At 38.6% G+C, this 144,179-nt stretch overlaps 1 protein-coding gene, 1 long non-coding RNA gene and 1 pseudogene across 5 annotated transcripts; 2 read left to right on the top strand and 1 right to left on the bottom strand.

Moving 5' to 3' along the window:
• Positions 1-24,977: 24,977 nt before the first annotated feature.
• On the bottom strand, positions 24,978-134,203 carry CHD1L (chromodomain helicase DNA binding protein 1 like). Of its 3 annotated transcripts, XM_077155892.1 has the most exons (23): positions 134,060-134,203; positions 106,035-106,147; positions 95,393-95,499; positions 94,601-94,715; positions 93,212-93,243; positions 87,619-87,700; positions 75,847-76,042; positions 74,407-74,562; positions 73,600-73,692; positions 70,756-70,852; positions 68,986-69,059; positions 67,644-67,754; positions 61,421-61,535; positions 60,221-60,374; positions 54,877-55,039; positions 48,707-48,855; positions 47,525-47,688; positions 46,888-47,093; positions 45,667-45,765; positions 43,315-43,385; positions 42,533-42,647; positions 41,939-42,047; positions 40,735-41,019 (listed from the first exon to the last, which is right to left on the bottom strand). In XM_077155892.1, exons 1-23 carry the CDS (start codon positions 134,172-134,174, stop codon positions 40,977-40,979), a joined length of 2,679 nt encoding a protein of 892 aa, XP_077012007.1. In that variant the 5' UTR covers positions 134,175-134,203; the 3' UTR covers positions 40,735-40,976. The 3 variants fall into 3 exon arrangements, 2 of the variants coding, with proteins under 2 accessions (XP_077012008.1, XP_077012007.1); XM_077155893.1 differs by lacking the exons at positions 40,735-41,019; positions 41,939-42,047 and adding an exon at positions 24,978-29,216; XR_013173897.1 differs by lacking the exons at positions 40,735-41,019; positions 41,939-42,047; positions 42,533-42,647 and adding an exon at positions 44,556-44,836.
• On the top strand, positions 53,542-61,485 carry LOC143679690 (uncharacterized). 2 transcript variants are annotated; one of them, XR_013173898.1, is made up of 3 exons: positions 53,542-53,637; positions 54,507-54,670; positions 61,223-61,485. It is a non-coding gene; the product is annotated as an uncharacterized LOC143679690 (long non-coding RNA). The 2 variants fall into 2 exon arrangements; XR_013173899.1 differs by having other exon boundaries at positions 53,589-53,642.
• On the top strand, positions 123,737-125,902 carry LOC143678673 (actin-related protein 2/3 complex subunit 1A pseudogene; annotated as a pseudogene).
• Positions 134,204-144,179: the final 9,976 nt, after the last annotated feature.

The raw sequence follows: 144,179 nt of genomic DNA, 5'->3' as shown, positions 1-144,179 counted from the left end.
AATTTAATTTTAGGATGCTAACTTTAGCAACCTTTTGAATGAAGTCTTATTAAAAACGTGGCAGTAAATGTAAGATGAAAGCATGACATGTTATCTCACACAAGCACTAATAAAAGACTAGAAAAGGGAAGAGTATTAAGTAATGGAGAGGAGGGACAGTATTAGAGAACTATTTAACAGATAATCACTAGGACTTTGTGATCAAGTAGAAGTGTATTGTGCGATTGAGGCCAATTTCAAAGCAAGTGTCTGGATTTCTGGATCAGTGAAGTGAGTGTCCTGCTGTGACAATTAACCTTTGGTGAATTGGGGATATTTTGAAGAATAATGTGTTATTAAACATTTTTACATTAAAATAATTTTAAAGCTATAGATTTTGTAAGAAATAGTACAAGAAATTCTCCTGATATTTGCACAAGTTTGCAAATATTTTGCCTCAATTTTGCTTAGCATGGATGGTACAAACAGATGAGAGACATGGATACATGTAAATAGGTAGACAAATAGTCAAGCAGCTAAATAATAAGAAAAGATAATAGATATATCGATAGATTGATTGATATAGATAGATAGATGATAGATAGATAGATAGATAGATGATAGATGATAGGTTTTCTGAAAAATGTGCGCAAACAAGGGAGAAAATTTACCTCTTTTCACCTAAATGTTTCAGTGTGTATTGCCTAAGATGAAGGACAATATTACAGTATTACAATTAAGTTCAAGTATTAGAATTGGATGATAAACTAATCCACAGACCATATCAAAATTAGACAAATGTTTAAATAAGTACTTTACACCACATTTTAAATTTGCATAATGCAATCAAGGATCTTGCAGTTAATTTAACTTTCATCTCTCTATAGACTCATTTATCTTCAAGAGTTCTTCTGCCTTTTATTAGGATTCCTTGATGTTTCCTGATGATTAGTGTCATGTAAATTATTTTGTTTTATCTTGGTTTGGTTAGGATAATAAGATTCCTTTCTATATTCACCATATCCAGAATACTGGGATATCTGTTAATACCAGTATTAATGATTTAATTTTGTTCACTTGTGTTCTAGTTTGCTAGCTGCCAGAAGGCAATATACCAGAAATGGAATGGTTTTTTAAAATGGGAATTTAGTAAGTTACAAGTTTACAATTCTAAGGCCATGAAAATATCCCAGTTAAAGCAAGTCTATGGAAATGTCCAATCTAAGGCATCCAGGGAAAGATACCTTGATTTAAGAAGGCCAGTGACGTTCAGGTTTTCTCTCTCAGCTGGAAGGGCACATAGCAAAGTCTGATAGCTTTATCTTCCAGCTTCTTCTTTCATGAAACTCCCCAGGAGGTATTTTCCTTCTTCATCTCCAAAAGTCACTGGCTGGTGGAGTCTCTGCTTCATGGTTCTGTGGCATTCTGCTGTCCTTCTCTGCTGTCTCTGAATCTCCAGGCTTTTCCAAAAATGCTTCATCTTTTAAAGGATTCCAGTAAAGTAATCAAAACCTACCTGGAATGGGTCTCCACCTATTCAAGTTTAATACTCACACTTGATTGAGTCACATCTCCATGGAGATAATCTAATTAAGGTTTCCAACACAGAGAACTGAATACAGATTAGAAAAAATAGCTGTCTTTAAAAATGGGATTAGGGTTAAAATATGGCTTTTCTAAATTACATAAATCCTTTCTAACCAGCACATTCCACTCTCTGGACCCTAAAAAAGACAGGCTTTTCATATACAAAATACATTCATTCTATAACAATATCAGAGAACCTTAAACCATTTCAGCAACAATACAAATACAATACAAGGTTAAAACCACTACAAAGTCAGAAACAGTATAAAATCTCATCAAAGTCAGTTACAGGCATCGTCTATCCTTAGGCAAAATTCACCTCTGACTCTGGACCAGTGAAACTCAAAACAAGTTATTTGCTGCCAATATACAAAGTAGGAACAGTCATAGTGTGTGTATATATATATATATATATACACCCATTTCCATAGGAAGGAACACAGAGGTCACTGGACACAAACAGTTTCAAAACTCTGCATGACAAATCCTTTAGATTTCAAAGTCTGAGAGTCATTTATCTCTGGGGCTTTACAAAGTGGCAATCTCACCCTTTGCAAGGGCCTACGCAGTGGCCCACCTTTCTCTGATTGCAGCCTGGGGGGACACTGGGGAGATCGCCTTTTTCTTGGCTCCTTTTCCAAGGATCAGGGCTGCAACCAGGTTCTCTGCCATCTCCAGGGCAGAGAAGATGCTCAACCCCTCAATGTGGTGGCACCCAGGCTCTCCCCAAATCCCAAGGAATGTGCTCCACCTTCTCCAAGGCCTGAGGCAGCATGACTCTTCCACTGAAACAAGGTGGAAGACCCATCCTCTAACTTTGGGGCAAACTCACCCTCTCCATGTGTTTGGGAAGGTCTGCTCTCCTGGCATAAGGCTTCTTGACTTCAGACCCCAGCCTCCATGGTTTTGCCTCTGAAGTTATTTTTCCTCCAGTGTGTCCCTTCTCTGTCCCTCTCAGCCCCAACTGGAAGTGGCTTTCTTTATACAGATCCTGCAATACTCTCATTGTCTTCTATGCAGTAGCCTCAGATCATGCCATCAGACATAAGAAGTTTTCACAAATCCTTCCTGGATAACTTTATCTCCAATCCTGGCTTTCTCTGAAATGTCTGACTAGTTCTACATTTGGCCAAATCTACATGTGGGGCACTATTCTCTAGGTTCTCCCTTTCTGGAAGCCCAGAGTTTTACAGAACATCAATTTCTGGTTTCTTTGTACCCAAGAATTCAGTTGTCAGTTCATCTCTTTCCATTGTATTTCACTATAAGCTGTGAGAAGAAACCAAGCTGCACTTTCCACATTTAATTTGGAGATTTCTTCTGCTAAATATCCAAGTCCATGGCTTTTAAAATCTGTCTTCCAGCCAAAGCCACTAGTCAACTTTGCCAGATTATCTACCATTTTAAAACAAGGATCACCTTCCTTCCAGTCTGCAATAACACATGCCTCATTTTTATCTAGAGCCTGGTCAGAGGTATCTTTAGAAACCAGATTTCTACCAATAGTCTCTTCAAAGCATTCCAGGCCTTCTTTACCAAGCTCCTCACAACTTGTCCAGAATCTTCCCCTTATCCATTTAAAAAGCCATTCCAGGAGTTCTGGAAAGATGGCCAAATAGGGTAGCTTTAGTTCAGCCTTTCTCCATGGAAAAGTTAAAGAAGGGACAAAAGCGTGATTGAGATGGTGATTCAAGACTGCAGATGACCTGGGAGAACCTTCTGCACCACACAGGGTGGCCTGGTTGCAGAGACTGAGGAACTGAGAGGCAGAAAGCTGGAGCCTGGCATGGAGGTGCGGAACCTGCAGGAGTGCACAGTCAGGGAGATGGGGACTAGAAGTAAGCCAGGCCCCATTCCTTGAATGTCCTCACCTCACCACTGTAGCCCTGTGACCTGTGACTCACCCCATGCCCTACGTACCTAAACCTCATCACCTGCCGCCACTCCCCACTCTTCAAGCACCCTCGCCCCACCAACCCACAATGCATGTATCTGCCCCACACCCACACCCCAAGTGCAGCCCAAACCACCTCTCCTGCACCCTTTCCAAGCACTAGCTCCCCCTCCCTGTTCCCTGCAGGCTGTTACCAGCACATAAGGGCTGCAGGTACATTCTTCCATACCATGGTATGGAGGGCTCCTAGTCCGTAGTGTCACACAGTCTCATCCCAACCCACTGAGCTCTGCACATCAGTTTACAGCACTCCTACACCCATGCATGTGCTCGGCCCTCAATCACACTCCTAGGCTGTGGAAACATCAGTTTATGGCACTCCTAGAACCACGCATGTGCATGGTCCCCCTCCCCCAAAAAGACAGTGATCTGTTTTTTTTCCTTGCATGTAAGTATCTTGATTAATTTACTTTGGGAGTTGATTTATTTCAGTAGTCTACATTCTTGTGTTTGTAGGATGTATGCATAGCAGATTGCAGGGTATGGGGTGGGACACAATGTAGTGGTGCATTGCAGTACAGGTTGGAGATATTATGTCTGTATTTGTGAATGTGGGCACTCAGCAGCCACGTAGGATGCAGCTGTGTGGGTGCACAGGTCTGGGGGTTTAATACTGGCGTGCCCTGGCCTAGGGCATGGGGTTTTTTGTGCACATGCCTAGAGCTATGGCAGCATTTGTGGGTTGGGGCAAATGTGACCTGGCTGTGCAGGTCAGGGCTTTTTCAGAGCTGGGAAACATGACTGAAGGCCATGAAATTTGAAGAAGTGTCATAAACTGACGTTCCAAGAGCTAAAGGATGTGATTGGGGGCTATGCCTAGAGAATTACTAAGCATATTGTGATACCTAAGAGTGGGGACCATGCTTAGAAGATTGCTAAGCATATCACAATGCAAACAGATATAGGCCGGCCTAAAGACTAAATTAAAACACCAGAGGAGACACAGATGCTGGAACAACTAATCAAAGATGTTCATATAACTCTACTTAATAAAATAAGTGGGATGGTAAATGACATAAAGGAGATCAAGAAGATAATAGAAGAGCATAAAGAGGAATTTGAAAGAATAAATAGAAAAATAGCAGATATCACACAGATTAAAGACTCAGTTGACCAAATAAAAAACATGCTAGAGGGACACAATACAAGATTTGAAGAGACAGAAGAAAGAATAAGTGAATAAAAGATGGGATAACTGATTTCAGACATGCAAAACAGCAAATGGCAAAAGGAAGGAAAATTTTGAATTGGATCTTAGGGAAATGACAGACAAAACAAAGTGCACAAATATAAGAACCATGGTGTCCCAGAAGAAAAGAGGAGTAAAGGGCTAGGAAGAGTAGTTGAAGATATAATGGGGGAAAATTTCCAAACCCTTATAAAGTACCTAAATATACAATTCAAAAAAATCCCAATGAACTCGAAATAGAATAAATCCAAATAGGCCTTCCCCAAGACGCATACTAATCAGTCTGTCAAATGTTGAAGAGAAAGCAGCAAGAGAAAAACAATCTACTATGTAAAAGGGTAACCACATAAGATGGAGATCAGACTACTCAGCTAGAACCAGGAGATGAGAAGGCAGTGGTATGATATATTTAAGATCCTGAAAGAGAAAGACTTCCAGCCAAGAATTCTGCACCCAGCCAAATTGTCCTTCAAAACAGAGGGAGAAATTAAAATTTTTACAGAGAAACAAGTCCTGAAAGAATTTGTCAACAAGAGACTGGCCTTATAAGAAATACTAAAGGGAGCCGTGTGATGGTGGGTCAGTCGCAGAATTCTCACCTGCCATGCCAGTGTCCCAGGTTTGATTCATGGTGCCTGCCCATGCAAAAAAAAAAAAAAAAGAAAGAAAGAAATAAAAGAAATACTATAGGGAGTTCTTCCAATTGAAAAGAAAAGACAGGAGAAGGAGACCTGAAGGAGGGCACAGAATTGAAGAGTACCAGTAAGGGTAATTTAAAGGATAAAAAGAGAAAGAGGGAAAAGTATATATAGATCTGACAAATCAAATAGAGTAGATAAGATGGTAGATTCAAGAAACACTTTTTCAGTAATAACTTCGAATGCTAATGGACTAAACCTACCAATTAAAAGATACAGATTGGCATAATGGATTAAGAAATATAATCCAGCTATATCCTGCTTACAAGAGACTCATCTTAAACACAAGGATACAAATAGATTGAAAGTGAAAGGATGGACAAAGATTTTCCATGCAAGTTGTAACCAAAAGAAAGCAGGAGTAGCTATACTAATATCAGACAAAAAAGACTTTAAATGTAAAGACATCACAAGAGACAAAGAAGGACACTGTGTTCTAATTCTAAAAGGGTCAATTTACCGAGAAGATATAACAAACATAAATGTTTATGCTCCCAATGAGGAAGCTCCAAAGTACATGAGACAGACATTGGCAAAACTGAAGGAAATGATAGATGTTTCAACAATAATAGTAGACTTCAATACACCACTCTCTGCTACAGATAGAACAACCAAACAGAACATCAACAAAGAAATAGAGAAGTTAAACTATGTGATGAGTGAATTAGACCTAACAGACCGATATAGGTCACCCCATCCCCAATCACAGAGATAAACATTCTTCTCTAGTGATTATGGAACATTCTCCAGGATAGATCATATGCTGGGACACAGAACAGGTCTTTATAAGTTGAAAAATATTGAAAAAATTCAAAACATTTTCTCTGATCACAATGGAATGAGCTGGATTTCAATAACCACCAAAGAATAAGAACATTTACAAATATATGGAGATTAAATGACACACTTATAAACAACCAGTGGGTCAAAAAAGAAGTTGTTAGAGAATTCAGTAGCTATCTGGAGATGAATGAAAATGGGAATACAATTTATCAGAATTTATGGGATGTGGCAAAGGTTGTGCTTAGAGGGAAATTTATTGCCTTAAATGCCTATATTAAAAAACAAGAAAGAGAAAAACTCAAGGACTTAACTGCTGACCTGGCAGAACTTGAGAAAGAACAGCAAACTAACCCCAGATCAGATAGAAGAGAAATGACAAAGATTAAAGCAGAGTTAAGTGAATGGGAGAACAAAAGAATAATAGAAAGAATCAAAAAAACCAAAAGTTGGTTCTTTGAGAAAATCAATAAAATTGATGGGCCACTAACAAGACTGACAAAGGAAAAAGAGAGAGAATGCAAATAAACAAAATCAGAAATGAGAAGGGGTGTGTAACCACAGAGCCTGAATAAATAAAAGAAATCATAAGAAGATACCTTGGACAACTCTATGGTAACAAATTAGACAACTTAGATGAAATGGAAAAATTTCTGGAAACACACAGTCAAACTACACTGGTTCAGGAAGAAACAGATCTCAACAAACCAATCACAAGTAAAGAGATTCAATCAGTCATCAAAAATCGTCCTACAAAGAAAAGCCCAGGGCCAGATGGCTTCACAGGGGAATTTTATCAAGCATTCCAAAAAGAACACCAATCCTGTGCAAACTTTTCCAAAAAATTAAGGAAAAAGGAACTCTACCAAACTTATTTTATGAAGCTCATATTATTTTAATATCAAAACTGGACAAAGAAGCTATAAGAAAGGAAAAGTACAGGCTAATCTTCCTAATGAACATAGATGCAAAAATTCTCAATGAAATATTAGCAAATCAGATCTAACAACACATTAAAAGAATTATACACCATGACCAAGTGGTATTTATACCAGGAATGCAAGGATGGTTCAACATAAGAATGTAAATTAATGTATTACAGCACATTAACAAATCAAAAGGGAAAAATCACATGATCCTCTCGATTGATGCTGAAAAAGCATTCAATAAAATTCAACATCCTTTTCTGATAAAAACACTCCAAAAGATAGGACTCAAAGGTAATTACCTCAATATGAAAAACAGATAGCCAGCATAATACTCAATGGAGAGAGACTGAAAACTTTCCCCCTAAGATCAGGGATGAAACAAGGATGCCCACTGTCATCACTATTATTCAACATTGTGCTAAAAGTTCTAGCAACAGCCATCAGGCAGGACAAAGAAATAAAAGGCATCCAAATTGGAAAGGAAGAAGTAAAGATTTCATTATTTGCAGATGACATAGTACTATACTTGGGAGATCCTGAGAAATTTACTGCAAAGTTACTTGAGCTAATAAACAAATTCAGCAAGGTGGCAGGATATAAAATTTATGTGCAAAAATCAGTAACATTTCTATACACAAGCAATAACCTAACTGAGGAGTCAGTTAAGGAAAAATTTTCATTCAAAATAGTAACTAAAAGAATGAAGTACTTAGGAATGACCCTAAGTAGGGATGTAAAAGACTAGTACACAGAAAACTACCTAACACTGCTAAAAGAAATCAAAGAATACCTAACGACATTCTCTGCTTATGGATAGGAAGGCTAAATATAGTTAAGATGTGAATTTTACCCAAGCTAATCCACAGATTCAAAACAGTACCACTCAAAATTCCAACAACCCACTTTGAAGACTTGGAACAGCTAGTTATTAAATTCATCTGGAAAGAGAGGCCAAATAGCTAAAGGCATCCTAAAAAGAGGAACAAAGTGGGAGGATTAACAATCCTTGACTTTAAAACCTATTTTAAAGTCACGGTGGTCAAAACAGCATGTACTGGCACAAAGACAGAAGCATTGACCAATGGAATCAAATTGAGAGTGCAGAAATAGGCCACCACATCTATGGTCAACTGATTTTTGACAAGGCCCCCCATCCTCTGAACTAGGACAAAATGATCTTTTCAATAGTTGGGCATGGAAGAAATGGATAGCAAAAGAATGAAAGAGGATCCCTACCTTACACCCTACATAAAAATTAACTCAAAGTGGACCAAACACCTATAAGAACTAGCACCATAAATCTTCTAGAAGAAAAGGTAGGGAAACATCATCAAGTCCCTATAATAGGAGGTGGCTTCCTAACAACAGAAGAAAAAAGTAGATAACTGGGAACTCCTCGAAATCAAATTCTTCTGCACCTTAAAAGACTTTGTCAAAAAGGTGAAGAGGCAGCCAACTCAATGGGAGAAAATATGTGGAAATCACATATCAAAGATTTGATTTCCTATATATACAAAGAAATCATATGATTCAACAACAAAAGAAAAAACAACCCAATTATAAAATGGGTTAAAGATATGAATAGGCATTTTTCTGAAGAGCAAATACAGATGGCTCAAAAACACATGAAGAGATACTCATTTTCACTGGCTATTTCCCTATAAGGGAAACGCAGGTCAAGACTACAATAAGATACAACCTCACATCTATAAGAATGGCTGCTATTAAACAAAGAAGAAACTATAAATGTTGGAGAGGATGTGGAGAATCTGGAACACTTTTGCACTGCTTGTGGGAATGTATAATGGTGCAACCACTGTGGAAGACTCTTTGGTGGTTCCTTAGGAAATTAAATATTGACTTGCTGTATGACCCAGCAATAGCACTACTTGGTATGTACCCAGAAGATCTGAAAGCAATGACACAAACAGGCATTTGTTCACCGATGTTCATAGCAGCATTATTCACAATTCCCAAATGATGAAACAAACTAAATGCCCATCAACAGATGAGGGGATCGACAAAATGTAGTATATACATATGATGGAATATTATGCAGCAGTAAGATGAAATGATGTCTTGAAGCACATGACAAGATTGATGAGTCTTGAGGACATAACGCTGAGTGAAATAAACCAGACATAAAAGGATAGATACTGTATGATTCCACTTTTATGATCAGCATGAAGGTATAATCAGAGGCTTATAATACAGAATATGGGACTTAGAGATACATAGAAGCTAGAGATGGGTGAACGGTTAGCTAATAAAGTTGAACTCCAATGTAAGGGAACAGATAGAAATGAAGGTGATTCCTTAGTGGGTATATATGTAATATTACCATATTGAAGATGAACAAGTTTGAAAGGGGTTATATAGACCTATGTGTCCCTGATTAACACTAGAAATGTGAATTGGTTCTTCTAAGAATTACTTCAAAGATATGATTCATGTACAAAGAGTGTTTATGTCCAGGGTACATGGGGAAAACTGCTGTTGCATGCTATGAGCTATGTTCAAAAGTAAACTATCAGCACTACCACAGCAACAGTAGGGGTAAATAATGGGGAAAGGGACAAGAGTTAAGAAGAGGTTTAGATTTCTTATTTGGCGAGGGTGTGTTTATTGGTTTTCTTTCTCTTAGGAACATTGAAATGATCTAAAACTGAAAGTGTTGATGGACTGTGGACTTTGGGTACAAAACGTGATTCCCAATGAATGCAGGTGACTGAAGGATGCCCTGACTGAGAAGTAGATTAGTGAATGATGGTGTATACTTATGAATGAAGGTTGTGCTGCTACAAAAAGGAACAAAGTTGTGAGGCATGCAACGATGTGAATGAACATGTGGGACATTTGGTGAGACAGACTAAGTCAGAAACAAAATAACAACAATGCTATGGTCACCTTTAGAAAATGCTTATAAGAAAACAGGGACCTAGACTGTAAGCTTTTAGAGTAGACACATTAAGTCCAGAGTGATTATTATTTCTGTATTTTGAGAAGCTGTTGTATATATATATATATATCCTGATATTTAGAGATAAGAATGAAGCCAATCAGGTTGGGGTTAAAGCAATTCAGAACACAGAGATAAGGAACAGTGTTTATATTTTAGAATCACACATACTGTTTGAGACCAAAGGAAGAAAGGTTTATTTGGTCTGGAACTGAAATTTTCTGTAGCACATAATCTAATTCAACCTATCTGTATAGCTCATTTGAACAACTGAAACACAGGGAGCACAGAATAAGAAAGAGGTCTTTTAATCCTGTATAGACCATTGTAATGCCTGGATACAACCTAGAGGATATGAAGAAGATAATGAAAAAGTATTGGCTAAGTCAATGGTTTAGCGATGGGAGAAAGAATATGGAACTTTTAAACCTTACCATCAGGGAATCGCCTGATACTGTGTCAAACTTTAGGGACACCCAAATCAATAGGCCAAGCCCTCAATACTGAGGCTTACTCTTGTGAAGCTTATGTAGTAGTGGACAAGCTTAGCCTACCTATAGGTATGCCTAAGAGTTACTTCTGGGGGACCTCTTTTGTTGCTCAGATGTGGCCTAAGTCTCTCTAAGACCAACTCTGCAGGTGAAACCATTGTCTTCCCCCTATGTGGGACATGACATCCAGGGGTGAAAGTCTTCCTGGTGGTGTGGGAGATGACTCCCAGGGATGAATCCAGACCTGGCACTGTGGGATCAACTATTTCATCTTGACCAAAAGGGAGAAAAGAAGTGTAACTAATAAAGAATCAGTGTCAGAGAGAGTTCAAATAGAGTCAAGAAGCTACCCTGGAGGTTGCTCTTACACAAGCTTCTGTTAAACCTTTCTACCTATTATAACCTGCCAAACCCCAACCAGGGCCATTCCAGTCGATCCTAAAGAATACCTAGGGCAATATGTAAGATCCCACAAGGGTTCCATGCACTAGAGTAACTTTCCAGAAACCTACAACCTCCAGATGGATCCCTGGTCCAGGTAGGTCCTGAAACCTAGAGGGCCCAGCCTCCGCAAAACATCAGATATTTCCATCTCTCTACCCCTTATTAGTGACAGACCTTTCCAATGTGAAAAATTTAGAATGGTCATAGCCCAAACACCCCTAAAGAGAGGGATGGAAAGATCAAAGTTGATGGTGGAGTTATACAGAGAAGATAGGATTTAACAAATGAATATGATTGCTGAATCATTAAATTGATATCTCTTAGTCTCCAGAATCTTAGAGCAGCTAGAAGTAAAAACCTAAAATTGTGGAATTGGTAACCCACGTCAAACTCTGAAATATGCTCTACAACTAACTGTGGTGCTGTTCTTTGAAATTTATTGCTTTTGTGTATATATGTTATTTTTCACACAAAAAAGAAGGAACAAAAGTCAATTGTTATGATAAAAAAGTATTTAATCCTTCTAGGTTCCTATATTCTGAAATAACTAGTAGGAAAAATCTGAGAGGATCATATAATAGCACATGACAAACTCGGATCTGTCCTGTAACTACTTATTTAAGAATGCTTTGAAAACTTTTGTTTTCTTTTTTTATTTCTTTGGTTTGTATATATGTTATATATACAATAAAAATTTTTTAAAAAAAGGGTATGACGTTCTAGTTGATGGAACAACATGGATGAACCATGAAGACATCATGCTGGGTGAGGTAAGTCAGATACAGAAGAACAGATGTTGTGTCATCTCACTGATACAAAATCATTAGAATAGGCAAAGTCACAGAGTCAGAATCTGGAATATAGATAGCCAGGGCCTGGGAATGGAGAGTTGATGCTTAGTTGTGCAGAATTTCTGTTTGGGTTGATGGTGAAGCTTTGGTAATGGTAGCATAACATTGTGAATATGATTGATAGTTATGAATTGTACATGTTAGTGTGGTTGAAAGCAGAAGTTTAGGGGCATATGTGTGTTAATAGAACAAAAATTAAAAGAAGGTGGAAAACACAATGAAAAAAATAATTAAAGGTATTCTCATTAGAAAAAAGGTCCTACTTCCAATAGATTCACACCCACAAGAATGGATTAAGTTTAGGAATATGTTTTCCTGGGGTACATGCATCTTCCAAACCACCAAACCATCCACACTGGCATTTTGTATTGACAGTGTTTTGTATTTTAGTTTTTCTAAAATGTGCGCAGTGGCATCTTATATTGTTTTAATTTGTAAGTCCTTAATGACATGATGTGGAGCATCTTTTTATATGCTTATTTATCGTCTGTGTATCTTCTTTGGTTAAGTGTCTGTTCAATATCTTTTGTCCGTTATTTAATTGCATTGTTTGTTCTTTTGTTGTTGAATTTTGAGAGTTCTTTGCATATTTTGGATACAAGTCCTTTATCAGATATGTTTTGTAAATATTTTCTCCCTGTATGTGACTTGTCTTTTCATTCTCTTAACAATATCTTTTGCAGAGCTGAAGTTTTTAATTGTAATGAAATCCAGATTATCAATGTTTTCCTTTCATGAATCATACTTTCAGATTTATATCTAAAATGTTGTCACCAAACCCAATGTCACCTAGGTTTTCTCCTGATATCCTCTAGAAGTGTTGTAATTTTGTTTTACATTTAAGTTTAAGATCTATTTTGAATTAATTACCATGGGAGATGCAATGTCTGTGCCTTGATTCTTTTTTTTTTCCTCATGAAAATGACCAGTCATTCCAGCACCGTTTGTTGGAAAGAATTTCTTCATTAAATTGCCTTGGCCCCGCTGTTGAAGATCTGTTGACAATATTTTATGGTGCCTATTTCTGAGCTATCCATTATGTTTCCATTGACATATTATTCTTTCACCAATACCACACTGTCTTGATCATATAGCTTTATAGTAACTATTAAAGTCACATAGTGTTACTATTTCAACTTAGTTCTCTTTCAGTAATGTGTTCACCATCAGTTTTGTTTTTCTGTTTGTTTGTTTCTGCCTTTCCAGATGAGAGTTAGCATCATCTGTTCATTGATATCCACTAAATAATTTGTTGTGATTTATACTGGGATTGCACTGAGTTTATAAATCAAATTTTGAAGAATTGCTAGCTTAGTAATCATGAATTTTCCTATCAATGAATATGGATTATCTCTCCATTTATTTAGATCTCCTTTGATTTGTTTCAACAGAACTTTGTAGTTTCCCCTCATATATCTCATGTATTTTGTTAGCTTTATACCTAAGTATAAATATATCTCTCTGTATCTCTCTCTCTTTCTTCTTTTTGTACTAATGTAAATGGTGTTGAGTTTTCAATTTCAAATTCCAATTGTTATTTTAACCCATACTAAATTCTGAAATGTGTTCTACAATTAATTGTTGTGCTGTGCTTTGAAATTTATTGCTTTTGTGTATATATGTTATTTTTCACAATAAAGAAAAAATGTCAATGTTGATGATAAAAATATTTATTCCTTCTAGCCTTCTATATTCTGGAACAGATAAAAGGAAAAGTCTGAGTTGATGGTGTGGTAGCCCATGACAAACTCTGAGATCTGTCTTGTAACTACTTCTCGAAGAGTGCTTTGAAAACTATTGCTTTTTTCTGTCTTTGCTTTCCATGTATATTATATTATACAATAAACAATTTTTAAAAATGAAAAAATTTCAATTATTCATTGGGACAAAAAGAAATTAACTTTTGTACATTAACCTTGGTATTCTACAAATGTACAATAATTCTTTTATTAGTTCCAGGATTTATTTTTGTCATCTCATTAGGATTTTCTGCATAGACAAGTATATATCTGCAAACAAAAAGTGTTTTATTTTTCTTTCTTAATCCAAATCCATTTTATTTCCTTTTCTTTTTGTTTTATAGTAGGTAGGACTTCCCTTACAATATTAAATAGGAATGTTAAGTGGGAAAACACTTTTTTCCCTCACTTTAGGATGAAAGAATCTACTTTCTCACTTTTAAATATGACATTGAGTGTAGATTATTCTTGTAGAGATCTTTATCAAGTTGAGGAAGCCCCTTTTATTTATTTGCTGAGAGTTTTTATGATGAGTGGGTGTTGAATTTTGTCAAATACTTTTTTCTTCATCTCTTGATAGGATCATGTGATTTTTCTTCACCTGTTGATGTGTTGTATTATATTGATTGATATTTGAATGCTGAACAAGCCTTGCATACTTGGAATAAATTCCATTTGGTTATGGTGCTTAATTCTTTTTATATATTGTCAGATTCAATTTGCTAATATTTTGCTGAAGATTTTTGCATCTATGTTCATGAGAGATGATCTGTAATTTTCATTTCTTATAATATCATTCTCTGGTTTTAGTATTAGGATAATACTGGCATCATAAAATTAATTATGAGATGTTCTTTCTGCTCCTATTTTCTGGAAGACTTTTGAAGAGAATTGGTATTGCATCTCCTTTAAATATTTCATAGACTTCACCAGTAAAACCATCCAAGCCTAGTGATTTCTGTTTGGGAAAATTACTAATTGTTGATTTAATTTTTAAAATAGATAAAGGCCTATCAAGATTACTTGTTTCTCCTTCTCTGGGTTTTGATAGATTGTGTCTTTCAAGGAATTTATTCATTTCTTCTTAGTTATCAAATTATTGACACAGAGTTGTTCATAATACTCCTTTATTATCCTTTTAATGTCCATGAAATCTGTGGTGATGGTCCTTCTTTCATTTATGATATTAGTAATTTGTGTCCTCTTTTTCTTGTTTAGTCTGGCTGGAGGTTTATGAATTTTCTTGATCTTTTATTGAACCAGTTTTTGGTCTTGTTAATTTCCTCCATTGATTTCCTGTTTTCAATTTCATTGACTTTTGCTCTATTTTTTGTTATTTCTTTTCTTCTGAATAATTTGGATTTAATTGGCTCTTATTTTTCTAATTTCCTAAGGCGTAAGCTTAGGTTATTGATTAAAATCTTTCCTCTTTTCTTATACATGCATTTCCCTATAAATAATGCTTTTGCTGTATACAACAAATTTTGATTAGTTGTATTTTCATTTTGTTCAAAATATTTTTTAATTTCCCTTGAGACTTCTTTATTGACCCATGGATTATTTAGAAGTATGAAGCTTAATCTGTAAGTATTTGGGTATTTTCCAACTGTTTTTCTGTTGTTGATTTCTGATTTAATTCCGTTGTGATCTGAGGGCATAGTTTGTAAGATTTATTTTCCCTTAAAGGTGCTAAGCTGTGGGGTACAAGGGTAATTAAGTGGTAGAATTCTTGCCTGCCATGTGGGAGACTCGGGTTTGATTCCCTGCCCATGCACTTCCCCCACCCCACCCCACCCCCCCCAAAAAACAAGCAAAACAAAGACAGAAAAAAAACAAACAAAAATTCAGCAAATGATGCTGTAATAATTGGATATTCACTTGGAAAAAGAATGAAATGTGACTCCAGGCATATAAAATACAAAAAAAAATGTGTTAAGGCATATTTGATGACTCAGGATGTGTTCTACCTTGGTTAGGGTTCCATGTGAGTTTGAAAAGAATGTGTATTCTGTTGCTGTTGGATAAAACATTCTAAACTATCAATTAGATCCAATAAATTGGTGGTGCTATTCAATGCAACTACATTCTTTCTAATTTTCTGCCCGTTGGGTTTGTCAGTTCCTGCCAGAGGGATGTAGAAGTCTTGAACGATAATAGTGGATTTGTCTATTTCTTGCATTTCAATCCATTTTTACCTCATATGTTTTCTTTTAAAACATTTTATTGTTGTAATCTATATACAACACAAAATTCCCCATTTGACACTTTTCAATCATGCAATTCAGTGGGATTAATTACATTCACAGTATTGAGTTACCAACACCAATATCCATTACCCAGACGTTTTCTCCCCCTCAATCAGAAACTTGGCACTCATTAAGCAATAACTCCTCATTCCCCTCAGATCCTGGCTCCCTGTGATTTGGTATCTGTCTATATGAATTTGTTTTTTTCTAGGCATTTCATAAAACCAAGATCATACTATATTTGTCTTTCTATGTCTGGCTTATTTCACCCAATATCTTCAAGGTCAATCAATGTTGTAGCATATATGAGGGTTTAATTACTTTTACAACTGAGTAATATTCCATTATGCATATATTCCACATTTTGTTTATCCACTCTTCTGTTGAAGGGCATTTAGGCTGCTTTCACCTTTTGACTACTGTGAATTATGCTGCTTAGAAAATGTATTACAAATACCTGTTTGAGTTTCTGGTTTCAAATTTTGGGGGTATATACCAAAAAGTGGGATTTCTTAACCACATGGTAATTGTATATTTAGTTGTATTTTTAACTTTCCAAACTTATTTTCACAGTGCCTGCACCATTTTACAATCCTCCCAATGATGTATATAGGTTCTAATATATACAGAATTATAATATTAAATTATTATAATATATATGCTGAGTCCTCCTCAACACTTGTTCTTTTCTGTTTTTTATTAATAGCCATACTAGTTGGTATAAAACGGTATCTCACTATGGTTTTGATTTTAATTTCTCTGATGATCAATGGTGTTGATCATCTTTTCATGTCCTTACCAGCCATTTCCATATTTTCTATGGAGAAATGCAAGACCTTGCCCATTTTTAAAAATATATTTTTATTGAGAAATCTTCACACACATACAGTCCATACATGGTGTACAATCAATGGCTCACAATATCAGCACATAACTGTATATTTATCATCATGATCATTTCTAGAACATTTGCATCACTCCAAAAAAAAGAAGTAAAAAGAAAAAGACCTCATACATCCCATACGCCTTATTTCTACCTCTCACTAATATTTCAATCTACCCAATTTTTTACACTTTATCCCCCTATTATTAATTTATTTTTTATCCCCTTTTTTACTCATTTGTATAAAAAGAACATCAGACACAAGATTTTCACAACACACATGGTCACATTGAAGAAGCTATATCATTACACAGCCTTCTTCAAGAATCAAAGCTACTGGAACACAGTTCAACAGTTTCAGGTACTTTCCTCTAGACACTCTAATACACTACAAATTAAAAAGGGATATCTATATAATGCATAAGAATAACCTCCAGGATAATCTCTTGACTCTGTTAGAAACCTCTTGGCCACTGGCAGTTAATTTTGTCTCATTTCTCTCTTCTCCCTTTTGGTCAAGAAGACTTTCTCAATCCTATGATACCAGACCCTGGCTCATCCTGGGAATTTTGTCCCATGTTGTCAGGGAGAGTTACACCCCTGTGAGTCATGTTCCACGTAGAGGGCAAGGTAATGGATTCATCTGCTGAGTTGGCTTAGAGAGAGGCCACCTATGAGCAACAAAAGAGGTTCTCTGGGGATGATTCTTAGGCATAATATTAAGTAGGCTTAGCTTCTCCTTTGCAGGAATAAGCTTCATAGGGGCAAACATTAATATTGAGGGCTCAGCCTATTGAATTGGTTGTCTCCACTGATTGCAAAAATATCAGAAATTCACAGCCAGGGAAGTTGAATATTTCCTCCTTTCTCCCCAGGCCTCCAAGGGGACTTTGCAAATACTTTTTTATTCTCTGCCCGAATTACTCTGGGATATATTAGGGTTTCACACTAACCTGTACAAACCAACAGGATTTTATGCCCTATTCAAGATTCCGTGTAATAATGGTGTCCAAGTAAACTGACCATACAAGTTATATTAGATAATTTCTACACAAAATATAATTTTTGTACCAAATAATCATCCCTCTCTTTGGTCTCACACAGAAGTTAAAGTTTTAAGACATGGACCATATCATCCTTTACCCTGTATTCTGATTTACCTTAGTTCTATTCAAATCAGCTTAAATTCATATCTCTAGTTGAAATCTGATAACTTTTTCACATTTTTAACGGTTGCTATATGGGGTATTGCTGACTTTCATAGCTTCAGGGCTGTAACTCAGAGTCTCATGTGTCACATACCTATTTGAAATTTCAGGAAATGACCACATTATACTCAAATAGCTCAGTATGTCAGAAGTTAGATATACAGTTACAACTCTTGAATATATGTGGCTTACTGTAAGCACTTACAATCTAGGAACATTTACAATAGCCTCAAACTGATAATACATGGTCTTGACTTTAATTCTCTGAGTTTGCACATGATAGTTAGTCCTTATGAATGAGGCATAAAAATATTTGTCTTTCGTTTCTGCCAACACACTCTACTTACTGTTTTCAAGGTTACTTCACCTAGTTGCATGCCTCACAACTTCCTTTCTTCTTGCAGCCATTCTTAACACTACTTGCAGTAGTTTGTTGTTTATATACATTGAAATTCTCCCTTCCTTGCCTCAGTCATTGTACCCTTAAGACACCTCCACCCATTGTGAGTCGCAAACACTGCTGCCATAAACACCAGTGTGCAAATGTCCATTCATGTCCCAACTCTCAGTTCCTCCAGGTATATACATAGCAACGGGGTTGCAAGATAATATGGCAGCCCTACCCCTAGCCTCTTATGAAACCACCATGCCGCCCTCTGGAGGAGCTGCACCTCTCAGCTTCCCTACCAATAATGAATAAATACATCTCGTTCTCCACATTTTCTCTAGCACTTATTTCTCTCTGTTCATTTTTAAACAGTTTTATTTGCACATAATAAAACCCATCCTAAGTAAACAGGCATGCTTTTGCCACCATAATCTACATGAAGACATTTCCTTTTCTTTCTCAGAGAATTCATACCCCTCCACCATTCCCTCCACTTATTGACATTTAGTTTTGGCATAATGCCTTTGTTGCATTCAGTGGAAGCATATTATTACAATGTTACTGTTGACCACAAATCGTAGCTTGCATTGATTATACTTCTTCCTGTATGCCATCCCATTTTTAACACCTTACAATGTTGACATTCATTTGTTCTCCTTCATGTGAAAATGTTTTAAGATTTGTACATTTAATCACCATCATTGTCCACTCCAGGCATTCCTAAGTTATACCATTTCTGTCTTTATTTTCTATCTTTCCTTCTGGTTTCATACTTGCCCCAACCCTTCTCCTTCAACCATACTCACATTCAGCTTCATTCAGTGTACTTACATTATAGTGCTACAATCAGGTAGTATTGTGTTACCCATTTCTGAGTTTTTACAATAAGTCCTGTTGCACAATCTGTGTTCCTTCAGCACAAATGTTCAGTTTTTACTTTCTTTCCCTTTCCTGATAACCTGTGTTCTTAAGTTTAACTCTCAAAGTTCACTCATTAATCTTAGTTCATATTAGTGAGACCGTATAGTATTTGTCTTTTTGTTTCTGGATAATTTCACTCAGCATAATGACCTCAAGTTTCATCCACATTGCTACGTGCTTCATGACTTTATTCTGGCTTACAACTGCATAATATTCCATTGTATGTATGCACCACAGCTTGTTTAGCCACTCATCTGTTGATGGACTTTGGGCTGTTTACATCTATTTAGTAGATTTCCATCTACTGAATATATACCTAGTAATGGGATTGCTGGATCATACCTTTGCCTATTTTTTTTTTTTTAATATGGGCAGGCACTGGGAATTGAACCCGGGTCCTCTGGCATGGCAGGCAAGCACTCTTGCCTGCTGAGCCACCGTGGCCCACCCTCTTTGCCTATTTTTTAATTGGGTAATTTGTCTTTGGGTTGTTGAGTTGGAGTTCATTATATATTCTCTATATTAAACCCTTATCAGTTTTATGTTTAATGATTATTTTCTCCCATTCTGTAGATTCTCTTTTACTTTCTTGATATGTCCATTGATGTGCAAGAGCTTTTAACTTTGATGAAGTCTGTAATCATTTTTTTCTTTTGTGGCATATGCTTTTGGTGTCGTATCTAAGAAATCACTGCCAAATCCAAGGTTATGAAGGATTTCCCCTGTGTTCCCATCTAAAAGTTTTATGGTTTTAGTGCTTATGTTTACGTCCCTGATCCATTTAGAGCTAATTTTTGTCTATAATGTGAAGTAGGAGTCCAACTTCATTGTTTGCATATGTATATATATCTAGTTTCCCAAACACTATTTGTTGAAGATACCACTCTTTCCCCAATTAATGTACTTGGTCCTTGTCAAAAATCAGTTGGTAATAGATGTATAGGCTTATTTCTGAACTTTCAAGTGTAGTCTGTTGGTCTATATATCTCTCTCTATATCATTACCATGCTCTTTTGATTACTATGGCTTTGTAGTAAATTTTTAAATCAGGAAGTCCGAGATCTTCAACATTGTTCTTTTTACTAATGATATGGCTTTTCATGGCCCCTTGTAATGCCATATGAATTTCAGGGTAAGCTTTTATGTTTCTGCAAAGAAGGCTGTTGGGATTTTGATAGGGATTGTGTCAAATCCATAGATTGCTTAGGGTCATAGTGACATCTTAACAATGTTAAGTCTTCCTTTCCATGGACTTAGGATGACATACCATTTATTTAGGTCTTCTTTAATTTCTTTTAGCAGTGTACAAGTAGCTTTCAGTGTACAAGTCCTTCACCACCTTGGTTAAATTTATTTCTAGGTATTTTATTCTTTTCATGCTATTGTGAATAGCTGGTGTATAGAAACACTACTGATTTTTGCATGCTAATTTTGTAGCCTGCAATTTTGCTGAATTCATTTATTAGTTCTGGTGTTTTGTTTTGGGTGTATGTGTGTGTATACTTAGGGATTTTCTATATAAATAATCATGTGGTCTGCGAATAGAGATAGTTTTATTTCTTCCTTTCAAATTTGGGTGCCTTTCATGTATGCCTCATGTATTTTGATGCTGTTTTTAGGTGCACACTAAGTATTGTTACGTCTTCGTGGAGAAATGACCTCTTTATCTTTGTGTGACCCCTTTCTATTTCTGATTATTTTGCTTGCTTATAAATTTGCTTTATCTGAAATATACCTATTCCAACTTTATTTTTTTTGGTTTAGCATGGTATATTTTCCCTACCCATTTACTTTTTTTTTTCACTTTTTAAAACAATTTTTAATTGTTAAATATAGCATGTACACAAAAAAGCGGTAAATTTGGAAGTACATTTTAACAAGTAGTTATAAAACAATTTTCAATGCATGGGTTATGGTTTCACAATTACAGGTATTTCCTTCTTGCTGCTCTAAGACACTGGAGACTAAAAAGAATGATCAATATGGTTCAGAAGCCATCTCCTTTGGTAGGACCTATCTTCTCTATTACAATTTCTCCTTCCCCTTCGATCCTTCTAACATTTAGGGATAGTGAAGCAATGACCATTCTAACTTCTTCATGTTTTGAAAAGAGGTGTTGACATTATGGGGTAGGGAGATGTAACTAGTTGATGCTCTTGGAGAGACTGATATCTCTGGATTTCAGGAGTTATCTCATCTAGGAACCATCTGGAGGTTTTAGGTTTCTTTAAAATAAACAGTGAATGAAACTTATAGAGTCTCCAATAGAACCCTGGGTATTTTTAGGGTTTACAGGAACACTGTTGGTTGGGGTGTGGCATACCATGGCAATTAGCAATATCTAGTTGAAGCTTGCATAAGAGTAACCTCTAGGAAAGCCTTTCAACTGTATTTCAAATCTCTTAACCACCGATAGCTTATTTTGTTACATCCCCTTTCTGGTCAGGTAGACATTGTTGACTCCATGGTGCCATGGCCAGGCTCATCTCTGGAAGTCATGTTCCATGTTACCAAGGAGACTTATACCCCTGGACATCATGTGCCATGTAGGAGGCAGGATAATGATTTTACTTGAAGGGTTGGACTTAGAGCAAGGACACGTGTGCAACAAAAAAGGTTTTCTGGAAGTAACTCTTAGGCATAATTATAGGTAGGCTTAGCTTCTTCGTTACAGAAATAAGTTTCATAAGAGCAAGACTCAAGATCAAGGGCGTGGCCTATTAATTTGGGAGTTCCTAATGTCTGAGAGAGTATCAGGGTTTTTCCAGGTGGGAAATTTTAATAGTTCCATGTTTTTTTTCTCCCATCCCTCAAGAGACTTTGCCAATACTTTTAAATTATCTGCCAGACATATGCTGGAATGTACCTATGTATTTTGTTAAGCTGTACAGAATTGCAAGACCTCATTCCCAATTCTAGGCTCCATGTGTTTTGGTTGTTTAACTGAATGGGCAAGAAATGTTGTTAGATTGTGTGCCACAAAAAATTTAGATTTTGGACAAAATAAACCTTATGAAGCTGAGTTTGGTTCTGATGAAGGTAAATCAGAATACAGGGGAAAGGAAAGTTTTAAGCTTGTCCAAATTGAGCCTCCAGCAATTCAAGTACCATGTAAGTATTCCTATCAATAGTGACTCCGGCAGGCAAGCTTCTGATTTTGGACTTCTCCTCCTGTTAAGGTGTGGCTCTTTCTATCTGCCTCTCTAGATTTCAGATCAGCAGCTTGCCCTATCACTTCAATTTTTTGATGGATCTAATAGTTGTTGCTTTTCAACTTTTCAAAATTGTATTAGTATAGAAGTCATGAGTTCCAAGCTTTTCCATGTCAGACTAGAAACTGAGTGTGCACCTGGTTATTTTCTAATAATTCTAGTTTCATATTGCTGTTATCTCCTCATGGCTCTGTAAGTATATTTATTGTACTTGTAAATTCTTGGCTTTTTTGTTTTAATATGCTTCTTAGGTTGTCAACTCTTTCTATTGAGGTAGTTGCTATTTTAGCCTATAAGCTATATCCCCTTGGGGATGCTTGATTACTCTATTAATGTGCACTAGGAAAGCATAGATATTCAGATTCTCAGCCTTGGTGAGCTTAAGAACAGAGAAATGGGATAAGCCTTAGTGTAGGGAGCCTCAGACACTACAGATCCATAGTCACCCTGCCCTCCCCTTTTCTTACTCAATCTACTTAGCAACTCCTTAAATCTAGTTTTCAGCTTTGAATTCTCAATAGAAAAGCAGTGTTGGGGGTGGGGGACACTTTCTAGATTATTGTTTACAAGCACTGGGGATTTGAAGAAGGCTAGAGGAATTACAGGGGGCTTCTCATTGGAAATGTAGTCCCTGAGGGGTTTTGTGCTACCCTGATTTTATCCCTATGGACATCTAGGGCAATTGCCTCCAATTTGTGAAGGGAAGTGGTAAGCAATAATGGATCTCAGGGAAAGTAAGGGAGAGTCATTATTAAAATATTTCTTCTCCAAGATCCTCCCACAGACACTTCAGCCACCAATTACTCCCACACATCAGTTCAAAACGCTTTCCATTTTCCCAGGGATTTTTCATTTTTGTGTTATTTACTGGCTTTCATGCTTCTACTTTTAGTTTCTCCAGGGTTGATTTTGAAGAAAGGAACCCATGGTTAATTTGACATTTGGCAAGAACTAGAATGCCCATTCTATATTTAGTTCATGCTGTTTGGAACTTGTAGCCAATATATGCAGAAAATAAAAGTCACATTGAGGGTTTTCATCTTTATCCTAAGAGCAAAGAGAAGCCACCAAAGGTCTCAAGATGGGTGGTGACATGATCAGATTTTATTTTGAAAAGTCTACATTGTTTGCAAATTGGAGAACAAATAGGAGGGGAAGCTAGAGTCAATACACAGAAAACAGGAGGCTCCTTGAAATATAAGTGGCCTACACTAAGGAGATGGTGGCGACGGATCAAAGTGGATGAATTCTGAGATATTTAGGAAGTAAAAGTTGCTGAAGTTTGATGATATTGAATTTATGAAAGATAAAATGATCAAAGCTTCTTCAAATTATGAACGGATAATTTTGCTTGGGAGAATAAGAAGGAATTGATCATTAAGTAAAATTTGAGAAGTATCCAAAAGAAATGTCATGTAAGCAGCTGAATATTACAGGCCTAGAGTTCAAAGGAGACAGTTGGGCTGGAAATATGAGTTATGTTACATGTTTATAAATGAATGAAATAGCCTTGGGAGAGAGTTTTGAATGTGAGAGGGTGGCCTGAAAACAAGTAATCAGGAATCCCAATATTTAACCACTGGGTGAAAAGAAGACTGTGAAAAGGTGATAGAAGATAAGCTCCTGGAGAATATTTTGTGAAATGAGTATCTTGTTTCAGAAGCCAAGGCCAAGAGTGTTTAAGGAACAGGGAAGTGGTCAACAGTGCTTAATTCTGCCAAGACGTCAAGATAAGCACTGCAAATGTCCTCTGGATTGACTAACTTTGAAGTTACTGATGTTCTTAACATGAAATGTCTTGGTGGAATGAAAATACAGAAAGTCAGAATGGTGTGTGTTAGGAGTAAGTAGGAGGTGATGAGGGACTGAGGGAGTTTTTAAGTGAGAGTGACTTGACCTGATTTATAAATCAATGAGAAGCTTTCAATTTAAAGGAAGAAGTTGAATATAAAAGAGCAGTAATTGGTAGAATAACATTCTTGAGAAGACTAAAAGAGGTAGAGTTCAATGCAAAGATGGGAGTACTGAACTTTTTAACAGAAGGGAAGGAAATAGGCCAAGATGTAGACAACCTGGGAGTAAAAGTTCAGGTGTTTAGAGGAATGGCTGCTCATTTTCTGGCTGGTGAAGGTTCTAGGTTTTAAGCAATCTTGGCTTCCTGAAATCAAATCTCAGTTCAACACTGCCTTTTAACTAGTGTCATGTCCTTTCAAATTGTGACATTTGGTTGGTTGGTAGTCTATTTTCAGTGTGGTCACGAGTCTTTACCTTAATGCTATCAGTATTTTAGTAAGAAGTTGGGAGAAGCTTCAAAGGGCAGTTGGTAGTAAAACACATTAAAAATTACAAGTTTCTGTATTATCAAGCTTTATACTTATATACTTAAGCCATCTGGAGTTTTTGAAATATGGTGGAAGTCTGATACTTTCCCTCAAATTGCCAGTCAGTTATTCCCACATCATTTCAACTCAACAAATATTTGAATGCTTACTATTTGCTTAGTGTGAAATGAAATGTAAATGAGAAATACTATCTTTCTCAAAGGCTTTAATATGTAGACACAGGTTAACTAAATACATCAATGAGTATAAGATGAGGTGCAACAAAGCAGGTGCCATAAATCCAATTATCATTGGTAAGTTCAAACAAAGAGAGATTACATTTTTGGGTAATGTAGGAAATGCCACCTTTGGACTCTAGAAGAGGACCAGATTTGTAAGGGAACAACAGGATATTGGAGACGGGTGAGGGCAGGTTAGAAGAGTAAGGCAGTCTAGGCAGATGAACATGCATGAGTAGAGGCCCAAATAAGAAACTGCAAAATGTTACTGGGAAATATGGTAGATTACTGCAACACTATGGTGATAGAGAAGTGTGATGGTCAGATTCATGTGTCAACTCAGCCAGGTGGTGGTGCCCAGTTGTCTGGTCAGGCAAGCACTAGCCTATCTGTTGCTGTTAGGACACTTCAAGGACTTAAATCATGACCACACTGGTTGCATCCACGCTGACTGTATTTGCAATCAGCTAAGGGGAGCACCTTCTGCTGAGTGACAATTAATCTAATCACTGGAAGGCTTTTAAGGAGGATTCAGAAGAGACAATCGCTCTTTCTGCTTCAGCCAGCCAGCCTCTCCTGGGAGTTAATTGAGGACCTTCATTGGAGCTGCCAGCTCATGGCCTACTCAACACTGATCTTGGACTCTTACATCCCCACGGTTGCATGAGACACTTTCATAAATTTGTATTTACAGATATCTCCTGCTGATTCTGTTTCTCTAGAGAATTCTAGCTAATACAAGAAATAATGTTAAAGTGAGTTTATTTTTGTTAGGAGACAGTAAAACATAGAAAATACAATTGGCTTTGGAGCTTTAAGATAGCTGACTTGAAGAGGGCTAATGAACTTGATAGCATATAGGTTAGATTGATGGGGCAAAAAAATAAAACAGATGTCGTGGACTTGCAACACAGTTAAAGAACCTTTAAAGAAAATATGAGGTTTTACATATAATTTCAATGGATTTAAGTTCCTCACTCTTTCAATAAGCAGGGTCCTTTTTATATTGATGTTTTGTGCACAAGCTATTCCACAAAAGCTCTTTCAATGAGTAAAATATTTTACTGTCCTCTTGACTCTGTCTTAGCATCATCAGAGTGGAAGGCTAGAAGGCATCAAAGATATGCTCTGAAAGAAATAGAACACAACCCTTGTGATAAAGGGAGTACGTAGGTTTTTTTTAATTGTTCCTTCACAGGGAATGACAGTGAAGGGACTTTATTTTTTTTAAAAGTCCAGTTCTTTTTGGTTCTGAAGAGCTACGAGAGGTGTTCAAACAGAGCAGAGGGCTGCCACTGAGAAGTGATGCCAAGTTTAAGGGAGGATGTGCTACACGGGTGTTTTATAATATGATATTCTGTATGATTATAGGTTGTGGACACAACACAAAGACACCTAAAGAGATTAAAGACATAACTCTTTGTTATGGCTCTTAGCAAGAGAAGGCTATCATACAGGGTCACACAGAAGGGTACACCAAGAGAAAGATATCAGCAAGCTGGAACTGTAGGAGCCAAATTCTGTGTGGCACATGGAGTAGGATTAGTTGTTTCATGGGCTTTTTTTCATGAATGGGTTATTTTGAATAATTCTGATGAGCCTAGAGAGAAGAGTCATCCCTGGAGGGTTGTAATCTGGGGTGTCTGACAGTTGAGTGTATGTGTAGCAGCCCAGGAATGTTAGAACCCAATAAGGAATGTGGTTGGGTTGTGGACACCGCAAACTGTTTGCAAAGGAGAATTGCGAGTTAGCCATGCCTTAAAAATGTGTCAAGATAACACTTTTAAAATATAATCGGTTCTCTGGTTTCCTTCTGTGTTGTCTTGCCCATTTTGAGATAACTGTTCATGGGCCAGGGGCTCTAACCAAAGGAAAAAGCACATGTGGCTAGAGCATGGTAGTCAGAGTGTGGGATGAAAAAAGCTCCTCTCTTCCCTCAAGACAATTGTGCCCCTGAAAGGATCACCTATACTCCCTTTGGGAGTAAGGTCCCTGCACTGCTGCATCTCTCAGATTTTCAGAAACATTCATATACACTCTGCTGTCAGAAACGAGTGCAGCTTTTACAACAGTGCACAATTAAGTTTTCAATGCACTTTGCTAATACCCTATTAATACTTTGACTGCTTCTGAAGGTATGGCAACTTACCTGCTGCCTTTCCTTTCCATAGTTCCAATTGTGCCTCTATTTGTAGGAGAGACTTAAAGATGTCAGTCAGGAAGATAAGGTTATTATAATAACCTACTGGGTGGGGTTAAGGACTGGCGGGAAGCATAGTAGATAGGAGGCAGTGAAAAGGGATCCAAGTTTTAGGAGAGAAACTTAGACTCTAAGAGTGAAAGTGTAGGGGAAGGAATCAAATAGAACAGTACAAGCCAGGTGCTAAAAGTAACACTTTCCTTATAAGATTATAGTCCTGGCTCTGAGTCCCCCAAAAGACAGAGACCTCTGAATCAAGGACCCAGGGCTGAAGCTTTTGCACTCTGGGTATGCAGAAATCAGGCTTGTTGGATATAGTCAGCCAGGCTACATGTACAGAACTGTGAAATGCTACAAGCTACTATGCAGTCTTTTCCCCACAGCTTCAGTGGTTCCCAGCCCTTGCCCTCAACAATACCACTAGTTATTCTGGATTGGTTTTTCACCATTTCCTTATTTCTTGAAGCAACTAGGTTTAGGGGGTTCTAGAAAGGTGATCCTCTGATTTTTCTGAAGTCACATCCTCTAGACCAATATGTTTTCTTCCAGATCTTGATGCTGAGCAGTAAGGAAAGAGGGGAAGGGGAGAGTCCAGTAGTGTGAATCAAGAATCTCATCTCAGCTTCTACCTCTCAGCATCCTCCCTTCCAAGACATGGTTGGATGAAGGTGTAACTACCTCCCACAGCCACCTGTTCTTCTATTACCTTTTAATTTCTCTTTGGTTCATATAGTCTGTCCCTCTGTAAAGAAATTAGTCTGGTGGCTGGGAAGAAAACTAGACTAAGGGGGGATAAAGCACTGAAACCATTAAGACAGTAAATTTATTATTATATAATTAACTATGGAAACTGGGGCCCTGGCATGCTGCCAAAAAGGCTTCCTGAATAAGCCATTACATCCCAAATCAGAGTAATGTATCCAGTAGAACAAAAATAGAATTAAAAAAACAGTATCTCAGAGACCCACCTAATTCTTTTTTTTTTCAGTAGGCATAAGTAGAAAAGTTTATTAAAAAGAGAAAGTACACGTTAAGAGAGGGTAACATGGGTGTGCCTAAGGGAGGGACATGCAGTGAGTGGAGTGGGCTAGCTTGTTTTATAGGAAAGCTTTACCTGTGGCAGGTTTCCATAGTAACCTTTAAATATTAGATGTCTTCTTTGTCCTAGGAGATATCTAGCAGAATTCCTGGTTTGTGTCACATACCTAAAATTTGTCTTTGGGCAAATGAACAATCTTTATGACCCTATACTTCCTATTATTAACTAAGAATTTGCTTTGGACCCAGAATTTTACAAGCTTTTATGGTTTGGGGGCTTTCGGGAAATTTTTGTCCCAGGAAGTTTGGAGCTGAAGTTTGCAGCTCTGTATTAGTTCTTTTGGAGCCAGATAAGAAACAAGGGACTTGTAGTTGGCTGTTAACTCTTCCTGAGCTGAGTAGGAAACCAGGGACTTAACAGTTGTCTTATTTTCCTGCTTCAATCCCCCCGACAGAGTTCAATCCCTTTAATCTTAAAGGAAGGTGGAAGGATACATTTTTGGTGTCTTCAGAGCTGAGAGAGTATACGTAGGAATGTGCAAAATTGCTGGCAATGTTGGAATTCAGGCTGGGGTGGGGGTATCAGAAAATGTAAAAACATTATGAAGTTATAATCTGCCCCATCCCACCTCTCTTAAACAATCTTTCCACAACTTCTTCCGCTTAAGTCCCTGAGTGTGGGAACAGGAAGTTACAGGTTTACAGCTTGTAATGTTGAGAAATAAGAATAAAATAGCATTTGGGGGAAGCCAAGTAAGCATTGGCTAGCTGCTTTGCCCTCTGTTCATTTATTTTTCCATATAATGAAGTCCCGGTCACACTTCAATGCAGACAGCCATCTCATGTGTTGAGGTGCTGTTGAATCAGAAGTTCTGGTGCTCAGGATGCCAGTTTTATTAATTATCCACATTGAGCTGTTTCAAACACGTCACAGATGGGCAGGTCTAGTTCAGATGTACTCTGACAATAGAGATGACAGACAGAACAGAGAAGGGATAATTATAGAGAGTACTAGAATTAGGTAGTTGCTATTTTGGGGAACATGAGTGATTAACAGTAATATTCCAAGGGAGGCTAGAGTGACTTAAGTTGGAATGTATTTGCCAAATATTTTAGTTAAAACAGAGGCTTATTATTACTTTTTAAACATAATAAGAATTATATTGACAGGGAGAACATAATTTATATACTTGCTTTGCTTCTTTTAAAAGTTTCTTTTTGTTGAAGATGAATTTCTGATCTGCAGTTTACTGCAAACACTTTTAGCTATTTTTAGCACAATTTTATAAGGTGAAAGAATAAGTTTTTGTAACTGTTTGGAATAAAAGTTATATATTTTTAAGTGTGGACCTTAAGAAAGCAAAATGTTAAAGGTTTGAAACAATATGTATATGTATATAAAATTTAATTAAAGTTGAGGAAAAGATTTAGAAGTTTCGATTTGAACAACTCAAGGTATGTTAATGTTAACACAGATGTAAGTTATTTTGTCCAAGAATAGACATTTTGCTTTTTATATTACTACTTAAGGAAAATTCTGTACTGAAGATAGCATAATGATTTGAGAAAACTGTCACTTAAACAGAAAACTATTAGTTTTTTCTTTTAATTTTCTATAATTTAATTTTTTTAAATACCAAAAAACATGTAAATTTTGATCATTCCGTTCTACATATATAATCAGTAATTCATAATATCATTGCACAGTTGTATATTCATCCTCATGATCATTTCTTGGAACATTTGCATTTATTCAGAAAAAGAAATAAAATGAAAACAGAAAAAAAAATTATACATACCGTAACCCTTACCCTTCCCTTTCACTGATCACTAGCATTTCAAACTAAATTTATTTTTAACATTTTCCCCCTATTATTTATTTTTATTCCATATGTTCTACCTGTCTGTTGACAAGGTAGATAAAAGGAGTATAAGACACAAGGTTTTCACAATCACACAGTCACACTGTGAAAGCTGTATCATTATATAATCACCAAGAAACATGGCTACTGGAGCACAGCTCTACGTTTTCAGGCAGTTCCCTCCAGTCTCTTCATTACATCTTGAATAACAAGGTGATACCTACTTAATGTGTAAGAATAACCTTCAGGATAACCTCTGACTCTGTTTGGAATCTCTCAATCATTGACACTGTCTCTTTTCACTCTTCCCCGTTTTGGTCAAGAAGGTTTTCTTAATCCATTGATGTTGAGTCTCAGCTCATTCTAGGGATTTTCTCAATCCCTTGATGCTGAGTCTCAGCTCATTCTAGGATTTCTGTTCCATGTTGCCAGGAAGGTCCACACCCCTGGCAGTCATGTCCCATGTAGACAGGGAGAGGGTGGTGAGGGTGGCTTGTTGTGTTGGCTGGAAAGAGAGGCCACATCTGAGCAACAAAAGAGGTTCTCTTGGGGGTGACTCTTAAGCCTAATTTTAAATAGGCTTGACCTATCCTTTGTGGGGTTAAGTTTCATATGAACAAACCCCAAGACTAGGGGCTCAGCCTATAGCTTTGGTTGTCCACACTGCTTGTGAGAATATCAAGAATTCCACTTGGGGACATTGAATTTTCCCCCGTTCTCACCATTCCCCAAAGGGGACTTGGTGAATACTTTTCCATTCACTGATCAACTCACTCTGGGATTCATCGGGTATTGCTCTGGACAAACCAACAAAATCTCATGTCCTACCCAAGGTTCCATGTACTTATGGTGTGCAGTTAAGCTGTCCACATAAATTATATTAGGAAATGCACTAGTCAAAATACAAGTTTTGTACCAAATAAACATTTTTTGCTTTAGTCTCACACATAAGTTGAAATTTTAAAGTATTAATTACCATCTATTTTCAGCACCCTGCAGTAGTAACATTCCTTTGTTCTTCCTCATGCAAAAACATTTTTAAAATTTGTGCATTTAGTCACTATTGTTATACACTCCAGGCATTCCTAGATTATAGCATCTCAATCTTTCTCATCTATCTTTCTTTCTGATTTCATTTATGCCCCAGACCTCCTCCCTCAATCATTCTTACATTCAGTGTTTTAACATAACTGTATTATAGTTAGGTAGTATTGTGCTGTCCATTTCTGAGTTTTTATATTCAGTCCTGTTGCACATTCTGTATCCCTTCATCTCCAATTACCCAATATTTTACCCTATTTCTATCTCCTGATGGTCTCTGTTACCAACGAAATATTCCAAGTTTATTCAGTAATATCAGTTCATATCAGTAAGACCATAAAGTATTTGTCCTTTTGTTTTTGGCTAATCTCACTCAGCATAATATCCTCAAGGTCCATCCATGTTGTTACATACTTCATAACTTTATTCTGTCCTACAGCTACATAATATTCCATCTTATGTATATACCACAGTTTGTTTAGCCACGCGTCTATTGATGGACATTTTTGGCTGTTTACTTCTCTTTGCAATTGTAAATAATGCTGCTATAAACATTGGTGTGCAAATGTCCATTTGTATCCTTGCCCTTATGTCCTTTGAGTAGATACCTAGCAATGGTATTGCTGGGTCATATGGCAATTCTATATTCAGCTTTTTGAGGAACCGCCAAACTGTCTTCCACAGCGGTTGCACCATTTGACATTCCCACCAACAGTGGATAAGTGTGCCTCTTTCTCCACAGCCTCTCCAGCATTTGTCATTTTGTTTTATTAATAATGGCCATTCTGGAGAGTGTGAGATGATATCTCATTGTGGTTTTGATTTGCATTTCTCTAAAGGCCAGGGACGTTGAGCATCTCTTCATGTGCCTTTTGGCCATTTGTATTTCCTCTTCTGAGAAGTGTCTGTTCAGGTCTTTTGCCCATTTTGTAATTGGGTTGTCTGTCTTTTTGTTGTTGAGTTGAATAATCTCTTTATAAATTCTGGATACTAGACATTTATCTGATATGTCGTTTCCAAATATTGTCTCCCATTGTGTAGGCTGTCTTTTAATTTTCTTGATGAAGTTCTTTGATGCACAAGTGTTTAATTTTGAGAAGTTCCTATTTATTTATTTATTTATTTATTTATTTATTTATTTATTTATTTATTTATTTATTTATTCAGTGATCTTGCTTTGGGTATAAGGTCTATAAATCCGCTCCAAGTATAAGATTTATAAGATATTTCCCTACATTTTCTTCTACAGTTTTATGATCTTGGATCTAATGTTTAGGTCTTTGATCCATTTTGAATTAACTTTTGTATAAGGTGTGAGATAAGGGTCCGCTTTCATTCTTTTGCATGTGGATATCCAGTTCTCTAGGCACCATTTATTGAAGAGACTGCTCTGTCCCAGGTGAGTTGGCTTGACTGCCTTATCAAAGATCAATTGTCCATAGATGAGAGAGTCTATAGCTGAACACTCTATTCGATTCCATTGGTCAATATATCTATCTTTATGCCGTACCATGCTGTTTTGACCACTGTAGCTTCATAATATGCCTTAAAATCAGGTAGCATGAGACCTACAACTTCATTTTTTTTTCCTCAGGATACTTTTAGCTATTTGGGGCACCCTGCCCTTCCAGAAAAATTTGGTTATTGGTTTTTCTGGTTCTGAAAAGTAAGTTGTTGGGATTTTGATTGGTATTGGATTGAATCTGTAAATCAATTTAGGCAGAATTGACATCTTTACTATATTTAGTCTTCCAATCCATGAACATGGAAATAGATGCCCTTTCATCTATTTAGGTCTTCTGTGATTTCTTTTAACAATTTCTTGTAGTTTTCTTTGTATAGGTCTTTTGTCTCTTTAGTTAAATTTATTCCTAAATATTTTATTCTTTTGGTTGCAATTGTAAATGAAAATTTTTTCTTGATTTCCCCCTCAGATTTTTTATTACTAGTGTATAGAAACACTACAGATTTTTGAGTGTTGATCTTGTTACCTGCCAATCTGCTGTACTCATTAGCTCTAATAGTTTTGCTGTGGATTTTTCCGGGTTTTCAACATATAGCATCATATCATCTGCAAACAGTGAGAGTTTTCCTTCTTCCTTTCCAATTTTGATACCTTGTATCTCCTTTTCTTGTCTAATTGCTCTGGCTATAACTTCCAACAAAATGTTGAATAAAAGCAGTGATAGTGGACATCCTTATCTTGTTCCTGATCTGAGGGGAAAGTTTTCAGTTTTTCCCTGAAAAAGGATGATATTAGCTGTGGGTTTTTCATATATTCCCCTTATCATTTTAAGGAAGTTCCCTTCTATTCCTATCCTTTGAAGTGTTTTCAACAGGAAAGGACGTTGAATTTTGTCAAATGCCTTCTCTGCATCAATCGAGATGATCATGTGGTTTTTCTGCTTTGATTTGTTGATATGGTGTATTACATTAATTGATTTCCTTATGTTGAACCATCCCTGCATACCTGGGATGAATCGTACTTGATCATAGTGTATAATTCTTTTATTGTGTTGTTGGATTTGATTTGCTAGAATTTTGTTGAGGATTTTTGCATCTATATTCATTAGAGAGATTGGTGTGTAGTTTTCTTTTCTTGTAATATCTTTGTCTGGCTTTGGTATGAGGGTGATGTTAGCTTCGTAGAATGAGTTAGGTAGCTTTTCCTCCTCTTCAATTTGTTTGAAGAGCTTGAGCAGGATTGGTAGTACTCCTTTTTGGAATGTTTGGTGGAATTCACATGTGAAGCCATCTGCTCCTGGACTTTTCTTTTGGGGGGGTTTCTTAATGACTGATTCAATTTCTTTACTTGTGATTGGTTTGTTGAGGTCGTCTATTTCTTCTTGACTCAGTGTTGGTTGTTCATGCGTTTCTAGGGTGTTGTCCATTTCATCTACACTGTCGTATTTATTTAGCATAAAGTTGTTCACAGTACCCTGTCATTACTTTCTTTATTTCTGTAGGGTCAGTGGTTATGTCTCCTCTTCCATTTCTGATTTATTTGCATCCTCTCTCTTCTTCTTTTTGTCAATCTTGCTAAGGGTCCATTAACCTTATTGATTTTCTCATAAAACCAGCTTCTGGTTTTGTTGATTTTCTCATTTTTTTCCAGTTCACAATTTCATTTATTTCAGCTCTAATCTTCATTATTGCTTTCCTTTTGCTTGCTTTGGGGTTAGTTTGCTGTTCTTTCTCTAGTTCTTCCAAGTGGACAATTAATGCCTCGATTTTTGCCCTTTCTTCTTTTCTGATATAGGCATTTAGGGCAATAAATTTCCCTCTTAGCACTGCCTTTGCTGCGTCCCATAAGTTTTGATATGTTGTGTTATCCTTTTCATTTGCCTCGAGAAATTTACTGATTTCTTCTGTAATTTCTTCCTTGACCCACTGGTTAAGAGTGTGTTGTTGAGCCTCCACATATTTGTGAATTTTCTGGCACTCTGCCTATTATTGATTTCCAACTTCATTCCTTTATGATCTGAGAAAGTGTTTTGTATGATTTCAATCTTTTTAAATTTATTGAGACTTGCTTTGTGTCCCAGCATATGGTCTATCTTTGAGAATGATCCATAAGCACTTCAGAAAAAGGTGTATCCTGCTGTTGTGGGGTGTAATGTTCTATAAATGTCTGTTAAGTCTAGCTCATTTATTGTATTATTCAAATTCTCTGTTTCTTTATTGATCCTCTGTCTAGGTGTTCTGTCCATTGATGAGAGTGGTGAATTGAAGTCTCCAACTATTATGGTAGATCTGTCTATTTCTCTTTTCAGTGTTTTCAGTGTTTGCCACATGTATTTTGGAGCATTCTGGTTCGGTGCATAAATATTTATGATTGTTATGTCTTCATGCTGAATTGTTCCTTTTATTAATACATAGTATCTTTCTTCGTCTCTTTTGATTGCTTTACATTTGAAGCCTAATTTGTTGGATATTAGTATTGCTATTCCTGCTCTTTTCTGATTGTTATTTCATGAAATATCTTTTCCCAACCTTTCATTTTCTACCTATGTTTATCCTTGGATCTAAGATGTGTTTCCTGTAGACAGCATATAGATGGTTCTGTTTTTTAATCCATTCTGCCAGTCTATGTCTTTTGATTGGGGAGTTTAATCCATTAACATTTAGTGTTATTACTGTATGGATAGTACTTTCTTCTACCATTTTGCCTTTTGGATTTTATATGTCATATCTAATTTTCCTTCTTTTTACTTTTACTTATAGTCTTCCTTTCTACACTCTTCTCTACACCTCTCTCTTCTGTCTTTTTATATCTGTCTCTAGTGCTCCCTTCAGTATTTCTTGCAGACCTGGTCTCTTGGTCACAAATTCTCTCAGTGATTTTTTGTCTGGAAATGTTTTAATTTCTCCCTCATTTTTGAAGGACAATTTTGCTGGATATAGAATTCTTGGTTGGCAGTTTTTCTCTTTTAGTAAATTAAATATATCATCCCACTGTCTTCTAGCCTCCATGGTTTCTGCTAAGATATCTATGCATAGTCTTATTGGGCTTCCCTTATATGTGATGGATTGCTTTTCTCTTGCTGCTTTCAAGATTCTCTCTTTCTCTTTGACCTGTGATGTTCTGATTAGTAAGTGTCTTGGAGTACGTTTATTTGGATATATTCTCTTTGGGGTACACTGCACTTCTCAGATCTGTAATTTTAAGTCTTTCATAAGAGTTGGGAAATTTTCAGTGATAATTTCCTCCATCAATTTTTCTCTTCCTTTTCCCTTCTCTTCTCCTGGGATACCCACACACATATATTCATGCGCTTCATATTGTCATTCAATTCCCTGAGTCCCTTCTCATATTTTTCCATTTCTTTCCCTATATTTTCTTTTTCTTGTCAGATTTCAGATGTTCCGTCCTCCAGTTCACTAATCCTTTCTTCTGCCTCTTGAAATCTACCACCGTAGGTTTCCATTATTTTTTTCATCTCTTCTACTGTGCCTTTCATTCCCATAAGTTCTGTGATTTGTTTCTTCAGACTTTCGATTTCTTCTTTTTGTTCATTCCTTGCCTTCTTTATATCCTCCCTCAATTCAATATTTGGTTTTTGATGAGGTTTTCCATGTCTGTTTGTATATTCTGAATTAATTGTTTCGACTCCTGTATTTCATTTGAATTGTTGGTTTGTTTCTTTGGGCCATATCTTCAATTTTCCTAGTGTGATTTGTTATTTTTTGCTGGCATCTAGGCATTTAATTACCTTAATTAGTGTATTCTGGAGATTGCTTTCACTTCTTTTACCTAGTGTTTTCTTGCTGGATGAATTTGTTGTCTATCTGTTCTTTGACATTCAGTTCAGCTTTTTCTAGACCTCTAGCTTAGGTTTTGTTTAACAGAGGAGAATTTTTCAGTTCTTGTTTTCTTGTTTCTTGCCCTGCCTGTGTCTCCCCGCCCCCCACCCTTAGGAGGGACTACTTAGGTGTTATAGATCCAGCAGGATTTTCCCAGACCAAACTGGCCTCCTATCAGGAGGAAAGAATTACCTGCATCAGTTTTCCCTGAGGGTGAGACCCAGTAGGTTGAAAGACTTTCCTGTGAAGTCTCTGGATTCTGTTTTTCTTATCCTGCCCAGTATGTGGTGCTTTTCTGCCTGCAAGTCCCACCAGCATGATACGGTACCTTTAACCAGGTAGACTCTCCCTGCTGGGGACATGGTGGAGTCAGAGGAGAGGTTGTAGGCTAGTTTTAATGGCTTCAAATTACCAAGCCCTGGTGTCAGAGTTCCTTAAGGGAGGGATTCCACCTGAGTTGGGCTTCACCCCTCCCCTGGGGAAGGCACAGGCTCCAGACAAGCCCTCAAATGAGCTTGTTTCTGCCTATGCCTGGGTCAATTGCAGCCTGAGAAGTCCTGCTGCTGTATTAAAAGGCAGTCAAGCCTCCATAAAAACACAGCCACAAAAACCTCTGTTTCCTTTTTTTTTTCACTTTTTCCGTCAGCCCTGCCCTCTTGGTGCCAGGGCAGAAATAAGCAACCTCCGCTTTGATCAGGTTCACCTGAGCTGGGGGCCTATTTTTAGTTGTCAGAATTTGTTAATTCCACAATTGGCATTTGGTTGCACTGAGCCCCTGCTGCTGGTAAAGTCCCTTTCCTTTCCCCTCTGGGAAGCAGCCTGTGGGGGAGGGGCACCGGCCGTGGCGGCTTGGGGAACTCACGGTTCTGGAAGGGCTCGCAGCCAGTCCAGCTGGTCCAGACTGGGGTACGCCTTGTGTCTGGTCACTGACGTGGCCCAGGGGCTGTTCTGTACTTTTTCTGGTTATTTAGTAGCTGTTCTGGAGGACGAACTAAATCGCGGACATTGCTAAGCCGCCATCTTGGTCCACCATCTTCCTCACAATACCTGAGTTTTAGTTTTGCACGAGTATATTTTAGACTCAAACTTTTCTTAACCTTGACCACAATTTCTCTCTTTGTGAACTTTCAAAACCTTCCATATCCATTTAGGTTTTGTCTTAACATTTCTCATTCTGTGACAACCATTCATTTGATATTAGGACAGAACTATACTCTATTTCCTTTTAATACAAAAACAGATACTTTATATCCTTCATATTTAAGTTACCAAAATAATTTTGGAAATTCTCCAAGCAAACATCTCACAACATATAGTTACCATCAAAATGAAATTTGTTAGAATATACTTAATGCATTTTGAAATAGTAACAATTTTGCTATTTGCTACTTTTTTGCTACCCGCTGATGCTTATTTTCTTCATGTTATGGTTCACATCTCAGAAGGTGGCACTGAAAGTATAGCCTGGATTCTTTTAGATAACAAAGAACACTCCCCCGGGGTAAGAACCCTAACCCTTTTGTACAAGGATTTGAGCTTTAGAAGGTGGTAACTTCCTTTGGCTAGGAAATTAAGGCTAGCACTGGTATCCCTGATGGAAGCTTCTATGTTCTCTTGCTTCAGGGTATACTGGTTTTTGTTTTGTTTTGTTTTCCCTGAGGAAAAAGGCAGGTCCCTTTTGTATTGAATTATAGTAGGAGGGACAGTGAATTCCTTTCCCAGGCAAGTCTGTATTCTATCTTTAGGATCCACCTGATTTTAACTCTGAGGAGAGGGACTCTAGTGTTCTTTCAGTCCCAGTTAACACCATATTTAATGCTACAATGTTTTCAACTGTGCTTTCAGGTTCCTGTTTTGGTGGACAGCCTATTATATGGATTTGGGCACCTAATACCTTTAGTATTTCCTTTTCCAGAAGTGGGGTGGGATGCTCTAAGTATTTCTAAAATCTGATGACTCAACAGAATACTACAAACTCGGCAGGGGAGAGTGTAGTGAAGGCTTAAGCTCGGGACTTTCCACCTACTCCCACTATGGGACAGGTTTTAGAGAAGAGAGGGCCGGTGTGAGAGGTTAAAACAGAATATGTAGCTCCCATATTAACTAAAAAATTAACGGTCTTACCCACCATGTCGAGACACCTGGGGCTATGTGATTTCAATATTCTTCAGTGAGATCCAGGGAATCTTTGAACCGGGCCCCTTTCATCCTGGCTGGGGGCAGCCAACAGGGATTTGGAGAGGCTTCACTCCTCCAGGAGGGCTTGGCACACTCTCGGGCTCAGTGCCCTGCCTTCCTGCATTGTGGACATCCATCTTCAGGGCTCCTTTGGTTTTTGGGGGCACTCCCACCTCCTGTGCCCCAACTCGCCACATCAATGACAGGTTCCTGGAGGCTTCTGCCCCGAGTGACCCTGAGGTGGCTGGTTACCATTCAAAGCCAAAGCTCTGAGCCATGCCTTATTCCAGTCTCTCCTTGCTTTCTCTTCTGCAGCCCTGTCTTGGATATTAAAAGTCAGTCCTCGTAGGGTCATTTATAAGCATTTGGGTCCTGAGGACATGTTGCAGTTTTCTCATGTCAGAAGTTGGCTAGCCCATAAAGTAGGTTTTAAGCATGATGTGTCCTTCCTCAGCATGATGTAGTGATGGATATACACTAGTATATATTTTTATAGCCCCCACTAGTCTCCGCTGTCTGCATTTGTCCCCACTGTTCCCCATGCAGCCTGTTCCCCATGCCCTTGGGCTTCCATCCAAATCCTCCATTTCTCCCAGTAGCGCAGCAAGAAGAGAAAATAACTCAGATGTCTCCCTGGTGAACTCACAGGTGAGAACCAGTTGTTTATATCCTCCAGAGACCTGGAGGGGTCCTCAGAAAATTCTTCCAATTGCTTCTTACACTTTGCTAAGTCAGTCATAGAAGAAGGAATGTGGACCCTTATGGTTCCAATATTTCCACTGGCTACTACTTCCCAGAGAGGACACATTCCATTTCTTTGGAGCTGCTGTTTTCCCTTCTCTGGGGGGTAGTGAGGGGCTCCACTGCTGTCCCACCAGATTTGAATAAGCAGGGAGCTCAGTGAGCTTCAAAGCCTCTTCCTTTAAGTCCAAAGCCAAACTTTGGAGGCTTAGCTAACAATGGGTCATTTAAAAATATCTGCCTCCTCCTCTTCCTGAGACAAAGATTCATCTCTTAATTCCTCCTTAAGATAACAGTTTACAAGCTCTCCTAATTTATACTGAGGCTAAAGCAATGTTACAAATAAGAAATCAACTTTTTTTTTTTTTCTCAATTTGGCAGTCAGCAGATCATTCTAATTTTTCAGGGTGCTATCAATTGGGATGCTGGACGCACTGCCCATTATTCTGAAAGGAGAGAGAGAGAGAGATAAAGGGTATACTCACTCATCTGCCAGCTGAATAGTACCCTCGAGACACCTACTCACCCCAGGGCATCACTGTGGGGGAGAAAACCTTAGATGTTGGGAAATGGGCTGTCTGGATTCACCCCTTGACTCCTAAGCTGGACCCAAAGGACTGGTGAGCTGAATTTCTCACCTGGGGGCTCTGGACCAGACTCAGAGGGCTGGTGAGACAGACACACTGCCCAATTTTCTGAAGAGAGAGAGAGAGAGATGGAGGAACATTCACTCACCGGTGTCTGACATCTGGACCACCAGCTGAATTGTACCCTCAAAACACCAGGGCATCCCCGTGGGGGAGAAAACCTTAGACGACCTGAACTTACCCCTTGACTCCTAAGTGGGATCCAGAGGGCTGGCGAGCCAGACTTCCCACTCCAATGGCTCTGGAGCAGACTCAGAGGGCTAGTGAGATAAACTTCTCACCCCAGTGGCTCTGAGCTGAACCTCTGCTCCTTCCCCAACTCTGGGGGCAGAAAGTAAGCTTCATGTGTGACCTAATTAAAAAAAGACTACAGGTCCCCTTTAGCTAAGGCCTGTGCTCTCCTTTGGGAAAGGTTGAAGGTACAAATAGTACAGGAATGATACATAGGCGATGTGCAAAGGAGGAGATGAGCAAGAATAAGTGAAGAATTTCCCTTGGGGAAAAGGAGGGGCATGACTTACAAAAAGCAGGTCTCAAGGGCTGGTATCTTATGTAGATGTTACTGCTCTCCTGGGGTCTTTGGAAATCACTCCTGGTGGGCTTACCAGAATATGTAACTGGTGCCCTGCTGGCAATGGTGCCTGCCAGCTGAGCCACAATCAAGGTTCGAAAGTCTTGAAACTAAAAGAATTTCGAGACAAGCGGGCCAATAAGTAGTAAAGTTTATTAAAAGAGAAGTTTAGTAAAAGACAGAGTACACATTAGAAAGGTTAACTTGGGCATTAACTTGCATGTTCCAAGGGAGGGACATACATCAATTCCTTTTTTGAAATACTCTATTACAATAGCTCTGGATAAGTCATATCTTATCAGCTGGTTGCTAAAGGGTGGATCTGATGCTGGATCAATTGTTAAGGCACCATCTATTGTGAGGCAGAAGATGATGATTATGAATAAAGGATATCAGCCTTGTTTCTAGGGAAGTAATAACTGATAAGGATGTTGTCAAGGAAGATAATATAATCATTTTAAAATAAACTTTTTCAAAACAATTAGCTTCCTAATTATTGAAATACCCATTCCATAAGTAGGATCCCTTAGTTCCCTTTCACTATATCATAAATACTTTCAATATTGTTAGTATTTGTTACTGCTGTTATTATCCTGTCTACCAAAACTCTTGGTACTGACTGAATTGTGCAAGTGTATAAAATGACTGCTCTACTAAGTTTTTATAGTGATTTAAATATCTTGAAAATACTACTAAGTAAAAGAATTTCAAGAAATATTTAAGTAAAAACACAGCATTTCTGTATGATTATAGTACTACGGGTTAATTCAGCTTCTTCTAGTGATTTTGCATTCAGTATAATAGTTCAGACAATGTAAACTCATACAGCAAGGAAGTCATTAGTAGAAAATATTAGTCTAGCAAAACCAGACATGACCTGATGGCCAAAATAAATTTCATAAGGCCCTTAAGAATATATCTAATATGCTCAAAAAATAACATAATTCACTTCTTTTTTATTTGCTTGTTTGTTAAAGTTAACTGTTTATTTTAGTGAACAGAGTAAATTTATTTACAATTAGGCTTTGGTCTGTAGACCTCAAGAATCTCTACAAAAATAGATGTGTGGAAGTCTCAATATATTATCAAATGGCAGTTGTTCAATTAATTCCTTCCTTCCTATAACTTTTATTTTGGCTAGTAACAATCCAGAAATGCTTGGATGTATTTATCTCCTTAGAGATATACAAGTTAGAATGAGTTTCTTGGTTTTTGTCTCATTCAAGAATGGCAGAATAAGAGGGTAGCAGGAGAGGACTTGGCCTTGGATTAACTAAATGCAACATACTTTCCTGTTTTAGCTGGGAAGAGTATGCTAATAAAAGCACAAAAGGATACATGTAAGTTGGGATGCCTCTTATGGCTAGGTGCTTCCGAATAAGACGCTCAGTTCCATACCAGTTAAAGCCTTCTGTGGCATGTCCAATGCGTGGAAGATGGACACTTGCTATTAGAAAAAAATGAATTGATGATGATGTCTTCACTCATCAAAAACTGATGGATGGGTATAAAATAGACAGGAGGAAACAAAGCTATACTTTCAGTCACTTTGTGGTTTCCAATGGACAAAATACATGTGATCATGGACTCTCCCACCCAAATACCAATTACAATGTTACACAGCAATTCCCAATTGCGTATAACCAAGTTACTTCATTTCTAGCCTCTGCTTTCTCATCTTTCATATCATAATACAACAACCCAGTAGATGGACAGGCCATAGAGAAGATGGATAGGAAAGTGATTTGAAAGGAAAAGGGCTATTCGAACAAAAGATGTGTGGTCATTTACTTCTGTGGTCCCTTTCACTGGGGTTTACCTTTACCATGCATAATGAATGGAGTCTTGACATTTTCACCTACCTTCAAACAAGCACATCATATGCCTGGGACAGATACACATCAACTCCTGAGCACAGATAGAAGAACTTACCTTTCATTTTCTTTGCTGCTAAAAATACCTTCTTCAGGCCCTTTTCTAGAGCTGCCATTTTAATGCCAGACAGGACATTGGAGCGATCACGGTGCTGAGCCACAATCAAGGCCAACTAGGAAGAATTGCCAAAAAGCAGATATGACATTAAATGGCTACACTGTCAACTAACTTGCCCATGGAAGGGGAGCGAGCAGTCCCCCACAATAATAGCCCTTTACTGGTCTCTCTGGGTTTAACCCCATACTTTTGATGTTTGACTGAAGAGCCATGTCCTACCAAATATATAATTTCATAACCCATCATAACTGTTTTATCTTATTTTGTGGTAACTTTATATAGGCTTATCTTGCCCTTTTTAAAATATATTAAAACCAGAGTCCAACATAAATTGTGTTTTTTAAATGCTCTCAAGGGTAAAGAAAGAATTTTTCAGAATTGTACGAGTAGAAAGGACTTTAAAGTTATTGTACTCCAGCCCAGCTGATGTATGAGTAAGCTCCACAACCCCTAGGACAAGCAGTCATTTGATCTCTGTTCAAACAATTTCTATGAAGACAAAATGCCAAGTATCTCTCATCCTGTCCTAACCTAAGTGGGGCGCAGCCAGGAGATAAGGGTCTACAGCGGCAGTGCGGTGTGAGGCTCATCCTGCTAGAGTGGGAAGCAGGGGCAGAATAGTTTTCAAGAGACAGTGATGTAAGCTAAATTTTGGGAATCCAATCCTGCTGTCTCTCTGTTTCTTAAAAATAAAAGCTCTTTAAAAAGGTGGTTTTACTTACCAAATCTTGACCTTTGTTTCTTGACTCTTTATCATCAATAGGAAATAAAAGGACACCTCCCAGATGCAGGTCTGAGGTGAAATAAAAAGGATCAACAGAAACATCAATTCCACTAAAGGCTGAGACCACAGAAAGGGACTGTTCTGAATCCTCCTAATAACTTGCTTTTTCCAAATCAAATTAACTTTCAAACTCCAACTATTTCTTCTTTCCAAATCATCTCATTCTGCCTTTTCTCCGTCTCCTGGCCTATTACAACCCTAGCCTAGGTACTTATCTGCTTTAATCCTGAATTTTTATGGTCTTCTAATTCAGTGATCTTCAGAGGCTGCCAACAAAAGACCCACTGCAAGCATCAGAGAGTGAATGCAAAGCCTAGAGGATTCTGGGGCAGGAATAGAGGTACTAAGAGCTTGAAATTTCTTTGGAAGTTTCATGTTTTGTCTTAAATCACTCAAATACTGCAATCTACTATATCTGTATCTGCTTATGTATTTCCCTACCCCACCCAAACGAGATAAAACAGATGCTTCAGAAAAATGTGCTAATTTAGTTCTATGGTTTTATATACCCCAATTTGCTCTCTCGCTTCATCTTACACACCCAAATCTTTTAAATCATCCTAAACACTAGCTCTGCTTTGTTATCCTTCTGCTCAAATCTCTCAAAGACTAAGTAGCTCACTGGATAAGGTCCTGCTTAGAATGGGAGCTCCTTGGATGGACATGCAGGGTCTTCTATCACATAACCCAAACCTCCCTTTATTAAGCCTAACTCTCTTCCACTATTCCTCAGCCCAAACCCTCTAGTCTGGCCTGCCTAGCCTATGTACCATTCTCCCAACACATTAACTGTTAATTACCTGGGTCATTCAATACCCATATATTGGGAATGGCAGGTATAAGAGAGCTATCAAAAAGAAAATGCAGTAAGGGATCCCCTTGCCACTTCTCTTCACCTATGCACCCATCTTTCTACCTCCATGAAACTTTCTCTGGTAACTCAAGTGCACAGTGACCTCAACCCCCTTCTAACCTACAAAAGCAGTTTCATCTACCCTGCTATACCCTATTTCAATCCTTCTTCAGAGGAGTATGCAGACTCTTATCTCTGTTTCCTTGCTAGGCACTTCTACTTAAACTCCGGGTAACCAGGCTTCAGCCCTCACACTCTACTCAAAGGGCAATGAGGTCTTGTGACTACCCTCAAGTCAAATCCAATAGCCCTTTCCCATTTCTTACCCTCACTTCAGGATCTGACACTGCAGACCACTTCACTTTTCTCATATCTCCTCTTCCCTTGCATCTCAGAATACTATCTTCTCAAGATTTTCTTATTCTTCTGACAATTTTCACTCTCTCCGCTTGTTGCCTCAGCTCCCAAGTGAAGGTGTTTTCCATGTCTGTTCTCTGCCCACTCATTTCTGTCTTGCTCCCTCCTGGTTTCAAACAAGGGCTCCAAACAGGGTCTTCTAAGTCTGCATCTTTAGCTCTGACCTCTCCTGGATTCTCTGCTTTTCCAACTGCCCAATCAATATCAATGTTTGGACTGATTATTTCCAAATGTATTAAACCCTTCTTTCAGTAATCCGTTTTACAAGAAAGAGTATCTATTCTAAGTCCTTATATTTCCTTCTACCATAGAGAACTGGGCTTTAGAAGTAGGAAAAGTCAATCTCTAAGAAATCTGAAGGGTCCTTCACTACTGGAAAAGGTCCTAAGTCTTACAAATCCCCCAGGAAATAATCACAGTAATAAGTTTACTCCTTTTGCTATTTTTATTTCTATACTTACCAGGAGTTGCCCTTTTCCCTTCTCTATGCCAAGGGAGAATACCACACAGCCTTTCAAGTTTCCCTGGCCCCAAATAGCTTTACTTCTGTCTCCAGGAAGTGTAGTGTCCTAGAGTGTACTCTGTTCATAAAATAACGTTTTTTCCTCGCACCAAAGCTAAGTTTCTATTAGCATTTTAATGGTGTTTCTGATTTCTCTCCCACAGGTTTCTCACATTTTCACGAGATATTTCCTTACAAAGATAGGATAAGTTTGGCAAACAGTAAGTAAAACGACTTTCTTTTGCCAATATTTTGACATGCTTGCAGGGACTGACATTTTTCAAAATACTCGCATGTTCATTATCCTCACTATAGTCCCATGGGATAGGCAAAACAAGTATTAGGAATTACAGATGAGAAAACAAGCACAGAGAAGGTAAGGAACTGCCTAGGAGCATCACATAACAACTAGCTAACTAGTTGTTAGACGCAGACACTAACCAGCTGTTCTGCCTTGTCCTAAGTGACTTTTCTTCTCTTATTCTAGCCCGAACTTTTCCCTCTGCTCCACTTCTTACCTTTCATTTTCCCAGCCAACTCATATATTTTTCTTGGCTCAGCTGACCGTGTTTCCAGAGCTGTAAATAAACCACCTCTGCCCCAGCGGCCAGAGTCATCTGTCAGAATAAAGAAATAATTTTAATCTGAAGGAAGTAAAGTCCAGTCCACAATTTCAAAAAACAAAACTACACCAAAAGGGCTTGTAAGTCTGATTTTTCAACAGGAATTAAAAATATCTCATCTAGGGATATCATGATTGGAATTTCCAAATATGTTTAGGTTTTCTGGAAGATATACCTGGTCATCTTTAAGAGAAAAGCATCTCAAAAATTAGTACTCTAAAGAAACAAAACATTTGTGGTGCATCTATAAATCCTGAGAGACTACTGAGGAAAGAAGACTAGTAAATATAACGAAGAGAATAAAGTGAAGTACTAGTAACACAATAGTACACAATTCATATTTTACAGGTAAGCAAAAGGAAAGGTTAGTGACTTATTCAAGCAGATACCAACATAGCTGGTTAATACCTTGTATTTGTAGTTTTTCGTTGATTCAATCATTCTACAAATAATTGCCTCAAGTACTGTGTGTCAGGCACTGTTCTACATACCAGGAATACAGCAGTGGACAAAAAAATCCCTGCTTCTAGGAAGCTTATTTTCTAGTGCAATGAGACAGTCAAATAAATATTTAATAATGTCAGGTGGTGATATGTGTAATAAAATAAAAGAAGGCAGTAAGGAGGATAGAGAGAAACAAGAGAGGTTGGAGTAGGGTCTATTTTATATGAGGTAATGAGGAAAGACTTTCTGAGAAGCAGATATTTGAACAGACACTTGATATGGCTATTTAGGGAAAGAAGTTTCCAGGAAGAAGTTAAAAGTGCAAAAGTTCTGAGGTGGGAACAAGTTTGGAGTTTTGTCTCTTTTCACAGAGTCTCTTGTCTTCCAGATGTTACCTTCATTTCACCCTCTTAAAAACTGTGAAGAAGACAAGTCAGATATTATCCCATTACACAGATAAAACTGAGGCTCAGGAAGCTGGGTAACTCTGTCTATTAAATGAGAAAGCCAAGAGTCAATCCCAACTCTCCTCCTTCTAAACTCCATGCATTCTGATCAGACAATACTGTATTGGACCATCACCCCTAGGTCACAGTTCTGCCCCATCCTTACCAGTCCTTGCCACCATAAAGACTTGTAACACCCACCTCTGCCCAGTACCACTTTCCGTACCTATGCAGTGAACGATGACCGCATCTTCTGCCCCAACCTGAGGGTGGGTGACATCACCACTAACATACTTGATTGAAGTCAAGTCTGGGTCTTTGTAATCCAGTTCAGCAGAGCTCTCATCCGCCTCATTCTCGGGCTCCTCAGGCTCACTCTCCTCAGAAGGCAGGCAGAGTGACTGGTAATTATTGGACTCCCACCAGGCCATCCTGCAACAGGCCAGAGAGAAAAGAAAATTAACCAGACCCATCGCAATTTCTCTTGGAGCAAATTTTGTTTTGCTATTCAAAATCAACAAATGCCAAATGAAAAGGAAATTAGAAACTTGCCTTGATTGAGGTTTTCTGCTTATTTGTCTTAGTGATTAGCTTAACTGCTTCATGACTACACTTTAAGACTGCTGAGCATCCACTGAATGCCTTGTTTTTAAGAATATAACCACAAGGGAATGTTCATGTAAACTACTTTTTATCAGACAGCTTCAATACAATCTTAAAATTTTCTGTTTCAACAAAATGTTCTCTTTAAGCACTCAGGACTTTTCACTTCAGTAGGCTAAAATGATAAGTCTAATCTTTAAAAGCAGTGTTTATTTCCAATAGGTTGGTGCCCCTCAGTTTGATTAATGATATAAACATACTTTTTCTTATGCTCAGCCTCTTCCTTTTTCCTTTTCTTTTCCTCTATCAGCATCTTTCTCTTGACTGCTGTCTCTTGTCTTCTCCTCCTTCTGTTCTCTCGCTCTTCTGGGCTTAGGATTCGCTTCCTTTTGGTGAACCCCTCTGCAAGGCCTGGGATGAGAACCTGAAGGAAGAACAAGATTCGCAACCAGGAAGGTGAGCCATGGCCTGTTCCTCCAGGAGTTTTATTCATCCAACAGCACAGTCTCTGCAGGGAAGCAACACCTTACTATTTCACAAAACATTACATCTCCTTACCCCACTGTGTGGCTGAAATAGTGACAAGACACTTTGATTTACTGTTCATATTACATACCTCATAGGCACTGTGAACAGGATACTGTTCAGCACTGGATACAGTGCTTCTAAACTCAATCAAAGCCATGGCACAGTGGAACAGCAATACGTCATTTTGATTCATTTCATTAGAAATAAGGCAGTTCAGAAAAGGCATTATTTTTCTTAATTGAAAGCATAACGTGCAGGCTATTTTAAGCATAACCTTTTTTTTTTTATGTTATATGGCAGGTATCCCATTATTGCAGCACCATATTTGAATTTTTTGTTTGCTTGTTTTTTGGGAAGTGCATGGACTGGGAATCGAACCTGGGTCTCCTGCATGGTAGGCAAGAATTCTACCACTGAACTACCCTTGCACCCCCAAGCATAACCATTTTAATGGAAATCTTCATACAGTATATTATTCTTCTTTCTTAAACACAGTATTTCAACATCATAATTCTCTTACTGATAGTTAGCATTTAGTAAGCACATACTATATACCCAACACCATGAACATTAAATATATCATTTATGATTGACATCCTCTCTTGATGACATATGGAGGGGTCATAATTTTCAACATGGGGGTAAGTACTTTTGTGTAATAACAGTGATCTCATCAGAGACTTGGAATTCGGGCTGCTTTCACCAGCATTAAGTAGTACAAAATAATCTCCTTTCTAATGTTTTTTATGCCAAGTTTTTACATAATTTTTATACTAGTATACAGTTAATTATACTTACACTTCAACAAACCACTTATATATTTATTTCTTAATAATCACTCTCAGCATAATTTTTTGTTCTTTGGATGACAGTTTGAAAAAATGTATTTCTTTATATAAATTAATAGTTCTTACATTGCCTTTATTTCGGAGTGACCGGCCCTCTTGACTAGTTTCTTCCAAAAGGGTTTTCTGAAGATTTACCAGTTGGTCAAATGATTTTCTATCTTCCTTACTGGGCTCTTTAGAATAATCTTTACCTTCAAATAAGTACATGTGGTTTTCTAAGAATATAAAACACAAAGAGAAATGTCAGACTCTCAAAAAAAGATTAATTCTTTTAATTAATGCTTAATTTAATTTAATGCTTATTGCATTCAAAGCAATAAGCAGGGTGAGCAAGAAAAACCCAGCTTATATCTATACATAGGTTAAGACTAGCTTGTAATGTGGGTGTTTCATTTCTGATTTCAGTGACACTGACTGGTTTGGGGTCTACATGGGGGTCTCATATATTACTTATCAGATGAAGACAGCATGGCTGAAGCCCTGTCAGTCCAGCCCTAGATGGGCCATTCACCAATCATTCATTCCAAACATTCCTCACACATCTCACTGACATTAAGATCACCTAATAAAAGCTACCCGAGAACACACTTTTCTATTCCTAACACACTCTTCATACTCAACTCTTTTTTTTTTTGATTAGAGAAGCTGTAGGTTTATAGAACAATCATGCATAAAATACAGGATTCCCATACACCATTCTATGATTAACACATTGTATTGGCATGAAACACTTGTTTCATGATAAAAGCACATTTTTATAATTGAACTATAAACTATAATCCAGGGTTTAACTTACAGTTCGTTGTGTTGTGCAGTTCCATGGATTTTTTAAAAATTTGTATTCTAGAATATACAATCTAACATTTCGTGTTAAGCACATTCATCCCCTTTTCTGTAATACTAAAAGGAAGAAGGTGGGAAATCTAAAAGAAAATAAAGATTCACAAAAATAATCCCTTGGATCTGAAATATTCTTTACAGCATTTACACGATCCTCACCATACTCCTGATATTAACAACCCATTTAAGAAAAGGGAAACTGAGGCTTTAGCAGGGATTAAGGGATGTCCCAATTCTTACTGCTAATAAATGATGGCAGGATTTTCTGACTCTAAAGGCCTGCGGTGCTCCTTTCAGTATATCACTGTGTCTATTAAAAGGTGGAGAGACAATAGGCCAGCAAATAATAATTATGGTAATAATAATAATGATAGTGTAAACTTAGTAACACTTGATGCTATCAGAACAATTTCACAGCTATTATCACACTTGATTTTTTCAACATTAATACCACTATTTTACAGAAGAGGAATGAAACAAAGGCTCAAAGAGGTTGGGTGATCTGCCAAGATCACGAACCAAGTCATAAAAAGGTAGTCACGAAGGTCGGGCCAAGGGGGCTCAGCAGGCACAGTTCTTGCCTGCCATGCCAGAGACCCAGGTTCAATTCCTGATGTCTGCCCATGCGAAAAAAAAAAAAAAGTAGTCATGAAGAGCCAAGACTAAGAGCCACAGATACCATAAGGTAATATGATTGTAAAGTGAAGCATATTTAATAGCACGTTACCGTAAGAATGTATTTCACAGCATTACTGGAATCAGCTATGAATATGTTTCCCTGGAGAGTATGAAAGCAAAACATTTTCATTCTCAAAAGATCAATTGCTTCACACTTATACCCAAATTCAACCACCAGCTGTAATTCTAATTGGCATTTGCTAATTAACTCAGCAGGGGGCTCTTAATGAGCCACTCTATCAAGAAGTGGGGGAAAAAATAAAGAGCTAAGAACTGTCAAATATGATCAACATACGTAACTTCATAATGCATGCAGATTTCAATTTACAAACATGCATTTTAAGAAACCCAACCCTGGATTCAAGATATGCCACCCTGTTTTTTATTTTGCTGGGGCTGCTTTAATTATTATTCTTTCGCACTGATGTGTATGAATTTTAATTATCCTTCCTGTCTACATTCTGCAGTCAAGAGGAAGGTGGACACCAGAGGCTGGTGGAATACATTCAAAGGACCAGATAATTTAATTACAAAGAACACTGGAATTTTACTTAATAAATTTGTTGCTAATAAGTTTGCTGTGGTATGGATGGGCTAATTCTGAAACTATTTTTGTGTGTACTGTAGGACACGGCAAATGAGCAAAAGGATTGATGGTATTGGAAAACTGGGCTTTCATTTTAGAATAAGAGGACTACAAATGCAGCAGAGGGAAAAAGGAGAAAAAAAACTCAGTGTGCTGGTTTGAAATTGTTGTGTACCACAGAAAAACCATGTTCGTTAATCCTCATTCAATATTGAATAAAAAAATATTCAATATTTTTTATTGTTTCCATGGAGATGTGACTCACCCAATTGTGGGTGGTATCTTTTGATTAGGTGGTTTCCATGGAGATGTGTCTCCACCCACTGAAAGTGCGGTTGCTTACTGGAGTCATTTAAAAGGGAACCATTTTGGAAATAGCTTTAGTATCCATTGAGCCCACCCAGCCAGAGATGCAGAAGGAAAACACCCCCAGGGAAGCTTTATGAAATGAGAAGAGAAAGCTACTAGCCTGTACCTTCCTAGCTGACAGAGGTGTTCCACATGTTGTCAGCTTTTCTTGAGTGAAGGTAACTTGTTGTTGGTGCCTTAATTTGGACATTTTTATAGCCTTAGAACTTGTAAACTTGCAACTTAATAAATTACCTTTTCAACAGCTGTTCTGTTTCTGGTATATTGCATTCTGGCAGCTTTAAGAAACTAAAACACCTACCTACCTATCCATCCATCCATCCACATACTAAGTTACTTGTTTGCTGGCTCTGTACACTGATAGGACCTAGCATCAGTGTCATCCCAGTGACAATGACACATCTAGTGCAAAGATGGTGGTCTCCAATATTATTCCCCACTAAAAAAGCAAGATCTTTGGGGGAAAAGGCTGATTTCATTCAAGTCTAAAGCAGGGAATTGTGCTAGAATATCTTATTCTGCTGGAAAGCGAGCAAGCACTCAAGCCGAATGAGGACAGTCTAAAGGACACAGGACTGACTTGAAGGGCTCCCCCTAACCAAATGTGGAATAATTTGAGCATCAAAATATATAATAAAGGTAGCAAGTTATAACCCACAGGTTTAAAAAGAAACCATGATTCCACAGTGATATTAAAAAAAAAAAAAGTAAAATGTGGGGAGGTAGTAAAGGGAAAGCTCTTTTGTGTAGAAAAATGCAAACTTATCTATAACGAAGGATTGCAGAATCAGAAAATCATCTTTTGTAACCAGTAATGACTGACTCAGCTTAAAGATCAACAATGGATACCAAAAAGTCATTAGGTGAAAGGTTCTTGGGGCATAAGATATTATTAAGGTCTCAAAGTACCAGTCGACAGATTGCTTGATAATTACAAAGGTGAAGAAAAGATGCCTTTAAACTGGAGAAATATGATGGACACTGCTATCCAAGAGAAAAACACCTAGCATCATCAAAATGAAGCAAACTGACAATTTATCCCTCCTGATTTATGCAATAGGAAATACACAACATTATCTATGTAGTATTATTGCAAATATGTTTACCCCAAATCTACTCATGAGGAAACAATCAGTCAAACCCAAATCATGGGATATTTAACAGACAACTGATCTAAACTCTTAAAAAATGTCAGTGACATAAAAGACAAAAAAAAGGATGTGAGACTATTCTAATTTATTAATGGAGAATAAAAAGACATGATCACTAAATGCAATATGTGATCCTCAACTGGAATCTAGATAGAAAAAAAAAGACAATTATAAAGGATTGTTTAGGAACTACTGGGGCAATAGCAATATGGACTACATATTAAATAGTGTTATTAAATCAATACAATAACGGAGATCTGAAGGAGAATAAGCTTGTAACTTTGTTCTTAGGAGGTACATGTTGAAATATTGCAGGGAAATGTCATTTACTTTACATTAAAATGGGACAGAAGAAGGTATGCACTCAAACAGATAAAGTAAGTGTTACAAAATGTTAAAAATTGATGAAACCAGGGTATATAAGTGTTCATTTCACTATTCTTTTAACTTTTCTGTAGGTTTATGGTAAAATTTTTTAAAAGCCAAGGAAATCTACCAGTGGATAAAAAATTAGAAAGAAATGGAAATGCTCAATATTTGAGAAAACAGAAAAAATGGAGGGGGAAATCAAGGAAATAATACAGAAGCATTTTTAAGACCTGAAAGATACATTTTTTTTTAATGAAAAAAAAACACCCCCTGAGAGGCCAAGGGCAGGTACAGGAAGAGCTCAGGACAGAGGATCCCAGGGCAGGAGTGGGGCAGGTACAAGGGGAAGACAGGACGACCATGATCCCCAGGACCAGGGGCAGGGGCAGGAGGCGCTCAGGAGCCAAGTCCATAGGCAGGTGCAAAGGGAGCTCAGGGACACTGAGGCCAGGGACAGGTACAAGAGAGCACAGAGCCAAGGGGCCAGGGGCAGGGGCAGGGGCAGGAGGCGCTCAGGAGCCAAGTCCATAGGCAGGTGCAAAGGGAGCTCAGGGACACTGAGGCCAGGGACAGGTACAAGAGAGCACAGAGCCAAGGGGCCAGGACCAGGGGTAGATGGAAGTCAGAACCACACACACACACACACACAAAGAGAATCCTCAAGAGAGCACAGAGCCAAGGGGCCAGGACCAGGGGTAGATGGAAGTCAGAACCACACACACACACACACACAAAGAGAATCCTCAAGCGAGCATTTCAGTGAATGAAACCCAGAAACAGATTACATCATGAGATTTCAAAACACCAGGGATGATCAGAGGATACTAACAGCTGCCAAAGAAAAAAAAAAAGAGAGAGAGAGCAGGAGCCAGAATTGTAACAGATTTCTACCATGGCAACATCAGAACCTAAATCACAGTAAAGCTAGATCATAAAAATTCTGAGATGAAATTACAATCTATCCAGGACTCTTTATCCAGGAAAATTAACAGTCAAGTTCAAGAGTTCAGTAAGGGTATTTTCAGACAAGCAAAGAAACACAATTTCTCTCTAATACTCTCGATCTTAGGAAGCTAATGAAGGTTGAGCTCCAGTAAAATTGGGGTGGGATGTTAAGAAAAAAAAGAAAAATAAAATCACAGGATCTTTGAAGGAAGGTCCAATATAGAGAACGGCAAAGTAAAGTCCCAGAACAAGAGCTACCCAGTGAACAGTCAGTCCAAAGAGAGAAGCAAGGTCTCTGGAAGAAAATCTCCCAGAAAAAAAACAGAGCTGATAGACTGGGTTACAGAGGAAATATTAATGTTAGGAATGTGACCCAGGTCACATTCAGCAACTAGTAACTTCATGGCAAAAGTCAGTTCATCAACTAAAATGTGCAGTCATATTAATGTTAATACTGATTCTAGAGCTAACCAAATACTCTAATATAATTACACTAGGGATTGTGTAGAGGATAGTGTAGAAAAGCTAACTATTTACCTACCATAGTGGGAAATCGAGGGATAAATGAAACCTGATCAATCAAAAAATGGAAGCAAAATATATAATTTAGACATATGAAGGCAAGTAATGGGAAACAGAGTTGAAAGTAGTTATCCCAGGAAGCAAGCCTAGGAAGTGGGAAGGGATGGGACAGAGGACTGCTGTCTCACATCAATATTTCACTACTATTTGATATTTAAGCATACTTACATGCATTCCATCTCTAAAAATTTAAAATTAATGCTACCTACATCTCATGGGATATTGTGAAGGTTAAATGAAAATGTAGATGTAAAGCACATGACAGTACCTAGCACACAGTAAATGCTCAATCAGCATTAGCTATTATTCAGAAAAACAAAAAAAAACAAATCACTCTATTATTCAGAAAGGGAATCACTATGCACCAAGTACCACACTGAGGATGGCACTTACTATTAAACAAAAGAGAAGAGGCTTGCAACCAAGGAGAAGTACAAATTAAAATCCATGAAATTGCTACTATTAGCATTAACATTCATGGGTCAGTTTGGTACAAAGCATAGCTACAAGGTAAGAGACACTAACTTTCGGTTAGCCTGGAAAGAGTTCTTGGACCAGGCAAGGCTTAAGCAGTGTGCCCAAAATGAGAATGGGGTGGGCAGGAAAAAGATGTCCCAGGAAGCAGATTCCGGGACTTTCTGTGGAGACTCATCCCACTCATGTTCTAGCCTGGGGTGACGATACTATTTGTTCTGCTCTCATCTCCAACTACTTACTTCCTTCTTCCTGCTCTCTGCTTCCTTCTGCTGTAGGCAAGGCCTCAGAGATCCACTGGCCATCTTTTGTTTCTCCCAGGATAGACTCCAGGTCTATTTCACCCATGGTGCTTCCCTCAAAGGAAAGCAATTTATCCAAACCGAACTTGAGTATCTCACTCAACTGAACAAAGAAAACAAAAAAGCCCAGTTAGTGCTCATAAAGAAAACACTGTGGTATCAGCGATGTGCTAAGTGACTTAGTGACACCAGGCACATTTCTTCGCTGACAGATGCCTTTATTCTCTGCCCATCATAGATGATACCAAGCAGAACTATTTAATAGTTGGATGGTGGTGTTAAGTAAAATAAAACAGCCACCTGCATTGGACATTGCTGGGAGGGACTCCTTTCAAAGAAAACATTTTCCAAAAGATAAAAACATCTGACCTATAGGGACTTTTCCAGAAAATGGAAGAATGGAATGCACCCAATGGAACTGCAGTTAAGCAACACCTGGTTATTTATCAGTCCAGTGGAGATGGCTTATCAGGATGGAAAAGCATACCATACTAATCAATTGATATCTGCTTCCCACTTTGTAAGGCCCTCCCTATGTAAAATGGAAACAATGTGAGCCGAGAACAATATTTCCTTTCTGGCTTCTTGTTTGCCCCACAAAAGCTCCTCCTTCATACCCCCTCGGTGGAGCTCCTTTCCATACGTGGTGTGAATTTATGTCCAATTCATGAATTATAAACTGCTCAAATAAATTCCCATAAGTTATATCTTACCTAATGTTTTATTTTAACAATCGGTAAGCAAAGAGGTGACAAATGATGAGAGTTGTTGTCTTTGACAATTCTCCATGACAAAAAAATTTTTGGAGACTCACTCTTTTTTTTAAAGGTTTTAATTTTCTACATTTCAATAGCACCATTCACTGACTTTTTCACAGCTATTCCTGACAGCTACATAAGAAGCTGAGAGACGCTATTAGCTACTCTCTCACCTTGTTTTGCCTGCTAAAGTTTTTACAAAGAGGAAGCTACAGAGGATACCTTCGCTCTACTATCCTTCTTTTCTTTGGCAATTAGGATTCTGATCTACAGTGCTCTAGGCACTCTTGCAAAAGACCAATATTTTTGCAACCTTTGCAAAGACCAGTACTAATTCCTGATCATCAAACAAGGCCTTTTCCAAATTGTAATCTTCCTGGATACCCCACATTATCCTGTGTTTTTATTTCCTTATTTCTCTCAGCTTATTCACTATGGCTGTAGGAACCACCCCAAAAGCTCATATAATTTTTCCTGGCTTTAGTTTCCTACTTCCAACTTCACAACTCCCTAAGCACTAACAGATTCTGAACCATGCTTGGCCCCTCATTCTCATCTTGTCCTTTTTAGACTGGGTCAGTTATCTCCAAGCCATCTGTTTTGTGAATGACTTGGAAACTTATGGTATTCTGTAACAGTTTCAAACAAAAAACTCATCTAATCTAAACATGAGCACACCTGGATATACGTATATTTAACACCAGTATACATAACAAAAGAGACCGGCTTTTGCAGCTGTCACCAAAAATAGAAGAAAGACAACTATTTATGATAAGGAATAGTTCTCCCTTCAGCCCACTGCGTATTTGAGCTTTCTTCCTGTTTTCCTTCGATGTTGCCCACTTGTGATAGTTATTAAGGGATTACAGGCACTGCTATGAGAAGCAAAATATCACAGTGATTAAAGGCATATGCTTGGAGGTTAGAGAGTACTTGATTTAGAGTCCTAATTCTGAACGCCCTTCTGCAAATTACTGAAAAAGGGAAGAAAAATAGTAGCCACCTCTTTTTATTGTGACTCATACTCACAGAAACCACTAGAAAAAGCACCTCGGATGATACCTAGCACATAGTAAGCACTCAGCATAGGGTCCCTACATCTACATGTGCCTTTCTCTGCTTCTACTGTGTTCTTCCTACAAAATAGTAAACTTGTTTCCCTCTTCTACGATTTCAGAACCCCATATCTCTCCAATTTACCAAACCATACCCACATCTTTAGCTATTAGATTCTTCTTATTAAAAAAAAAGAAAAAACCACTCCTTTCTTCTAGACAAGGGTATTGGGTTATTACAAAACAAAGGTTTTCCCAACCAAAGGAATAACTTGTATATTCTAGACAGGGAATAGGGAGTAGGGAGGGAAATATCAGATATCAGAGCCAGAACACACCTTCCCATAACTATAACCTAAGCAAGGAATCCCACAACGTCCTTCGCAAATAAGTGGTCTAGGTTCCCACTAGTACTTGGCCCTGTGCTGGGGAGCTGTGTCTGTGATTCCCACCCAGGTGCTCAGCAGCCCACTTTGCAGGGACACCTCGGACTGAAGCTCCAATTTCACTTACAAATAGTGAAGGTGTCTCTGTGACAACATCTCCCCCTCCAACACCTGGAATGAAGGCACTCCAAGGCTCTCCCATTGAATGTCTTCACATATGCAAGGGTAACCTAGTCCCTATTAAAGCTCTACAAAGAATATCACTTCAGAGACTTTGCAGTCTGCCCCTACGTCTAGCAAAAGCTTTAATCTTACATTTATAATTGCCACCTACATAGTGTGAAAATAAAGTGTACAGCCTGCCTTGTCACTGTTACAGATAAGTAGATACAAGACATCCCAGAGTCTCGAGCAAAAAGAAAGGCAGAAAAACAAACAAAAAAAAGCAAGCAAACAAAACATTCAGGATTACTCTTTCCAGTTCTAGACCCAAATAAATGAAAACTTGAGCCTTCCTGTAAGTTACTGGCTCCCTAACCAAAACAATTCAATCCCTACCTTTTGTAATGCTGATGTCTAAAGGTATGCATTGACCTTTATGGAAATGATAAAGATACAAGAAAAACTGCTGCTTTAAACCCCATGATCAGGTTAATTGTAAACCTGGTAATTTTGATCATAACATTGTATGATTTCTCCCCCCTGTAAATACTTATTTTATTTATTTGATCAACTGGTTCTTTTAAAGCCTAGTTTCTCTTGCAAACCTTTTTGCAAATAAAATTCTTTTCTTTTGTGTCTGATCCTGAATTATAAAACAGTAGTTTTATATTTTATATACACTATAAACTCTGTTGACTAAAGCCTAAATTATCATCATCTTCCTAAAATTCTACCTTTCCTCCAGTCTAATTTCTGTTCTTATCGACTGTGTATAAGTCATCTTTGAATTTTCCATCCTCCTAGCTACCCACCTCTAAACAGTAGCCTCCTATTATATACAATAATACAATATTATAGTGTTATTTTTGTAACACTAACAGCTCCAAGATACTGGACAGCAAAAGAAATATCTGAATAATGATTCAACAGTCATATTCATTTGTTAGATCCTATCTTCTGTTATAACTCCTCCTTTTCCTTTGATCCTTCTCCCAATCTTCAGTAACTCCATTCTAAGTTTTTCACGTTGGAAAGGGGTGTCAACAATGCGGGACAGAGGAATGGAACTAGCTGATGTTCCAGAGAGGCTGGCCCCTCTGGGGTATAGTACTTATCTGGCCTAGGAACCATCTGAAGTTCGTAGGTTTCTGGAAAGTAATCTTAGTGCATGAAAATTCTGTAAGAACTCAGATAGAGCCCTAGTTGTTTTTTAGGGTTAACAGGAATGGTTTTGATTGGGGTTTGGCAAGCCATGGTATTGAGCAATATCTAGCTAACGTTTGTCTAAGAGTAGCCTTAAGAAAAGCCTCTCGACTCTTTTTGGATTCTCTTAATCACTGATACCTTAATTTGTTATATTTCTTTTCCCCCTTTTGGTCAGGAAGGTGTTGCTGATCCCAAGTACCAGGGCTAGGTTCATCCCTGTCAGGATGCATCTTTTGATTATTTAGTCTGTCTTTTCACAGGTATCAGGCACCTGAAATGCAGTATATACAAAAAAGATATGGCCCTCACCGTTATGATGGTTAGAGGATAGAGGAATAAATATAATATTATACTAATGGTCCTATAAATAAATTTCTAGTTTACAAATTATGGAGACTACTATAAAGGAAAAAAAATGGAGTGCATGAAAGAAATACAGGGACTGGTGGGTCCCAGAAGAATTCTTTGAAGAAGTAACATTTAAGTTAAAATCCAAAAGATACACAGGAGTTAGCCAAGTGAAGACCGGGTAAAGAACACTGCAGATTGAGGGAACAGCATCTTCAAAAGCTGTGAAGCAGCAAAGAACCTGGGTGCTTAGGGGATCAAAAAATGACCTACGGAAGAAGGTGAGATGACCCTGGAGATGGAGGCTGGGACCAGCCCACAAAGGCCTTATAGAACATTAAGGGAGGGGAATCTTTTCTTAACAGCAATGAGAAGTCACTGAGGAGTCCTGAGGGAGGGCATAACGCAAGTTGATTTACTTTTTAAGATTAGTCTGGTTATTATGAGGAAAGTGGATTGAAGGAGGACAAGAGGGAAACCGTGGAAGACTAGTTAGAATGCTACTGTATATGGACGATATCTGTTGAGCACTTACTAGGTACCAAGTACTATGCTAGGGCTATAAAGGTATTACATTACTTTAAATCTCAAAATGAGCCTATGCGGTTCCATACAGCCCTACGCAATGGTCCAGGTCAGATGTTCTGGTGACTTGACTAGAGGTGCGGCAGTGAAGATGGGGCAAAGTGGGAGAACCCGGATATATTATAATATGGGTCCTAAATTCTAACTCAAGGGCTGCTATATTGAATACTATAAGCCCTCTATCATGAGTGCTCTCTCCAAAATCTTTCAAGGCAGCTTTTGTCACCTGCCCAATAATTCTTTCTTCAAGTAAATTAACTTTAGTTCTTTCAACTATTTTTCATATAGCAAAATTCTGAACTTGTTATTGTTCGCTGTTCTCTGAGTATGAAATGAGTAATGTGAACACTGACTACAGTGGTGGGGTATAGTAATTACTGTTATGGATTATGCTGAGTTCTTTATTTTACTTTTCTTAATAGCCTTCTGATGTAATTATTGGTATCCTCTTCTAGAACAGAGAGTAGCTCTGAGAGGTTAAGATATTTGCTCAAAGTCACAGAGTCATTAAGTGATGAAGATTGGATTGAAATACAAGTGAGATGTATCCAAAGACTATGATATTTATTCTACATTTTGCTGCCTTTAGGTATCCTATTTATTTTTAGATTCTACAGCATGCTGCATGCAGTAGGTACTATGGCAGGTGTGACTCTGGCCAGGAAACAAGAGTATGGTTGGGGAGGGTGGGTGGTCAATCCTAGTCTTTTCATTTATATTCTCATGCACAGAACACTAACTATAAATCATGACATACTCTAAATTGAAGAACAATATATTATACCTGGAAGTCAGCATCAGTTGAAGGTTTCTGGGCTCTCAGAGTAAAATGGCCTCCTTCTATGATCATGTTGGTGAGATGCAGTTTAGAGGCTGCTTTCCTGTAGACTATTTCTTCCACAGTGTCTCGGCCAATCAGACGAATAACTTTAACAGACCTGTACGTAAGTCAAATGGGAGTAGTGTAATGTAAGAGTCTGCAAAGGTGGGTAAAGCATGCAAGGTAGATATTCCTAAAAGGAAACAAAACCAAAATGCTATATTCAGGGTACATTAAAGGGAAATTGTTTTACTTGGACTTGAATTTTTGTAGAGAGATCTGGCTTCAAATTCTAAAAGAGCCAAAGGAGGGATGATGAGGTCACCATGATTGGATTCCTTATCTATGACTGAGATAGATCTAAATTATTCCCAGGTCAAAACTAATACCTATTTTTTTATCTTAACTCCATTACCCCATTGTAAGAATAAAATAAAGTCTAGCTTCCACACAAGATAACACAGGACAGGGCTACAGGACAGCTTCAACTGGTATTGCAAGAAAGGAAAAAAGAGAACTTCTGACACAAGCCTAGAATCGGCACTAGATAGGAAAAACAAGTTTAAATAAGTAACGGCTTGGGTCACTGAAATGTAAAGCATAATCAAAAGTGGGAAATTGAATGAGACTATCCGGATAGGCTATGATCTCTGGAGAATCCAATCAGCAGCGAAACAGGGGAGGGACCTGTATGCTAGGCTTATGGTATAAAGCCTGTAGCATTCTATTACTTGGCGCACCAGCCACCATTTTTTGGCTGCGTGCCCGTTCTTGCAAGATCGTTAATAAATTATTTTCTTCTTCACAATCAGGTGAGTTTATTCTCTTTCAGGTACAGCTTTCTTTCTAACACCAATCAACTCATTTTTTCAACTGAGTATGACCCTAACTCAGAAAGTATGAGTTAAATAACTTCTACAGCCTCCCTCTAATCCTTTCACAACTTGTTTCTGTTCTTTTTAACAGAGTAAGTCTAGACTGGTAAAGTGACCCACCCAACACTACTCTAGGGCTCAACTTCAACACTGAGATAACACCTGGGATGTCACTCAACTCTCAATTTGGGACCGCCACCAGATAGACATACTTTACAACCTTCCACAACTCAGATTTGTGGATGAACAAACCAAGGATGTGGAAAGAACTGATGCTTAAATTTCTCACTTGTTCTGGCCAATTCGGTGAGCCCTGGCAGCTGCTTGCAAGTCATTCTGAGGATTAAAATCACTGTCAACAAAAATAACAGTATCCGCTGCAGTTAAGTTCATGCCAACTCCACCTGGAAATATTTCAAGAAGTAACATGATCAGCAGCACACAGACTAGGAACTAGAAAAATTAGAAAATAAACAGACAGGCTAGAGTGGGTCAGATTGATAACCTAGAAGCAACTAAAACAACTGGTTTCATCCTTCAAACTGACACCCCATCTCCAACTCCAGGCCCTTGCACTGCTTAAAAGTGCCACCTGAGTTCATATTGCCTGACTTGGGAAAATGACCTACAAAATATGACAGGATGAGGGTAAAAGGGGTAAGTAGTACAAGCGGGTACTTAGGTCAATGCCGTGCCATGAAGCCACTTTAAATCTCTTCTGCTTAAAAATCTTGATTGGATTTTGTTCAGAATCGTCTATAAAGATGATACTTGCTTTTTTAGAAAACAGCTCTAAATATGAGTAGGGTGCTGTGGCACTGTTAAGAGAAGTTATAGCTGGTAGCAGTCTCCCTAATAAAAGCTAACAAGAAGTGCAGATTGTAATGTAATCCTCAGCAGAATGAGAAACTACCACCCTCTGACATGACAAAACTTTAGTGAGTCCACTCTGTACTTGTTTTCCCCCTTAATCAAACAGAAGGTAACAAAACCATAGCAAGACAAGAATACTCCATGGAATAATTTTCTGATCTTTCTTCAATGCTGTGGGAAAAGGGTTAAGAAAGTTTCTTGGATAACAGAAGTTAAATAAAAGAACTATGAAGACAATTACAGCCTTCTCTTTAATTAATGTGGAAAGAAGTACAGAATTTACCCCCTCTTTCCGGGGTCATTGGAGCTTATTACTGAAACATAAGCAAGCCTGAAAGGGTGTTGTGTCAAGAGCCTGAATTACAGACTAACTGTTGAGAAGGACAACTGACTTTAAGTTGGATCTCGAGTTAAAGCAGGCAGAAAGATTTTAATTAAAGCCTTCATATAAAATTAAAGTTGGAATAAGGAGATAATACAGATTGATTACTAAAAGATGCTAAATTATACCTAAATATCATGATAGCTAACACTTATACTCTGCTTCCTACATGTCAAGCACAGTTCAAAGCACTTAACATATAATTCCTCTGATCCTCACAACAAACCCAGAAGTAGTTTCTATTACTATATGATCACCATTTTGTAGCTGTTGAAGGGAAGCCCAGAGAGGTTAAGGGACTTATCCGAGGTTACACAGCTAAAAGGTTAAAGAGCCAGGATTTTGTTCCACACAGCCTGGTTCCAAAACTGTGCTTTTATCACTACACTACAACACTCCTCAGGCACTTATTTCCTTAAAAAGTATGATCTTTGAAAATTATTGTCTTCTTGGGTTAAAGTTGTCCAAATTCAGCTCTTCTTATTGAAGGGTGACAATTTTATAGATAAGTTATGCTCTTATTTTGGTGGGGGCTGTGGAGACATTCAGGAGTTATTATTGCCATCTGGTGGCAATATGACTCAGTTACAGAAATATTTGAAAGACAGAGGGAAATCTGTTAAAAAACTACAGTGAAAGCAAACATGACAGTGTTTAGGAAAGGCTAAAGTCCAAGTCTGCCTCAGCTCCTATAAGACCTTCTCTGCTTTTGACAGATGCTGAGTACTCCAAGGAAATTAGCTGAAAAGCAAAGATCTTTCTCCTAATTTGAGACATTTCAAACATAATACTGCCAAACACAGTACTGCCAAAATTTCATCGTGAAATTTTAAAAAGCATAAATAGAATTTCTGTCCCAGCACTGATGGTCCAAGGGCACAGCCCCTTCCAACTTCTCCTAAGACACCCTGAAACAAGTGGTCGCATGAATGACTGGCTAAGAGTTAGGGTGCAGTCCATGACCCTGGAAGGCGATGAGGTCGAATGTACCTGATCATACTCTGTTATTAATTTTCTTAGGGAGACAAGATGCACACAGGTGAAACAATCTCCTTATGATCAAGGGTTATAGCTAACACTGCTTTTATAAATCCTTACAATACTAGGCTCTTAAATAAATGCTCCCTGAAAAACACTTAACTCTTTCTATAAAAATAATGATCTCTCTCTAGTGGATTGGAGGACATACATGATCTCTTTCTAGTGGATTGGAGGACATACTTTTTTAGTGTTCCTGTTTCTATTCCATCATGAGTAAGTTCTACAAAAAATAAGATAGTGAAACTAAGATTTTATAAGTTAAAAACTAATTTAAGGTCTGCTTGCTCAGGACATGCACATGAAAAAACGATTTCATCACCAAGAACTGATTTTAAATTATTTACTAGAACATAAAAACATTCTATAACCGGTAAAGCACTATGAATGTCATACATATTTATGATCTCAGTCACATATAGGCAATTTCATAAATAATTCTTAATTTCTCACAGTTTCATTATAATCACAGTTGCTTTTTTTAAAAATGGATTTTTATTTAGCTTTTATAAAATTATTCCAAAGGTACTTACGGAAGAAGGGCAACTAACAATCAGGTTGTTATCTCATTCCTAAAACTTGTAGTTGGAAAGAAGAGCTGCCTCCACGTAAAGTAAATAAAGCTTTTTACAAATTACATAAGTAATTCAGGACAATCCCAAGGTCAGAGGCCAAAGCAAATTAGAATTACTCTCTAACGACCCCAGGTTTTGGCCTTACGTCTTTTATGAGATGACAGTTCAGACTGGATAGAAAATAGCACCATGGTAGAAGTGCAATACGTTGGTAAACTTCTGTCAACTTCTTTAATTTCCATTTTTTTACACTCATTTATGGCTTCTCCTTTTGGAGAATTAAGGAAAAAGATACTAATGGTTAAGATTTAAAAGTTCTATATGAGAGAAATGCAAGCCAAAACCACAAGGAGATGTTATCTCACATTTACTGGAATGGCCATTACAAAAAAAAGAGAAAACTAAAAATGCTGGAGAAGATGTGGAGAAAGAGGTACACTTATTCACTGTTGGTGGGACTGCAGAATGATGCAAACTGGAAAGCAGTCTGGCAGATCCTCAGGAAGCTAAATATAGAATCGCCATATGATCCAGCAATCTCATTACTAGGTATATATTCAGAAGAACTGAAGACAGGGACACAGACATTTGTACACCAATGTTTATAGTGCCATTATTCACAACTGCCAAGAGATGTAAACAGTCCAAATGTCCATCAACAGATGAATGGACTAACAAACTGTGGTGTATACATACGATGGAGTATTATACAGCTTTAAGACAGAATGAATAATGACGTGTGCAACAATAAGTATGAACCCTGAGGACATTATCTTGATCGAATTGAGCAGAAACAAAAAGATAAATACTGTGTGGTCTCACTAATACAAACTAACAATAATGAGCAAACAGTGAGAGTTAAAGTTGAGAACTTTATCAAGAGACAGAAAGAGGGTAGAGATTGGGCATCTGATGCTAAAGCAGCACAGAATGTTGAACACGACTGATTGTAAAAGGATAGCACAATACCATCTCGATGTGGCATGATATTGGAAGTATAGTGAACAAAGCTGGGTGTGAGTATGGCTGTACGAGGAAGATTAGGTTCATGTATGACACCAAAAGGAAAAATAGAGGATAAAATTGGGACTATGTAACTTAGCAAAACCTAGACTAGACAATGATGTTGATTAAATGTACAAATTATAAGGAATAACAAGTGAATGTCCACAATGCAAGGTGCTGAAAATGGGATGGTATACAGAAAAAATACAAAGCAAAACAGGGTCTACAGTTAACAGGAACACTGTAATATGCTTCCATTCATTGTAACAAAGGCAATATGCCAAAGCTAAATGTCAGTATGAGGGCAACGTAAGGGAAGGGTATGGGATTCTTGGTGGTGGTGTTGCTTTTCCTTTTTATTTATTCATCTTTTTTTCTCCTCTTCTTCTTTCTTGACAGAAGAAATGGAAAATGTCCTCACATAGACTGTGGTGGTAAATGCCTAACTATATGATTATATTAGGAACCACTGTTCATTTACTTAGGATGGATTGTACAGTTGGTGAATAAAATAGCTTAAAAATAAGCAGACCTTTTACCTAGGGTATGGATAGATGAGTAAAAAATATAGATAAAAAATAAACAAATAATAGGGGAAACAAAGGTTAAAATAAATTGAGTAGATTGAAATACTAGTGGTCAATGAGAGGGAGGGGCAAGGGGTAGGGTATGTATGAGTTTTTTCTTTTTTATTTCTTTTGCTGGAGAGATACAAATATTCAAAACATGAACATGGTGATGAATACACAACTATGTGATGAAACAGTAAGGCACTGATTGTATACCATGTATAGAATGTCTGTATGTCAAGTATGCTTGTATGTTTGTTAAGGTTTGACAATAAAAATATTTTTTAAAAAATAAGCAGAAAACTACAAGTGCTGGAGAATATGTAGAGAAAGAGATGTACCTATTCACTGTTGGTAGGAAAGTAAAATGGTGTAGTCCCTCTGGAGGGCAGTTGTGGTGGTTCCACAGGAGGCTAAGCATAGGGTTGCCATATGATCCTACAATTCTGTAATTAGGTACGTACTTGGAGGAACTGAGAGTGGGGACAAGAATGGACATTTGTACACTGGTGTTTTGGGTGGTAGTATTCACAATTTACAATGGATGAGGCGGACTAGGGGTACATGAATGGGAAGGGGAAACTGTGCTGTATACATACAATGGAATATTTAGCAGTTGCAAAAAGGAATAAAGTTGTAAGGCATGCAACTAGGTGAATGAAACTTGAGGACATCATGTTGAGTGAAATAAGAAGACAAATGTTGTAAGCCTCACTAATATAGACTAACTATAATTGCAAACCCTTCAGACTTGAATTTGAGAACATAGGTTATCAGGGGATACAACGTGGGCGGTTTGGGCAATCGATGATTAAGGAGTAGAAGGTTCAATAAGGCGTATTGTAAAGGTTCCTAGAGTGTAAGCTCTTACAGTAGTCACATTAATTCCTATGTTTTAACTGTTATTTTAAAATTCTGAGATCTTGAGCACTTTATATAGCCTTGTCATTCCCTGGAACTCTGGGAATCTATGTGATACCTGAGACTCAGAGTTAGAGTTCTGCAACTATGAGAGTCAGTAATACCCCATATTGCACAAAGAAGCTGAAAAAGAGAACAGACTTCAATTACAGATATGAACGAAGATTATCTGTTTATGACCTAGGTAAATCAGAAAACAGGATAAAGTATGATACTGACTGTGTTTTAAAACTTCAACTTCTGTGTGAGACCAAAGGAAGAGATGTTTATTTGTCACAAAACTTATATTTTCTGTAGTGCACTATCTAATTTAACCTGTATGGTCAGTTTTTCAAACAACCTAATTACATGCAATCTTGAATAGGGAATGAGATCTTGTTATTTTGTACAAGTTAATGTAATACCCTGATACATCCCAGAATAATTCTCTCTTAGTCAATTCTGCAAATAAACCCACTCCCATCTCCCTACATGGGACATGACTCCCAGGGTTGTAAGTCTCCCTGGTAATGTGGGACATAACTCCCAAGGATAAGCCTGACCCTGAAACCATGGGACTGAGAAAGCTTTCTTGACCAAAAGGGGAAAAAGAAATGAAACAAAATAAAGTTTCAATTGCTAAGAGATTTCAAATAGAGTTGAGAGGTAATTCTGGAGGTTATTATCATGAATTATATAGATATTCCTTTTTTAGTTTCTGGTGTATTAGAATACCTAGAAGGAAATACCTGAAACTGTTGAACTGTAACCCAGTAGTCTTCATTCTTGAAGATGACTGTATAACTATATAGCTTTTACGGTTTAGCTGTGATTGTGAAAACCTTGTGAATGACACTCCCTTTATCCAGTATATGGGCAGATGAGTAAAAAAATAAAGGCCAAAAAAGAAAATAAATAATAGGGGGGAATAAGGGGTATGGGATATTTTGGGTAGTCTTTCTTTCTATTTATTTATTTTTTTTGGAGTAATGAAAATGTTCTAAAATGCTTTGTGACAATGAATGCACAACTATATGATGATACTGTGAGCCACTGACTGTATTTTGGATGATTATATGGTATGTGAATATGTCTCAATAAAATTACACTAAAAAAAAAGCACTGTATCACACCTTTTTGTCCACTTTAGTCAATGCCTATGTGGCCTACCTGCCCTGGTACTCAGGAGAAAAATAAAAATGGGCTGCTGTCGAAAGTTCTTAATGGCCAGGTGTCTCTCTTCTCCTCTCACAGAACCATCCACGCGCTCATAGCTATAACCTTTACACCAAGAAAAACAAACAAATAAATTAACTCTTTTCAAATATTCTTTGGGGACACTAAACTATTAAATGAGCCCCAAACCAAACAGACAATTTTGTCCCTTTCCATATATAGCCATATATAGTAAGCAAATCCCATGGGGGAAAATATCTAAATTCAAGGGACAATTCACTTTACAAAAGGATTCACCACAATACTTTCCTCTGGATTTTGATATGTATGTAGTCAATGTATTTGACATTCATGAACTTAATATTCATTTTTAGCTTTTCCCCAAACAACCCTGAACATCCATACCAATGTGCTAGTTTCTAATTCTGCTGAAACAACATTCTCAGTTGTGCAAGCAGTAAAGTAAGCACTGGGGAACAGGTGAGTGAGCCTGCCTGGCGGCTTAGCATCTTTCTCAGGAAAGCTTCAGGCTCTCCACCTGTCACCACAGACCCATGCTGGGAAGGGGAGTTATATGTTCAAGCTATGTTTGTGAATTCGGGATCCCATAAAGCATCAGTGGGCATTTACTCCAAGCGTTCACCAGATCAAACATACTTCACTACTTGGAAAGCATCAACTGGATCTGAGAAACTCACTATGGACTCAGTTTTTTAGACTCAGTTTTTAGACACAGTTTTCAGAGAATGAGGTCTGGCATTGGTATTTCTTCATCACTAGGCTCAAGATTAACCAATGTTGTGGCCTTTTCCTATCATCCCACATAAATTTTATTATATATTAAATAGAGTCATCAGGTAATAACCTACATTCTCTGTCTATACAGAAAAAAAAAATGTCCTTACCTTTCTCCTGACTGATATGTGGGATTTCTATAATTTCAATATTCTTCCTTTCTACTGATTCTGAATAAGTGTTCAAATGTTGAGTTGAACATTTCAATACACTGAAGTTTTGTCACTGAAACTGTTTATCATGCATTTTCAAAAATACTCAAGAATCCTTTCTGCAACATTTGTGCCCATAATTTTAAATCACTTTGGTGATGGGAACTTGTGTTTATTTCTGCTCATATCTCTACCCTGCTGTCAATCTTTGTTTTCCACAACCGCTGTTTCTTTTGACCTTCTTCGCATTCTAAATAATGTTCTTATGCTGTTTTCCTCTCTAACATTCCCATCCCTCATGCCTGACCCTCCAGATAACTCCTCCTGGTCTTATCTAGACTGTAAAGTCTAAAAAATGCTTGAACAATACAGTGGCCAAGGGGAGTCACCTCTGTAATCCATGTAGTCCTGGAGAATGTCCAACATTTGGGTCATTTGGGAGAAGAGTAGGACTCGATGGCCCCTGGCAAGAAAAAGAAAAGGAAAAACTGTCAACTTCATGAGAATTTAAGGAGACCTTCCCTCAGGCAAAATTTACCAACAAATGCAAGGTTACACATAAATGAAACACAAATATAAAAATAGAAATGTTATGGCCATTTACAGAGATCTCCTCAGAAACTCTAAATGCTTTATGTGAGGATATACTGCCACAGGTAACAGTAATCTGTCAGAGCAGAGGTTCTCAAACTGGAATAGGGATATTCCCACAGGTATATGTCAATATACCAGGGGGTATAAGAAACCCTGGATAATTAAGGAGTATCTTTCTGTAATGTCAATCTATTCAGCATAAAGAGATAAAAACTTCTTTATTTTAGCAATAAATAAATATAGATATGTGAAGAGTAAAATGCAAAATTCAAATGCATAAAAGGCAAAACAAATACTAGAGACCCTGAGAGCCTGAGGTCAGTCACCCACAGTTATTCTTCTCTTAAGGGTGCAAAATCACTCTCTTCTGATCTAGAGATATGTTGGCTAAGTCTGAGAAGCAACATTTTAGAGAAGCAGCAGGTAAGATCTCATATTCCATTTGACACTCAGGAAAATTAATTTATAGGCACAGGAGAGAGGGCAGAAGGAGGCAAAATGATGGATTAAATCAGGACAAAGTTAAGCCCAGAGCCCTAAATCATCAGCCAGTATTTTTAGTATATATAAACAGAGAAGCACAGGAGCAAACTAATTAATCTGAGCTTTCAAAAGAATGTGAGAGGAACAACCACAGAGAACTCTTTCAGCCACTAGCCCTAAATGGGGTGGAAAATACACTGAACTTGAAACTGAGGACCACAACTCTAGTCCATCTCTGCCATCTGCTGGCTGCATGGCCTTGGATAAATCATATAAGTAATCAGGGCCTGTTTCATAACTTGTGAAATAAAACAGTTGGACAGAAGATACTTATGGGTCCTTCTCCAACTCTAACATATAGTAGATACGTTACAGCCAATAAAATATAGTCATGAAATTATTTAACTTGTACATCCCTAAGGTTGATAGCTTTTGCCAAATCTGAAGTTTTAGGTTGGTTCAGGCTGTACCAGGGCAGTTGTTTCAAAGGGACAATTTTGAAATCTTTGGAAAGGTGGGCTTTTCCTAGATTCCCCTAGGAACATTAGAAATATGAGGAACTGGCTGGACACCAGGTCACTGGATACTAACTACTTAGAGGACTTTCGAAACCCAAATTATGCCTCTGAGAAAGAATCCCCCAAGTACATCCTGAGTTCAAATTATACCCCACAAGTTGATAAAAATGAGTATTTTCTAGACCCTTATTATGTGCCAATTCTATGCAAAACATCAGCAGGCAATAATAAAAGAAATGTCTGATGTTGTCTCTGTTTATTTTAATAGAGCCCAACAATATAGCTGGAATGATAGGTTTAACACGTACTAACTAGACAGTAGGTCAAGATAATGCATTGCCAAGTGCTAGATTCAGATTGTAAGTGCTATGAGATTTCAGGAAAGAAAAGACAATTGTGGAGGGGCTGGGGTTGGGTAGGATGGGGGTACAATTGCAGAGGAGGTGAAACCTGCATCACAGTCCTGAAAAAGGAAACATGAAACCAGTTTCAAAAAATCAGTAAGTTCCTCACTATTTTTAACAGTCACCAGCTTAAAACAGAAAATGTGAACCTATCACCTACCTGGAATATAGAAATGCCAGCAACTTGTCCAGCAGGTGCAATTTCCCACTAGCCTCAATTAGGTGATCTCCAATTTCAAAAGGCTCTGGTTCCACACCTAGAAAATAAAGAACTTACTTTCAGTAATTATCCCCCAGGCAGGGAAGAGTCTGTAGATATTGCCAGGGTACAGGGAGAGGCCCGTTCCTTCTAGTTAATAATGGCCCCAAGTGTCTTTTCTCTTTGAGGAATTTTGTAGTTGTTTGTTTGCACAATAATCTCAGTGATGCTTAACACAATCATAGTGCCTGCCCCACCCTAAAATGCCTAACATACATATATACAAAGGAACAGACCCATGCTTTAGGAAACTGAGGCACAGGGAGATGCTGTCAAGGAAACCCAAGATCAAAATCTTAAGGTTTTCACTCTAGAAAATGAATCAAGGAATAGACTTAGAAGTATGAGCCAGTGACTTCAACGTGGGAGGTAGCAGTCAGACCCGTAGGGCTTATTACAAAATCTATGTTACTAACCCCCTCCAAAAAAAGTTCTGATATGAACCTAATTAAGATTCTGTGAAATTTTTAAACAGTTCATAGTGCTACTTGGCACAGATTTCCTTCAAATGACTTCCTCTCCATTAAATCATCCTAGAGATCTCTGACCCTATCCATACTAAAGCGAAGTCCTGGAATTGCTCCCAGGGCTACCAATCACAGTGAATCAAAAGAAGCCCCAGTTTGAATGAAAATGAAATACTACACATTAAAATTTGTAGGATGTAGTTACAGAAGTACTCGGAGGGAATTTTAGAGAAGTCCATAAGATGAGCATTGTCTGAGAAGGAGCGGACAGAAGGCAGAGAATCAAGAGAAAGTGTTGTACTGGAACCCAAGTGAAAAAAAGTCGTTCAAGAAAAGAGTGACCAACTTCACCTTCTGAGTGGTGAATTACAATGTGTGAACTGAGACATAACCATTGGTTGGGTATTGCGGAGATTACTGGCAAACCTGGTCATGAAAAGCTTACTGACTGGAGTGAGCCCAAAACAATGAGAGAAATGATCAAATAAACACAGATTATGAGACATCCCACAAAACAACTGGCCTTAACTCTTCAAATCTGTCAATGTTATGAAAGATAGGGGGAAAAAAAGGCCAAAAAAAGCTGAGGAACTTTTTTAGATTTACAGGAGACTAAAGAGCTATGACAAATACAGTGCAGAACTATGACTAAATCTTGGATTAGAAAAAAAAGAAAGCAAGAAAAACAGCCATATGGACATTAGGGGAACAACTGAAGGAATTTGAATATGATCAATATGTTAGATAATATCTATAAAAAATTAACAAGAGAAAATGGGAAGAAATGAAATAGACACAATACAGGTAAATTTTTTGAGAAATTCTGCTCTCAAGTCGGCCACAGATATATTAACAAAAAGTAACGTTGGGGGAATGGACCATATGCAGACCACAATCCTCCATAAACTTCGCCTATGGGAACAACCTCATGTGAGTGTATTTCTACCCATGAGCCCAGGTGCGGGTACAGATGGGCAATGCCTACTGGAAACTCTACTGCCTGGAGCACAGCATCCAGCTCAGTGCTACCATGTCCCTAGGAAGTAGCGATGACTCCTTCAACACCTTCTTCAGTGGCACAGGGGCTGGCAAGCAGGCAGCAATATCCCAGGCTGTCTTTGTGGAGCTGTGTGTCTCTAGATAGGATAAGAACTGGAATTTATGGGCAGTTCTTCCACCCTGAGCAGATGATCTATGCGCAGGGCCACAACATTGTGGGGAAACAGATCATCAGTCTAGTTCTGGAGTGAATCGAAAAACTGGCAGACCAGTGTACCAGGCTATAAGGCTTCCTGATCTTTCATAGCTTCCTGATCTGGCACTGGCTCAGGCCCTACCTCCCAGCAGATAGAGCAGCTTTCTGTTCACTATGAGAAACAGTCCAAGTTGGACTTTGACATCTACCCAGCCCTCAGGTGTCCACGGCAATAGTGGAACACTACAACTCAACACTGCCCACCTATATCACCCTGGAACACTCAAATTGTGCCTTCATGATAGACAACAAGGCCATCTGTGATATCTGCTGCTGGAACCTGGACATTGGACACTGTACCTACACCAACTTCAACCAGCTCATAAGCCAAATTGTGTCCCCCATCGCTGCCTCCCTGAACCTTGAAGGGGTTCTCAACATGGACCTCAAGGAGTTACAGACCAACCTAGTGCCCTATTCACACATCTACGTCCCCCTGTGACCTAACTGCCTATTGTCTCAGCCTAAAAGGCCCATGATGAGCAGCATTCATTGACAGAGATCACCATGGCAATGATATGACCTGCTATATGCTCTATTTGGGGGAAGGGGTACCCAATCATGTGAGTGCCACAGTCAAGACCAACTGTACCACTTGGGTTGTGGACTAGTGTCACACGTGTTACATGGCTGGCATTAACCGCCAGCCAATCCCCTTCCCCCCTCCCCCCACACACAGTGGTGTCTGGAGGAGCCCTGACCAAGGAACAGCATGCAGTCTGCATGCCAAGCCCACTTCAACCACAAGTTTGGTCTCATATATGCCAAACTGGCATTCATATACTTGTTTATGGGTGAGGTCATGGAGGAAGGGGAGTTCTCTGAAGCCTGTGAGGACCTGACTGCCTGGAAAAGGGTTATGATGAAGCGGGTAGGGTGAGAAGTTCCAGGAGGTCATGGCATCTATGCACCCATTCTGTCTCTCCAGTGTTATATATCTCATTTCGACATTTCCTCAACAAATACAGCTGATGTCTCAAGTGGAAAAAAAAAGTAATGTGGAATAAAAGGGCATTGCCTCACCATCAAATAAATATGGGTGATTCACACACTTTCGAAGCTGTGATAAGATGTTCTGAAGTTTAACTTTCTTTGCCATTTCATTTTCAAATGCATCTGAAATTTTAAACGAAAGAGATGGAAAAAATTTTTAAAGTAAGAAAGAGATGAAATATCAAACAATTAAAAAACGAAGTTTCTGCAAATAACCTTACTCATTTCAATAACATACCATTCAAACCTATATAAACCTCCCAATTCCATAAAATTGCATTGGGAAATAACAGCATATCCATGTGAAATTTTCTTAACCACCATTTTGCTTTAAGATGGAAATGTAAACTATAAACTGAATGCAAGAATATTTTGTTACTCCTTTGCAAAATTCTAAATTTCCTTCTTTAACAGTTGTGGAGTCAAGAGATAGAAAATGAAAACTGAAAATTGAGAGACTGTCCCCCTCCCATTTCTCCATTCCCATCCCCATTTCTTCCCAGTGAATATGATTCAATAAAAAAATAATACAGTCTGTCAAATATCTGCCCAAGTGAGAAGATGAAAGACATAACTGGGACAACCAGGGTTATTTACCTAACTACAGGCAATAAGGAGAACTAGGTGAGGGGAAAAAAAATTTTCACAATTGCCACAACCAATAAATCTGAGTAGCATTAAAGATAGTCTGCCATAATCTCACTGCTGTTGACCTGAACATTATTCAGAATATAAAATTCCATTCCATATACTTGTCAAACAGAATGAGTGTAATTACAAACAGCATGGAAATCACATACTCATTTAGTTTCTACATGGACAATGCCCTCTGATTACCTAGGTCTTTCATCAAAATGGCCTTGTAGTATTTTTTCTGCAGTGCTGACATGCCATGGTATATAACTACTTCTGTTTTCTTGGGAAGCTCTGCAGCTACTTCAGCCTTCACTCGCCTCAGCAGAAACGGCTGCAAGAGCTTGTGTAGTTCACTTGCTATGTGGGGAAGATCACAAGAACTGTTTAAGATAAAAGAATGACCAAAGCACTGAAATACTAGAGAACATATAACTATTTATTTTTCTTTCTCATTTTCATGCCACTTCTGAGATCTAAGCCAGAATGTTAATCTTGCATAGTATTTCTTCCTTGAATCCCTTTTTACAACCCATTCTGAAATCATTACTGGCTCTTAACCCCAAAACTAGGAATACTTGAACTTGATTCTTATTAATAAGAGTTCCTGGGTCCAGTGTACTTTTGCTTATAGACATACTCACCAGCATTACAGCACAGAAAGGTAGGGCAAGTAAATAATATTGCTCCCATTTTTATAGCCAAAATAAGTGAGCATTAGAGAAATTAAGTAACTGATTCATAGTCAACAGCTAGACTAATGTTGCTAGCATTCAAATTTGGTTTTTTGGCTCTAAATCCCTCATATTTTCCCCAGGTATCTTGAACTTCACAGACTAACCTAAATAGGCATTTTACTATGTATAGGACTCCTAGATTTAGCTAACAAAAATACAAGATGTCCACTTAAATGTGAATTTCATACAAACAATGAATAACATTTAGCTTAAGTATGTCCCTTACAGGATTTGGCTGGGTGTTCTATCTAGTAATCCTAACGACATGGGAGAAAGAGAACATTTCCCCAGTTAATTTCAAATTGTAGTATGGGGATTTTTGCTGTGAGAAGTCCCGTCAACTCATACTCATGTAACATATATCCCTTAAGTGGTATGGCTATCATCATTTATTTTAAATAATCACCCTGGGATACTATCACAGGGATAGTCAGATAATTCTGTGGTGGGGTGAGTGTGAGAGAGAGAGACAACTGCTATGAAAGAAGAAGCCTTCCCTCCTCACTTCCATGTTCCATCTATCCCAAATTTTTGGTGTGGGTGCAATATTACAAGAAACAAACTAGTGCTGCAGAATGCTGAATAGTACTTTGAGGCAACAGCACCCACATACTTTTCTGCCTTGGGTAGTGGCTTGAAAAGTTAAAATTCTTATTGAAGTCACAAGTGAAACAATAAGTGTGCAAATCAGTAGGTACTTTGTACTTCTTTCAAAAACAACCAAAAAAGCTCTATGGTAGAACTATGGAATAAGCAGTAAGAGAGTAATAAACAGCAGGCAACTGGAAAGAAGACAGGAGATCTAACATCACCTTACATCTGTGATCCTCCTTATCTCTCCGGTCATCAATCCTCTCACTTATCAATCTATAATCATTACACAATAGGTCATTTTCTGGACACAGACCTTGTGGGCATGTTTTGTAGGTTGGGAACATGTCTGACTCATACTCCTTCTCAATAGCCTGGTAACATTTAACAAAATCTTCTGCCTGCTCCTTGGAAAAGAGATCAGGTTCCACAAAACTGAGGAGGGAGTAGAGCTCTTGAAGGTTATTCTGGATGGGAGTTCCGGTCAACAGAAGGCGGAAGACTACTGAGAACTAAAATACATAAATAAATTAAGTTAAAAATCCATAACATTGTAAAGCAAGAGCAGGATAGTCATCACAACCTTTAGTCATACAAAGAGAGGCATGATATAGTGGAATGATCAAGGGAACATAAAATTAGAAGATTCAAATTCAAATTGTACACTAGCTGTTTGATAAAGGAAATGGCACCTCTTCAGCTTCAACTATAAGAATATACCCAGTTTGCAAAACCTAAAACTATAGCATCAGATCCTACTACTAAAACCAAGAAGATCTGTATTAATAGAATGACCTTTCTAGTGCGCTTCCTAATATAACTTAAGGGGACAGTTTAACTGAACACCATAAATACATGGAATCTTGAGTAGGGCATGAGATTTTGTAGGTTTGTCCAGAGTGATGCCTCCCAAAATCCCAGAATGATTTGAACAGTGAATAAAAAAGTATTTGCAAAGTTCCCTTGGGGAAATGACAAGAAAGGCGGAAAATTCAACTTTCCCATTTGGAGAATTCCTGATATTCTCACAAGCAGTGGGGACAAGCAAAGCAATAAGCTGAGTCCTCAATCTTGGGATTTGTTCATATGAAACTTATCCCAGCAAAAGATAGGCTAAGCCTACTTAACATTAGGCCTAAGAGTCACCCCAGAGAACCTCTTTTGTTGCTCAGATGTGGCCTCTGTGTCTCAACCAGTACAACAAGCAAACTCACCACCCTCCTCTTCCCTACATGGGACATGACTCCCAGGGGTATAAACCTTCCTGGCAATGTGGGACAGAAATCCTAGAATGAGCTAGGACTCAGCATTGAGGGATTGAGAAAACCTTCTAGACCAAAAGGGGGAAGAAAGAAATGAGAAAAAATAAAGAGTCAATGGCTGAGAGATTTCAAACAGAGTCAAGAGGTTATCCTTGAGGTTATTCTTATGCATTATATAGATATCACCTTTTTAGTTAAGGTATATTGGAAAGGCTGGAGGGAAGTGCCTGAAAATGTAGAGCTGTGTTCCAGTAGCCATGTTTCTTGAAGATGAATATATAATGATATACCTTTCATAATGTGACTGTATGATTGTGAAAACCTTGTGTCTGATGCTCCTTTTAGCTACGGTATGGACAGATGAGTAAAACATATGTATTAAAATAAATAAATAATATTTATTTATTATTAATATATAATTAATATTATATATTACAAATGTTAAAATAAATTTAGTAGATTTAAATTGCTAGTGACCATGAAAGGGAGTGATAAGGGGTATAGAAAAAAAATAGGGGAAACAAAGGATAAAATATATTGGGTAGATGGAAATACTAACAATCAATGAGAAGGACAGGTAAGGGGCATGGTATGTATGAGGGTTTTTTTTCCCTTATTATTTCTTTTTCTGAATTGATGCAAATGTTCTAAGAAATGATCATGGCAATAAATATACAACTATGTGATAATACTGAGTTATTGATTATATACCAAGAATGGAATGATCATATGGTAAGGATGTTCATGTTTGTATGATGTTATGTCTAAAAAAAGTTTTTTAATTAAAAAAAAAATGTCCTTTGATAAAACTTTATACAGAGGATCAGATTCTAGACATCAAGACTTCAATTCATCTGGAAACAGGTATAGCCTAAAATGGAAAGGAATCCCTTAATTTTGAAAGACAGAGATTAGTGAAGTCAAAGAGAAACCTCTCAACTGACATTAATAAGACCTTACACCCCGTAAGATGGAGGCTTAGTGAGGTGTGGAATTTAGTTTGTCCTCCACAACGGTTTAGTTCGTCCTCCAGAACAGCTACTAAATAGCCAGGAACAGTACAGAACAACTCCTGGGATCACATCAGTGACCAGACACACAGCATACTCCAGTCTGGACCAGCTGGACAGGCTGTGAACCCCCAGAACTGTGAACTCCCCAAACCATGGCGGCCAGCACCCCTCACCCACAGGCTGTTTTCTAGAGGGGAAAGGAAAGGGACTTAACCAGCAGAAGGGGCTAAGTGCAACTAAGCTCCAATTGTGGAATTAATTCACAAATTCTGACTACTAAAAATAGGTCCCCAGCTCAGCTGAACGTCATCAAAGCAGAAGTTGCTGATTTTTGCCCCGGCACCAAGGGGGGTAGGGCTGACAGAAAAAGTAAAAAAGAAACAGAGGCTTTTTGGATAGGATAGCACATAATACTTGAAAGGGTCTGGGCTCTGAAGGAAAGGAGGGGGCACATAGGATCTGAAGGTACACAAAGCAACACACCAACTTATGCTCTTGAGTGGCAAACTTGAGGTACGGGGGTCCTGCTCTGAGAAGGATTTTTCTCTTCTTGTTTTTTTTTTTTTTGTGGCTGTGCTTCTACAAAGCCTGGACTGCTTTTGGATACAGCAGCAGGGCTTCTCAGGCTGCAACTGCCCTAGGCATAGGCAGAAACAAGTTTGCTGGAGGGCTTGTCTGGAGCCTGTGCCTTCCCAAGGAATGGCCCAGCTCAGGTGGAATCCCTCCCTCAAGGAATTCAAACGCCAGGTCTGGAAAACCGAAGCTATTAAAGCCAGCCTTCAACCTCTTCTCTGTCACTACCACATCCCAGCAGGGAGAGTCTGCTGAAGTTAAAGGTACTGTATCACCTTAAGCTGGTGCGACCCGCAGGCAGACAAACACCACATACCAGGCAGGACAGGAAAAACACAGAGTCCAGGGGCTTCACAGAAAAGTCTTTCAACCTGCTGGGTCTCACCCTCAGGGAAAACTGATGCAGGTGACTCTTTCCTCCTGACAGGAGGCCAGTTTGGTCTGGGAAAATCTGGCTGGGGTCTATAATACCTAAGTAGACCCTCCTAAGGGTGGGGGGGGTGAAAAGGCACCATACAAGCAGGGCAAGAAACAAGAAAATAAGAACTGAAAAACTCTGCTCTGTTAAAACATAAGTGAGTGGTCCAGAATAAGCTGAACCGAATGTCAAAGAGTGAGTTAAAACATTTCCACAGATGAGTAAAAAATATGGATTAAAAATAAATAAATAATAGGGAAAACAAATTTTAAAATAAATTGGGTAGAGGGAAATAGTAGTGGTCAATGAGAGGGAGAGGTAAGGAGTAAGGTATGTTTAAGTTTCTTCTTTTTTCTTTTTATTTCTTTTTCTGGAGTGATACAAGTGTTCTATGATCATCGCAATGAACATACAACTATATGATGATATTGTGAGCCATTGATTGCACAGCAAGTATGGAATGGTCATATGTTAAGAATGCTCATGTTTGTATGTTGTTTGGTTTTATCAATAAAAATTTTTTTAAAAACTTCCAAAATTACAATATATTTTATTGGGTAGTCTTATACATTTGATAACCAAATTTCAGTAAACATTATCTCTTGTATAAAAGACAAGAGTGAGAGGGAGAGGTTAGGACATTTAAGTAATACTTCTTTCACTCATAAAATATTAATTTATTCTTACAGAAATCTGATGGAAAAAAATATTTCAGTCTATTTCACTGACCCTATGTGGGCCTAAACTAATTTTGTTTTTTAAGGAGTTATATAAAAACTAAGACTGGTACTTCCAGGAAGATGGCCAACTAGAGTAGCTCAAGGTTAGCTCTACTGCATGGAAAGGTTAGAGAAGGGACAGGAGGGCCACTGAGGCGGCAATTTAGGAGCGCGGCTGACCAGGGAGAGCCTTCCACACCACATGCCCTGGTTGGAGGGGCCGAGGAACTGAGAGGCAGAAAGCTGGAGTCTGACGCGGAGGTGCGGAGCCCACAGGACTGCACAGATGGGAACACGGGACTAGGAAGTAAGCCAGGCTGACTTCCTGGATCCCATCAACCAATCCTATTCCCCATGCTCCAGGCGCCCCAACCCCACCAGATACCAGTGCACATACCTGCCCCCCACCCCACCCCAAGTGCAGCCCAATCCACTTCTCCTGCTCTCCTCCTGAGCACTACCTCCCCCTCCCTGTTCCCTGCAGGCTACTGCCAGCTCAAAAAGGCTGCTCACTGACCTCCATACCTAGGCTATCCCCACTCCCCACCCATAGTGTCACACAGCCTCATCTCCCCCTCCCTGAGCTCAGAGCATCCATTTATGGCACTCCCAGGCCCCACACACACGCACAGGCCCCCAAACATGTCATTCAGCTCTGGGCACCGCACTTTACAGCAGTCCTAAAACCGCGCATGCACACAGCCCTCAACCTCACTTCCCAGCTCTGAGAAAGTGCCGACTTGTGCAGCAGGGTGATATCTGCTACCAATGCACGAAGGTATAATGCCACACAGCTGCCACAGCTCTACGTATGAGCAGAAAGGGCCCCGTGCCTCAGACCAGCATATACCAGGATTACGCCTCCCAAACCAGTACACCCGCACAACTACATCCTCCCTGGTCGCTGGGCACCCACGTTCACAAACATCAGCATAACATCCCCAACCTGCGTCCATACCTGCCCTGAAACAAATCACCATACTGAGTGCTCGACCCTGTGCCCTGCTTCCTGCTGTACAACTATCCCGCAAACACAAGGCCTTAGATGACTGAAAGAAATCAACTCCCAAAGCTAATCAATCAAGATATTTACATGCTATGAAGACAGCAGAAAATCATTAAGCATATCATAATGCAGACAGATATAGCCCTGCCTGATGACCAAATTAAAACACCAGAGGAGACACAGGCGTTGGAACAACTAATCAAAGATATTCATACAACTCTACCTAATAAAAGAACTAGGATAGCAAATGACATAAAGGAGATCAAGAAGACAGTAGAAGAGCACAAAGAGGAATTTGAAAGAATAAATAGAAAAATAGCAGGTATCACAGAGATTAAAGACTCTGTTGGCCAAATAAAAACATACTAGAAGCACACAGCACCAGATGAGAAGAGACAGAAGAAAGAATAAGTGATATAGAGGACAGGATAACTGACTTCAAAGACTCAAAACAGCAAATGACAAAAAAGATGGAAAAAATTCAGTGGGAACTCGGGGAAATAATAAACAAAACAAAGTGCACAAATATAAGAATCACTGATGTCCCAAAAGAAGAGAGGAGTAAAGGGCGAGGAAGAGTAGCTGTGGATATAATGAGGGAAAACTTCCCAACCCTCAAAAAGACATACATATATAAGTCAAAGAAGCCCAAAGAATTCTAAACAGAATAAATCCAAGAAGGCCTTCCCCAAGGCACATACTATGCAGTCTGTCAAATGTTGAAGAGAAGCAGAAAATCCTGAATGTGGCAAGAGAAAAAAATCTACTACATAAAAGGGAAATCAAATAAGATTGAGTTCAGACTACTTAACTAGCACCCTGGAGGCAAGAAGGCAGTGGTATGATATAATAAAGGTCCTGAAAGAGAAAGACTTCCAGCTAAGAATTCTGTACCCAGCCAAACTGGCCTTCAAAATGAGGGAGAGATTAAAGTTTTCACAGACAAACAAAACCTGAAAGAATTTATCAACAAGAGACCATACCTACAAGAAATACTAAAAGGAGTTCTGCTGGCTGAAAAAAAAAGACAGGAGAGGAAGGTCTGGAGGAGGGCTCAAAATTGAAGGGTACCACTAGGGGTAATTTAAAGAATACAAAGAGACAGAGGGAAAAGAATATATAGATCTGACAAAAAAAATAAAAAAGATAAGATGGTGGATTCAAGAAACACCTTTTCAGTAATAACTTTGAATGTTAACAGACTCAACTTACCAATTAAAAGATACAGATTGGCAGAACAGATTAAGAAATAAAATTCAGCTATATGCTGCTTACAGGAGACTCAATTTTGTCATGAGAATACAAATAAATTGAAAGTAAAAGGATGGGAAAAGATTTTCAATACAAGTTGTAACCAAAAGAAAGCAGGAGTAGTTATACTAATTTCAGACAAAATAGACTTTAAATGTAAAGACATTATAAGAGACAAAAAAGGACCTATATTATTAGTTCTTTTTATATTATATTATTAGTATAATTATATACTAATTAAAGGGCCAATTCACCATGAAGATATAACAATCATAAATGTTTATGCTCCCTATCAAGAAGCTCCAAAGTACATGAGACAGACATTGACACAACTGAAGGAAATAATAAATATTTCAACAATAGTAGGAGACTTCAATAACCACTCTCTTCTATAGACAGAACAACCAGACAGAATATCAACAAGAAAATACAAAAGTTAAATAACTTGATAAATGAATTAGACCTAACAGACATATATAGGTCATTGCACCCCAAAGCACAAGGTTATACATTCTTCTCTAGTGCTTATGGAATATTCTCCAGGATAGATCATATGCAGGGGCATAAAACAGGTCTTTATAAATTTAAAAATACTGTAATTATTGAAAGCACTTTCTCTGATCACAATGGGATGAAGCTGAATATCAATAACCACCAAAGAACGAGAACATTCACAAATATATGGCGATTAAATAACACACTCTTAAACAACCAGTGGGTCAAAGAAGAAATTGTTAGAGAAATCAGTAGCTATATGGAGATGAATGAAAATGAGAATACAACTTATCAGAACTTATAGGATGCGGCAAAGGCTGTGCTGAGAGGGAAATTTACCGCCCCCTAAATGCCTATATTAAAAAACAAGAAAGAGCAAAAATTGAGGACTTAACAGCAAACCTAGAGGAACTTGAAACAGAACAGCAAACTAACCCCAAAGCAAATAGGAGAAGAGAGATAACAAAGATTAAACAGAGATAATTGAATGGGAGAACAAAAGAACAATAGAAAGAATCAATAAAATCAAAAGTTGGTTCTTTGAGAAAATCAATAAAATTGATGGGCCTCTCACAGGACTGACAAAGAAAAAAAGAGGATGCAAATAAACAAAATCAGAATTGAGAAGGAATGTGTTACCACAGAGTCTGAAGAAATAAAAGAAATCACAAGAGGATACTATGAACAATTATTTCAACAAACTGGACAACTTAGATGAGATCGACAAATTTCTGGAGATGCACAAACAAGCTACACTGACACAGGAAGAAATAGAAGATCTCAACAAACCAATCACAAGTAAAGAGATTCAATGAGTCATCAAAAATCTTCCTACAAAGAAAACCAGGGCCAAATGGCTTCACAGCAGAATTTTACCAAATGTTCCAGAAAGAACTAACACCAATCCTGCTCAAACTTTTCCAAAAAATTGAGGAAAAAGGAACGCTACCCAACTCATTTTATGAAGCTAATATTATTTTAACACAAAGACCTGGTAAAGATGCTGTAAGAAAGGAAAACTACAAGCCAATCTCCCCTATGAACACAGATGCAAAAATTCTCAATTAAATATTAGCAAATTGGTTCCAACAGCACATTAAAAGAATTACACACATGACCAAGTGGGAATTTATCCCACAGGAATGCAAGGATGGTTCAACATAAGACTATCAATTAATGTAATACAGTACATTAACAAATCAAAAGGAAAAAAATCACATGATCATCTCGACTGATGCTCAAAAAGCATTCGATAAAATTCAGCATCCTTTTCTGATAAAAACACTCTAAAAGATAGGAATCAAAGGTAACTACCTCAATATGATAAAGGGAATATATAAAAACCGATAGCCAGTATGATACTCAATGGAGAGAGACTGAAAGCCTTCCCCCCTAAGACCAAGTACAAGACAAGGATGCCCACTGTCACCACTATTATTCAACATTGTGCTAGAAGTTCTAGAGCAATCAGCCAGGACAAAGAAATAAAAGGCATCCAGATTGGAAAGGAAGAAGTAAAACTCTTGTTATTTGCAGATGACATGATAGTATACTTGGAAGATTCTGACAAATCTACAGCAAAGTTACTTGAGCTAATAAACAAATTCAGCAAGGTGGTGGGATATAAAATTAATGTGCAAAAATCAGTAACATTTCTACACACAAACAATGAACTAGCTGAGGAATCAGTTAAGGAAAAAATCCCATTCAAAATAGCAACTAAAAATAATCAAATACTTAGGAATGAACTTAACTAGGGGTGTAAAGGATTTGTACACAGAACACTACATAACACTGCTAAAAGAAATCAAAGGAGATCTAAATAGGTGGAAAGACATTCCCTGCTCATGGATAGGAAGGCTTCTCCCAAAATTAATCTACAGATTCAACACCATACCAATGAAAATTCCAACAACCTACTTTGAAGATTTGGAAAAGCTAAGTATAAATTCATCTGGAAAGTAAAGAAATCCCAAATACCTAAAAACATCCTAAAAAAGAAGAACAAAGTGGGAAGATTAACATTCCTGGACTTTAAAACCTATTATAAAGCCACAGTGGTCAAAACAGCATGGTACTGGCACAAAAACAGAAGCACTGACCAATGAAATCGAATCAAGAGTGCAGAAACAGACCACCAAATCTATGATCAACTGATTTTTGACAAGGCCCCCAAATTCTCTGAACTGGAACAAAATAGTCTTTTCAATAATTGGGCATGGAAGAATTGGATATCAATAGCCAAGAGAATGAAAGAGGACCCCTATCTTACACCCTACACACAAATCAACTCAAAGTGGCTCAAACACCTAAATATAAGAATTAGCACTATAAAACTTCTAGAAGAAAATGTAGGGAAACATCTTCAAGACCTAGTAATAGGAGGTAGCTTCCTAAACTTTACACTCAAAGCACAAGCAACAAAACAAACAATAGATAAATGGTCACTCCTCAAACTCAAATGTTTCTTCACCTCAGAAGACTTTGACAAAAAGGTGAAGAGGCAGCCAACTTCAATGGGAGAAAATATTTGGAAATCACATATTTGACAAAGGTTTTATTCCCTGTATATACAAAGAAATCATACAACTCAACAACAAAAGAACAAACAATCCAATTATAAAATGGGCTAAAGATATGAATAGGCATTTCTCTAAAGAGCAAACATGGATGGCTCAAAAGCACATGAAGAGATGCTCATTTTCACTGGCTATAAGGGAACTACAGATCAATACTACAATGAGATACCACTTCACACCTATAAGAATGGCTGCTATTAAACAAATAGAAAACTATAAATGTTGGAGGGGATGTAGAGAAACTGAGACACTTACACACTGCTGGTGGGAATATATAATGGTACAGCCACTATGGAAGACTGTTCGGCAGTTCCTTAAGAAACTAAGTTTCAAGTTGCCTTATGACCCAGCAACAGCACTACTTGGTATATACACAGAAGAGCTGAAAGCAACAACGCATACAGATATTTGCACACTGATGTTCATAGCAGCATTATTCACAATCATGAAAAGATGGAAACAAACCAAATGCCCATCAACAGACAAGTGGATCAACAAAATGTGGTGTATATATGATGGAATATAATGCAGCAGTAAAACAAAATGATGTCCTGAAGCAAATGACAAGATGAATGAGCCTTGAGAACATAATGCTGAGCAAAATTAGCCATACACAAAAGGATATATACTGTATGGTTCCACTTTTATGACCAGCATAAAGGTATAATCAGAGACTTATAATACAGAATATAGGGAACATAAAGATACACAGAAGCTAGAGATGGGTGAATCGTTAGCTAATGAGGTTGAATTTCAATGTAAGGAAATAGATAGGAGTGAAAGTGATTCTCTAGTGGGTCTAGAAGTAATATTACCATATGGAAGATGAACAAGATTGAAAGGGGTTGTATAGACCTACATTTCCCACTGATTCACACTAGAAATATGAATGATTTATGATTTCTCATAAGAATTACTTCAAAGATATGATTCTCGTATAAAGAGTATTTAAGTCCAGGGTACAGGAGGAAAACTGCTATTGCATGCTATGAGCTATGTTCAAAAGTAAACCATCAGCAACAGCAGTGTAAATAATGGGATGAGGGACAAGAGTTAAGAGGAGGTTTACATTTCCTATTTGGCAAGGGTACGTGTATTGGTTTTCTATCTCTTGGGAAACAATGAAATTATCTAAAATTGAGTCCAGTTGATGGACTGTGGACTTTGGGCCTTCTATATGATGCCCGATAATTGCAGGTAGCTGAAAGATGCACCGATGGAGAAGTAGATTGGCTAATGATGGTGTATACTTATGAAGGAAGGTTGTGCTGCTACAAAAAGGAACAATGCGATGAGGCATACAACGATGTGAATGAACATGTGGGACATTTGGTAGGACAAAATAAGCCAGAAACAAAAAAAGAACAATGGTATGGTCACCTTTAGAAAATGCTTATAAGAAAACAGGATAAGCACAACATAAGAAAGAGGTCCTTTAATCCTGTATAGATTATTATAATGCCTGGAAGCATCCTAGAGTATATTAACTAGATAATCAAAAACTATTGACAAAGTCCCCTGAGGGAAGGGAGAAAGACTATGGAACTATTAAACTTCACTATCAGGGAATTCCCTGATAGTGTGTCAAACTTTAGGGATATCCAAATCAATAGGCCATTTCCTCGATCATGAGGCTTACTCTCGTGAAGCTTATGTAGGTAGCGGAGAAGCTTAGCCTACCTACAGGCATGCCTAAGAGCTACTTCTGGAGGACCTCAGTTTCTTCTCAGATGTGGCCTCAGTCTCTCTAAGCCCAACTCTTCAAGTGAAATCATTACCCTCCCTCCAACCTGGAACATGACATCCAGGGGTGAAAGTCTCCCTGGTGATGTGGGAGAGGACTCCCAGGGATGAATCCAGACCTGGTACCATGGGATCAACAACTACATCCTCACCAAAAGGAGGGTAAGAACTGTAATTAATAAAGTATCAGTGGCAAAGAGAGTTGAAATAGAATCAAGAGGCTACTCTGGAGGCTGCTCTTACGCAAGCTTCAGGTAGACCTTGCTACCTATCATAACCTGACAACCCAACCAGGACCATTCCAGCCAACCCTAAAGAACACCTAGGGCAATATATAAGATTCCGCAAGGGTTCCAGGCACTAGAGTAACTTTCCAGAAACTGACAACCTCCAGATGGGTCCCTGGTCCTGGTAAGTCCTGAAACCTAGCCCAGCCTCTCCAGAACATCAGATAGTTCCATCTCCCTATCTTATATTAGTGACAGACCCTTCCAATATCAAAAATTTAGAATCACCATAGCCCAAACACCCTTAAAGAGAGGTATGGAAAGACCAAAGGTGATGGTGGAATTACACACAGAAGATAGGACTTAACAAATGAATATGAATGCTGAATCATTAATTTTATATCTCTTTTAGTTTCCAGTATTTTAGAGCAGCTAGAAGTAAAAACCTAAAATTGTGAATCTGTAACCCATATCAAAGTCTGAAATATGTTCTACAACTAATTGTGGTGCTGTGCTTTGAAATTTATGACTTTTTTGTATATATGTTATTTTTCAGAAAAAAAGAAGGAAAAAAGTCAATTGTGATGATAAAAAAGCATTTAAGCCGTCTAGCCTCCTATACTCTAGAGCAGCTGGAAGGAAAAATATGAGAGGAGTGTATGATAGAACCTCTGGGATCTGTCCTATAACCACTTGCTGAAGAGTGCTTTGAAAATGACTGCTTCTTCATTTCTTTGCTCTGTATAACATAGTATACAACAAAAAAAAGTTAAAAAAAACTAAGACCACCCTATGGGTTTACCTCTGAAAGCGTCTTATGCAACAGGGAGCTTTGGTTTTTCAACCTGTGAGCTTCATCCACAACAAGCACACTCCAGGAGAATCTGCGAGAGAAAATTCCAACTTTCAATTTTGTGTAACTCAAACAAGTATCTCACAACCTAAAGTCTTATTACAAAACCATGACAATGGTTGGAAAGACTAATTAAAGCCCATTCTATTATAAACATATTAAAATTACCTTCTTATCTGAGGATGTGTTATGTATCAAATGTAATATTCGGATAAAGTACTAAAATTAAAGGAATATTTTTTTCCAAGATGGAAAAACACTTTCAATGAAGGCAGACAGGAAGGAAGGAGTCAGGGGCAAAAAGAAAAAGGGAACAATTATGATTACTTACTATGTTCCATACAATATGTCTGGGGCAGTATATATATTACTTAATACACCAAGCAATACTGAGTAGTATCTGTCATGGTCAGGTTCATGTGTCAACTCGGCCAAGTGGTCATGGCCAGGTTCATGTGTCAACTAAGCCAACCTGTTTATCTGGTTGGGCAAGTGCCGGCCTGTGTGTTGAGATAAGGACATCTCATAGAATTAAATCATGATCACATCAGCTGCAGCCACAGCTGATTCCATTTGTAATCAGCCAAGGGGAGTGTCTTGTGCAATGAGTGATGTTTAATCTAATCACTGGAAGCCTTTTAAGGAGGATTCAGAAGAGACAGGCTCTTACTTCCTGCTTTGGCCAGCGAGCCTCTCCTGTGGAGTTTGTCCAGATCCTCCATCAGAATCGTTGGCTTCACAGCCTGCCCTGTGGATTTTTGGACTCTGCATTCCCAAGGTTACGTGAGAAGCTTTTATAAATTTTATATTTGCGAGTGTTTCTTGTTGATTCTGTTTCTCTAGAGAATCCTAACTAATTAATACAAGGTCACTTTATCAATGAGGAAAATAAAGCTAAGAAAAGTTAGGTGATTTGGCCAAAGTCAAGCTAGTATGAGATAGAGCCGACATTCAAATCCAGAAGAAAAATCAAGACACAATGTTGTAACAGAAGCTAAATGAGTAGAATTTTAAGAGGGGAAGTGGTGATAAGATCAAATGTTGCAGAGCCATCCAGGAATACACATCCATCGGATTTGTTAATATGGAGGTCATTGACGGCTATTCTCAGAGCACTTTTTCACAGAGTGGTCAAGAGATTTCAGTCATAAAAGCATTATATCCTTTGACTATCACTACTGGGAAGCTATTACTAAGAAACAACTAAAAATATGGGAAAAGAAGTATATATAAATATGGTCCAAGTTACATTTTTAAAACAACAAAAAAATGAAAAAGCCTAAATGTCCAATAACAGGTGATGAAATATTATATAGCATTTTAAATGATAAATACAATTGTGCTTCAATGAAAACAGGCCTATATGATAACTAAACAAGATATAAAAATTGTATATCCTTATTTTTATAAATGTAAAAAACATACAAACAACAATAATGTGGGAGTCAGAAGATTTTAACCTTTTATTTTGCAAAACATTCTACAATCCCATTACACTATTTTTATACTTAAAAAACTTAATGTGCATACATGTAAAACAACCTATTATAAAGGACAATGGGTATGGAAATAAAAATCTCCCAAAAATTAGAGAAAGATCTTAATCAGACATTAGCATTATAAAGAGAAAGCTCTCTTCCTGTGAGGCTAAGGAGAAGATCCCAAACGATAGGATACAAACAGATACCTGGTACTGTTCACCTGCTGATAGTAGTACAGATGGAGGAAGAACAAGGGATCCAAAGAGAGTGCAGGAGTTGGGATCATTCCTGCTGGGTAGCATGATCAAGGAATACATTTAAGGATTACAAGGATTTAGGACACAGCTGAATTTAGACAGTGAATATGAGATTAGGTGTGAAAGTGGCTGTAGTACAGCGCCTGACCCAGGATTAACATTCTGAACAGATGAAGTACTATTCATCTATGAAGATATTTCTCTAGATATTTAGGCTTTTATACACATTCAGTTAATGCAGGCATTCAATAAATGCTTGCTCAATAAAACAGGTCACATAGGGAGGTGAATTTTGACTCAGTGAAAGCTAGTAGGTCTACGTTACTGTTGGGTTCATATGTTATCTCGGCCAGATGATAGTGCCCTGTGCTCTCGTCAAGCAAGCAGTGGCCTAACAGTTATTGCAAGGACATTTCATGGCCGGTTAATAAATCAGAAGTCTGGTTTATTAATCATCATCATGTTGATTGCACCCATGGCTTATTACACCTGCAGTTGTCCAAGGGAGTGCCTTCTGCAATTAGTGATTCTTAATCTAATCAGCTGAAGAAGAAGTCAGAACTCTCTTTCCCCACTACAGCCAGCCAGTCTCTTCTGGGGTATTCATAAAGACTTTCATCGAAGGTGTCAGCCTGTAGCCTGCCTTCTGGAATTTGGACTTGTGCATTCCCATAGTTATATGAGACACTTTTATAAAATCTCATATTTACAGATATTTCCAGTTGGTTCTGTTTCCCGAGATAACCCTGACTCACACAATCTACCCTTCATCAAAAGTTGCACTAAAGGACACTCTCTGGAAAGGATAAGGTGGAGAGAAGTCAACCACTGAAGAGACAGCAGGCATGAGGTAACTCTGAATCCTCTTAACTCAAAGATGTTACAAGTCTATTTTTTCATATTGTTAACATGCACAATCTTAATGTTACATAACAAACCTCTAAGGAAACAGATATAATTAACCTTCCCTGCTGTTCTCAGAGTGTCCAATACAGTAAAAACACATAACCTTGTCAAATACATTTAAAGAATACATCTATGTTTTTGGAATTCATACTCTGAGTCCACATTATAAATGTCCTTTTCTGACTTAGGTTCTTAAATCGACCTAGAATGTATCCAAGACCGATTATCTGATTAAAAAACAAATTATATGTATGTTAAATAATGTGAAAGTCCAGCAGATCTAGATTTTTTTAGAAGTTCTCTTAAAAAGAGGGTCCATCTCAGCACCAAGGGATAGAGAAAACCTTCTCTACCAAAAGGGGGAAGAGAGAATTGAGACAAAATAAAGTGTCAATGGCTGAGAGAGTCCAAACAGAGTCGAGAAGTTATCCTGGAGGTTGCATTAAATAGATATCACCTTTTTAGTTAAGGTGTAACAGAGAGGCTGGAGGGAACTGCCTGAAAATGTAGAGCTGTGTTCCAGTAGCCATGTTTCTTGAAGATAACTGTATAATGATATAGCTTTTGCAATGTGACTGTGTGATTGTGAAAACCTTGTCTCTGATGCTTCTTTTATCTACCTTATGGACAGATGAGTAAAACATATAGATTAAAAATAAATAAATAATAGGGGGAACAAATGTTAAAATAAATTTAGTAGATTGAAATGCTAATGATCAATGAAAGGGAGGGGTAAGAGGTGTGGTATGTCTGAATTTTTTTCTGTTTTCTTTTTATTTCTTTTTCTGAATTGATGCAAATGTTCTAAGAAATGATCACAATGATGAATATACAACTATGTGACGATATTGTGAATTATTGATTTTATATGTAGAATGGAATGATCATATGGTAGGAATGTTTGTGTTTGTATATTGGTATGTTTAATAAATAAAATAAATTAAAAAAAAAGAGGGTCCATAACATTGAGTGCTAGGTTTGATCATAAATGCCTGCTTTGCTATCTCCCAGTAATATAGCCTTGTTCAGATTACCTAATCATTTAATTTCCTCATCTGTAAAATGGATAATAAAACCTGCCTAATATGGTGTTCTGAAGATTTGAAGGTGCTAACTTATGTAAAGTACCAACTTATGCCCCAATTTTCTGATCTTCTGAGACTTTCCATACATTGTCTTGTACTGTAGATATGTGTATACTTTTTATCCCTCTCACTAGAGTTCATGTCCTCTCAGGTTAGTTCTATTATTTACATTCCTGGTATTGCTGACAGCTCCCAGAATAGTGCCTTTCCAGGTAAGACACCTTCAACAAATATTAAATTGACTATTAATAATAAAAGGAAAAAGAGATATGGCATATCTTCATCTTAAATGAGATAATATGCTCACTTAAATGAAACAAAATATTGGATGGAAGTCATGAAATCTATGACTGAGCCTTTAGTAATTCAAAATAAAATAATAGAAAAACAATTCACAAGAATCTGAATGAGAAAAAATATTTTAAATATTCATAAAACACTTTCAAAATAACTATGTCTGAATATTGGATGCAGAAACCCCACCTAACCATATGAGAATGAAATGCTGTCAATATATTTTCTTTTCTTACTTATCTAAATTGTAGTTCCTATTTAATTTACACAGCAACTGTTTTCTTGACATGACCACATGTTCATGTTACCAAGTGGTACCAACAGTTAAATCAAGTTTCCCACACATTATAAGCTGATATGAGGTGTGAAAGCTCCCTTTCTTAAAAATTAATTCTATGGTACTCACTACTAGTTTATGTGTTATTAATTTCCAGGAAGACGCTGAAATGGTTCATTTCTGTGCCAGTTTGAAACTGTTGTATACCCCAGAAAAGCCATGTTCTTTAATTCTGATTCAATATAGTTAGGTGGGATCTTTTTGATTAAGTTGTTTCCATGGAGATGTGACCCACCTAATTGTGAGTGGGACCTTTTGTTTAGGTGAGTTCCATGGAGATGTGTCTCCACCAATGCTAGTGGATTGCATCATAAGACATCCTCTTATGACAGTAAAATCCCCAGTACCGGAAAGTGTCTAGTGCAATTGCAGAGAATCTAATATCTATTACACTTAACATGTACACATTATCTCATTTATTCTTCATAACAGCCTTCCCAGCTAAGATATTTAATTTTCCTCATTTTACAGATGATATTGTTAAGTTCGTGGAGGTTAGTTAAATTGTAACCCAATTCTAGTGGGTTGTTTACTAGAGTTCTTTAAGGGGGAATTATTTTGGAAAAAGCTTCAGAGCTGACACAGAAAGAGATGTCTGAAGATGCAGAAAGAAAACATCCCCATGGAAGCTGTTTGAAACCAGAAGCCAAAGGACCAGCAGATACCAGTCAATTGCCTTCCCAGTTTGGCCTTTCTAGAGTCAAGGTATCTTTCCCTGAATGCCTTAGTGTGGACATTTTTATGGCCATAGAACTATAAACTTATAATTTAATAAATTTCCTTTATAAAAGCCAACCCATTTCTGATATATTGCATTTCTGGCAGAGTAACAAACTAAAACAACCTCTTATGATAGTAAAATCTCCGGTACGGGAAAGTGTCTAGTGTAATTGCAGAGAATCTAGAGTTTATTGCACTCAGCATGTACACATTATCTCATTTATTCTTTACAACAGCCTTTCAAAGTAAGATTAATTTTCCTCATTTTACAGATGACGTTCTTAAGTTCATGGAGGTTAGTTAAACAACCCAAGGACACACAGCTAAAGAGCAAGAAACTAGAACGTTGGAATCCCACCATGTAGCATATCTATGACTGAGGTAAAATACTAAAATGTGTAAGAAAAACATGACTTTGATGACTCACTCAAGGCAGTTTCTAAAGTAGTACAACCTACTCACGATTTTAGAAATGACGCATCTTTCAAGCAAATCTGAAAAAATAAGAAAGACACATCACAAAGGCTGCTATTAATATAACTTTGATATTAGTAAACTAGCATAATTAGTATAATTATCCCAATATTATTTCTCATTACACCTCCTAAATACAGGATTTATCTAAGTTTTACTCATTCACTAAGTTAAAAAAGTCTGAGCATAATTTCTAAGTAGTGCTGTCTTATAAATGAACATAGGGTAAGAATGAATAAGTAGAAGGCCTTGCTTACAATGACCCTGACAGCCTTAGCTTGAAGAATAAGGAATTAAAACAAGACTAGAACAAATTCGTAGAAAAAAAAAAAAGTAGAGTACAGGTTACCAGGAGTGGGCCAAGGGAGAATGAAGAGTTACTACATAACAGACACAGATTTTCTGTTTGGGGTGAGGAAAAAGATCTAATACTAGGTGGTGGCAGTGGTAGCAGGAGAACTTTGTGAATTTGATTATTCCACTGAACTGTATGCTTGGGACTGACTGAGATGGGAAAGTTTATGTTGTATATATGCTTAAGCAATTTAGAAAAGAGAGACTAAAGAGGCAATGACAATTAAATGCAATATACAACCCCAGACTGCATGTCATAATGGAAGAGAAAAAGGCCCAAAGGACATCATTGCAACATGCAACATATTAAAAAATTGAAATACAGACTATAAGCTTTATTCCAATGTTAAATTTCTTAAACTTGATAACTGTACTTAAGGTGATTACATAAGTGAATATCCTTGTTCTTAGGAACTGTATATGGAAGTATTACATGTTCAAGGAGAATAATGTATACAATTTACTCTCAAATGTTTAGAAAATAGACAAATGATTGGAAGGGAGGAAGGAAGGGAGGGAGAGAGGGAGGGAGCACAAATGTGACAAATGTTAACAGTTGGTGGATCTGGGTATTTGGGTAAGGGGTATGCTAGAGCTCTCACTATTTTGTTATTATTTTTGCTACTGTCCTACAATTTTGAAAGTATTTCAAAATAAAACATTTAAAAAGAAATAATATGGGAACTTAAGTGGTCTCCATTATCAGCCTCCAGTAACTGACATGAGGCCTCAGCCTAGAAAACCCTTTCCCCTGCCTGTTTGCCTGCCTCCCTGACTATTTTCATCTACTAAGATACAGCTCACATGCCTCTCTGGGAAACCTTCCCCCTGATCCTTCCCCCTCTAACTAGTTTGAAGTAAAATGGTCCTCAACAGCGCCTCTTTGAAAATCTAATGACAGTAGACTATCTTCTCAGAAAAATGTGTATACTCAAAAAAATTTAAAAATCCAATTTCAGGGAGTTCTACAATTTCTAAAGCCTCAGATTAAGAGTCCCTGCTGAAAAGAAACAAAAAGGGTACCTCATAGGTAGTTAGCAGTACATGAAAACACGACTCCTGTGTTAGGTCTTGCTGTAGCTGAGCTCTTTCCTCCTTGTTACCCGCATATGTTATGTAGGAAAGACCTGGAGCAAATCTGAATCCAAGAAAATAAGTAGATGAACACAAATGTTAGAGCCATGGAAAACGACATGCATATCTGGAAAATGAGATCTCATGGAGAAACCGCATATGTGAAGACTCATGATGCAATCAGAAAGAGTCCTAAGAATCTGGTAACAAGAACTTCAAATACACTGTCCAGGAAATAGCAACTTAAAGGTCATAGTATCTTCTAAATGATGTAACATGAGTAATATGATTAATATTATACAGAACAACAGTTCAACCTCAGGGCAAGTCCCTGTGTGAACAGGCAGGAAGAGTCAGATGAGCATCCAAAAGGGTCCTGTGCTAATTCTAAAAGAAAACAATTTTTTCCATATGTTGATTACTTCCTGTGTCATTCTGAAAAAGATGGATTCTCCTCAAATTCAGCAAAATTTACTAAGAATACTGACTTTCACATTTCCAAATGGTAACAATAATACTCATCAAATCCTCCACCTAACAGATTCTCAGCCTTTATCTACATTGCTCATTTCAGAAGTTCTGGAAGAAATAAACTCATTAATTGCCTCAATATGATGCTTTAACCTATTTTACACATCATCTAGAGAACAAAATATCTTAAAATATCAAAACATTACTTTTTTCTAAAATAGGGCAATAACCAATGGAAAGATTAAAATTTCAGTGATATCTAATCTGTACCTCTCAATTTCTTCTTTCCAGTTGTTCAAAACAGACAGGGGACAAAGAATCAGAAATGGTCCTTCATCACTTAATCTTCCTCCCAAGTAAATGAAGAAAGCAATAGTCTGGAACACAGAAAAAGAAGACTGTTTTAATCACATTTCTTTAAAAGAAACAACCAGAAAGTTCTGACACCCTGCAGGGAACACAGACTCTTTTATAAGAATTGGTTTATAAAGAAATATCCCATTCATTTCCATATTAGAAGAGTAATTCATTCCTAGAATAAAATCATGAAAGTCTCAAAAATATAATTGCCAAAGCAATTTATGGTACTCAATTAATTCTATTATTAACAAGAAATGATGCTCAATATTCATGTAATTGGGCTTTTTTTTAAGTAAAGAAAAAACTAGGGAAGACACAAAAGTAATGAAAACAATATAAACTATATACAAGATCAGAAATACTCTGAAAACATAAAACAAGAAATGCCACATGGTGGCACTCAGCTGCGTGCCTGATTCTTCTGATGATGTTTTCCTTCCTTCCCCTACTGTTTTCCTTTCTTCCACATTGTTCTAGTTTGCTAGCTGCTGGAATGCAACACACCAGAGACGGATTGGCTTTTAATAAAAGGGGATTTATTTTGTTGGTTCTTCAGAGGAAAGGCAGCTAACTTTCCACTGAGGTTCTTTCTTATGTGGAAGGCACAAGATGGTCTCTGCTGGTCTTCTCTCCAGGCCCCTGGGTCCCAACAACTTTCCCTGGGGTGACTTCTTTCTGCATCTCCAAAGGCCTGGGCTGAGCTGCAAGTGCTGAGATGAGGAATGCCGAGCTGCTTAGCAGTGCTACGTTGCAATCTCTCATTTAAGCACCAGCCAATTAAGTCAAACGTCACTCATTCCAGCAGACACGCCTCCTAGCTGACTGCAGATGTAATTGGCAACAGATGAGGTTCACGTATCATTGGCTTATGTCCGCAGCAACAAGACTAGGTACGCTCACCTGGCCAAGTTGACAACTGAATCTAACTAACACACACATATACTTATAGAGTACCTTCTTTCAGCTAGGCGTGCTCTAAATTCTACTGATACGACAATGAACGAAACAGACAAAACTTCCAACCCTCCCAAACCATACATTCTAGTGAGGAAAACATAAATAATGCTTCTTCAGCTTGAGTTGGGGAACTAAATGAATACTTTGGTAAAGATGAATAGCATATTTTAAGATTTGATTATATACATTTTTAACTGGAAAAGTTGCTTTTAAAGGTTGTTATGATATACAGAGAAAAACAAGAAAAGTATGAGGAATGTTCCCTACTCCCCACAACATAATACTGAGCCATTTTTGAGAAAATCTATCCTAAAGACATTACCCAACATTTTGAGAAAACTATATGCCAAAAATGTTCACATCAAGGTTATATAACACCAAAGAAGGGGTGGGGCTTGCCATTCTCCTTTGTAGAACACTTAAATAATTTAAATTCTGATAGAATACTATGCAGCCAATAGAAAATTATGATTGTGAAGAATAAAACACAAACTAGATGTGCACTAAAATTTCAGCCATGTAAAACATATGATACTACTACAGGTTGTATTGTACTGCTGTGATTATGGGGTGACAGCCGCCATTGCACCACCCAATGACATAAATTTTATAATAGAAATAATTTTTTAACTACCATGGCTTCCCAGCCCAGACTGGGAATAAGTACTTACTGGATTAAAACCATTCTACTAGGCTTTTGCTCAGGATGCTATTTAGAGAAACTTATTTTTTACTGCCAAACAAGTTCGGATTCACTGGTGAATGTTACAAAACATTTAAGGAAGAAATAATACAATTTCTACATAAACTCTTCAAGAAAACTGGAAAGAGCTCTTTCTCTGCCGGCGGCGCTCCCACCACCATCCAGCCCAACTCTTCCTCTTTCTCCGCCAGCGCTCCCGCCGTCATCTAGCCCGCCTCTTCCTCTCTCTCCGCCGGTGCTCCCGCCGCCATCTAGCCCTCCTCTTCCCCCTTCTCCGCCGGCGCTCCCGCCGCCATCTAGCCCTCCTCTTCCTCTTTCTCCGCCGGCAGCGCTCCCGCCGCCATTCAGGCCTCCTCTTCCTCTTTCTCCGCCGGCGCTCCCGCCGCCATCTAGCCCTCCTCTTCCTCTTTCTCCGCCGGCGCTCCGGCCGCCATCTAGCTCTCCTCTTCCCCCTTCTCCGCCGGCGCTCCCGCCGCCATCTAGCCCTCCTCTTCCTCTTTCTCTGCCGGCAGCGCTCCCGCCACCATTCAGCCCTCCTCTTCCTCTTTCTCCGCCAGCGCTCCCGCCGCCATCTTGCCCTTCTCTTTCCCCTTCTGCTATGGCAGCGCTCCATCCACCATCTTATCCTTCCCTTTCTCGTCCTATTCCAGCGGCTCTCCAACCACCACCGTGCCCTCTTCCGTCTTCACCGGCTCCTCCGCCACCGTCCTTGACAGCCTTGCAACCCTCACCTTTCCTCCTCCAAAACAGCTACTAGGGGAGTAGAAACGATACAGAACAGCTCCCAGAGCCAAGACAGAGATCAAAAAGACAGCGTACCCCATCCTGGAACGGCTGACTGGCTGGGAGAACCAGCTCTGGTGAGATCGCCAAGGGGCGCGGACTTTCCCGGGTGGGGCAGCAAGCGGCCACGGAGTCCCTCCCTTCCTCCTTCCCAAGCCAGCTGGCAGAATTGGGCAGGGGGTCCCCTCAAGCCGCGGTGGCTGGCACCCCTACCACGCGAGGCCCCCCGGACCAACTGAGAGAATTGGATCGGAAATCCCCAGGCCGCGGAGAACGGTGACCGGGGGGATTCCTTCCAAACACGTGACTCTCCGGTCCGGCTGGGAATGGTGCACTCTCCCAGGCTGCGGCGGCTGGCGCCCTCCCGCCACGCTTGGCGCCCTGGGCCGACTAGGAAATCGGATGGGTGCTCTCCCGGGCTGCGGCGGCCAGCGACCCTCCCCGCGTTCGGACCCCCGGGCCGGCTGGCACTCTTTCAAGCCGCTTCCGCGCCGAACCTCCCCCACGGCAAGAGTTTTCCAAAGTTAAAGGACCCACACCACCTTTTCTGGTGGGACCCGCAGACAAACATGTGCCACGAGCGCCACCTACTGGGCAGGATAAGAAAAACAGAACCCAGAGATTTCACAGAAAAATCTTTCAACCTGTGGGGTCCAACACCCAGGGAAATCTGACTAAATGCCCAGACGCCAGCAGAAGATAAAGGATCACGCTCAGAAAATTGAAAATATGGCCCAGTCAAAGGAACAAACCAATAGTTCAAATGAGATACAGGACCTGAAACAACTAATGCTGAATATACGAACAGAAATGGAAAACCTCTTCAAAAACGAAATCGATAAATTGAGGGAGGACATGAAGAAGACATGGGCTGAACAAAAAGAAGAAATAGAAAACCTGAAAAAATAAATCACAGAGCTTATGGAAGTGAAGGATAAAGTAGAAAAGATGGAAAAAACAATGGATACCTACAATGATAGATTTAAAGAGACAGAAGATAGAATTAGTGATTTGGAGGATGGAACATCTGAATTCCAAAAAGAAACAGAAACTATCGGGAAACGAATGGAAAAATTTGAACAGGGTATCAGGGAACTCAAGGACAATATGAACCACACAAATATACGTATTGTGGGTGTCCCAGAAGGAGAAGAGAAGGGAAAAGGAGGAGAAAAACTAATGGAAGAAATTATCACTGAAAATTTCCCAACGCTTATGAAAGACCTAAAATTACAGATCCAAGAAGTGCAGCGCACCCCAAAGAGATTAGACCCAAATAGGCGTTCTCCGAGACACTTACTAGTTAGAATGTCAGAGGTCAAAGAGAAAGAGAGGATCATGAAAGCAGCGAGAGAAAAACAATCCATCACATACAAGGGAAACCCAATAAGACTATGTGTAGATTTCTCAGCAGAAACCATGGAAGCTAGAAGACAGTGGGATGATATATTTAAATTACTAAAAGAGAAAAACTGCCAACCAAGACTCCTATATCCAGCAAAATTGTCCTTCAAAAATGAGGGAGAAATTAAAACATTCTCAGACAAAAAGTCACTGAGAGAATTTGTGACCAAGAGACCAGCTCTGCAAGAAATACTAAAGGGAGCACTAGAGTCAGAACCGAAAAGACAGAAGAGAGAGGTATGGAGAAGAGTGTAGAAAGAAGGAAAGTCAGATATGATATATATAATACAAAAGGCAAAATAGTAGAGGAAAATACTATCCAAACAGTAATAACACTAAATGTTAGTGGACTGAATTCCCAAATCAAAAGACATAGACTGGCAGAAGGGATTAAAAAACAGGATCCTTCTATATGCTGTCTACAGGAAACACATCTTAGACCCAAAGATAAACATAGGTTGAAAGTGAAAGGCTGGGAAAAGATATTTCATGCAAATAACAACCAGAAAAGAGCAGGAGTGGCTATACTAATATCCAACAAATTCTACTTCAAATGTAAAACAGTTAAAACAGACAAAGAAGGACACTATCTACTAATAAAAGGAACAATTCAACAAGAAGACATAACAATCATAAATATTTACGCACCGAACCAGAATGCCCCAAAATACGTGAGGAATACACTGCAAACACTGAAAAGGGAAATAGACACATATACCATAATAGTTGGAGACTTCAATTCACCACTCTCATCAACAGACAGAACATCTAGACAGAGGATCAATAAAGAAATAGAGAATCTGAATATTACTATAAATGAGCTAGACTTAACAGACATTTATAGGACATTACATCCCACAACAGCAGGATACACCTTTTTCTCAAGTGCTCATGGATCATTCTCAAAGATAGACCATATGCTAGGTCACAAAGCAAGTCTTAAAAAATTTAAAAAGATTGAAATCATACACAACACTTTCTCGGATCATAAAGGAATGAAGTTGGAAATCAATAATAGGCGGAGTGCCAGAAAATTCACAAATACGTGGAGGCTCAACAACACACTCTTAAACAACGAGTGAGTCAAGGAAGAAACTGCAAGAGAAATTAGTAAATACCTAGAGGCGAATGAAAATGAAAACACAATATATCAAAACTTATGGGACGCACCAAAAGCAGTGCTAAGAGGGAAATTTATTGCCCTAAATGCCTTTATCAGGAAAGAAGAAAAGGCAAAAATGCAGGAATTAACTGTCCACTTGGAAGAACTGGAGAAAGAACAGCAAACGAATCCCAAAGCAAGCAAAAGGAAAGAAATAACAAAGATTAGAGCACAAATAAATGAAATTGAAAACAATAGAGAAAATCAATAAGACCAGAAGTTGGTTCTATGAGAAAATCAATAAGATTGATGGGCCCTTAGCAAGACTGACAAAAAGAAGAAGAGAGAGGATGCAAACAAATAAGATAAGAAATGGAAGAGGAGACATAACTACTGACCTCACAGAAATAAAGGAGGTAATAACAGGATACTATGAACAACTTTACGCTAATAAATACAACAATTTAGATGAAATGGACGGGTTCCTGGAAAGACATGAACAACCAACTTTGACTCAAGAAGAAATAGATGACCTCAACAAACCAATCACAAGTAAAGATATTGAATTAGTCATCCAAAAGCTTCCTAAAAAGAAAAGTCCAGGATCAGACGGCTTCACATGTGAATTATATCAAACATTCCAGAAAGATTTAGTACCAACTCTCCTCAACTCTTAAAAAAAATCGAAGTGGAGGGAAAACTACCTAATTCATTTTACAAAGCCAACATCACCCTCATACCAAAACCAGGCAAAGATATTACAAAAAAAGAAAACTACAGACCAATCTCTCTAATGAATATACATGCAAAAATCCTCAATAAAATTCTAGCAAATCGTATCCAACAACACATTAAAAGAATTATACATCATGACCAAGTAGGATTCATACCAGGTATGCAAGGATGGTTCAACATAAGAAAATCAATTAATGTAATACATCACATCAACAAATCAAAGCAGAAAAATCACATGATCATCTCAATTGATACAGAGAAGGCATTTGACAAGATTCAACATCCTTTCCTGTTGAAAACACTTCAAAAGATAGGAATACAAGGGAACTTCCTTCAAATGAAAGAGGGAATGTATGAAAAACCCATAGCTAATATTTTCCCCAATGGGGAAAAATTGAAAACTTTCCCCCTAAGATCAGGAACAAGACAAGGATGTCCACTATTACCACTATTATTCAACATTGTGTTGGAGGTTCTAGCCAGAGCAATTAGACAAGAAAAAGAAATACAAGGCATCAAAATTGGAAAGGAAGAAGTAAAACTATCACTGTTTGCAGACGATATGATACTATACGTCGAAAACCCGGAAAAATCCACAACAAAACTATTAGAGCTAATAAATGAGTACAACAAAGTAGCAGGCTACAAGATCAACATTCAAAAATCTGTAGCTTTTCTATACACTAGTAATGAACAAGCTGAGGGGGAAATCAAGAAACAAATCCCATTTACAATCGCAACTAAAAGAATAAAATACCTAGGAATAAATTTAACCAAAGAGACAAAAAACCTATATAAAGAAAACTACAAAAAACTGCTAAAAGAAATCACAGAAGATCTAAATAGATGGAAGAGCATACCGTGTTCATGGATTGGAAGACTAAATATAATTAAGATGTCAATCCTACCTAAACTGATCTACAGATTCAATGCAATACCAATCAACATCCCAACAACTTATTTTTCAGAAATAGAAAAACCAATAAGCAAATTTATCTGGAAGGGCAGGTTGCCCCGAATTGCTAAAAACATCTTGAGGAAAAAAAACGAAGCTGGAGGTCTCGCGATGCCGGACTTTAAGGCATATTATGAAGCCACAGTGGTCAAAACAGCATGATATTGGCATAAAGATAGATATATCGACCAATGGAATCGAATAGAGTGCTCAGATATAGACCCTCTCATCTATGGGCATTTGATCTTTGATAAGGCAGTCAAGCCAACTCACCTGGGACAGAACAGTCTCTTCAATAAATGGTGCCTAGAGAACTGGATATCCATATGCAAAAGAATGAAAGAAGACCCATATCTCACACCCTATACAAAAGTTAACTCGAAATGGATCAAAGATCTAAACATTAGGTCTAAGACCATAAAACAGTCAGAGGAAAATGTAGGGCGATATCTTATGAAACTTACAATTGGAAGCAGTTTTATGGACCTTAAACCTAAAGCAAGAGCACTGAAGAAGGAAATAAATAAATGGGAGCTCCTCAAAATTAAACACTTTTGTGCATCAAAGAACTTCATCAAGAAAGTAGAGGGCGGGCCGCGGTGGCTCAGCGGGCAAGAGTGCTTGCCTGCCGTGCCGGAGGACCCCGGTTCGATTCCCGGCCCCAGCCCATGTAAAAAACAAACAAACAAACAAAATATAATAAAACAAGAAAATGTTTAAAAATGTTTCCCTTTCTTCCTTCCATCCTTCCTTCCTTCTCTGTCTTTCCTTCCTTTCCTCCCTCTCTCTTAAAAAAAAAAAAAAAAAAGAAAGTAGAAAGACAGCCTACACAATGGGAGACAATATTTGGAAATGACATATCAGATAAAGGTCTAGTATCCAGAATTTATAAAGAGATTGTTCAACTCAACAACAAAAAGACAGCCAACCCAATTACAAAATGGGAAAAAGACTTGAACAGACACCTACCAGAAGAGGAAATACGGATGGCCAAGAGGCACATGAAGAGATGCTCAATGTCCCTGGCCATTAGAGAAATGCAAATCAAAACCACAATGAGATATCATCTCACACCCACCAGAATGGCCATTATCAACAAAACAGAAAATGACAAGTGCTGGAGAGGATGCGGAGAAAGAGGCACACTTATCCACTGTTGGTGGGAATGTCAAAGGGTGCAACCACTGTGGAAGGCAGTTTGGCGGTTCCTCAAAAAGCTGAATATAGAACTGCCATACGACCCAGCAATACCACTGCTAGGTATCTACTCAAAGGACTTAAGGGCAAAGACACAAACGGACATTTGCACACCAATGTTTATAGCAGCGTTATTTACAATTGCAAAGAGATGGAAACAGCCAAAATGTCCATCAACAGAAGAACAGCCAAAATGTCCATCAACAGAAGAACGGCTAAATAAACTGTGGTATATACATACGATGGAATATTATGCAGCTTTAAGATAGGATAAACTTAATAACATGGATGGATCTAGAGAATATTATGCTGAGTGAGTCCAGCCAAAAACTAAAGGACAAATACTGTATGGTCCCACTGATGTAAACGGACATTCGAGAATAAACTTGAAATATGTCATTGGTAACAGAGTCCAGCAGGAGTTAGAAACAGGGTAAGATAATGGGTAATTGGAGCGGAAGGGATACAGACTGTGCAACAGGACTAGATACAAAAACTCAAAAATGGACAGCACAATAATACCTAATTGTAAAGTAATCATGTTAAAACACTGAATGAAGCTGCATCTGAGCTATAAAAAAAAAAAAAAAAAAAAAAAATCCAAGCACAGGGATGGTGAATGTGTCATGAGTGGAAGCAAGAAAGCTTAAGTTTATATTCATTTGAACTTTGTGATTTTCAAATATTTCTAAAGCTAAGATATTTTGCTTACTTATGTCATTACATATTTTATATGACCTAAAATGCTACCAATAAAATACTAGTTTATATTTAAAAAAAAAAAAAAAGAAAAGAAAACTGGAAAGAAAGGAATACTCCTCAACTCATTCTATAAGGCCCGTCTGACTCCAATGTTAAAATAATATTACAAGAAAAGGAAACTGCAGACCAATATCTTTCATAAACATAGATGCAAAACTTCTCAATCAAATTTCAGTAAAATGAATTTGGAGGTGGTATATTTTTAGGAATCTAAAAGTAGAGCCATATAAACATCCTGGGGAAAGGCAAAGGACAAGCAGAATTTCCAGATTCTGAATGACACCAATAGGGCAATTCCAGTATAGGAGGCAAAGGAGATTGAAAGGAAAGACTTTCATCTGGTCCAAGAGGCTGTTAACCTTGTTCTGGGAAATTATTTCTAGTTCCACAGCTCTCAGTGCAGGAATGTACAAAGACCAGATTGGTTTACCCGAAGAAAGCTAAGGGTAATAAATGCGGGTTGTATTTATAGCTCAGGGTACCTTTACTCAGAGGTCATTTTACATACTGATTATTGCCAAGCTTGATGAGGTATACCTGGCTTAAATATAGTGGTCTCCAACACATATCCAGACTAGCCTATGCATACAGCTGCTCCACCTTGCAGTTCATGTATACAAAGTTAGACTTGAAGGAGGCAGTTGAGCCACGTAAACTGAGGAGACCCTGAAATCTTTTTGGGATTGGGAAAATTACACCTCCATGTTTTCTAATCAAGTTACCTCTTTACCATATATCCTAACTGCTCTGATTTTCTTTGATATCCTACAGATAAGAAAACATTGTATGATTAACCCAAGGGCTTTCCATCAATCCACACCTACCACTGACATCTGTCAACAAAGAGTTGCATTACTGATCATCCTGCCAGAGGCACCCATCAATGTCAAGACAGATACAACCTGCTTATCAAGGCACAGAGAGGCCACCTCTGATTCTCCAGAACTCTAGACTCTACCCTAGCTTCCATTAAGGACATTAGATAGCAAAGGAATTTTGGAAAGCACAGGGTATTTATTGTTATACAAATATAATGGCCTCAGTGAATTGGTTTTGTGTTTTGTTTACTTCACAACAGCCTGGGTCTGTTAGTTGGACCAAAAGCCTGCTAGCTCCAAACTCAAATTCCTACAGCCAACTGCTTTAAAAATAGTCCAAATAAGCAATTTTTAACATTTGAAGCTGACCTGTTTTACATACCTACAAAAATGTACCCAACAACTGCTAGCCATAGGTAAGATAAAACCTTACAGTTTTAACACCCCACACTACCTCTGCCCCCATGGAGTTCTGTGCAAGGCCCTTCTCATGCTCACTGTAACAAACCTTGACACCTAAGGGACCCCTTCCTCCTTCCCCTCTCCCTAAGAGTTTTCCCTTAACCTGTAGCCTCTGAAAGTCTCCTGCTGACAGAAACATCCCCCCTCACTAAAATCTGTTAAAGGTGATAAATAGCTTGTGTTACTGCCATCCTGCACTCAAATCTCTTTCTTGATTAGCTATGAAATCCTCAAACTTGAACTCACTACTGATTCAACCTCTGCAATTCTCTAGCATGAGAGTGAAATGGAAATTAGCCAACACCCACTGAGGAATGGAAAGCAATATTAAAACCACTCAATTAGCTGGATAAAGTACGGCTAAAGAGGTCAGGGTGAACTTGACCCCTGGACAGGTATATTTGCTTTACATAGGGAAAAACCATGTGTCCAGGCTCATCAATTACAATTCTAACTCAGGATACATCAAAAACCAGGTGCAATAAGGGTAATAACTCAATTTAAAACAATACCCATGAGCAGAAAATCAACTCCAAGGCCCTGAACTCGGAACAAATGTTCAGATACTTTATGTCTATAAAAACACATACCAGGAACAAGCAGCTAAAGATGATAGCAATTTGTAAGGAAGCATTTCAGTGAAGGTAAACAGTGGCCACTCCACAGTAACATACCTGGCAGGTCTTACCCAGACCCATCTCATCTCCCAGGATGCAACCATTCTGACAAAGGAAGCACTGTGCCAGCCAGGTGACTCCCTCCAGTTGATAAGAGCGTAGATAAACCCCTAGAAATTTAAAAAAAAAAAAAAATGCAGCAAATCCAAATAGCAGACATTTCAGCACAAACATGAGCTACGTTCTAAGATTTCAACTGAAGAACTTGGCCTAAACTCCCAAATCCCCACCCATGGAACAACAGGCCATATCCATTGCTGGGAAAGGAAGATAGTAAACATTTGCTAACTTCCAAGCTACTTTGTGAGGTTTAGGTAACATTTTCTGAAGGCAAACTATTCTTCTTTTGAGAAACAGCTTTTAGATTGCTAATGAGCCTTACTAAAGCCGTAGTCACCAGGAGACCAAGAGGTGCCTATAGTGAGCTTGGGCGTTGCCTGACCTACCAAGTCAAAAAGTTGGGCATGCAGAACTTTATGATTTGGTACATGGTCATAAAATTCCACATAAATAGAAGTGGTATATACAAATTAGGCTTGAGCAGGCCCTAAAGGCACACATTACATGAGGAGGTGGCCCCAAATGCCCATGGCACCCCTCCTACCATGTTACCTTCTCTCCTTCCCAGCCCACATTTATGGCCACTTGGGAAGTTTCTTATAATCAAGCTGATCAAGGAAGAGAAAACTCAGACCTGGTTTGCAGATGGTTCTGCACAATGTGTAGATACCACCTGTAAGTGGACAGCTGCAGCACCATAGTCTCTTTCTGGGACATTCCTGAAGGACAGTGGTGAGAGGGAAATCTCAGTGGCAGGATTTTGAGCAGAACACCTATTTGTTCGTTTTATTTGAAAGGAGAAATGGTCAGAAGTGCTTCTGTATACTGATTAATGGGCTGTCATCAGTGGTTTGGTTGGATGGTCAGGGATTTGGAAGGAACATAATTGGGAAAATGTTGACAAAGAGGTGTGGGGAAGAGGTATGTGAACAGACCTTTCTGAGTGCAAAAAACACAAAGATATTTGCATCCCTTGTGAATGTTCACCAGATAATGACTTCAGCAAAGGAAGATTTCAATAATCAAGTGGGTAAGATGGACCATTCTGTGGATGGCAGCCAGCCTCTTTCCTCAGCCACTCCTGTCATTGCTCAATGGGCTCATGAACAAAGTGGCCAAGGTGGTAGTAAGGTTGGAGATTACGCATGGGTTTAGCAATACAGACTTCCATTCACCAAGGCTGATCAGTCTAAAGTCACTGCTTGGTGTCCAATCTGGCAGCAGCAGAGACCAATACTCAGTCCCCTATATGGCACCATTCCCAAGTGATCAGCCTACTACTTGGTGGCATGACGATTACACTGGCCCACTTCCATCACGGAAGGGGCAGTGATTTGTTCTAATTGGAATAGACACATACTCTGGATATGGGTTTGCCTTCCCTGCACATAATGCTTCTGCCAAACTACCGTCCATAGACTTACAGAACGCCTTATCCACTGTCATAGTATTGTACATAGCATTCTTCTGATCAATGAACCCACTTCACAGCCAATGAAGTGCAGGAATGGGCACATGTTCATGGAATTCTCTAGGCTTACCATGTTCCCTTTCATCCCGAAGCAGCTGGATTAACAGAACAGTGGAACGGCCTTTTGAAGACCCAATTATGGTGCCAAGTAGGTGGCAATACCTTGCAGAGCTAGGGCAGTGTTCTCCAGGAGGCTGTGTATGCTCTGCATCAGCATCCACTGAATGGTGCTGTTTCTCCCATTGCCAGGATTCTAGGTTCCAGTAATCAAGGGGTAGAGTTGGGAGTGGCACTACTCACTATTAACCCTAATGATACACTAGAAAAAAATCTGCTTCCAGTCCCTGCAAGCTTAAGCTCTGCTGGTCTTGGTTCCAAAGGGAGGAGTCCTTCCACTAGGAGACATAACAATTCAATTAAACTGGAAGTTAAGACTGCCACCTGGTCACTTTGGACTCTTCATGCCTCTGAACCAACAGGCAAAGAAGATTACTATACCGGCTGGGGTGATTGATCTCAATTGTCAAGGGGAAATAGGAACCCAACTACACAACAGAGGTAATGTTTGGCTAAATACAGGAGATCCCCTAGGGAGTCTTAGTACTACCATGCCCTGTGACTAAAGATAATGGAAGATGTAACGCAATCCAGGAAGTTTACCAATGGCCAGAAACTTCAGGAATGAAGGTTTGGGTCATCCACCAGGCAAAGAAACATGATTATATGAGGTGCTTGTGGAAGGTAAAGGAACATGGGATGGACAGTGGAAGAAGGTAATGGTAAATATGAAATACAACCATGTGACCAGTTACAGAAACAAGAACTGTAATGGTTGGGAATATTTCTTCGTTTCATTATGAATGTTCGTATATGTACAAACAAATATGAAATATGTTATGTACATACTTTCCTGATTTTATCCCTTTATCATATGACATATGTTGCATTAGTTTCATGTCATACTGTTGAAATTATAGGATATCAAGTTTAAGAGTGAATATTCAATGTGACTGTGATTGTGAAAACCTTATATCTGATGCTCCTTTTATCTACCTTGTCAACAAAGGAGTAGAACATATGAAATAAAAATAAATAATAGGGGGAACAAATGTTAAAATAAATTTAGTTTGAAATGCTAGTGATCAATGAAAGTGAGGGGTAAGGGGTATGGTAGGTATAATCTTTTTTTTTTTTCTTTCCTGTGTTCGTTTTATTTTTTTCTATTGTCTTTTTATTTCTCTTTCTGAATTAATGCAAATGTTCTAAGAAATGATGAATATGCAACTAAGTGATGATATTGTGAATTACTGATTATGTATGTTGTTTTATTTTGTTTCTTTATTTTTTAATTAATAAATAAATTAAAAAAAAAAAAAAGAGTGACTATTACCCAAGGACTTCCTTCGTATTCTGGAGAGAGTTAGTACATTTCTGTTTGCACACACAACAGCTGAATATTGTTAGGTAAAAATATGACTGTTACTATTTTTTATTTAGAGATTAAGTATGGTTTAAGGTGATGTGCAATGCTGCTAAACTGACAAGAGGTGGACTGTGATGGTTAGGGTCATGAGTCATTTTGGCCAGGTGATGGTGTCCAGTCATTTGTTTAAGGAAGCACTGGCCTGATTGTTGCTGTGAAGGCATTTTGTGAACTTAAATCATCGGTAAGTTGATTACATCTATGGCTGATTACATGTCCAATCAACTGAGAATATTGCTGTCAACAATGACAAATGTCTCATCCAATCAGCTGATGGTTTTAAAAGGAGAAGTTATGATTTCAGCAGTCAGAAGAGAGAATTTCCATCTCTACTTCAGTCAGCCATTTTCTCCTAGGGAATCACTGAAAACCATGAGAGTTCACAGCTCGTAACCTGCCCTACAGAATTCGGACTTGCCCATCCTCACAGTTGCATGAAACCATTTGTAATAAAAATCTCATAATATTTAGATATCTCCTCTCAACAAAACCCTTACTAATACTCCACCATACTGAAAGCCCTAAAACAGCCTGACAAGTGTTACCAGAGCCACCTGTCAAATGAAAACTTCAACCCTATTATAAATGATGGACCATAATTAGTAGTACAATTATAAAAATGCTCTTTCATGAATTATAACAAACATGCCACACTAATCCAAGGTGTTAATAATAGGATGGAATATTGGAGAAAAAATGCACCATAATGCAAACCATGTACTATAGCTGATAGTACAACTATAACATTTTGTCATCAATTTTAACAAAGGTACCACATAAATGCAATGTTTATAATGGGGTGGGGTGGAAGTGAATGCTGTTATTTTTTACACAATTTTTTCTGTAAACTTACAACTTCTCTAATTTAAAAAATTGAATTAAAAAAAGGAAAAAGGAAATGAAGGAAAAAAATTAAATTAAAAAAAGAAAAAAGGAAAAAAATAAAACAAAAGTAGGAATCAAGGAAAAAAAGAAAAAAAAAAAGCCAACCTGGGATTTGGCCTGCACCTGCTTAAGTCTCATTCCAGTGTCTATTCTAGGAAGTGAGATGTAACCGATGCAACATAACAAACAATAATACATGTTTTATATGTGTGTCTATTTGCTTAAGAACAACTATTTAAATTTGCCATGTTTGCTAAAGTCAAAAAACTGAGATAGAATCAGAGTGAATTATGCTTTAAAAAAAAGAGAAGCAGTGTTAAGAATTGAAATCATGCTATGTTAAGGACATTAACAGTATACAAGGACAGCTGTGCCAGTTTGAATCTGTTGTGGACCCAGAAAAGCCATGTCCCTTAATCCTCATGCAGTATTGCTGGGTAGTATCTTTTTTATTGTTACCTTGGAGATGTGACCCTCTCAATTGTGGATAGTAAATTTAATTAGGTAGTTTTGATGGAGACGTGTCTCCATCCATTCAAGGTGGGGTTGCTTACTGGATTTTTATGAGGGAACCATTTCGGAAAAAGCTGTAGAGCCCATGCACACAAACCTTTGGAGATGAAAACACCCCCAGGGGAGCTTCATGACACAAGAAGCCATGGGAGAAAGCTAGCAGATTTTGCCATGTGCCCTTCTAGCTAAGAAAGAAACCCTGAATTTCATTTCCCTTTCTTGAGTAAAGGTTACCTTTTGTTGGTGCCTTAATTTGGACATATACACAGCCTTAGAATTGTAAATTTGCAATGAACCAAATTCCCCTTTTTAAAAGCCATTCTCCTTTTAGAAGAAAATATAAGGAAATATCTTATAAAACTTGTAATGGGAGGCAGTTTCCTAGATCTCACACCCAAAGATGAGCATTGAAGAAAGAAAAAGATAAATGGGAACTCTTCAAAATTAAACTCTTTTGTGCATCAAAGAACTTTGTCAAGAAAGTAAAAAGGCAGCCTACACAATGGGAGACAATATTTGGAAATCACATATCAGATAAGGGTTTAGTATCCAGAACATATAAAGAAATTCTTCAACTTAACACTAAAAAGACAAACAGCCCAATTAAAAAATGGGCAAAAGACATGAACAGATACTTCTCAGAAGAGGAAATAAAAATGGCAAAAGGCACATGAAAAGATGCTCAACTTCACTGACTATTAGGGAAATGCAAATCAAAACCATAATGAGATAGCATTTCACACCCACTAGAATGGCCATTATAAAAAAAAAACAGAAAACGACAAGTGCTGGAGAGGATGTGGAGAAAGAGGTACACTTATTCACTGCTGGTGGGACAGTAAAATGGTACAACCACTGTGGAAGGCAGTTTGGTGGTTCCTCGGGAGGTGCTAGGGATCTATTCAGAGGACATGAGAGTAAGGATAAAAACGGACATTTGCACACCAATGTTTATAGCAACATTATTTACAATTGCCAAAAGATGGAAATGGCCCAAATGTCTATCAATGGATGAGTGGCTAAACAAGCTGTGGTATACACATTCAATGGAGTATTTACACAGCTGTAAGACAGAATAAAGTCATGAAGCATGTAAAAATATGGATGGACCCTGAGGACATTATGTTGAGTGAAATTAGCCAGAAACCAAAGGATAAATACTGTTTGGTCTCATTGATATGAACTAACATCAATGAGTGAACTTGGAGAATTTAAGTTGAGAACACAGGTTATCAGGAGATAGAAATAAAGTAGAGATTGGGCAATTGGTGCTGAAGGAATATAGATCGTACAACAAGACCAATTGTAAAAATTCAGATATGGATAGCACAATAATGTAAGTACACTGAATGAAACTGAATATGAGTGTGGTTGAGGGAGAAGGGCTGGGGGCACCTATGAAATCAGAAAGTAAGATAGAGGATAAAGAATGAGATGGTATAATCTAGGAATGCCTAGAGTGTACAATGACTGTGATTAAATGTACAAATTAAAAAATGTTTTTTCCAGGAGGAAGAACCAAGGAATGACAGTATTGCAGGGTGTTGAAAACAGATGGTGTGTTGGTTTTAAAGGATTAGGTACCCCAGAAAAGCCATGCTTTAATCCTGATCCCATCATGTGGAGGCAGCCTTTTCTTTTAATCCCTATTCAACATTTTAGGTTGGAGATTTGATAAGATTATCTTCATGGAGATGTAGCTCACCCTATTGTGGGATATGTGACTCCCTCCATTCCAGGTGGGTCATGATTATTTTACTGGAACCCTTAAAAGAAGCATTTTGGAGAAAGCTTCAGAATGATGAGAGTCCCACAAGGAGAGTCCTCCAGCCAGTGAACTTTGGAGATGAAGAAGGAGAACGCCCCCAGCGTAGCTTCATGAAACAAGAAGCTTGGAGAGAAAGCATGTTTGCCATGTGCCTTTCCAGTTGAGTGAGAAACCATGAACTTCACTGGCCTTTCTTGAGTGAAGGTAACCTATTGTTGGTGCCTTAATTTGGACATTTCCACAGCCTGAGAACTGTAAACTAGTAACTTAATAAATTTCCCTTTTTAAAAGCCATTCCATTTCTGGTATATTGCATTCCAGGAGCTACCAAACTAGAACAGATGGTATATGGGAAAAAGTACAATCAATGTAAGCTAGGGTCTATAATCAACAGTTGTTGCAATATGCTTCTACTGAATGTAACAATGGCATTATGCCAAAACTAAATGTCAGCAGGGGTGGGGGGATTGGGAAAGGGGTATGGATTCTTTGTGGAAGAACAGGAAACACCTTCAGATGGTGGTGAAGGCATGTCTATACACTTAGGGTAGATTGTATAATGTGTGAATAAAATTATTTTAAAATGGTCAGAGAGAAACAAGTGCTAGAGAAAATGTGGAGAAAGAAATGTACCTATTCACCGCCGGTAGGGAAATGAGAGGTCTAGCCCCTTGAAGGGCAGTGTGGTGGTTCTACAGGAGGCTAGCGATGGGGCTGCCATATGATCCTGAAGCCCCACTGCTCAGTATATACCTGGAGGAGCTATTTGCACATTGGTGTCTCCGGCAGTAGTGTTAGTGATCCACAATGAATGGAGGTACTAAAGGTACAACAACTGAGGAATGGAAGGGGGAACTAAGGTGTATACATATACTGAGTGGCCACAAGAAGGAATGAAGTTGTGAGGCATGCATCTAGATGAATGAAACTTAAGAGCTGTATGTTGAATGAAATGTCAGGAACAAAAAGATAAATATTATCATGCCTCAATTATATGGACTAACTATAACATAAAACCAAGAGCATGGTTTATAAGGTTGGGGCTTATTGTAAAGGTTCTAGATTGTAAACTCTTACAGTAGCCACATACTCAGGAAGTGTAACTGTTAATTTTAATTCTGAGGTACTGAGCTCTTTGCAAATAACATGGTATTCCCCAGAAACTTCAGGTATTTATGTGACACCTGAGACTCAGAGTCAGAGCTCTGAAGCTATAAAAGTCAGCAGTTACCCATACTGGAAATGTTTAAAAAGTTGAAAAAGTAATCAGACATTGAGTAGAGATATGAATGAAGCTGATCAGGATAGAACCACGGTATATCAGAAGACTGGGTAAAGGATGATATTGTCCATATCTTAAAACTTCAACTTCTGTGTGAGACTAAAGGGAGAGATGTTTATTTAGTGCAAACTTTACATTTTGGGTAGTGCATTTCCTAATTTAATTCATATGGTCAGTTTAGTTGAACACCATAAGGACAGAGAATCTTGAACAGGGCATCAGATTTTGTTGGTTTGTCTAGGTTACTGTGATGCCCTGATAAATTCCAGAGTGATCTGGATAGTTAATAAAGAAGCATTTGCAAAGTCCCCTTAGGGGGATTGGGAGAAAAGGGGAAAGATTCAACTTCCCCATCTGGAGAATTTCTGATGCTCTTGCAAGCAGTGGGGACAACCAAATCAATAGGCCAAGCCTCCACTCTTAGGGTTTGCCCCTGTGAAACTTATTCCTGTAAAGGATAGGCTAAATCTACTTAAAATTAAGCCTGGAGTCACCCCCAGAGAACCTCTTTTGTTGCTCAGATGTGGCCTTTCTCTCTAAGCCACCATGGCAATGAACCCACTGCCCTCCCAACCTACGTGGGACGTGACTCCCAGGGGTGCAAATCCTCCCTGGCAATGTGGGAAAGAAATCCCAGGATGAGCTAGGACCTGGCATCAAGAGATTGAGAAAGCTTTCTTGACTAAAAAGGGGAAGAAAGAGATGAGAAAAATAAAGTGTCAGTGGCTGAGAGATTTCAGAATCAAGAGGTTATCCTGGAGGTTATTCTTACACATTATACAGATATCCCTTTTTAGTTTATAGTGTATTGGAGTGGCTATAGGAAGTACGTGAAACTGTAGAGCTGTGTTCCAGTAGCCTTGTTTCTTAAAGATGATTGTATAATGATATAGCTTTTACAATGTGACTGTGTGATTGTGAAAACTTTGTATCTGATGCTCCCTTTATCTAGGGTATGGATAGATCAGTAAAAAATATGGATTAAAAATAGGGGGAACAAAGGTTAAAATATATTGGGTAGATGGAAATACTAGTGGTTAATGAGAGGGAGGGTAAAAGGGGTATGGTATGTATGAGTTTTTTCTTTTTATTTCTTTTTCTGGAGTGATGCAAATGTTCTAAATAATGATCATGGTGATGAATATATGACTATGTGATGATATTGTGAGCCATTGATTGTACACCATGTATGGAATGTTTATATGTTAAGAATGTTTGTGTTTATATGTTGTTTTATCAATAAAAATATTTTTAAAACACACACACAAAAAAAAACAAAAGCCATTCTGTTTCTGGTATATCACATTCTGGCCACTTGTAACTTAGAACATCAGCTGAAGATTCTGAAATTCGCATGGAGCTTCTGCTGCCTCTCTTTTCTCTCTCTCAGGGAAAAAAAAATCATAGAATAGCTAGATCCTAGGGAGAGAGAAGGTCCCCAACATACTTTATATAAGAACTACTAACAAAAGCATAGCTTTCTGGTTTGGACTCAAGTTCATTAAAAAGATATACAGGGTGGGCCATGATGGCTTAGCAGGCAGAGTTCTCCTGCCATGCCAGAGACCTGGGTTCGATTTCTGGTGCCTGCCCATGCAAAAACAAACAAACAAAAAACAAACATGCAAAAAAAAAAAAAAAAAACATACAATAATTGTAGAACACTGGAAAGATTTACAGTCAATATTTTTTATTAAGCACTTACTATATACCAAAAGAAAAATAGTAAACACTTTACATAAATCATCTCATTCAGTCCTTATAAAAGCTTTATGTGGTAGATACCATCTAATATGAGGATAAGAAAACTCTAGAAAATTCAATAATCAAAAGATTAAAATGTGAAACTCAGAGATTTTCACTTCCAGGAAGAAGAAGTAGATGTACTTCAACATATTCCATCCACTAGATAAAAGAAAAAATCCTGAACATTATACATAAAAACAAATATAAGAAGATAATGAGGGTAGACTGGCTAGGGACCTCAGAATCCAAGGAATAACAAGGTGTAAGTTCCCTGAGTTTCCATTTTTGTCTCATATATCCCATATCTGGAAGTAAAGAATCTGGAAAAGCCTGCTTCCACAAACTAAAGGACTAGAAAAGGGGCCGCCTACCAAGACAGATAACTTTTAGACAGTAACAATCCTATTCCATCCAAACACCACAAGATAAAACAAAAAAATTAAAAAAAAAAAAAAAAAAAAACTATTGTACCACCCAGAACCACAAAGGCAAGTGGGGAGCCTACATTCCATTGTCACGAAACTGGAATGAGGCGTCCCATCTCCCCTGGAATAGTATGAGATAAAACAAAAGCAGGGATTTTTTATCTTCACTCGCCAGTTATGTGGTCCTCCCCACTCCTGCTCCTATCCCCACAGTGTCTGTGGAGACCCCATGAGGAGCATGGAATTCCACCTGCACCGAGTAGCAACAAGCCCTTTCTGCATTTCTCACCCCTTGGTGATGTCAGGGGAGGCCTCGTGAAGAGTCAGTAATTTTGCTACCCCAAGTGGTACACCACAGAACATGGAGACTAAATGAGGAGCTAGAACTCCACCCTCACCAGCCATAAGCTAGATCTCCCCTCTCCACCCACAAGTGTCAAAAGTCCAAGAGAAGACGTAGACTTCTACCTTCACCTGGCATAAAGAGGTGGCAAGTCCTCTTCTTCTATTGCCAGAACAGTGTGCCATGACTGTGAAAACAGAATGTCTATAAATATCCAGTCTCAGACCCCGATACAAAATTGTCCATGCTTCAATTAAAAAAAAAAAAAAAAACCACTATACCAAGAACCAGGAAAATTTCAAGCTAATGAAAATAAAATGACACAGATTTTACAATTATCTGACAAAAATTTTAAAGCAGCAGTGATAACACTAGTCCAACAAGCAATTATAAACACCCTTGAAACAAGCAGATAAACAGAAAGCCTCAGCAAAGAAACAGAAGACACAAGACCAACCCAATGGAAGCTTTAATACTAGAAAATACACTAACCATAAAAAAAATCTCAGTGGAGAGGCTCAACAGCAGAATGTAAGAAACAGAAGAAAGAAAAAGTGAGGGGCAAAATAGAAGAATATAATTATCCAATGTGAACAAACAACAGAAAGAAACAGCCAGAGAAAAATAACACGTTATCTATAAAGGAAAAACAAAAACACGTTATCTATAAAGGAAAAACAAAAACACGTTATCTATAAAGGAAAAACAAACAAAATGATGGGAATTCTCATCAGAAATCTTGGAGCCCAGAAAGAAGTAGCACAACATTTTTCAAGTTACTGAAAGAAAATAACCGTCAACACAGAACCCTAGCTCCAACAAAAATATCCTTCAGTAATGACAAGAAAAGTAAGACATTTTCAGATGAAGGAAAACTAAACAAATTTTTCCTCAGCATACCTACCCTATGAGAACAGCTAAGAGAAGTTCTTGAGAAAAAAGTAAACGATTAAAGATGAACCTTGGAACACCAGGAGAGAAGAAAAGAGCAGGCAAAAATATGGGTAAATCCAACAGGCTTTCCTTCTCCTCTTGAATTTTCTAAATTATGTTGACAGTTGAAACAAAAATTGTAAAACTGCTTCATGGGTCTAAATCATGTAAAGGAAATATTTAAGAAAGAGGTACACTAAAAAACAATATAAATAAATCAAAATGGAATTCTAAAACATTCAAATAATCCACTGAAAACAGAAAAAAGAAAACAAAAAGTAAACTAAAAAAATAAAATGGTAGACTTAAGCCCTAACATTAATAATTACAACAAATATAAATGCTGTAAATGCACCAATGAAGAAAACGAGATTGGCAGAGTGCATTAAAAAACATGACAGCCCTCCTCTCCCTCTTTGTCCGCCGGCCCGGCCCGGCGCTCACACCCCGCCAGCCAGCCCGCCCTCTTCTCCCTCTTTGTCCGCCGGCCCGGCACGGCACTCACGCCCCGCCAGCCAGCCCGCCCTCCTCTCCCTCTTCCCCCTTTTGCTTCAGCGGCGCTCCATCCGCCATCTTATCCTTCCCTTTCTTCTCCTGCTCCGGCGGCTCTCCAACCACCACCGTGCCCTCTTCCGCCTTCACCGGCTCCTCCGCCACCGGCCTCGACAGCCTTGCCACCCTCACCTTTCCTCCTCCAGAACAGCTACTGGGGGAGTGGAGATGATACAGAGCAGCTCCCGGAGCCACGATGGAGATCAAAGGAACAGCGTACCCCATCCTGGAACGACTGACTGTCTGGGAGAACCAGCTCCGGTGAGATCGCTGAGGGGCGCGGGCTTTCCTGGGCGGGATGGCAAGCGGCCGGAGTCCCCCCCTTCCTCCTTCCCAGGCCAGCTGGTAGAATTGGGCAGGCGGTCCCCTCGGGCTGCGGCGGCCGACGACCCTCCCCGCATTCGGACCCCTGGGCCGGCTGGCACTCTTCCAAGCCGCTTCGGCTGGCGAACCTCCCCCACGGCAAGAGTTTTCCAAAGTTAAAGGACCCACACCACCTTTTACTGGTGGAACCCATAGACAAACGTGTGCCACGAGCATCACCTACTGGGCAGGATAAGAAAAACTGAATCCAGAGATTTCACAGAAAAATCTTTCAACTTGTGGGGTCCAACACCCAGGGAAATCTGACTAAATGCCCAGACGCCAGCAGAAGATAATGGATCACGCTCAGAAAATTGAAAATATGGCCCAGTCAAAGGAACAAACCAGTAGTTCAAATGAGATACAGGAGCTGAAACAACTAATGCTGAATATATGAACAGAAGCGGAAAACCTCCTCAAAAACGAAATCGATAAATTGAGGGAGGACATGAAGAAGACATGGGCTGAACAAAAAGAAGAAATAGAAAACCTGAAAAAATAAATCACAGAGCTTATGGAAGTGAAGGATAAAGTAGAAAAGATGGAAAAAACAATGGATACCTACAATGATAGATTTAAAGAGACAGAAGATAGAATTAGTGATTTGGAGGATGGAGCATCTGAATTCCAAAAAGAAACAGAAAATATCGGGAAACGAATGGAAAAATTTGAACAGGGTATCAGGGAACTCAAGGACAATATGAACCGCACAGATATACGTATTGTGGGTGTCCCAGAAGGAGAAGAGAAGGGAAAAGGAGGAGAAAAACTAATGAAAGAAATTATCACTGAAAATTTCCCAACTCTTATGAAAGACCTAAAATTACAGATCCAAGAAGTGCAGCGCACCCCAAAGAGATTAGACCCAAATAGGCGTTCTCCAAGACACTTACTAGTTAGAATGTCAGAGGTCAAAGAGAAAGAGAGGATCTTGAAAGCAGCGAGAGAGAAGCAATCCATCACATACAAGGGAAACCCAATAAGACTATGTGTAGATTTCTCAGCAGAAACCATGGAAGCTAGAAGACAGTGGGATGATATATTTAAGTTACTAAAAGAGAAAAACTGCCAACCAAGACTCCTATATCCAGCAAAATTGTCCTTCAAAAATGAGGGAGAAATTAAAACATTCTCAGACAAAAAGTCACTGAGAGAATTTGTGACCAAGAGACCAGCTCTGCAAGAAATACTAAAGGGAGCACTAGAGTCAGAACCGAAAAGACAGAAGAGAGAGGTATGGAGAAGAGTGTAGAAAGAAGGAAAGTCAGATATGATATATATAATACAAAAGGCAAAATGGTAGAGGAAAATATTATCCAAACAGTAATAACACTAAATGTTAGCGGACTGAATTCCCAAATCAAAAGACATAGACTGGCAGAAGGGATTAAAAAACAGGATCCTTCTATATGCTGTCTACAGGAAACACATCTTAGACCCAAAGATAAACATAGGTTGAAAGTGAAAGGCTGGGAAAAGATATTTCATGCAAATAACAACCAGAAAAGAGCAGGAGTGGCTATACTAACATCCAACAAATTCTACTTCAAATGTAAAACAGTTAAAAGAGACAAAGAAGGACACTATCTACTAATAAAAGGAACAATTCAACAAGAAGACATAACAATCATAAATATTTACGCACCGAACCAGAATGCCCCAAAATACGTGAGGAATACACTGCAAACACTGAAAAGGGAAATAGACACATATACCATAATAGTTGGAGACTTCAATTCACCATTCTCATCAACAGACAGAACATCTAGACAGAGGATCAATAAAGAAATAGAGAATCTGAATATTACTATAAATGAGCTAGACTTAACAGACATTTATAGGACATTACATCCCACAACAGCAGGATACACCTTTTTCTCAAGTGCTCATGGATCATTCTCAAAGATAGACCATATGCTAGGTCACAAAGCAAGTCTTAAAAAATTTAAAAAGATTGAAATCATACACAACACTTTCTCGGATCATAAAGGAATGAAGTTGGAAATCAATAATAGGCGGAGTGCCAGAAAATTCACAAATACGTGGAGGCTCAACAACACACTCTTAAACAACGAGTGGGTCAAAGAAGAAATTGCAAGAGAAATTAGTAAATACCTAGAGGCAAATGAAAATGGAAACACAACATATCAAAACTTATGGGACGCAGCAAAGGCAGTGCTAAGAGGGAAATTTATTGCCCTAAATGCCTTTATCAGGAAAGAAGAAAAGGCAAAAATGCAGGAATTAACTGTCCACTTGGAAGAACTGGAAAAAGAACAGCAAACGAATCCCAAAGCAAGCAAAAGGAAAGAAATAACAAAGATTAGAGCAGAAATAAATGAAATTGAAAACATGAAAACAATAGAGAAAATCAATAAGGCCAGAAGTTGGTTGTATGAGAAAATCAATAAGATTGATGGGCCCTTAGCAAGATTGACAAAAAGAAGAAGAGAGAGGATGCAAATAAATAAGATGAGAAATGGAAGAGGAGACATAACTACTGACCTCACAGAAATAAAGGAGGTAATAACAGGATACTATGAACAACTTTACGCTAATAAATACAACAATTTAGATGAAATGGACGGGTTCCTGGAAAGACATGAACAACCAACTTTGACTCAAGAAGACATAGATGACCTCAACAAACCAATCACAAGTAAAGATATTGAATTAGTCATCCAAAAGCTTCCTAAAAAGAAAAGTCCAGGACCAGACGGCTTCACATGTGAATTATATCAAACATTCCAGAAAGATTTAGTACCAACTCTCCTCAAACTCTTCAAAAAAATCGAAGTGGAGGGAAAACTACCTAATTCATTTTACGAAGCCAACATCACCCTCATACCAAAACCAGGCAAAGATATTACAAAAAAAGAAAACTACAGACCAATCTCTCTAATGAATATAGATGCAAAAATCCTCAATAAAATTCTAGCAAATCGTATCCAACAACACATTAAAAGAATTATACATCATGACCAAGTAGGATTCATACCAGGTATGCAAGGATGGTTCAACATAAGAAAATCAATTAATGTAATACACCATATCAACAAATCAAAGCAGAAAAATCACATGATCATCTCAATTGATGCAGAGAAGGCATTTGACAAGATTCAACTTCCTTCCCTGTTGAAAACACTTCAAAAGATAGGAATACAAGGGAACTTCCTTAAAATGATAGAGGGAATATATGAAAAACCCACAGCTAATATCATCCTCAATGGGGAAAAATTGAAAACTTTCCCCCTAAGATCAGGAACAAGACAAGGATGTCCACTATCACCACTATTATTCAACATTGTGTTGGAGATTCTAGCCAAAGGAATTAGACAAGAAAAAGAAATACAAGGCATCAAAATTGGAAAGAAAGAAGTAAAACTATCACTGTTTGCAGACGATATGATACTATACGTCGAAAACCTGGAAAAATCCACAACAAAACTACTAGAGCTAATAAATGAGTACAGCAAAGTAGCAGGTTCCAAGATCAACATTCAATAATCTGTAGCATTTCTATACACTAGTAATGAACAAGCTGAGGGGGAAATCAAGAAACAAATCCCATTTACAATTGCAACTAAAAGAATAAAATACCTAGGAATAAATTTAACTAAAGAGACAAGAAACCTATATAAAGAAAACTACAAAAAACTGCTAAAAGAAATCACAGAAGACCTAAATAGATGGAAGAGCATACCGTGTTCATGGATTGGAAGACTAAATATAGTTAAGATGTCAATCCTACCTAAATTGATTTACAGATTCAATGCAATACCAATCAAAATCCCAACAACTTATTTTTCAGAAATAGAAAAACCAACAAGCAAATTTATCTGGAAGGGCAGGGTGCCCCGAATTGCTAAAAACATCTTGAGGAAAAAAAACGAAGCTGGAGGGCTCGCGCTGCCTGACTTTAAGGCATATTATGAAGCCACAGTAGTCAAAACAGCATGGTATTGGCATAAAGATAGATATATCGACCAGTGGAATTGAATAGAATGCTCAGATATAGACTCTCTCATCTATGGGCATTTGATCTTTGATAAGGCAGTCAAGTCAACTCACCTGAGACAGAACAGTCTCTTCAATAAATGGTGCCTAGAGAACTGGATATCCATATGCAAAAGAATGAAAGAAGACCCATATCTCACACCCTATACAAAAGTTAACTCGAAATGGATCAAAGATCTAAACATTAGGTCTAAGACCATAAAACAGTTAGAGGAAAATGTATGGAGATATCTTATGAAACTTACAATTGGAGGCGGTTTTATGGACCTTAAACCTAAAGCAAGAACACTGAAGAAGGAAATAAATAAATGGGAGCTCTCAAAATTAAACACTTTTGTGCATCAAAGAACTTCATCAAGAAAGTAGAAAGACAGCCTACACAATGGGAATCAATATTTGGAAATGACACATCAGATAAAGGTCTAGTATCCAGAATTTATAAAGAGATTGTTCAACTCAACAACAAAAAGACAGCCAACCCAATTACAAAATGGGAAAAAGACTTGAACAGACACCTACCAGAAGAGGAAATACGGATGGCCAAGAGGCACATGAAGAGATGCTCAATGTCCCTGGCCATTAGAGAAATGCAAATCAAAACCACAATGAGATATCATCTCACACCCACCAGAATGGCCATTATCAACAAAACAGAAAATGACAAGTGCTGGAGAGGATGCGGAGAAAGAAGCACACTTATCCACTGTTGGTGGGAATGTCAAAGGGTGCAACCACTGTGGAAGGCAGTTTGGCGGTTCCTCAAAAAGCTGAATATAGAACTGCCATACGACCCAGCAATACCACTGCTGGGTATCTACTCAAAGGACTTAAGGGCAAAGAAACAAACGGACATTTGCACACCAATGTTTATAGCAGCATTATTTACAATTGCAAAGAGATGGAAACAGCCAAAATGTCCATCAACAGAAGATTGGCTAAACAAACTGTGGTATACACATACGATGGAATATTATGCAGCTTTAAGATAGGATAAACTTATGAAGCATGTAATAACATGGATGGACCTAGAGAACATTATGCTGAGTGAGTCTATCCAAAAACTAAAGGACAAATACTACATGGTCCCGCTGATGTGAACGGACATTCGAGAATAAACCTGAAATATGTCATTGGTAACAGAGTCCAGCAGGAGGTAGAAACAGGGTAAGATAATGGGTAATTGGAGCTGAAGAGATACAGACTGTGCAACAGGACTAGATACAAAAACTCAAAAATGGACAGCACAATAATACCTAATTGTAAAATAATCATGTTAAAACACTGAATGAAGCTGCATCTGAGCTATAGGTTTTGTTTGTTTGTTTGTTTTTGTTTGTTTTTGTTTTTTTGTTTTTTTTTCTATTATTATTACTTTTATTTCTTTTCTCTATATTAACATTCTATATCTTTGTCTGGTGTGTCGCTAGTTCTTCTAAACCGATGCAAATGTACTAAGAAACGATGATCATGCATCTATGTGATGATGTTAAGAATTACTGATTGCATATGTAGAATGGTATGATTTCTAAATGTTGGGTTAATTTCTTTTTTTTTCCGTTAATTAATAATAAAAAAATAAAATAAAATAAAAAAACATGACCCAATTATATTTTTCTACAAGAAACTCATTTCAAATGCAATAATAGCAGCAGGGTAAAAGTAAAAGGATGGTGCAGTATACAAAATAGCAATTTCCCAAAGATGTTACAGTTCTGATCCCTAGAATTGATGAGTATGTCAACGGGACTTGGCAGATATGATTAAGGTTAAGGATCTTCAAATGTAGAAATTATATTGGATTATCCAGGTAGGACCAATCTAACACACGATTCCTTAGAAGAGGAGAACCTTTCTGACTATGGTTAGAGAAGGAGATGACTACAGAAGAAGAGTAAGACAGGTGCAACTAATGTTGCAGATGGAAGAGTGGGGCCATTAGACAAGAAATGTAACCGCTAGGACCTGGAAAGGACCTGGAAAAATATCCTCCATTAGAGCTTCGAATGCAGCTTTACCAATAACTTGACTTTAGTTCAATAAGACTCATGTCAGACTTCTGACCTACAGAACTGTAAGATGATAAATTTATCACCAATGTTCTAGTTTGCTATCTGCTAGAATGCAATACATCAGAAATGGAATGGCTTTTTAAAAGGGGAAATTAATCAGTTGCTAGTTTACAGTTCTAAGGCTGTGAAATTGTCCAAATTAGATAATTCTATATGTCCAATCTAAGGTATCCAGGGAAAGATACCTTGGTTCAAGAAGGCCGATGATATTCAGCATTTCTCTCCCAGCTGGAAGGGCACATGGCAAACACGGTGGCATCTGCTAGCTTTCTCTCCATGCCTCTTGCTCCATGAAGTTCCCTGGGAGGCGTTTTCCTTCTTCATCTACAAAGGTTGTTGGCTGGTGGACTCTGTGGTTCTTCCATCCTACTGTCATGATTCTGAGCCTCTTTCCACATTCTCAGAAGGAATTCTCTCCAAAATGTACCCTCTTTTTTAGGATTCCAGTAAACTAATCAAGGCTCACGTAAAATGGGTGGAGACATCCACCTAATCAAATTTAATATCTACAACTGATTGAGTCACATCTCTGTGGAGACAACCTAATCAAGCTTCCAACCTATAGTACTGAATAGGGATTAGAAGAAAACCGTTGCTCCTACAAGATTGATTAGGATTAAAACATGGCTTTTCTAAGGTACATAAATCCCTTCAAACTGGCACACCAAATTTGTGGTGATTTGTTATGACAACAATAGAAAATTATTAAGATTGATAAGGATAGCCAGACCTCGATATCCACCCATGCCTGCTTGAACCTGTTCACGTCGACGGACCACAGTCTGCAAATTCTCTGCTCTGTGGCTGTCCAGACTACACTGACACCAGTTTTCTACCCTTTGAGAACACTGAGGATAATGTCTCTGCATCAGTTTTTCTAGAGCCAATCACCTGTCATGCATGGAATAGGGATCGGACCCAAATTGCCCTTAGTCCCAATAACCATGAAGTCCACATCTATAAGAAAAATGGGAGCCAGTGGGTGAAAGTTTATGAATTCAAGAAGCACAATGGACACATCACAGGTACTGACTGAGCCCCAAGAGTGACTGTATTGTCACTTGCGGGGCAGATCGCAATGCCTATGTCTGGAGTCAGGAAGATGATATTTGGAAGCCAACCCTGGTGAGTCTGAGAATTAACTGTGTAGTCACTTTTGTGAAGTGGTCCCCATTAGAAAATAAATTTGCTGTGGGAAGTGGAGCGCAACTCATTTCTGTTTGTTACACTGAGTCTGAAAATGCCTGGTGAGTAAGCACATTAAAAGCCTATTCATTCCACAGTCCCCAGCTTGGATTGGCATTCCAATAATGTTTTGCTGGCAACAGGATCTTGTGACTTCAATTGCAAAGCGTTCTCTGCCAACATTAAAGAAGTGGATAAAAAGCCAGCCAGTATGCCACAGGGCAGCAAGATGCCTTCTGATATCTGAGTTTGATGGCAGTGGCACTGGTGGCTGGGTCCATAGGGTCAGCTTCTCTGCCAGTGTGAGCCACCTCACCTGAGCTGGCCATGACAGCACTATGTCTGTTGCTGATGCCTCAAAAAGTATACAGGTTTCAACTCTGAAAACGGAGTTCCTGACACTCTGAAGTGTTATCATTTATCTCTGAGAATAACATTGTAGCCGCTGGCCATGATTGCTGTCCAATGCTCTTTAACTACGATGACTGTGGCTGCTTGACCTTCGTCTCCAAACTAGACCTTCCAAAACAGAGCATCCAGCACAATATGTCCGGTCATGGAGCACTTCCGCAACATGGACAAGAGGGTCACAACTGAAGATAGCAATACAGCCTTGGAGACGTTGCACCAGAACAGCATCACTCAAGGGTCCATGTATGAGGTGGACAAGCAAGACTTGCAAATTTTGCACTATTGGCATCGATGGAGCCATGACAATTTGGGATTTCAAAACTTTAGAGTCTCCTATCCAGGGCCTTCGCATAATGTGAAGCTGAGTGAACCTCCAGGATCTAGCATGACAAACCACGACTGACCATAGTTCTGTTGTTTGCATGATGGGGAGGAAAGCCAACTGCCAAGAAACACTGAGCACACACTGTGCAAATATCATTTGTGTGTTCGTCTGAATATAATTGGTAAAAGAAGCAGTAGTTTTTTGGTTTTTTTTTTTTTTTTTTTGCTGTTTCATTCCATTCTTGACCAAAGCTTCTCTTTCATCAGTTTATTATGGAAAATTGTTACACTAACATAAAGAAGGGGGGGTATGAAAATTGTCTGCTAGAAATTAAAATAAAAATAATAAATGTAAAAAAAAAGATTGATAAGGACATATCATGCAAACCTTAAAGGAAAGTAGGAATGGCTATTAACTGTATCACACAAGTAGACTTCAAAGCATGGAAAATTACCACAGATAGAAAGGATAATTTTTTTTATAAAAGTGTCCATCTACCAAAACATAATATTCCTAAATGTGAATGTACCAAAACACAGATCTGCAAAATATGTGAAGCAAAAACTGATAGAACTTAAAAGAGAAATAAATAAATTCTCAATCATTGTTGAAGAATTCAATATCCCCCCTCTCAACAACTGAGAGAACAAGACAAAATCAGCAAGGATGCAGAAGCACTCAACACCACCATTCAACAATAGGATCTAATCTACATTTCTAGAACATTTCACCCCACAAAAGTGAAATACACATTCTTTTCAAGTGTCATGAAACATTCTAAGAGAGACCACATCCTTTGTCAGAAAACAAACCTCAGCAAATTTAAAAGAACTGAAATCAAACAAAAAATGTTCTGAAAACACAATGGAAGCATGGTTGGAGATAACTAAAATCAGACACAACAGGCAAATCTCTGAACACCTGGAAACTAAACACCACACTTCAAAGTAATCAAAGAGTAAACCTCAAGAGAAATAAGAAATCATCAACTGATGTGAAAATGAAAATACAACATAGCAAAATTTGTGGGGCAAAAATTAACTCACAATAGAATACAAACTTAAATGTAAGCTATAAAACTTTTAAAGAAAAATGAAGAAAATCTTCAGGATCTAGGGCAGGCACTAGAAAGAACAATTCATATTAGGAAAAAATGGATACTGATAAATTTTAGTTCAAACCAAAAACTTTTGCAACCATATCCAAGAAAAGAGTAATACCTAGAATATATAAGGAGCCCTCAAAACTCAACAATAAAAAAATAATCCTAGGGTGCACAGGTGGTTCAGTGGTAGAACGCTCGCCTACCATGCAAGAGACCCAGGTTCGATTCCCAGACAATGAACCTAAAAAATAATAATAATAATTAAAATAATCCTAATTGTTATATAGGCAAAAAGCACGAAGAAACATTTCCCCAAAGACGATGTAAGACTGCAAATAGGCACAGGAAAAGATACTCAAAATTATTAACCACTAAGGAAATAAAAACAAAACCACAGTAATATATTACTAGACACATCAGAGTGGCTTAAATAAAAAATAGTGACAAATGCTGCCAAGGATGTGGAGAAATCAAATCATTAATACATTACTGGTGGGAATAGAAAATGGTACAGCCACTTTAGGAAAGAGTTTGCAATCTGTTAAAAAACTGAACCTGCAACTACCATATGACTTGGCAATGGCACTCCTGGAAAGATATAAAGACTTAAGTTTACACACAGTCTGTGCATGGGTATTTATAACATCTCTATTTGTAATCACCCAAAACTGGAAACAACCCAGACATCCTTCTACAGGTGAATGCCATCCATCCATCCATACCATGAACAGTACTCAAAAATAACAAGGAACGAAACCACTGATACATGCATCAACCTGGAGGAATCTCCAGAGAATATGCTGAAAGAAAAAAGTTACATATGATATATGATTCTATTTACATAACATTTTTGAAATGAAAAAAAACTGGAGAACAGATTAGTGATTGCTGGGGAGCAAGGGGAGATGTTATTAGAAGGAGCTGGATGGGAGGAAAGCAGATGTTGCTCCATAAGGTCAACATGGGAGGTTTTTGTGGTAATGGAAATGTTCTCTATCGACTCTCTCAATGTCAATATCCTAGTTATGATATCGTATTATAGTTTTGTAAGATGTTACCCATTGGGGGAAACTTGAAAAGGATACATGGGATCACTGTGTATTAATTATTCCTTAAAACTGCATTTGCTGAAAAGCTAGACTGGTCATTGTCCAAATATCCCTAAAAACTGGGAGAAGGGTCAAAGGAGAAGGAGGAGTCATTAACAGAGAAGACAGGATTTAACGAATGAATGTGAATACTGAATCATTATATTAAATAATCTTTTTAGGTTCCAGTGTCTTAGAGCAGCTACAAGGAGATGCCAGAGATGGTGGAACTGTAGCCAATAAAATACTTTGAAATTTTTTCTAAAACTACTTGTTAAACTGAACTTTGAAATTTATCACTTTTTTGTATATATGTTGTATTTCACAGTAAAAAAAAAATGCTCTTAAAAAATTGCATGACGAAGCTGGAGGTCTCATGCTGCCTGACTTTAAGGCATATTATGAAGCCACAGTGGTCAAAACAGCATGGTACTGGCATAAAGATAGATATATCGACCAATGGAATCGAATAGAATGCTCAGATATAGACCCTCTCATCTATGGACATTTGATCTTTGATAAGGCAGTCAAGCCAACTCATTTGGGACAGAACAGTCTCTTCAATAAATGGTGCCTAGAGAACTGGTTATCTATATGCAAAAGAATGAAAGAGGACCCGCATCTCACACCCTATATAAAAGTTAACTCAAAATGGATCAAAGATCTAAACATTAGGTCTAAGACCATAAAACAGTTAGAGGAAAATATAGGGGGATATCTTATAAAACTTATAATTGGAGGCCGGTTTATGGACCTTACACCTAAAGCAAGAGCACTGAAGAAATAAATAAATAAATGGGAGCTCCTCAAAATTAAACACTTTTGTGCATCAAAGAACTTCATCAAGAAAGTAAAAAGACAGCCTACACAATGGGAGACAATATTTGGAAACGACATATCAGATAAAGGTCTAGTATCCAGAATTTATAAAGAGATTGTTCAACTCAATAACAAAAAGACAGCCAATCCAATTACAAAATGGGAAAAAGACTTGAACAGACACTTCTCAGAAGAGGAAATACAAATGGCCAAAAGGCACATGAAGAGATGCTCAACGTCCCTGGCCTTTAGAGAAATGCAAATCAAAACCACAATGAGATATCATCTCACACCCACCAGAATGGCCATTATCAACAAAACAAAAAATGACAAGTGCTGGAGAGGATGTGGAGAAAGAGGCACACTTATCCACTGTTGGTGGGAATGTCAAATGGTGCAACCACTGTGGAAGGCAGTTTGGCCTTAAAAAGCTGAATATAGAATTGCCATATGACCCAGCAATACCATTGCTAGGTATCTACTCAGAAGACTTAAGGGCAAAGACACAAACGGACACTTGCACACCAATATTTATAGCAGCATTATTTACAACTGCAAAGAGATGGAAACAACCAAAATGTCCATCAACAGACAAGTGGCTAAACAAACTGTGGTATATACATACGGTGGAATATTATGCAGCTTTAAGACAGAATAAAGTTTTGAAGTACGTAACAACATGGATGTACTTTGAGAACATTATGCTGGGTGAGACTAGCCAAAAACTAAAGGACAAATACTGTATGGTCTCACTGATGTGAACTGACATTAGTGAATAAACTTGGAATATGTCATTGGTAACAGAGAACATCAGGAGATAGAAATAGGGTAAGATATTGGGTAATTGGAGCTGAAGGGATATAGACTGTGCAACAGGACTGAATACAAAAACTCAGAAACGGACAGCACAATACTACCTAACTGTAATGTAAATATGTTAAAACACTGAATGAAGCTGCATGTGAGAATGATAGAGGGAGGAGGGCTGGGGACATAAATAAAATCAGAAAGAAAGATAGATGTTAAAGATTAAGATGGTATAATCTAGGAATGCCTAGAGTGTATAATAATAGTGAAATGTACAATGTACAAATTTTAAAAATGTTTTTGCATGAGGAAGAACAAAGGAATGTCATTATTGCAGGGTGCTGAAAATAGATGATAATTAATACTTCAAAATGTCACCTTATGTGTGAGACTAAAGCAAAAAATGTTTATTTGTTACAAAATTTATATTTTGACTAGAGCATTTCCTAATATAACTCATGTAGATAGTTTGATTGAATGTCGTAAGTACTTGGAATCTCAGGTAGCACATGAGATTTTGTTGGTTTGTCCAGAGTGATGCCCCGATGAATCCCAGAGTGATTTGATCAGTGACTGGAAAAGTATTTGCAAGCCCCCTTCGGGGAATGGTGAGAGTGGGGAGAAATTCAACTTCCCAAGTTGAATTCCTGATATTCTCACAAGCAGTGTGGACAACCAAAGCTATAGGCTTAGCCCCCAGCCTTGGGGTTTGTTCATATGAAACTTAACCTCAGAAAGGATAGGTCAAGTCTACTTAAAATTTAGGCCTAAGAGTCACTCCCAAGAGAGCCTCTTTTGTTGCTCAGATGTGGCCTCTCTCTCCAGCCAACATGACGAGCAGTCTCACCACCCTCCCCCTCTCTGCATGGGACATGACTCCCAGGGGTGTAGACCTTCCTGGCAACGTGGGACGGAGATCCTAGAATGAGCTGAGACTCAGTATCAAGGGACTGAGAAAAACCCTAGAATGAGCTGAGAATTAACATCAAGGGATTGAGAGAACCTTCTCTACCAAAGGGGGAAGAGTGAAATGAGACAAAGTGTCAATGGCTGAGAGATTCCAAACAGAGTAGAGAGGTTATCCTGGAGGTTATTCTTATGCATTAAGTAGATATCACCTTGTTGTTCAAGATGAAGTGGAGAGGCTGGAGGGAACTGCCTGAAAATGTACAGCTGTGTTCCAGTAGCCATGTTTCTTGATGATGATTGTATAATGATACAGCTTTCACACTGAGACTCTGTGAATGTGAAAACCTTGTGTCTGATGCTCCTTTTAGCTACTATATCAACAGAAAAGTAGAACATATGGAATAAAAATAAATAATAGGGGGGAACAAATGTTAAAATAAATTTAGTTTGAAATGCTAGTGGTAAATGAAAGCGAGGGGTAAGGGGTATGGTATGTATAATCTTTTTTTTCTCTACTATCGTTTTATTTCTTTTTCTGTTGTCTTTTTATTACTTTTTCTAAATTGATGCAAATGTTCTAAGAAATGATGAATATGCAAGTATGTGATGATATTAAGAATTACTGATTGTATATGTAGAATGGAATGATATCTTAATGTTTGTTCGTTAATTTTTTTAATTAATAAAAAAGTTTTTTAAAAAATTGTATGTGCATCTATAATTAGTTTGAAATGAAAAGCTCAATTTAAAATATGACATGAAATACTATTCCCTAAAGATAACTAAACATTAACACTTAGGAGTCAATTGCAAAAAAAATAGAAATTATCGTAGGTAGTTTAGAAGAAGGGGCATTAATACAAGAAATCAGATGACCATAAAACTGATGAAAAGGCTGGAGAATCAGGTTCTAGACTGAGTTTCCAGGTTCAGCTGCCTGCCAGATTAGCACCAGAGAACTGTCCCATCCAGCACTATCTACCTCCACAAACAGGAGCCTATTGCCCTATCAGCTCCAGAACCTGCCACCTCAGCAGCCACCCATGTCAGCACAATGGATGCTCTGGGCCCTACCCAATACACATGAGGTTAAGACTAGTCACCAAGACAGCTGCTGCAGAAAACCCAAACCCTCCCAGAGTCTCTGTGTTCTCTCCCTCACTTTCCTCTTCTAAATCTCCCATTGCTACCTGTTTGGCTGAAGCCAAGTCAGGTGCACATCTACACAGGAGATTGGAAAATGTCATCCTTTGCTCACTAGTCTCTACAATGTAGTAAGGCAGGCTTGGAATAAAGTTGAGGATGCTAATCTGCAATATGCATCAAAATGCTGTTTGAATACTCATGCTCATCTCTCAAGCAGATGAAAAGTAGTGAAAGAGCAAGCAAAAAACAGCAAGAACAGGTTTGCATATTTCAAAAACAAAGCAGTCCTAAGATATATTTATGATTCATTGCATTTTTAGTTTCTAAAGTTCACTGGAATGTACAGGACAGAACTCTGATACTATTAAGAGTAGGAAGACCTATCAGAAAGCTTTTGAATCTCTGGGGAAAATACTGCAGAACAAAATAATTAAGGCATCAGTATCAAAAAAGTGGATCATTTGCTCCATATTTCGGGGGGAAAATAAAATTCCTTCCTCACAAATTCCTAGAGAAATAAATATTTACATATAAAATAAGGAAATTATAATTGCCCTAGAAGAAAAACAGTAGGCCAATAATTATAAAATCAGAGAAGCCAAGTCTCTTTCAAACAGGACAACAATAATATATACATACATGAAAAGGCTGAATGATTTCACCACACAGAACCCTTAAACTTCAGCACCGAAATAAATACACACACACTAAAATCAAAAAGGAAATAAGAAACTAAAAATATATCCCCAATACATGTAACAAAATCAGTATCTTCAGTGCAAGAAAGAAACTACAAAGCAAAGGAAAAAACAAACACCATAGTTTAGAAATGGACAAGAAACATACATAGGCAAGGAGCAAAAGGAAGTTGAATATCCAATTGTCCACCAATAATAATAATCAAATAAATGTTAAATAAAAGAATAAAAAAGTATTTTTAACATTCCAAATTAGAAAATACCAGCTTTTTTCCAATTTGAGCAAAAACTTTTGTATAATCTTTATTCAAGAAATGCTACCTAGCCTACTGATAATTATGCCTAAGGTTCACCCCCAGAGAACCTCTTTTTGTTGTTCAGATGTGGTCTCTGTCGCTAAGCCAACTCAGCAGGTGAACCCACAATCTGGGAAATGACTCCGAGGTGTGTAAATCTCCTGGGCAACATGAGACAGAAACCCTGGGATGAGCTGGGAGCCAGCATCTTGAGAATGAGAAAACCTTCTTGACCAAAAGGGTGTTCTAGTCTGCAACCTGCCCAAATGTGACATACCAGAAACAGAATGACTTTTAAAAAGGGAAATTTTTATGTTGCAAGTTGACAGTTCTAAGGCTGTGAAAATGTCCAAATTAAGGCACCCACAGGAAGCTGACTTCACCCAAGAAAGGCCTATCAAGTGTGGGGTTTCTCTCAGCTAGAAGGGTACATGGAAAAGGGTGCTCACTTTCTTTTCTCTCCAGGCTTCTCCTTCCTGACCTCCCTCGGGGGGCGTTTTCCTTCCGCACCTCCAAAGAGTAACTAACCCTCCCGCCTCCCGGCATTTAGCACAGGAGAGTACAACAGTTACAGCACTCGCATTCACCAGCCTAGAGACTCTGGGACTGCACGGCCCACATTTTCGGCTCATCTCTGTACCCAGTATAAAGCTCTCAGTAGCAGTCAATAAAGAATAAAGACTACACTATTATTATTGATCCACGACTCTTCAAACAGATAAGGCACGGTATGCATCCCCGCATTTTATAAATAAACAAAACGAGGCTCAGAGAAGTCAAGGGGGGAGTCAGGAGCATCACGGAAAGTCTGGGTCTCCAGAATAGCAGGGGAAACGGTCAGACGCAGGGGATGACCTAGGAAAGGGCTGGTGTGAGTACAAGTTATACGCACGAACGAGCAAACCTTTCTTGGACGATTTAGCGTTTGGGGAGAATTAGTGTGACATTATCAAAGAACTGCGCATGCACCGTGAACAAGAACGCAAACAAGCTGGAGACGAGTTCAGAGCGTTTCGCAGCAACGTCCCTGGAAACCCCGGGACCAGGCCGCCAAGCCGGCCGGACAGCGACTTCCAGCCCAGCCCCGAAGGCCGGACGGCCTCCTCCCACGAGGCCGGCGCTCCCGGGGCTCTGCGCGGCTGTCCTCACAGGCCTGTGTCCCCGGCGCCCGGGACCGCCCGGCCTCCCCAGGACCCGGCCCCGGCTTCCGTCACCCGACGGCGGGAGGCGCCCAGGACCGTTCCCGGAGCGGTACTTCCTGGCCGGAGAGGCGAGCCCCACCGAGGTCGCAGGCCTGGGTGGAGGTTCGCTCGGCCCACTGACCTGTCAAGCCCCACTGCCTTAACTCCTGCTGCTCCACGCGCGCGCGGGTCGCCTCGCTCCTGCTCTTAGCCTGAAGAGGCAGCGAGAAGCCACACCTCGCGCCGTCCTGCGCCATGGCACCGCGGGCTCCGTCCGGCTGAGAAGGCTCCGCCCCCCAGCTCCGCGCGCTCTGTCCGGCTGAAGAGGCTCCGCCCCCCAACCCCGCGCGCTCCGTCCGGCTGAGAAGGCTCCCCTCCCAGCTCCGCGCGCTCCGTCCGGCTGAGAAGGCTCCGCCCCCAGCCCCGCGCGCTCCGTCCGGCTGAAGAGGCTCCGCCCCCAGCCCCGCGCGCTCCGTCCGGCTGAAGAGGCTCCGCCCCCAGCCCCGCGCGCTCCGTCCGGCTGAGAAGGCTCCGCCCCTCAGCTCCGCGCGCTCCGTCCGGCTGAAGAGGCTCCGCCCCCAGCCCCGCGCGCTCCGTCCGGCTGAGAAGGCTCCGCCCCCCAGCCCCGCGCGCTCCGTCCGGCTGAAGAGGCTCCGCCCCCCAACCCCGCGCGCTCCGTCCGGCTGAAGAGGCTCCGCCCCCAGCCCCGCGCGCTCCGTCCGGCTGAAGAGGCTCCGCCCCCTAACCCCGCGCGCTCCGTCCGGCTGAAGAGGCTCCGCCCCCAGCCCCGCGCGCTCCGTCCGGCTGAGAAGGCTCCGCCCCCCAACCCCGCGCGCTCCGTCCGGCTGAGAAGGCTCCGCCCCCAGCCCCGCGCGCTCCGTCCGGCTGAGAAGGCTCCGCCCCCCAGCCCCGCGCGCTCCGTCCGGCTGAGAAGGCTCCGCCCCCAACCCCGCGCCCTCCTTCCCGCTGAAGAGGCTCCGCCCCCAGCTCCGCCCGCTCCGTCCGGCTGAGAAGGCTCCGCCCCCAACCCCGCGCGCTCCGTTCGGCTGAGAAGGCTCCGCCCCCGGGCCGCGCGCTTCTATTCCCACCACACTCGCAGGCGCAGTCGGCTGCCGGCAGAGGGCGTCCCGGCGCTGATGTCCCGGCTGGCGCTGGCCCCGGCGGGCCCTGAGTTGTCCGGGAGGAAACGCACCCTGCCCCTGGCAGCGAGAATGGAAATGAAAACTTTGTTGATTGACTACGGTCATCAGAGTTTCCCTAAGGACTTGACCTATGTAGTTTCTCATTTAACCTTCACAGCCCTTTGACCCGGTGCTGCAGGACGTGTCCCCGCTACAGGTGAGGATACTGCAGCTTGGGGTGGACCGTAGTTTTCTCTGGGCGATGTTATCTGAAGCCTGGTCTCGTGTAGTGTAGGTTCATCCTGGTGCTTCCCCCTGTAAACTCAGATTAAAATTGAATTGGTCTCTAACCTCTGCTTTCCCCAGAATAAAAAAAGTAAAAAAAAATCTCTAACCTCTCCTTTCCCCAGAATAAAAAAAGTAAAAAAAAATAGAAGAGAAATTAGTTAGGAGCTACAACAGGGATAGCCTCAGGTGGATTTATTCATAAAAACTCAAACACGACATTTTGTAGAACTAAATTTGCGTTTTGAGTCATCCGTAAATATTGATTAAGCAGTCACTATATGCCAAGCACTCTTGGTACTGGACAGAGCTCACTCATCTCAGGGAGCTCCCATTTTAAAGGGAGGTCAAAAGTCAGATAGTGATTGGTGTTGAGAAAAAAGTAAAACACAGTAATTCATTGACTTTGTACAGAAGCTTTCTTACTTGGGTGTTTTCTCAAACCTTTAGGCTTGTATCCTTTGCTGCAACTTGGAGTGCAACTTCTCCTTTGGAGAAATCTCTATACTATATCCAATGGAGCTGCTTCTGTTTTGCAACTGGGTCTTCATATTTGATCTATTTCCATCCCTCCAAGCTCTGTGGGTGGACTTATCCTCTAAAGTAAGAATATTCATAACTTGTCACTTAAACAAAAGTGTGTTCATTATTTATAACTTAAACTAGATTTGTTTTAACATAATACCAGAGGTAGGATCCTAGGGTTAGCTAAGGAGACTGTTGGTATGTTGAGTCTGGCATGGATAATACCACTAAGGAAGGTAGCTGAGAGACTTCGAGTCTGCTGGTGGGTGACACTTTTTTACTCTGGATGCTATATGAAAAGAACCTGTAGTGGGGGACAGGGTGGAAGCTGAGAGAGCAATGAGGAGGCTATTACACTAGTCTGGGCAAGAGATGTTAGCTGAACTAGCACAGTGGCAGTGGAGTGGTGAGTGATGATCAGATATTAGATATACTGTGAAGGTGGATCCTATAGGATTCACTGACCAAGAATGTGAGAGAAAGGGAGTAAAGGACGATTTCTTAGATGTTGCCTGAGCAATTGGTAGAACGGGGTTGCCATTTGGGGAGGAAGACAGAATGAGAAGGCTTAAGGAACATCAACAATTCACTTTTGATTCAGCAAAACGGTGGATTACAATATCAGTACACATGAGGGGTTAAGCGGTTGGCTGACAGCGGAGGGCATGGGGCACAGGCACACCGTGCCCTGCTAATGTGGTAAACTGCTGAAGCAAATGCTCTCAAGGACACTGACTCGAGATCCAGAAGAGACCTGTATAGAGAGCATTCTGATAAGAAATAAATGGTTCCTGGGACAAGGAGCTGGGAACCAAACTTTGTAGCTTTGCAGGCCTGACAGATATTCAAAAATAATCTTGCTTTGATTATACTCCCTAAAGCAGTTCCCATGTAAGAAGGCAATAAATATGTGGACATCAGTTTATTCGGGGCTCTTGCTCCTGATGAGCTTGAGTCCTCTGACCCTACCTAACTAACTTCTTGTGTCTGTCATTTCTTAATACTGTGCAGTGCCCCTTCTCTCCCCTGTTCTCCAGGGTATTCCTGGCAACCAAGCATGTAAAGGATTTGTACACAAAGAACTACACATCAGTACTGAATGAAATTAATCTAAATAAATGGAAAGATATTCCATGTTCATGAATAGAAAGACAATACTATTAAGATGTCAATACTACCCAAGGCAATTTACAGATTTTAATGCAGTCTCACTCAAAGGTGAGTGCAGGTCACTGCACTTCTTACAGTCTAGTGAGAGAGACAGAAAAAAATAGAAAGCAAGTTACTAGGTTAGGTAATGTAAGAGTCTATAAGAGAGCAAAACGGGGTACCAAGGTTGAGAGTGGGGCTGGAGAGCAACTCTGAAGAAAATGGGCTAAAAAGGGCATGAAGAAGGTGACACTTGACTAATATTTGAGTCATGAGCAGCTGGTTGTGAGAAATCAGAAACAGTGCTCAAGACAGAGAGAGCCACAAGTGCAAAGACAGGGAGGCAGGATTAGCAAGGGAGTAATAGGTTCTAAAAATTGATGAGATTTGCATTGCCCTCCCCCCTACATGGAACATGACATCCAGGGGTGAAAGTCTCCCTGGCGGCATGAGAAGTGACTCCCAGAGATGACCTGGCACTGTGGGATCAACAATTCCATCCTGACCAAAAGAGGGGAAATAAATGCAACAATTAAGGTATCCGTGGCTGAGAGAGTTCAAATAGAGTCTAATATTCTGCAGGTCACTCTTACGCAGGCTTCGGTTAGACCTTGCTACCTACCATAATTTGCCAAATCCCAGCCAAAACCTTTCCAGCCAATCCTAAAGAACACTTAGGGCAATATATAAGATTCCTCAAAGGTTCCATGCACTACGGTAACTTTCCAGACACCTACAACCTCCAGATGGGTCCCTGGACCAGATAAATCCTGAAACCTAGAGGGCCCAGCCTCTCCAGAACATCAGCTAATTCCATCTCCCTACCCCATATTAGTGACAGCCCCTTCCAACATGAAAATGTTAGAATGGCCATAGCCATTCTAAACAGAGAGGTAAAAAGATCAAAGGTGATAGTGGAGTTATACAGAGAAGGTAGGGTTTAACCAATGAGTATGATTGCTGAATCATTATATTGACATTTCTTCTAGCCTCCAGTATCTTACAGCAGGTAGAAGTAAAAACTTAAAATTGTAGGATTATAATCCATCCAAACTCTGAAATCTGTTCAACAACTAATTGTGGTGCTTTGCTTTGCAATTTACTCCTTGTTTGTATGTATGTTATTTTTCACAAAAAAAGGAGAAAAAATTTTGTTGGATTATAAAAAAAATACTTACACTTTCTAGCCTCCTGTATTCTGGAGCAGCTAGAAGGAAAAATTTGAGATAATGGTATGGTAGGCTATGACAAACTCTGGGGTCTGTCCCGTAACTACTTGTTGAAGAGTGTTTTGAAAACTATTGCTTTTTCCCTTCTTTGCTTTGTATATGTTATATTATACAATTTTTAAAGTTTTTAAAAATTGATGAAATTTGTACATTTGAAGGGATTTGGTCATAGACTGAATATGGGACTATATGAGGGAAACATCAGGAGTGACTCCCAGTTACCTTTAGTAACTGTGTGGATGCTAATGCAACCACTGAGGTAGAGAATATAGTAGATAAAAGGTGGTTTGAGGAAGGGGAAATAGAGGATTCACTTTAGGGCATGTTGGATTTGCACCTCGAACAGTGTAGTTTGCACTCAATAAGCATTGTTGAGTATTTGCATGAAATGCCTGTGGGGAAGTTGTAAAATTCCAGGACCTCTGAGTTTCATATTTAGATACAGAAAAGGCAATTCACTGATGGGCAAACTGAGGCACAGAAAGTTTAGGTAACTTGTGCAGTATTTTCTAGAAGGTCAATGTTAACTGCCAGAATAAAGTCTAGCCTCAACTGCTTTTTCATTCATCACTCAGGTTATACAATCACAGAATTCATCTTAATTCTATGTTTATTCCTCACAGAAAGGGCACATCCACTGTCAATAGCAATCCAATAAGATTAAAGATAATCAAATCACAACAGCACTGGAGTTTAGCATGTGCTAACCCTATCAATGCAAACATAATGATCACGCCCAGGTAGGTAAACAAGCTGTGATTACTGCTCATTTTGTCCTCGCTGTGTTGGGTAACAGCAGTTGTCAGCCAGCTGATGAGTCACATGTGGAGTCTGAATGAAAGCTGTGACCGTGGGTGAATACTTGTACAGGCCAGTTTCTTTCTGAACACATGAACTTAGACCCTGTGGATCAAGTTGGAGTTTGTCAGTGCCTTACAGTGGAACAACCACTTGACTGGAATGAAGGAGACTTGGATTTCCTTTTTTCCAGAAATGAAAAGCTAAATTTTGACTTCTGATATAATTATACATCTTGGGCATCAAATAACACATGATAACATTGAAACTTAGAAAGCCAGAGGAAATACACTAAAGGAGCGTGCATGTTTATGTGTAGCAACAAAGTAAGTCTGTTTTATAAGGCACTTGCACAAGCATTTTAATGAATTGTCCGTATACTTTAGTATTGTCATAAGTATTGTCATAACACTGGAAAATTATCAAGGAAGGTTTTGAAGTCATAGTCCAGATGGTAAACTGTCAACTATGCATCCAAAGTTGCCCCCATCTCTTTTGTTTGGCAGGACATTCAGTTCTAATTTAATAGGCCATCGATGGTCACACCTTGCCATCAAATCAGTCACAAGCAATTACATTCTTTTCATTCTCCACCTACCAATATATCCTTTGTGCAACCCACCTAGCTGTACAGCATTTGTGCAATCCACCTAGCTGGCCCCTGAAATCTTTTGAGTTTGCCCATTCCAGAATTTAACCTTTGACCATTTTCATTTAGCAAAGTAAGATGTTTCAGTAGTAAAACTGCTTGAAACCAAAATGTTTCTTAAAGCTCAACCTTTAATATCTTCAAATATCTTCAGACAACATGCTCTCACCTCCCAAGGGCTGCAATCTTAAGAACTTCCTATAACCTGCCTCCAGCTCGGCTCACAGGAGCCCAGAGTTCATCTTTACTGGGTCCAGGTGTGCACGGTGAGGACGTCTGTTGCATAAGTATCTGGTTCTCCAGAGGCACAGTTGCTACTTTGATGCAAGGCAGTCTCCTCCCTTTCCAAATGCTATCCATTTCTGAACAAAATGTTTGCAATGCTGTGCGATGGCAGCACAAGGTTGTAGGTGTAAGAAATAAAGCCAAATGTGAGCATAGTGAAAGAGGAAGGAGCATGCATGGCACTGGAAGGAAAGATAGAGGATAAAATTGGGACAGTATAACTTAGCAAAACCTAGAGTGAACATTGAGGGGAACTAATTATATAAATATAAAAAGGTTTTTACATAAACAAGAACAAATGCATGTCACCATTACAAGGTGTCAAAATGGGGTGGTGTATGGAAAAAATACAATTAATGCAAACTAGGGTGTATAATTAACAGAACATTGTAATGTTCTTCCATTAATAGTAGCAAAGGCAACATATCAAGGCTAAATGTCTCTAAGAGCGGGATATAAGAGAAAGGTATGTTGTTATATTTTCATTTCTTCTTCCTTTTCAGAAGAAATGGAAATGATCTCACATAGATTGTAGTGGCAAATACATAACTATGTGATTATACCAGGAGCCATTGATTATGCACTTAGGATGGATTGTGTGGTGTGTGAATAAAGCTATTTAATAATAAAAAAAACTGCAAGTGCTGAAGAAGATCTGGAGAAAGAGGTCTACCTATTCACTGTTGGTCGGGAGGTGAACAGTGTAGCCTTCTGGAGGGCAGTGGGTGGTTCCACAGGAATCTAAGCATAGAGTTGTCACATGATCCTGCCATCCTGTTACTAGCTATATATTCGGATGAACTGAAAGCAGGGACATGAGTAGACATTTGCAGACCAATATTTATGGCAGCATTACTCATGATTGCTAATGGATGGAGGTGGCCCAGGGTCCATCGACCGATGAGCAGAAAGGCGAACAGTGGTGTATTCATACAATGGAATATTGTCTAGCTGAAGGAAGGACTGAAGTTATGAGGCATGCAGTGAGGTGACTGAGCCCTCATTGAAGGCATTATGTTGAATGAAATAAGTCCGGAACAAAACGACAAATATGGTATGGTCTGACTGATTCGAACTAACTATAATGAGCAAACTCTGAGAATCAAATTCTAGAGCATAGGGTACCAGGAGACAGAAAGTGGGCAGAGATTGGACAATCAATGATTAAAGAGTATAGAACATTCATATGGTTCATTGTAAAGATTTGGAAATGAATAACACAATACATGTGATGGTAGTACAATACTGTAAGTGTCATTAACAAAGTAGAGTGTGAGTATGGCTGAAAGAGGAAGGCTAGAGTCATGTATGTCATCAGAGAGAAAGCGAGAGGATGGAAAGTGGGACTCTGTAACAGTGAAACCCAGAGTGGACGGTGATGGTGGTTAATTGTATGAACAAAAGAGAGTCCTTACATGAACTGAAACACATGTATGTCACTATTACAAGATGTGGATAATAGGGTGTTACATGGGAAAAAGTTCAAGTAATATAAACTAAAGTCTATACTTAATGGTAACAGTGTATTATTTTTTCATTAACTTTAACAAAGGCATTATACCAAAGCTAAATGTCCATCTTGAGGGGATACAAGCGGTATGTTATTTTGTTTTCCTTCAGGAGAAATGCCAATGTTCTCATGTTGACTGTAGTGGTGAAGACATAACCATGTGATGATTAGGATGGAGTAAATGGTGTGTGAATAAATCTGTTAAAAAATATGAGTCTACAGATTACCCGAGTATCTGCACCTCACCTGATGACTCCAAGTCTTGGAACTTATCTTTCACTGCTGAGGTTCCATGGTAACCTCATCTGGTTGGGAATTCACAGGCAAATGTTCCATAGTAGTTTCCCCCTGAGTAGGTCACAGATGTGGGTTCTGAAAGTAAACATGGAAAACCCTCCCTGTCCACACACCATGAGAGATGTGTACTCAGTGGTCCTGTCACGGGTCTCCGCCTTTGGTGGGTGGCATTACTGTCTCCCATCTGCTCACTCCATGCACGGTGACGGCACATTCACACCCTTCGCCGTGTGACCTCAGTACCTCCCAATAGGCAGAGCACACTTTTCATATGATTTTCTTTGGTTGATGTAATATGAGAGGATGTGATATACTCAAATGCATATGCTGAAGCTACAAATGGGCTCATTTAAGTTGTTTCTACTCTCTGCCATGGGAGCTGTCCAAACTGAGTATGACCATGCTGGTTCCTATCTTCCCTAATGCTTCTACCTTTCCATGTCAGTGAAAGTCTATCCCATCAAATATATATGTACAGATACACAGAGACACATATGCATGTACATAACATATAAACTCACAGTATACACATATATGCATATACATACATAATGCATATATATATATATATATATTCATAGAGCCCTTCCCCATTTGGGTGAAAGTTATGAAGTTATTAACAGTTTTGACTAATAATGTCAAATAATACTTGTTGAGCTCTAATGACGTATCAGGCCATGTGTTGAACACTTCACATATATTATCTTTGTTCCTCACAAAAACCTTCCAGGGTAGGTCCTATACTCTATTCTCATTTTAAAGGTGAGGAAACTGAGACACATCAATGTGAGCTTAGCTAGAGTCACAAATTAGGTGGTGGTGGAATTCACTTAGTCTGACTCAGCCCCCTAAGCCAAACCCCAACAATGTTACAGGAAGCATTTTGATTTATACTTCTGCAAGTATTTCTGTAGTATTTACTCCACAGGACTTTGTGAGCCAATAAACTTAGAATTTTTATAAATCTAACCAAGTTCTTCCACAGGAAATCTTAATCAATTTGTTTTCACCAACAGTGTACAAGCAAACCTATTTCTATCACTTCTCCAGGTCTATCCATCTCCAATATTATCGAGCATTTTTAAATTTTTTCCAATCTGATAAGGAAAACAGATACTCATTTCCTAAATTTCTATGACTAAATGTCTGATTGAAGAACTTTCATTAATTTTTAAGCTATTAGTATTTCCTCCTTTTTGAACAGCCTGTTCATTTCCTTTGCTTATTTTTTCTACTGTAATTTTTGTCTTTTTTCTTATACTAGGATGGAAGCTCTTCACACATTTTTAGTTTTAGTCCTCTGTTGAATATTTCTAAACATGTTTTCCTGACTTTAGTTATTCTTTATTCCTTGTTTAGTATTATATATATAGAAGTCCTAAATTTCCTTGTGTCAAACCTTTCCTTCGTAACTGTTAGATTTTATCTCTTAATTAGAAAGTCCTTTTTATCTCTAAGATTAAGCCACAATCTTCCTCTATTTCTTTATAATATCTCTCCAGTACTATCTTTTTACATTCATCTCTGGAAGTTTTTTTTCTATACAATGTGAAACCAAGATCAAACTTAAATTTTACCCAAAGTAGATAACAAACATCATCATTTACTGATAATTCATCTTTCCACCAATGATTTTATATAGTTCCTCTATTGCAAACTAAATTCCTTCATATACATAGGTCTGTTGTTGATTGTTATGATGATATGTCTGTCTTTCTTTTCACAGTATCAATGGTTTCAATCATTATAAACTTATGATTTATTTTGAGATCTTTCTTTTCAATTTTTGACTGTCTTTTAAACTTCATCGGTACATTTTCTGTTGCGTTTTTCAAGATCAACTTGAAAATCAACTTGTCAAGTTCCATAAAAATAAAGAACAGGAATTTTTGTTGGGAGTGCCTTGGCATTACTCATTAATGTTGGAAGACTTGATAACCTTTACAATAGTAAGATACCCCCATCTGAGACATGATAATAATTCTAGTAACCATTTATATCTTTTTTTATCTATAAACTTAAAATTTTTTGTTAATCCAAACAATTTGTTCCATAAGAAATCTTAATCAATTTAACTTCCACCTATCATGAACTGGGTGTTGTCAGCCCACCAAGTCATAAGATTGTGCATGCACAACAGCACTTGGTCTTAAAATTCAATGGACCCAGCATCAAGGGATTGAGAAAGCCTTGACCAAAAGGGGAAAGAGAGAAATGAGACAAAATAAAGTGGCAGTGGCTGAGAAATTAAAACAGAGTTGAGAGGTTATCCTGGAGGTTATTCCCATGCATTATATAGATATCCTGTTTTAGTTTTTGGTGTATTGAAGTGGCTGGAGGGAAGTACCTGAAACTGCTGAGCTGTGTAAAGATAGAACTTTTACAATGTGGCCATGTGATTGTGAAAACTTTGT

This window comes from Tamandua tetradactyla, chromosome 4, assembly GCF_023851605.1.
Source record: "Tamandua tetradactyla isolate mTamTet1 chromosome 4, mTamTet1.pri, whole genome shotgun sequence".
Classification (NCBI taxonomy): Eukaryota; Metazoa; Chordata; class Mammalia; order Pilosa; family Myrmecophagidae; genus Tamandua; species Tamandua tetradactyla.
The sequence above is the reverse complement of the archived record's forward strand: the minus strand, read 5'-3'. Positions and strand labels throughout refer to the sequence as shown.

Bases quoted from the DNA above. Each gene is read 5' to 3' on its own strand.
- CHD1L (XM_077155892.1), bottom strand. From the start codon at position 134,174: ATGGCGCAGGACGGCGCGAGGTGTGGCTTCTCGCTGCCTCTTCAGGCT. The intron at 93,244-94,600 runs GTACCCTTTTTG...TTATTTTTTCAG, and splicing joins TACTGCTAACTACCTATGAG to ATTTGCTTGAAAGATGCGTC. The intron at 74,563-75,846 runs GTCTGTGTCCAG...TTCCCCACATAG, and splicing joins CTACAAAACATGCCCACAAG to CAAGTGAACTACACAAGCTC.